This window comes from Lagopus leucura, unplaced genomic scaffold (assembly GCF_019238085.1).
Source record: "Lagopus leucura isolate 7727_CA_CO unplaced genomic scaffold, USGS_WTPT01 Super-Scaffold_73, whole genome shotgun sequence".
In the NCBI taxonomy this organism is placed as follows: Eukaryota; Metazoa; Chordata; class Aves; order Galliformes; family Phasianidae; genus Lagopus; species Lagopus leucura.
Genome location: NW_024962252.1, coordinates 37,624,283 through 37,768,461, shown reverse-complemented (window position 1 = coordinate 37,768,461; position 144,179 = coordinate 37,624,283). Strand labels below are relative to the sequence as shown.

At 39.5% G+C, this 144,179-nt stretch overlaps 2 protein-coding genes across 2 annotated transcripts in view; one reads left to right on the top strand and one right to left on the bottom strand.

Annotated features, from left to right (window-relative positions):
• AMD1 (adenosylmethionine decarboxylase 1) overlaps positions 1-1,120 on the bottom strand; it is a 16,495-nt gene extending 15,375 nt beyond the window's left edge. Inside the window, exon 1 of the mRNA XM_042880340.1 lies at positions 648-1,120. Coding sequence (XP_042736274.1) covers positions 648-778 — 131 coding nt within the window. The 5' untranslated portion in view covers positions 779-1,120. The remainder of the gene's footprint in view (positions 1-647) is intronic.
• Positions 1,121-27,990: 26,870 nt separating this feature from the next.
• On the top strand, positions 27,991-143,378 carry CDK19 (cyclin dependent kinase 19). Its single transcript, XM_042881593.1, has 13 exons — positions 27,991-28,189; positions 43,858-43,933; positions 71,488-71,598; positions 81,282-81,422; positions 110,192-110,249; positions 111,802-111,933; positions 127,996-128,139; positions 128,346-128,415; positions 129,378-129,450; positions 131,683-131,780; positions 133,244-133,322; positions 137,297-137,563; positions 141,001-143,378. The coding sequence occupies exons 1-13, from the start codon at positions 28,062-28,064 to the stop codon at positions 141,130-141,132; spliced, it is 1,509 nt and encodes a 502-aa protein (XP_042737527.1). The 5' UTR covers positions 27,991-28,061; the 3' UTR covers positions 141,133-143,378.
• The last annotated feature ends 801 nt before the right edge of the window (positions 143,379-144,179 follow it).

Below are 144,179 nucleotides of genomic sequence, written 5' to 3'. Positions count from 1 at the left end.
CTGGGTGGCAGTGAAAGAAGCGCACATTCTTCAGATACCCATTGGGTGACAGGCAGGGGCCCACCCCTGCGCGGCGCCCAGTTCTCATTGGCTTGAACTTGTCAATGGGGGAGAAAAAAAAAAAGAAGAGAGAGAGAGGCAGCGCGCCTGGGAGCAGCGCCAAGAAACTCACGTGTAAGCGGCAGCTCCGGCCACACTTCTGCGGGAGGAGCCCCCCCGCTCCCCCGCCCGCCTCCCTCCGTGCCTACCGCGCCACGGGGCCGCCGGAGAGACCGGCCGCGAGGGACCCACCTCCCTCACGGCAGCCGGAGCCCCGTCCCCGCGGGCGGCCTTCCCCGGCCCGCCTCCGCTCAGCCCGCCGCACGTCGCCGGCAGCGCCCCGCGCTGTCAGAGGGACGGGGAGCGGCGAGGCCCGCCGCCCTCAGGGCGCGCGCGCGGCCGCCGCCACCAACGGCTCCCGCTCCCGGCGGCCCGGAACCAACAGCCGTCCGCCCGCACACGGCCATTACCCGCGGCGCTGCCGCCACCACGCCCGGGCCGCGTGCGCGCCGGCCGCTGCCCTCCTCCCCACCATCCCTCCCCGCCTCCCTCCCTCCCGCGGCCGTTACGGCGGCTCTCCCCTCTCCCTCCCGCGGCCGCTCCCGGACCTGGGTATGGTGCGGAGGTCGCCGGACCCCTTGCTCTGGTGCGGCTCCTGCGGCGCGGGCTGCTGCCGGGCGAACCACACCTCCAGCAGCTTCTCGGTCCCTTCGAAGAAGTGTGCACCGTTCTCCTTCATGGTGAGACAACTCGGCAACCAACAACCACAGAAATTAACGGCGACCCCACCGCCGCCCCCCGGCTCCCGCTCCGTCTCGGGCGGGCTTCACCTTCTGGGGCTGTTGTGGCTTTTTTTTTTTTTTTTTTTCAATATTAATTTAAGAAAAAAAAAAAAAGAAAAAAGAAAAAAAAAAGATTTTTTTTTAAGCCACCCTGAATGCGCGGCGGCGAGCGCGGCGTGAGCGTATGTGAGAGGGTTACAGTCCGGGCGGGCGGGCGGTGCGGTTCCTTGTAGTCCGTGTTCCCCTGTTACAGAGAAGAGCGGTGAGCGAGCGCTAGCTAATGTCGCCGGCCATACTGTGTAAGCGAGGGGCTGTGCGCACTCCGCCGCCTTTATAGCTCGCAGGATCGCGGGGGCACACCGCGCGGCTGCGCGCTTGCCATTGGCCGGCCGCCTCTCAGGTCCGCCTTCCCTCGCTTCTGATAGGGCGGAGGGGACGCCCGTCAAAGGCTATGCCGGTTCGCTGCCCCACCCACTGCAGCCCGCCCGCTCAGCCTGGAGGAGCGGGAGCGCGGGGCTGGGGCTCGGGCTGAGGCAGCGCCCGGTACCGCGGCTGGGCCCGGCCGGCCCTCGCCGCCCCTAAACGGGATAGCGGGCTGAGGGCGGTGGGGGGCGATCGGAGCCGGGAGACCCGGGGAAGCTGAAGCCGAAGCAGCGGAGTGCTGCAAAGGGACGCCCGCATAGCTTCGGGGCGCTCCAAGAGACGGCTGTTGCTGCTCCCCGCGCCGTGAGAGGAAGCGAGGAGTTACCTCAGCGCCCGGGCGTGCGACGGGGCCCGCTGGGGACGGGCAGCCGTGCCGGGCACCTTGTGGAACGAACCGTGCGGCTGTGCAGTCCTTTAAAACGTATTTTCAACACCGTTACGATAAGCCCTGCCTTATAACGCTGCGTAGCGCAAGGAAAGCCCTGCAGTTGAGCAGCCGTAGAGCAAAAAGCCGTTGAGCCCCGGCGGACTCCGTCCGGCGGCGGGGGCAGAGGCCCGATGGATGGGCGCTGCCGAGAGGCGCCGGGACGGCAAGGCTCGGCTCAGGGGGCGGCCCCACAGGGTGGCTCTCACAGGGTGACTCAACGGCGTGAGTCAGCCGGGCGGGAACTACCCGGCCCGAAGAAGTCACTGCCGTGAAAAGGTGGTCTTCTCTCGGCTGTGTCTTGCTGCCTCCTCCGCTGAGCCGGTACGAGCATGGCTGCGCAGCAGGCTGCATCGGCTTTAATGATAGCGATTTAATTCTGACCGTAGTTAATAGCTTTAAATCGTGATCGTTTTTAACGTGCATCGGTTTCTCGAGCTTGTTGGTGTCTCAGCTTCATGCAAGCTTGTGCTGGCTTGGACATGCACGAGAAGTGACGGGTAGGGAGTGGAGGACCACTTTTTCCATAGATGTGTAAGTTCTATGGGTTTTTAACGCTTAGGGAAACCTCAGATGAGAGGTTGTGAGCTCTGACCAGCCACAGACCCTGCTTGTTCTTAATACAGTTTCTCCCACCTTCATTTCTATACACACACTAATTCTAAATCTCACCTTCTGTTAATGTTGGTCCCTGGTTTTCAGTCGGGATCTCCTGGTTACAAGCAATCTGTGTGACACTGCTCCAAGCACACATGTCTTTTTCTTGTCTTGGAAGGAGTCACTGATGTCCCAACCCCTGACTAGAGTATGGGTTCACCCCATGCCTTAGACCACATGCACATCATCTGCAGCATTTCCCCACGGCCAACCATGCTTTGTCTGCTCCATTCAGCAAGTACTGTGTGACCTGTTCAAGCCAGGCTTCAATTTCTTGCCTGCTACAAGGCATCAGTCTGAGGAGTCCCTAGCTGTGGCTGTTGGTTTCTGCTGTTAGGGCACACCAACCATCCGTGGGGATCTTTGTAAGACTCTGCATAAGAGGACACTGTTAAAACAAAAGCAAAAAACAAACAAACAAACAAACAAAAAAAAACAGTTATTTCTTATTTCTAGGAAGCTTCTCTGTGTGAAGGAATAACCAAGAAGCAGCAGAAGTACTTGCTTCAGTGTTAGTTGATATGAGGAAGGAAATGAACTCAACACTGAAGAAAATGAAACAGCGAAAGAATTTGGAAATAAAGACAAGTACTTTGATGTGACAGAAAAGTAGCAGGGCGATAAAGAATGACTGAAGCCAGACAGTATGGGTGCAAACACTTAGAGAGAGATTTATATGATTGCTGAACACCACAGGATTTTCTTCACAAGAGGCTGCATTGCTGAAAGAAGCAGAGAACACAGGTGGGAGAGAGAAATGAGCAGTGAAAACCCTTTCTTGTGCCTGACAACTGGGCATGAACCAAGCATTGTGTGAGGGACAGGCTGAGGTTTCAGGGAAGACAGAAGGAGATTGTTGTGGATTAGAGATGTTCTGTGAGTCATCATTGGAAAGATGGTAGATGAATTTGTGTTTACAAGTGAGATTACCCAGAGATACAGGATGGAGAAGGAGCTGAAGGACTAGCAGGTTCAAAAATGTCTGTCCAAAGGAGCTGCACTAATTTAACTATAGCAGTTTCAAAAGTGGTTTAATAACATTAACCACATATTTGATTCTGGAGGAAGGAGGGTTCTGGAAGCCAGGGAGGCGTGGATGTCACGCTATGACCATGAGACACAGGGCCAAACATTATTTAGAATCTGGTTCCTTAGAATCTGCTGTTGCCACTAGTCAGGTGCATTGCTCTGGTGCCCAAGAATTTGTGTGTAGTACAAAACTAGTGTAACTGTATCAGCTCGTTTTTGTTACACGTGTAACCCAGCTCAATAGCCTGCCTGGTTCAGAGTTCTGCATCCAGAGCAGATTTGGGATTGCCTGAAACACGGGTGAAACAATTCTGAGTATACATTGAGATTTCCCCTACAATTAGTTCAAATTTAACTGATAGAACTTCTGAATGTACTGCTGACACCCAGTTTATCTGCTAATGAAAATTGGAAGCACTGAATCACAGAATCCTTATAATTGGAAGGGGCTTCTAAAGGCCACCTAGTGCAACTGTCCTGCAGTGAACAGGGACATGCACAGCTAGATCAGATTTTGCAGGACCTGATCCAGCCTGGCCTTGAAAGTCTCTGGGAACAAGGCATCAACCACATCTATGATAGCCTGTTCCAGTGCTTCACTACCCTCACTATAAAAGATTTTTTCATTATATCCAATCTAAATCTATCCTCTTTGGGCTTTATACCATTTCCCCTTGTTTTATCACCACAGACCCTGCTAAGGAACCTGTCCCCTCTTTCCTGTAGCTCCCCTTTAGATACTGAAAAGCCGCTATCAGGTCACTTTGCAGCCTTCTATTCTCCAGGCTGAACAGCCCCAGCTCTCTCAGCCTGTTCTCATAGAGAGGTGTTCCATCCCTTGGATCATTTGTGTGGCCCTGCACTGGATGCACTCCAGCAGGTCTATGTCTCTCCTGTACTGAGGAGTCCATATCTGAATGCAGTAATCCAGTGCTGAAGTTCCTCCAAGTAAAGCTTAAATGTCTCAGAACAAATATTTGGCAAACAGGAAGCAATCAGTTCTGTTTTGAAAAAGTGAATGAAATAAACAGGATAAGAATGTCGGTTTTGTCCTAAAAAGTAGTTGATACCAGTTTGTGTTCTAGAGCCTCAGATTTCAAGGTGATGGGCTATAAAATCACCCCTGCAGTTGTTAGCCAGCTAATTTTATAATGGTTATGGTGAAATTTGTTCTCCATTCATCAAAGTTTACATGCTGTGCTAGTTCCCTTCAGAAATGGGATGGAGATGGAGAAGGTGAAGTCTCTTGGACAGACTGCATTAATTTTCCTGTGTCTTAGTCTTTGTTCTGAACTTCTCAAACTCCTGCTATTATCTAACTGTCTTTGCTCCAGCAATCAGCCACTGTCCTTGTTAAAAACTGAGGCAAGATATTTTTTTTATTTGTGAAGTCCAGTTTATCTTTTGCCAAGATTATCTTCAATCTCTCTCCCATTCCAACTACATAACAGTGACAGTCCTTTATTGCCTTTTGTTTATGGGGATGAAGAATCTTTTTGGTTGTTTGCTTTTCATATCTTTTTCGAAGTCCAGCTCAGCTTGACTTTTGGCAGTTCTCATCTTGTCCTTCCTTTTCTTGATCTCTCAGATAACATTTCCTGTACTTAGTCCTCTTTGTCGTTTTGTAAATGTTTCAGTTTTGCTCGTGGTTATTTATTGAACTAGCACTGAAGTTCCTCTGTAGAACTTTCCCTGCTTTCTTGAACAACATATACACATACTCTTTTCACATCAAATAATCAGTTTATCATAGAATCACAGAATCATAGAATGGCCTGGGTTGACAAGGACCACAACACTCATCTAGTTTCAACCTCCTGCTATGTGCAGGGTCGCCAACCAGCAGACCAGGCTGCCCAGAGCCACATCCAGCCTGGTCTTGAATGCCTCCAGGGATGTGGCATCCACAGCCTCCTTGGGCAACCTGTTCCAGTGTGTCACCACCCTCTGTGTTCGCTGCTGGAGTAGAACCTTTTACCATCTTTCCTGAAATCAATTTTGACTTAAAAAAGTTGTTTTATCTATTGTAGCCCTCTTCTGTCGGCAGTCTGAACTCCTATTTGTTAAGCAATGACTATCACACCTATATACATTTTCCAGCAAATTTGTTTAATTAATATAATGCACTGCATATGTTAATGAGCATAATTCACAATATAAGGACTACAATGTAAATGGTTTGTCCTTATCTAAGATCATTGCTCAGAAGTGTTTTTAGCCAAGTTGTTATTATCTTCTACTTCACTTTTTATTTATACTTAATGCTTTAAATATATCATTCAAACATATTCTAAACTTGCAGTTACAGGTGAAGAAAATAATTTGGGATAATCCTTTTTTTCTTCTTCTTCTTATTGATATTATTTTTTCAGTGTTCTGAAAACTTGTGTATCAGTCTCTACCTTTAAGGAAGTAAAAAAATATATGGAAACTTTTGTTTGAGATGCTTTGCAGTTGTGTTCCTGAAAATAAAATTACACGCCTGAACCTCCTTCTCTCCAACGTGTGGCACCAGTAGTATCTTTGAAGAGATGTTGTAGCAACTGTTGCAAATAAAGAAAGTTACCTTTTGAGATCCTAAATACATTCAAGATTGTCTTACCAAATGATGCAAACCAACTGTTTTCCTTATGTCCCCAGCCTTCCCATACCACTTGAAAACAAAGTTTTCAGTCAATAGAAATCTTGCATATTTTAAGGCAAAACTCATACTTTCCTCTCTATAATCTCCCTGGCCATCTTGGTTACTCCAGTCTAAAGAAAATCAATATGCAAATGAAGGCCTTGCTCCTGCAAACTTTGATACCTTTAATTTTTCATCCTGTTTTTCATCAGTATTCCATATCATGGCATCGTGCCTGATGTTTAAGTGCAGTGCTGGGTGCATTTCCCATGTGCAGTGCTTCTAGCAGGCTCAGCTGCTTACATGAGTTCCAGCTCTGGGAGACTTGATCTTCTGATCCTGGATAAGGGGAGAGATCTCTTTTTTTGGGGAGGCCAGTTGGTGAGGCCTGCTGATAAAGATTCAGACTGACTCTCTCCTCTGCTTTATCTTTGGCTTGTTTCTTAACTGTTCTGTATTATCTCATCCTTTTTAATAAATTAGTTTCTCCTATCTCAGTTGGGTTTCTTCCTCTTCCTTCCCCCCCCTTCTCCTGAGGGGAGGGATGGGCTTTGCATGATGAACTGTTCAAACTGCAACATTTTTAAACTAATTTGAAGTCACCAAAAGCACAAAAATCTACAAAGCTATTCATTTACAGAAGTATTACCATGCATGGCAATGAGAAAGGCGGGTTCCATTTGAGAGGAAGAAAAAGTAATTTATGGCATTACCTATTGTATTCTGTCACCAGGATACAAGATAATCAGAGATGACCTTTGAAGAGGGCTTCCGGGGAAGAATACAAACATTGCCTTTTGTTCTTATTTATTTATTTATTTATTTATTTGGTCAAAGCAATATTTTGTTCTGATCATTTTCACAGTGGGAATTCAGATTACATCTACTCTCTCCTCCACCCACCCACAGGGAAAAAACAAGAGAAGCATCACAAAAAAATTTGACGTCTTGCTTAAATAATTTCAAACTTTTTCATTGTTATGTATGTACATTCTAAATGATCACATGAGAGATCTTTACTAGTTTGTCTCATTTCCTTCATTTACGTTGTTTAGAGTTCGCATCTGAGACCTCTCCATTATTATTTCCCAGGCAATGCTACAGGCCTGGGGCAGAGTGGCTGGAAGACTGCATAGAGGAAATGGACCTGGGGGTATTGATTGATGCTCAGCTGAATATGAGCCAGCAGTGTGGCTGGGTGGCCAAGAAGGCCAATGGCGTCTTGGCTTGCATCAAGAACGGTGTTGCCAGCAGGAACAGGGAAGTGATTGTGTCCCTGTACTCAGCTCTGGTGAGACCGCACCTTGAATAGTGTGTCCTGTTTTGGGCTCCTCCCTGCAAGAAAGACATTGAGGCCCTGGAGCGGGTTCAAAGAAGGGCAACAAAGCTGGTGAGGGGTCTGGAGCACAGGGCTAATGAGGAGTGACTGAAGGAGTTGGGATTGTTCAGTCCGGAGAAGAGGAGGCTCAGGGGAGACCTTACTGCTCTCTATAACTTCCTGAAGGGAGGTTGTAGTGAGCTGGGAGTCGGCCTCTTCTCTCGTGTAACTGGTGATAGAACTAGAGGGAATGGCTTCAAGCTGTGCCAGGGGAGACTTAGGCTGAATGTTAGGAAATACTACTTCTGAATACACTCTGAAAGAGTGGTCAGGCACTGGAATGGGCTGCCCAGGGAGGTGATGGAGTCACCGACCCTGGAGGTGTTCAAGGAACGTTTGGATTTTGTACTGAGGGAGATGGTTTAGTGAGAACTACTGGTGAAAGGTGGATGGTTGGACTGGATGATCTTGAAGGTCTTTTCCAAACTTGATTATTCTGTGATTCTGTGATATTCTAACAAGCAGTTAACCCAAGAAGGGTGCAGCAATCAAAAGGGAATACAGATCATTTGTTTCAGCAAGAAAACTGCTAATATTTTTTAATACTAAACTCCAACTACTAAAATCCTTGATCTGGTCTATATAAAATGCTTTAACTGAAGGAGCAAGGCTGGAAAAGATGGACTTTCAACATCACGGAAGACTTTTATTTACATAGAATTAACAAACATTGAAACACTTGAAAGCCATTTTTCTTCCAAATGGCATACAGGTGAATCAAAAGTTTGTTTTAAAATAATACTCCTTTTGTTTTCATACAGTCTGTGCTGGTGAGAAAGTATGGCCGTTCTCTACTGAATCGATAGAAGAAAGTCAGGCTCTCTCCTCTTCATGCTGGCCACTTCTGCAGAGATATCCAATTGTGACTGATTTATAATCAGCCTTCTGCAGGGAAAATGTCATCACATTTGCCACAAAGTAGTAATGTTGCTTGTAATTGCTTACATTGTTCTTAATTGCTCATTTTATAAAGAAGGGATCTACATGGGTTATATTATTATCTATGTTAATAAGCCGAAGCATAAAAATCACTAGTTAGATCTTAAATTAATGAGATTTGTAAAGACAATGAGATTTCAGACATTAATAAATTGGAATTTTTACCTCTGGGATATTCGTATGGGTGAACATGCAAAATTTCAAACCTCTGAAACTGAAACTGAAAGAAAATCTGAGTCAGTCACATGAATACAATTAGAAATCTTCACGACATCAAGGAAGATTGACATGATAAATGCAAAATGACTCTACCACTGCTTTGTACAGGTTGCTGTACTTCACCCATGGTATGAAAAAACTTTCTTACAACGAAGAAGAGTAGATATCAGATTTAGGATGTAACTGGCAGTTACACAATTGAAATAATTTATTCAACTCCATGCTCTATGTGACTGTAATTTAGATTTCTCAGCAGTAGTGTTCCCTGTTGACAATGCAGCATTAATAATAATGCATAATAATAACCAATTAATAAAGTGTCAGCATTTGATAAAATCCCACCCTTTGAACAAAGATTGTGGCTCATTTCTGAAAGTTGGTCTAGAGTAAATGGTGAGAGAGGAAGTATTTTTGTATGATAAAACTGGTAGTCTATCCATTTTGGAGTCCAGGAGGCAAAGCTTGTAAGTGGAGGTGATGATAACATCCATCCAGTACAATTCTGGAAAAAAAATATGGGCTTTTCGAGGCTGTGTTTCATTTCTGCCTTGGATCAGTAGACATCAATCAGACTGCAGTGTACTTTGAGCCTTTACTTTTCATATGTATCGTGTAATACTACCCATTCCCCTGCATTTTCAAAACACCAGCTAAAATCTGTAATGCTTGACTCTCTATGGCAGTAACTTTGAATTTGTGCACTGGTTAGGCTGGTTGTGGTACATAACACACCAGGGACTTTTTTTGCAGCTATTACTAACTGCAAGTGCAGGAATCTGGTCATCTGGTGCACAGAGTGTCTCCTACTAGTGATTCCCTTTCATGTGTCATGGCAGAGTACACGTCTGGCCATGAAAAAAGGATCTTAAGCAATAGTCAGTTTAATCATAAATTGTTTTTTAAAACTTTGTTGCAACATGTTTGTAAATGAAAAAATAGGCAATATTTTCTTTTCTTCTCCTTACTTTCTCTGTGGTTTAATTAATTCATATTTCAGTGGGATGCTCAAGACATTTCATCTGAAGAACTCTTTGCTCTGGATACTCCACATCCAGACTTTCCCCTGAAGAAAGAAACTTAGTCTTTGTAGTAAGTGACACATGTAGGAAGCAGCATACATTTTCTTGTACAAAAAATAACTCACGAGTAAGTCTTCAAATTATGAAGCATTGTGTACAAACACTGCTTCAGATCTCTCTGTGATTTAAAACAAGGCATTGCAACTTAGCTATTCCCTTCAATCTGTGGTTTTAATGGCAAGATTTAAACAGTTAATTATGAATTTATTTATCTTCCTCTATATGTAGACCTGTTCATGTCAGGAAAATAATGTAATCCTGCTGATGCTTATGTCATTTCATATGGCTATTAGAGTGGTGAAGTTTTACCATTTTCTCAGTTCAATTCTCTAGCCCAGAACAGAATATATTTCGGTTTGAGAAGTTTCACATATTGAATTTTACACAGAAAAATAGAAAACACTCTTTATGTAAACCCTCAGCAGGTTCTGTCTAGGTTCTGCCTAATGTCTCCGCTTTTGATAATCTGCTCAGCATTTATGCACCTTTCTCTGTTACTGTGTTCTTCTCTGTAATGTCTGTTTACATTTACTTTGTGGACACTAAGATGTTCAATTGCTCTGTGGCAAAAAATAAAAATTAAAAAAAATCACAAAAATGTTGATCAATATTCCCTTTTGGTCAAAGGACTTCCAAGTCTCATCCTAGCTTTCCAAAAACCTTTGAGCTCTCTGGAAACTATTATGGTTCATTCTTTTTAGGAAATGTCAGAAGTAATTATGGTTGCAATCAGAGAAATTAATCTGGTTTAGCTTTACATATGCAATGTGATGTTGGTAACTAAGTCTGTCACCCAGGGCTTCACTTGGTGGTCAGGTGCAGAAGAACAGGTACGTTTAGGGCATGAGTCACCTGATCTGTTTTAGACAAGGTTTCATTAAATTTTCTTGGGCACACCAAAGGGATGACTTATTCTACAGGTCCATCAGCACAGCATTTACACAGTCTCTCCTTTCTTTCAGAATAAAATCACTTTGTTTTTTGGGCAGGTACTTTTAGTTCAGTATGAAACCGTCCTGAATTCCAAAATAGCAAAAAGTGTCACAGTTCATTCAAATATCTTTCACTAGGCTGGTGTTTGTTGCTGTACAATGGGTAAGCATAATACCATAAGGAGCTCATTGAGACTCCGGCTTCTTGTGAAGGACTCACCAAAAGTTTAAAAACACGAGTGAGTGGGCATAAGGGAGGTGCTGAAACTCTGTGGCCAGTCTGGGAAGAGTGAGCAGAGAACTGAACTGCATATGAAGAAACAGCAACAGTTTTATTACACATTTTCAGACACACTACAAGCTTTGTTATAATAAATAATACAGTAGTGAATACTTTTAAAATTAGTATTATTTATTTAAACTGCCAAGGATTTTGCATGAACCCTGCATGAAATATCTGCATAAAAGCAAGACTTTCTGTTTCAAAGGTTGAAAGACTGATGCACCTTCACTGGAGAGAAAATGAAATTAACTGTTTCGGAAACGTGAAGAATGACTACAAACACCCCTATTTCAGGGGTACATGCCTACGTCAATCTGAGAGCATTTGTGCTCCATCCGTGCAGCACCGGTGCTGGAATTTGTCTTATCTGACTTCATGTCTGCAGTACTGATGTCTGCATCTGAGCTCTTTCTCCAGACCTTGAGTCGGTACAGGGTAACTGACAACCCCAAGGTTTACAGATATGACTACACAAGCAAGTATGCTGTCAGCCTACAACAGCTGACACCACAACATCAGAGTACACTGATACGTAGCTGCTTCACCTGACACAACCCAGTCCTGCTCTGCGCGGTTATATTGGGTGGAGCCACAGCAAAATGTCAGGATGCATCCCTGTACTAACTTGCACTGCATTTCTCTGTGCAGAATTATTCCAGTGTCAAGATATCAGAATCAGTCTCCCATAATTCTATATTCCACAGTGTTTTCTAAAATACAAACTTGTTTTTTTGAAATCCACATTTTGCACTTTTTTTTCTCTCTCTGTCATTGGCATGAGATCAGTATAAGGTAATGTTCCTTACATTTCTGTTTTGCATATCTTTGATATGATATACATGGAACTTAAGCAACCTCTTCTAAAATGATGATTAGTGATGGGAGAAGAATGACGAAAGCTTATGGACAGGAAAAAAAAAACACACCAGAGGGTGGAAGCGCGCATTGTAGATTTTGGATAACTAGCAGTGGATGAAGAAATTCAGAATGAAGAAAGCCACAAAAATGAAATTGTACACTGAAGCAGTATTGGCTCTGGCGCTTCATCAAAGAGACGCCACAGTGAGAGCCACTCTGACGACAGATAAGCAAATAGCAATCATACCCTAGAAGTTTGCAGTGTTAGCCTGCTTACCAGAGAGTGGGCAATCAATTGGGCTGGAAAATCCACAGCAAAGTCAGTCATCATGCAGGTCTGCAAGATCATTATTATCTCCTACTTTCCTGAGATTATGAATCAGGGTGGTGCCTGAGCAATAGAGGAATCTGAAGCAGAGAATGCTGAGACTGTGGTAGGGAAACGGATGGGACACATCCTGAGTTTGCATCCTCTGAGCACATGTTGGCATATCTGTCCATGATGTAAGCTCCTGACTGATCAAGCAAGACATGCAATACTTCAAGGAAACATTTTTCTTTGCCTATTTTTTATTGGAGCACAGACTGTATAACTTAGGCTTCCTTTCCCGAATTCAGGAACAAAAAAGGAGAGATTCAACGCTTGTTTCAGCAAGTGCAAGGAACTTTGGATGACTTACTTAAAACTGGAAAGCAACACATCCTATTAAACCCATTCTCAGTGAAGTAAGCATTCTGCTGTAACTGCTGCATATTTGTAGTTCAGTTTGTATGAAGGCTGCTTTAAGCACCGGGGAAAGCATGGCAGTAGGTTGGCAGCTTGAGCAGGCACATATCAGGCTAGTTGCTATAGCATTGTTTTGTTGAGGGAAACATTAGATCCCTGCCGGGCTGTGTTCTCAGGAGGGTTCTGCTGACAGTTGGTTTTCCCATTATTGACTTTAGAAAAAACAGGCAGTTTCAAATTAACTACACTCATTACTGAATTCTCCTCAGTTTGAGGTCAGAGTCTGTAGACTGAAGGTCAGTTTGGGAATATCCAGGAGCGTAAGAATATACTTGAGAAGTAAAGAGGACAACACACAGCACCAACATAAGATACTGCTGGAGGTCCTCCACTTGTGGTTATACACATGACCATAATGTGTGTCTGTGGGAATGGATGAGCAGAGTAAAATAGCTGGTTCTAATGACCCAATATCTAGACTATGTGAATTTCAGGATTCTTTACTTTGGGACCATTTCTGTTCTGGTCTTCATACTGAATATCCACTAAAACCTGCAGTTTGTAACAGTGCTCCCTCAAACACGGCTGCCTGGAGTGGGAGTCAGGCTTATATGGGTACCTGGAGTGAGGAGGGAGCTGAGAGCCAGAATGCAGTGACATAATGACCACAGTCTTGTACACGCTCTAAATGACATGGTTTTTACAGAAACTTTTGCTATTTGGTCAGCACTGGAATTAAAAAGGAAACCTATTTTTACACTAAGGAGATTGCTGGGTTTTGATTGTTTTTAACATGAGTGTATGTGCACTCAGTGCAGAGGCAATGTTCTTCATGGTTTTACACTCCTAGGGAGAAAACCTGAGTGGGTACTATCAACAACTTCTCAGAAAGCTAATTTTTAAATTTACTTATTGAAAACAAACAAAAAATCAACAAATGCATATTTGATCAGGAATAGGCTGGCACTTTGTTGAATTGCTAGATGAGTGGGCTAAAACTGCTAAGGTACTGCTGGGGCAATTGTGTGTCCTTTCTTAGCTAGCCAGGGTTTCACGGTGTTGCTGGTTTTCCTGGCTGAGCAGGGCTGATAGAGGCCAGCAGTAGCTGCTGTTTGCAGGGTGGAGGAGGAAACAGCTCTGCAGACAAGAAAATTTGAGAAATTCCAAGGAGGAATTTGAGCCTTCTTTTGCTCTGTGACTCCTAAAGTTGTTAAGGGCTGATTGATAACAGACGCACCTATTTGCCTTTCTGTTTTCCTAGAAGCATGTTGGTTTTCAGCAATGTAATGTCTGTGATCTCCCTACGATGTTGTCCCTCTGCTGTGCAGGCTTCTCGGCATTCCCTGTGGAATAAAGAAGCTCTGGATGCACATTATCCCATTTAACTTGTATTTCCCCTCAGTCTGCGTCAATCTTTCAGCAATTACGGAGGCTGTGTTTTTCTAGGACCATCTGCAAAAGGGATATTGTTACATTTTACTTGGAAACATGAAGGAGGAAGATCTTGGAAATTCTTTAAGCAATTTTCCCTTCACGAAAGTCTTCCAGATATCAGACAGAGGGTCTGTTTCCTTCCAGACATCTTGCTCTGAGTAGTGGTATTGCTGCAGGGATGGCTGTTAAATTGCCAGGGACTGCCTGGGAAGTCTTAGAGGATGAGTACTGGAACAGTGGGGCCAGTGTTAGTGCAGTGACAAAAGGCACAGGTACCCAAGGGCATACCTGCACTGGGTGAAAATCAGAAAATTTGGAGAACTCAGGTATAGTAAGGGATCAATAATAATCCAGGAGGATACAAAGGACATTTTTTTCCTGATATAATCAGATATTTTCCCTTGACTGAAGGCCAAAGAAAAGCCAGCTATTATTATTAACAGTTATTTAACATTATTAACAATCTGTTTCTGTCATGCTATGCCACAGAAAAAGTAAGGGCAGTCCTGAGAGGAAAAGGCAGCTTCAAGCATTAAAGTAAAATGATACAGGAGATTCTTGAGTTCCTGTCTCCTTTGCTTGTTTTCCTCATCTTGTTTCTTTAGGAATCTTCCCCTACTGCCACCCTGTTTCAAAGCACTCCCACACTGGTGTCTGCCCTGCCTTAGCACCGCTCTCAATGCAGTTCTTCAGAGTTTTTATTGTACCTCTTCAGGTGTGAGTTGTTCATGCAGGTCATGTTATTCAGACAACAAATCCAGGTAACAAAAGCTGAAGTTTTCTTCATCAGTTTGGAGCAAATTGTGTGTGCATTTTCATTGTAAAGGGAATAAACACAAAGCAACTTGGTGCTATGGCATTGCTATGGAGGTTAACCAGCAGAGCAGTTTTTCTCTCATATGATTTTCATAATGATCTATTCATTAAAAGTAAATGGATTTATAATCAGTAGTAAGTCTGTCTGAGGGTCATAGCAAAAAAGTAACAGTAGGCCCTTCTAAGATAATGCTGTATCATTTGTGTGATTGAACAGAGAAATGGGAAGCACAAAACGTTTTATACTTGTACCGGGCCCTTAGCTTTTACAGTTCCATACAGCTCTAGTAGAAGCTGCAGGTATTGACAGGCTCTCAGGTAATACAGCAGAATTACTTGGGCAGCAGCGGCTGTTCCCAACCTTCCCCAAAGATCTGGGTGAGCCCGGTTTAGTCAGGTGTTAAATACGATTAACTGCAGCGGCTTTGGGTGGCTTAACATTTTGTTTCCAACACCTAGTTCCTTACAGTGCCGCAATAGGTGAGGCAATCTCTAGATATATTGATTTTTTTTTTTTTAATGGCACAAGCACACAGAATGGAAAACACCAGCATCGATTTCATGCTAAATTTCTGCAAGTTACAGCTGACTCTCATACACCTTATGTCTATCAGCTGAATGGCACATTATCTTCCTGCCAAACCCTGTCTCCAGCAGGACTTATTTTGAGGGACAGCAAAGCTTTTGTATAAATTGGTCTCTCTGAACATGGGGTTTGTTCAGCTCTTCTGGGGCTCTTGTCTATCTGTGCCATCTCAATGCACAAGTACTGCAAGAATGTGCAAACACTTGCAGAGTTTTATTTATATCTCTCAGGGATGCTCCTTGGACAAGAGAGTTCCTGCATTTCTGTACAAACACAGCCAGTGGAAGTGGCAGATAGGCATCCACCTAAGTTAAAGAAACGGTGCAGGGTCTGGTACTGCGCAGGCTACATGTTATCTGTGGGAAGTCAGGGCAGTGAGAGATGTGCCAAGCATCCCGTGCCCAGAGCTGAGGTCATCTGTTTGGAACAAAGGGATGCACCACTCCCTGGTTCTCTATCAACAAGGGTGGTGCAGTTGTTCTCTGTGTAGCGTTTCGTGGGCAGTGCCATCTGCAGCGCGCCAATCCTGTGAGCCCAGCTCCAGCTGTGCTGCTGCATGGAAAGTACAGAGAGGTTTTGTCAAACAGGGTATGTCACACTTTCACAGAATCACAGAATGGCCAGTGTTGGAAGGGACCTCAAGGATGATGAATCTCCAATCCCCCCTGCCACATGCAAGGCCACCAACCTCCCCATTTAATACTAGACCAGGCTGCCCAGGGCCCCATCCAGTCTGGCCTTTGTTTTGTCATTAAACTGATCAGTGTCAGTTCTTTGCTTAGAGGCTGACTGTCTTCAAAGTCCCCCTCTTGTATTTCTGATTTCTGACCTGTGAAGTCTTGTATGCTTCCCATCAAACTTCTCTGTTATGCAAGGTTGTTCTAAAGGAAAAACAGGAAGGGGCAGTGGCAAACCCATTAACTTCAGCACAGACAAAGCAATTCTATATTAAAATAACTGTGATGGCTGTCAGTGTGCAGCCCCTGACTTTGCCTCTCCCCTGGGATACCCTCACACACACTGCCAGTATTATCAGGATATCAGCTCATGCCACCGCTTTTGGTACTCATCTGTCAAAATGCTTTTTTTTCTGGTAAACTGAACTTTGGCTAGAAAAAGCAGATAGATTTCTATCTTTCTGTCTGATCTTTCTTATGTCTCACCTAAAAAAATAACGCTGCATCTACATTATTTAAATCAAGAAATGAAGCGTCTTGCTTGCATTTGCTGGGTGCCAAGCAGGCTCTTTCTTTCTCTCTTAATTAGAGTGAGGCTTTCAGAATGACTTGAACTTTAAATCCTCTGACTCAAAAAGATACCCGAGTTTGCTATTTTCATGCAGAATAAAATGATTGTGTTTGATTTGTTAGGAGATTACAAAGAAAGAACCTCCTACCAGGATCAGAGAGCTGCAAATTGTTGGAATTCCTAAGGCATGTGGAGTGCCTAGGTGGAGCTTTAGCCAAGTATCACGCCATTCCCAAAGTCTCTGACAGCCCTTGTGAAAGCTGCTGAGCAGTTCTCATACTCTGCTAAACTTGAATTGCAGAATGGTATTGCTTGCCTACCAGGTAGCCACAGGCTCTGCCAAGGGCTTGAATATACATTGCTTGGCTTGAAGTATCATTTCCCCACGTTTGCTGTGTGTGTATAGAGCTCTGCAGCTTGTTCCTCTCTGCAGGAAGCTCCCAGGGCTCCATGATTCATAGGCGCCCAAAGGAAAGAGCTGACTCTTACTACAATACAGAAGTGTGCAGATGTTACATGGATCCTTTTTTTTTCTTTTTTTCTGCTGTTTTACTTGGTTTCAAGTTGTGTCTGCTCAGTGCAGACACAGGAGACTCAGACACCCTGGGGGGTCTCAGCACCCCTCAGTTCAGTGTGCTGTGTGTCACCTGGCACAGGGCAGCAGGGCACGTGCATCCCCTTCCCAGCTGTGGTGCTCTGCTGCTTTCCTGCTCTTCCTTTCGCTGCATTTGGGTAACAAAGGCCTCCTGGAACTACTTAAAGATGGTACTGGTTTGCATTATGTATCGCTTAAGATAAGATTAAATTAAAAATGTCTTATAGGATGAACAAAAGATGTAGGTAAAGGTAAGGTACTCATCTTTTGTGCTTCTGCACTGGCTTAGAATGAAACACAACATCCCGTCATAGAATATGGTAAAATAACATTGCATTAGAGCTACATTTATAGGAATATCATCACATCAGTAGAAAAACAACTTCAGAATGCCATAAGTAAGTTTGCAGAAGGAGTTTACCTGGTCAGCTGTATTGATTTCCAAACCAATGTAGCAATGTACACATAAAGCTGTGTGTAGACAAAGTTTTGGTGTGGTTTAGGTCTGTTTGTACTGGTTTAGCTGTCAGCAGGGCAGTAGGTTGCTGCTCCCAACACAGCTGGAGCAGATGAAGACATAACACACCCTGCAGCCTGCCACTCCCTGGCAGCAGGTGACTGTGGCACCAGAGCCCCTTGGCTTGCCCTCTTGGCTGCTTCATTGGAAGCTGCTTGCTGGCCTTGGTGACACTGACTGGCATGTTTTGGAGTGGGCTGGCAGAGCTGTAGGGTAAGTGGCCTTTTGTAGAAGGTCAGTGATGAGCTAGGGAACAGTAACATCTCTGAATGGAATAACTGTTTGCAAACTTAATTTGTGCCTATGGCCTAAAGGTATAGTTGTAAAATAAACAGATCAAAACAGTTTTAAATCAGTAGGAAAGAAACTACGCACAAAAAAATTGAACTTGTTTAGTTAATATCACTTGAATTCATTCCATGTAGCTTCTGTATGTAGGAAGGAGTTCCTGGAGGGGATTTTACAGGATCTACTGAAAGCAGTCACAGCACAGCACTTATGTCTACTTATACATGACCAAATTGAACTGGGAAATCAAATTCCCCATGCTCTGGGGCTTTCCTCCATCTTTCATCTATGTTTTCATGTAGATGTGCAGAACTTGCCTATTACCTCATTTTTCTGTGAAAGCGTATTGTGTGTGCAATTACCTGATTAATGCAAGCTACACTCACTGCATATCATTTGCTCATCAGTACTTTATCAAATTTACTTCTCTGTTTCTAGTTTGTCCATAATTGATATAACCACCACATTTCTTTCAGATATTAACTTCCTCTTAGACAACTTTTTGACAATAGATCGCTTTATCTACCATGTCAGTGACCTGGCATACTTTCAATGAAAACTGAATTACTGACAGAGAGAAATAAATTGACTTGTAATGCCGCTGAGTTCAGCTCATCTCTCTGTCTTAATTCCATCAAAGTCATATCAAGGTGAATTTGATGTTTGGCTTTTTTACCTGTCATTTTTAATGTGTGCTGGGAGGGCTAAGGATGACGTGTGGTATCAATTTTTAAGTGATATTACAGAAAAGATGTTACAAAAAAAAGCATTCAGTTTTATCATACTTTAGAACAGGTACCATCTGTTAGCTGCTCTGTGCCAGAACCGGCTCTTTCTGTACCTGCACTTAAGCCAGATAAAGTCTAGGATGTTGGCAGTGTGGAAGAAGAATGCACTTAATAAAGGCAGAAAATACACCCATATGTAGCATGTGATTTTCACCTGTGGATATTCAAGTAGAACATTTTTCATAGGCAGGAAGTCCTGAAGGTGATGAAAATCTTTCATTCATTAATGCTGTACATTACGGACCTTTGGATAATTTTTTCTATCCCCAAATAAAAAGCCCCAAGTTTTAGCAACAATTTTATGTGTTTATACAATTTTATATGTTTGGGAAATGCTGCATGACTGCTGGAGTGGAGACATTTAACTAAGATTCAAGTTCTGGCTCATGATACGTCATCCTGATCCCTACTAAATTATGCGTTAATCCTGATAAATCAAAACAATGGTAGTTTTCCAGCTGTGATACCACTAAATGATTTTGGTGACCTCCCTTAAGATCTGCCTTCAAATTGTATTGTGTTTCTTATATCATCATATGAACAGATGGTATTTCTTGGGGACTGTTAGCCTAAGGAAACATGGTTTAGGTGGTGATACTGTTTGCTTACCAATCTTGCCAGACCCTCTTTAATAACCTTTGAACCCATGAGTTCGTATCGGTTATGTTTGATGCAGAAACAGAAAATGATGGGCTCTGACATTTTTTCAGGTTTTGTGAAACGTTAACAGCTCAGAAAAGGAAAGATTATTTCCTTCAAATTCTTACTCTGACTGAAAGGCTGCTGCTTGAGCTCAAAGGTTGTTCATTAAATTTAATTTTCTGCCAGCCAGCATGTGCCCAGCTCAAAAGCAGCCACTTCCTGCTGGTGTCACCCAACTGGCAGGGGGAGGAGGGAGCTGAGACACTGGAGGAAGGGCAGCTGGATGATGGACAGAGAGCTTGAGCTGTGGTGCAGGGAAGGGACAAAGAATGCTTTGTGGACCCAAAGGAGCCAGAGCTTCATTTCTGCCACTTCCTACCAGCACAACTTGAATGAGAATGATCTGAGCCAAAAGCAACACAACAAAATTAAACAGACTAAATGGGTTCAGCACCAGAAAGAATGCTTAATATAGCTGGCACAATAGCTGGTCACCACTTGAAAATAATTATTTATATTAATTTTTCTTTTCTACAAGTATCCAGTTCAATACATGCAATATTCATGGCTTCTCATCTGAATAGTTTGGTAGCTTGATACTAGTCTACTGTTACAGTTTATGTTACCACAGCTATTGCAGTAATTTCTATGTCAAGTATGCTTGCTCCTATAGCAAGCATATTTAACTCAAGGTTCCTTTGGCTCTGACCAAAGAATCTATTGTAAGCGAAGGACTTAGTAGGGTGTATGAAGAAAGTCCTGCTTGCACTTGCAATGATCATTTTGCCATAATTAAGAAATAACAATAAAATAGTGGTTAATACTCAGAGCTCTGAGCTTTCCCTTCAAGGTCATCAATTAGATTTCAGGTAGTCCTATTAAGGATGTTTGTTTTTTCCTGCTTTATAGGCAACAATATCTGAAACATGAGTAATGAGTTTTGCAACGGTAACAATGAGATTTGGAATAGACTTTGGGGAAAGCATGGATCTGCTAACTGAAGCTCATTAATAGAAACTTGGCGTATGAATTTCACTCCTTAAAACTTAAGATCCTCCACTCTCAGAAAAACAAACATAATTAAAAAAAAAATAAGCAAAACCAAACAACAACAACAAACAAAAACAACAAAACCCTTTCCCATGGTTTTTGCTTTTGGATAGTCCTTAAAAGCTCATGCAACCATACAATACAAAATCCTACAGTTAGTCAGGAGACCCAGAGTCGGTGCAGGACTCTCATGGTGTTAGAATGTGGCTGTACACAATAAAACCAAGTGATGCAAAGGCACACACTCATCACCTCCCACAAGCAGACTGATGCCCAGAGAGTCTGAGCAATGCCTGCTTTGCAAAAACTTCCCCCTCAGTTTTACAGTGCTGAGCACAATACTATTCAGTATGGGGTATCTCTTTGGACAGTTTGGGTCAGCCCACTCACAGTGGGGGCAGAGTAGGAAACAGAAGATGCCTTGATGCTGTGCTAACACTGCTCAGCAAAAACTAACTTTGTTATCAGGCTGATTTGGACACAAATCTGAAGCACTGCACAGGGTGGGCTGCAATGAAGAAAACTGACTCCACACCAGCCAGACATTCTCATGGGGTACAGGGAACCAACGAGCTTTATACATGAAATAAACATCACTAGGGCCATTACGTGTTTGATTGTCTTAATTTTGTAACAAGATTTGGGTCAGGTTTTTTTTGTTTTGTTTTGTTTTGTTCTTTGTTTTTTTGTTTTTTGTTTTTCTTCCCCAGGCAGATAGGAATTCTCTACTGGTGGATGACACAGCAAGTAAAGTTAAACGTTACTTTGAGTAACTTTAATTCAAAAGTTTTCCTTATGATGGAGAAATAGACTGCCTTGTATCGCAGATAGAGAATCCAATTCCTGAAGAAATGAAAGAACACATGGCAATGGCACTCCTGGCTCCTGCTCTCATGAGACCATCTGGATTTCTTTTAAAATTCAGAGTTGCTCAACTTTTTCAGTGTAGTGAGCCAGCAGCCAATTCTGTCATTTCCTATTTGGCTGTAAATACAGCTCTGGAACACAGATAATTTAGGATTTTGCCACTGAGGCACGAATGCAGTTTGTAATAATAAAATTAAAGGGGAAGAAAGAAAAACAGAACTTCAGTAACAGATTGGGGCTCTCAATGTAGGAGTTCTCTGGTTTTCCTTAGAATAGTTCCACCACAGCTTCACAAAGCTCAAAATCATTCACAGGCAGCATGAAACCAGCTCTCACATTACTGGTTTCTCATGCCATAGCATCTTCTCAGCTCCTAGGAGGCTGAGCAGCAGTGCCTTTTTGAGCTGGTAGTTTCCTCTGGACTCCTGTACATAATAGCCACAATGGCACTGTATTATCACCCCCTATTCATTTATTTTCCCAGCTAACAGATCCAAATTTATTTAATCTCTCCTCATGGGATCATGTGAACTGCTGTGGTAGTTCAGTGGCCCATCTAACACACAGTGAAAGAGAATAAAATGGGAGCAAGCACGTAGTCATAATCCCTTCACAGCTTCCCCATCTGAGTTCTGCAGGCTGGCTGAGGCAGAGGCAGCACCTTGTGCTTAACAGCAGCTAGCGAAGCTGTATTCCATCATTTTGCCATTTCTTACTTCTGAAGTGCTTTGCTTATCCAGCCCTGGACCTTACTGTAATCCCATTGTATGGATTCCGAGATGAGGTAACTGAAACTGAATGTCATATGCAAATAGTGCCCCGTGATTGTAAGCACTGCTATAAATACGCTTTACATTTTGTTTCTTTATTCTTTTCCTAACAATATCCACTCATTTTTGTCCTATTAACCACTTCTGAGCATGGAACTTTTCTTCAGAGAACAATTCCCAGTAACTTCCAGACTTTTCCTGAGTGATGCTAGCTGTTTTAGAGGCCATCATCATGTATGCATGTTTTTCCCTCATGTGCATTGCACTGCACATTGGAACACTGCTTTTCAGCTACCACTACTCACACAGTGTCACGGGAGGCTCTCACAGTACTTTTCAATCAGCTTCAGATCTGAATTATTGTATATGTTCTTCAAATGTTGTCACATCATCGCTCATTTCTCTTCGCAGTTCATTTATGAGCTGTGAACAGCTCAGCTTTAAGCAATCCATATGGGATAATGCTTCTGTCATGGAAACTCATGGTTCAGTTCTCTCTTTTGTTTTTCAACTTTTGTCTTTTAACTTAGCCCATGAGATGACACTTCTTCTAAAGTTGCACAGAATAGCAGTATCATAGAAAAACAAGACAGGATGGAAAAACAAGAAATCTGATTTCTTTCCCCCCTCCTCTTCAAGTTAATTTTCCTCACCTGCAGGATTTCTGATAACATTTTATCTACCTTCTCTTAAAAATATCAGATGATTTTAATCTAATGATTACATCTCATCTCCTGGAAGTTTCAGTACATAACTATCTTCACTGCTTGAAGGTTTTCCTATATATAAATCTCACGTGGCACAACTGAAGTCTGTTATTCCTTGTTCTATGTCTCCCATCCAATTACAATTTGTTAAAGCCTTTCTGAACATGTGCTGTAACAGGGCTTCACAATCTATCCAGATAAAAGGAATATGAAAATAAAATATTGTTCCATAGATTCATGATGAAATACTTTTCTGCAGCCATACCTTGTCCTTAGGGTGGATTCTCCCAGTAAAGTGGTATAAAACTTGTTATACCCGATGGAAACAGTTTAAAACATAACAGTTACTGCTGTGTTGCAGTAGTTGCAGTAGTTGAGCTTGATGAAGTGTGGGTTGTTCAGCACAGTTCTGTTTCTTCTGCAGGATAGGTTTAACTGCAGAAAGCTATCAGAGTGCATTTTGCTTCATTCTTCTTTATACACTTCAAGTGTATTTTCCCTAGGAATTAAAGAATCATTTTTCATTTTTCTCTATGTACAACAGTTTTTCCCAGTTCATGGGGGAAAAAAAAAAAAAAAAAAAAAAAATCAGTAAATTCTACAAGGAAGCTGAGAATCATTTTAGTTTCTGAAAACTATGACCAATGTCAGGTAAGTAATAGTAGATGGAATATGGTGGTGCTGGAACACTGATCGTGCAAGTAGATCGAAAAACCAAAGGAATCTCAGTGACACCAACTGTGAAACTCCCAAGTACCACATTTTTGGCTGCTATGTTAAGAATTAGAGTTTATGCTTTCTCCATAATGAGGTGCAGATTCTACATTTTTAGAGTTCAAAGCTTTCTCTGAACTCCTGCTTTATGCTGGTGGTAATGACTGGCCCTCCAAACCAGCTATCGTGCCGTTTATCAGATGAGAACATGATGGCTGTAGTTAACAGTATCCCAACTTTGAGCCTTCTCTGAAAAACTGAAGAAAATATGCTGTACTGCATGCTGTACTGTAAATGAAATAAGCTGACTTGTCTTGTTTCACAATTCATGGAGACTGGGTACGCTAAGAAGACACTTGTGATGACACTTGTTGATCAGTGGTAAGGCTGGGCTGTAATTGTACAACGATGAACTGTGGCACATCATGCAGTGTGGATTTAGTTTGCTTTTACTTTGCTGGTTTTAGTCTGTAAAGAGAAGGCAGGGGGTAGGTTTTGTGATTTTTGTGAGAGTTTTCTTTTTCTCAGGAAAAATTCAACGACGGTTAAAAGCAGTACTGCCTATTTTGAGACCAGTATCTTGGATTATATTCAAGAAAAGCAGCACAAGGTTTCTATTTTAGTAGTATTTGGATTGTGGTACTGTTAAAAAATGAATTTTAAAAACATAGAGCTAGCCAATTAATTATATAATGGTAGCAGAATTCAGGACTCCCATCTCCCATTCCTAGCATGCTCTCTAGATTTATTGTAAAATCTGGATAGTGCACCTTAGTTATGTACTTCATTTTCTAAGTTAATAAAGTTAACAAATTTATTAGAGGTGTTTTGAAGTTAACCAACAGAAACTGTTCCAAAATGTACAGCTTTACCTAGAATGAAAATGTCTGAACTTACAGCCAGGTAGAGACGTTCTCAGCTACACCTATTAGAAATCATCTGACATGCTGCCCACTTTCATGAGCCCCTCGTACTGATGTGATTAAAAATTCCTAGTAAATTTCTGCACCTTTGGAACAGAACTATGAGTTTTGCTCTGCTTCTGTAGAGATAATGGTGCAATTCATGTGAGACTGCAATTTCTCCTGAATTTTCTCAAATTTCCTTGGACTTCTGAGATGTGTGAGAAACACCATCAACTCAAATGTGACAGACATAAGTAAACATTGTATAGGTTTATTAATGCCCCACTCAAGATCTACTGGAAATATGCTGTCTCTGATCCCTAAGAATACAAAATTTGCCGCTGCATTAACAAGTAAAAACTTTCAAGGAGAGTGGTGCAACTCCTTCCAGACGTGGCCTAAGAAATTAACAGAAAACAAACTATATTTTTTTATCTCACCAGTACTTAAAGAGAAGAGTAAGAGATTGGCTTAGACAGAAAATACAACTTATCAAGACAGGAAGTGAAGTGAAGACAAGCTGGAAAGAAAGTTAAACACTGTATTTTATGTGCAAAGGAAAGAAAAAATGGTCTGTGCCATTTCTTGATGTGAAAATGTTAACAGACTAAATTCTTATTTTCGCTAGAAATTCGTGCTTTATCTCTCTAGGAGAATTAGAATAGAGAATTGGTGGGAATATTCAGTTCCTCAACTTTCAGTTGCTTGAAACACTTTTCCTTTCCTACAGTCTGGGCACTACGTAACCATCAAAACTTGTGGAGAAATGGTGATGCTAACAAGCAACAACCCCTCATCTCCAGTTACGCTGTCAGCCTGAGAAACATCACACTAGCTTCTATTTGCTTTGGTGGGACTTTTCAGAATTTCTGTATCACTACAATTAATAAAAGATAGGGCATTATATATTTAAAAAGTTACATTAATTTCTGTTGTGAACAGACATTTATAACACAATAATAAAATATTCAAGAATGGTAGGAAACCCATCCAAAGAAGCAGCAGCCATTTGGTCAGGAATGCAATCTCTCAGAACAGGACTGCTGCCAAAGGGCAGTTCAGAAATGAGAGATTCCCCAAGTAGGACAAAATACAGTAAGAATTTGAAGCAGAATCCTGCCACGTGCTCCAGTTGCAACATGAGACAAATGTGCTCATCCTCATGTTCTAGCTGCAAATTGATAAAACTTCTGCAGTCTTCAAACAAGAAGGCAATCTTATTCTTACTGGACTCTGAGCTGGCCTAAACTTGGATCTGCTTAGCTGATTCTGTGGCCAATGTAAGGCTTCAAAAACTGAAAGTAAGGCTTTTTCATGAGAGTAGGAACAGGAGCACAGATAACATTTTGCTATTTACATAACTACCTTGGTATCAGCCAAACCTCCATTTTTGGTACAGTGATCAGAGAGAGTCCCATTCTGTGTTAGTATTAAACAGACACAAACTTCTCAAGGGCAAAAAAAAGTGGAAATGAATTGTTCAATTTAAAAAAAAAAAAGCATTTTATTTAACTCTGAATTCATAAACTCAGATTCCAATGAATCATACAGTTAAGGAGTAATGGCTATATGAGATGTTACACAAAAATTCTCCTTTGCAGGATTTGCAAATACCATAAGATGATCCAAAGAAGGGGGAGTAGAGAGCTAATTAGGGGAATGAGAAGAGCGTGACTTGTTGAGTCCAGCAAAATAAAGGGTGTGAGGGGATGAGATTGCAGTCTATAAATAATTCTGGCAGGGGATACACACAGGAGGGAAAGAAAGGCTACTTTAGGGCAGTATTTGCATGGGAAGATGGATGTAGACAAGTCCCAAGGAAATGCAGGTTTGAAGGTTAAAAAAAGGCTTTCCTGTGAGAGAAGTTTCTGTCAGACAGCCTCCCAGCAGCAGCAGTGAGGGGTGAAGCGTTTACTGCCAGAGCACAATCAGTTTATGGAAGGATAAAACAGCCATTTGCAACACTGAAGAGCTGGGTGTGCTACCGGGTGGAGAACTGATCTGCCTAGGCTGAAAGCTGCCAGCCAGGCTGAGCCTCCATACCTGGGTGCGCTGTCACCCTCTCCAACCAGGGCTGCAGACACACAGCAAATTACAGGAAAATCAGAGCTGTCATACAGAAAACAAAAGCATCCGTGATGAGAATAGGGAAAAAACAATTATTATTTTGGTCAAAGTGAGCAACGGGGACTCGTGGAGTTTATTATTACCAACATACACCCCTCTGAGGCACGTTTGTCTTTGCAAGCCTATGTCCTCTCTTTTCAGTGCTGGATTTGATTACTAGGTGACTAAAGATGTGAGTGCTTTGCAAAAGGTAGATGGTTAGCTCTAATTTTAGCAAACGTCTTTAATGTGGACGTTGAAAGATAAATGGTCGCTACTGCATTTAAGAAGATTGCCAGCTCCCCATGGAGCGTTGTTCAGGAAGATTCATATCTGCAGCTGCAGAAAAAAACCCAACCTAACAGTACTTGTGGTTCTGTGGGAAACACTACGTTGGTAAAGGAGCAATCATTTTGTGAGAGCTCTGGCGGTCAGAGATCAGCACAGGGGGCTTTCCGGAAGGCACAACAGCCGGCCTGCTCCTCCTGCCAGCACTGCAGGTAACTGCTGGGCGGGCGGTGCTTTTCCCTCCTTTCTCCTCTGGCTTTGCCCTGTGCCCCCGTGCAGAGCTTGGCACAAAGAAATCGTGGAACGATTGGTTGGAATGTAATTTTAAAAGGCTTCACTATGTATCTGTGCAGGTGAACCCGTCGGCGTCATCACATCTGTCTAACCATCTCCACGCTTAGCGCTGAAGGGAAGAGAGTCGGCGCGAGGGCATCTAAACATCAGGCCCCACTACCAGTCGGGAGGGAGCCGGCGTTTGCAGGTGAACGCTCAACTCTGTCCACGTGATTCTTGGTATAAACAACGAGCGTGGAAAATCCGCGCTTCTAACACCGGTGAGCGACGCTCCCCGAACCGGACCCCGACACATCCGCTCGCGATCCCCGCCACTGCCCAACCAGCGGCCTCCCCCGGAGCTGGAGACGCCGCGCTCCGCCCCGCAGCACAACGCCCGCGGCCCGGGCTGGGCTCGGCTCGGCGGCGGGAGCCGCTGCGGGGCCGCGGGGGCGGGGCCACGCTGGCCAATCAGGGGGCGACATCGAGCGAAGGGTGGAGCCAAGCGTTGAGTGGCAGCTGCCGAGATAAACAACTTGCCGCACCGCATCGCGGCACCCCGCTCCTCGCGGCCCTGTGCACGATGGCCGCGGTAGCGGGGCTCGCGCCGTCTCCGCGCAGGAGGCGCCGAGCCGGGTGGCAGTCTCTCCGCTCCCGCGACGTTAAGAGTCGGCAAGTTCCCGGCGGCCGCCGAAGCGCTCGCCGTCTCCGGGGCGCGCAGTGCGCCGACGCCGCCTAGCCGCGGCGGCGCGGGGCATGCCGGGAGTCGTAGTTCAGCCGCGGCCTTGTCCCGCCCACACTGCCGGGGCCGGCTCCTGCCGCCGCACTACCACTCCCGGCGTGCCCCGCGCCGCGCCGCGAGGAACCCAGTTGAAGCGGGTGGCGGCGGAGCGCACCCCCTCCCCCCGCCGAAAAGCCCCGAACCAAAACAAAAACAAACCCCCCCCCCCCCCCCCCATCCCGCCCGCCCCCAGCGAGCCCCGGAAATGGCGGCGCCGGGAGGGGGCTCCGCCGGCCGGGGGTGCTGATCCGGCGCCGCGTCCCCCTCCCGTCCCTCCCCGCCCATGGGCGAGACATGGACTACGAGTTCAAGTCGAAGCTGGCGGCCGAGCGCGAGCGGGTGGAGGATCTGTTCGAGTACGAGGGCTGCAAAGTGGGTAGAGGCACCTACGGGCACGTCTACAAGGCCCGCCGCAAGGACGGGTAAGGGCCGCGCGCCGCCAACCGCCGCCGGGGCCGCGCGTCGCCAACCGCCGCCGCTGGCCCCCCCGCAACGCCGTCCGCGCCCGCCCTCCCCCCACCCTCAGCCCGGAAAGTTTCCCGGCACGGGCGGGCAGGTGCGCGGGCTGCCCACGCGTGTCCGTCACCGCCTCGCGGGGTCGCGTTCGCGTCGGGGGTTCTGCCCCGCGGGCGGGAAGCTTGAGGCGGCCGCGACCCGTCGGAGCACCGCTCGGGTGAGCCGGGCGGCCCCGAGGATGCCGGGCAGCTCCTCCGGCCGCTATAGCCGCGGCTGCGGGATGGGGGCTGGGTGCTCCCCTTTGCGGATCGCCACCTGTCCCCGTAATCCGTAGGAGAGCCACCGCGTCCCTTTGCCCTGCTGTCTACGCGGGCTTGGTCTAGGCGGGTCGCTGAGCCCGCTCGTGTCTCTAGATCTTCCTTCTTGCCTCTGAGGGAGAGACGGCTGAAAGGTGTCGTAAGGATACAGCTCGCACGCTGTGGGTTGGAGAGCTCACGCTGCCATTTGGGGTTGCCAAAAGCGTCACAGGCCTCCAGAAGGCACTGGTGCAGGGCTGAGCTCGGACCCCGGCCCCGTCCTTTTGGAAGGGCCCTTAAGCGCTTTTTCATTTATTGTGTCTTGTGAATGGTGCACAAACGTGGACTGTACTTATAGAAGTGTACTAAGCACGTTCTAAAGACTCGTAAACCTCAAGTGGCACCCTTCTAGCCGAACGCTGAAGAGCCTTCAATTCCAGGCAGCTGGAACTTTGAAATGACTGAGTACGGAAAAATGGCTTTTTGGTTGTTTTATGCAGCTCTGGAAGTGATTGATGGCATGCTGCTTTAGATTAATAAAGAAACCTAGGCTTCTTTTTATAGGAGTAAATTGCATTCATGTGTTTCTCAACAATTTAAACTGTGAGCTAAGCGGCTGTAATATCAAAGGGATCAGTAACAGAGTCAGCAGTTTGGCTCAGGTGAGGGACCTGGCACTGAGAGGTGAGCTCTTCTCTGCCTAACTGGCTCTGCAGCCTGAAAAATAGAGCGTAACTAACTCTAAAAAGAAACTTTACTGCCTTCCTGGGTATTACTGCATCAAGGAACGATATAAAAGAGGTAGAATCTAGAGTTTACTGTTTTTATGACCAAAAAAAGACTGTCTCTAGCTTATCTGCCTTGTTTCCTTCAGAATTACAGTGATGCTGCAAAACACCATAAAGGACATGTCTTCAAAATCTTTAAGTAGTAGCATTAGAATGTGGATGTCCCGTCCCTGGAGGTGTTCAAGGGCAGATTGGATGGGGCCCAGGGCAGCCTGGTCTAGTATTAAATGGGGAGGTTGGTGGCCCTGCATGTGGCAGCGGGGTTGGAGCTTCATCATCCTTGAGGTCCCTTCCAACCCTGGCCATTCTGTGATTCTGTGAAATGCAAATAGGCAGTAAATCAGAAGTAAGCGTGGCAAAAAATAGGTTATATCCAGCTTTGATATGCTAGAGCTGTGAGCAGGCCAGCTTGGGAGAGAAAGTGAGAAGTTTCAGTAAGTGGTCAATTAGATTGAAATGCAGAGTAATGGGACACAAATGTAACTTTACTGTAAGAAGTCAAGTTTTGCTTCGTGAAGCATGGAAACTGGGTTATGGGATAAGAAACTTCACTCTTAATTGGTTTATGTAACTGCTGGACCTTTGGTGAAAATAAGATGTGAACAAGTTAGAAGAATCATTAAGATGAGGTGATTTCTTTATGGGAAGAGAAAAAGCAGATAGCTAAAATATCTTTATGCAGTGGAGCATATTAACCATTAATCTTTAAATTTGTGGGTTTCTTAATGACAGAAACTTTTCCAACAGAAAAACAGAAGCTCAGCAGTGATGCATATTTATTGCGTGCTGATCACTGGGGGATTTTGAGGCACATGTAAAGGAATTCTTCTTTGGCTGATCATGGTCTGCTTCAGTATTTCAAATTTGCAGAGCAGTCTTGTATTAGATTCTGGCTACCTGGCGTCTCATAGTCAGTTTGCAGCCTCAGGAGGCTGGGGGCACTGAGAGCCTCTGCAGCAATTCCACAGAGAGCCTGTCACTTCATGTTTCAAAAACTTGGCACAGAAACTTTATGAAATAGTAAAATGTGTTTATATGAAGCTTGGCAAGCTGTTGGATCAAATGCTTGTAAAAGTGGTTGCTTGGGTCTCAGTGAATGGCTTGGGTATAGAAGAAGTTTTTAGGTGAAATAACAACTGAGTTTGGCCTTTTCAACCTGGAGTGGAATATCACTTGGGCGCGTTTCTAGTGAGCTGATTGATTTCTGTGAAAGTGAAGTATTAAAGCGTTTTTTTTAGTAGGCAGTCAGGTCTGAACAATGTTGGTCTGACATTTGCATGTCATATAAGCATATTGAACACCTGAGTATCTTTTCCAGTAGTGTTTGTGTGGCCTGATGAGATCTAGAAGTATTACCTTCATTATATGCTTAGATAAGTAAGACATCTGGATTGTAAAATCTCAGTATCTGTGTAGCCCAGAAGGGGTAGAAAACAGGTCTTTGTGTAAGCTGTCTAATAGCTTATTTCAGTGTGCACTAAAGCTGGACTGGTGGCTTGGAGGGGATGGAAATAAGAATATGGAAATAAACTTTGTGATTGCAGTCCAGCTGTCAATATTAGGTACTTAGTTTTTCATGTAGCTGGAAAACCTGTTATTTTTGTGTGTGTATCGCCTCAACAATAGTATGCTGACTTTGCTAATGTTTCTTTGGACACCAACTCTCATTTGTCCAGTAAAACAAAGACTACACTTACCCAGTCATGGTTGGTACAGTATGATTTGTTTTGCATTACTTTTCTTGGTACATTCCTGCTCTTTCTTTGCTCAGTTTCAGCCACGATGGTGTTTTTAGTTAGGCTTCCTGTACTTCCTTATTTCAGGGGAGGCAATTTGTAGGAAAAAGCGTGGGTTGGAATTTCTGTTAGTTTTTTGGTGGTGGTAGTGTTGCATATGTCTGAATTATTTCCCTGTACTCTTTGAGAAGATCGATCTGTCAGTTCACGCCACTGCAGGGTATTTCCGTTCTGTCATCTGTACGTCTGCTCACCTGCAGGAGTGTGTCTGGACATGTCAGCAAGCTGGGAAGGTACTGCTGTTAGTTAGGCAGGAATGCACCAGGAGTAATGGGATTCAGGAGTCAACTGGAAACAGGCTGTTCTTGGTTCTGCAATAGCCAATGTAGCACTTGTAAAAGCTGAGACAGATCTGAGGGAGCAAAAGCTCTCTAGTTCTTGCCACTTGTGCTTGCTTTTAAGCAAACAGCTGAGCTGGCTGCTCTCTGTCACATTGTGGCCGTGTTATATAGAATCATAGAACAGCCTGGGTTGAAAAGGACCACGATGATCATCAAGTTTTAACCCCGTGCTATGTGCAGGGTTGCCTACCACCAGACCAGGCTGCCCAGAGCCACATCCAGCCTGGCCTTGAATGCATGCAGGGATGGGGCATCCACAGCCTCCTTGGGCAACCTGTTCCAGTGTCATCACCCTCTGTGTGTAAAACTTCCTCCTAATATCTAACATAAACCTCCCCTGTCTCAGTTACCGTTCTTTGGCTCACTGTATGGCTGTGGACAACAGAGGTTATTAAAACAAAATTGCCAAGAACTCTTAAAAACGAAACAAAAACCTAAATATGTAGTATTTTTAATCCTCACGTTTCAATACACCTTTTAAAAAGTGGGTGGGTGCAGGGAAAGACAGGAATACAGAACTTCCAATATGGTGTGTGCAGAAAGGCTGGGGGCTGCTGAGGAGTGAGCGCTGCCCCTGTTGACCCCTCCCCTCCTATTAATGAGTACTGAGAGCTTGGAGCTAAAGGGGAGTCTGTGCTACTCCATGCGGTGTCAGTGTGCAGAAGTGTGGATGTCTTAATGCTGGTATGAAGCGCTCACATCCATCCAGGGGTTGAGTGAAAGTTAGGGAAGAGAAAGGAAGGGGAAGTCCACAGTCAGAGTAAGTATGAATCTAACCCAAGAATGCTGGCTTTGTTTCCTGCCAAGTAACCTTTAGTTTTACATTATTATTTTTTAATATTCTGAATCGCGTTTGTTCAAAGCAGATGTGAAAAATCTTGATAAAGAGAGGAATGCTGTGGAGAGCAGCCGCGCTGAACCAAACAGGCGTTCCTGTGGTGTGGCTCAGGCAACTGGGATTTCTGCACAGAGCTGTGTTGCACAGAGATTGCATCTAGTCACACGTATGACCGACATCGCTTTGGTGGTGGAAAACCTGCAGCTTAGAACAGGCAGAGGCAATCTGTGTAACCTACTAAATCAGTATTAGTGTAACAGTGCGCTTCTCCCAAATTGTTGTTCTTCAAAACTTAAATACCGAACTAATCAAGCACAAGTGTGTCAGGAAGTGAAACTCGCACTGGAGTTGACTAAATGCTACAAACAAGCAGTGCTGGGGTTGCAGTCACAGGGCAATGAGTGCTTGGATGCTGCAGCTGCCCTTGCTGTTGAGAGACAGCTCCTTGATGTGGTAAGGAATGTACGTTCTTGAATGTGTACCTACAGCGTTGTGTACCAGTGCAAGTATGTGCTTGTAAGATATTTGAGAGTCTGTGATAAGTTATTCAAACTTCACATTCGCTATTTGACATTCTCTGGAACTGAAGTGTTCTGAATTGTCATTTGTAGTTGCTGTTTGCTACTGCAGCCCTGTGATGAGCTGCATCACAGGGATGTTGACCCAAATCAGAGAGCAATGGATATGATCTTGAGCGATTACCTTTCTCTGCTGCAACATCTCTACCTTTAATGGTACTAGAGAAGATGTTTTTTGCTCCTCACTTTCATTGTTTTTTCCCCCTTGAAAAGCTTGCTAGCTTGGGGAAGATAGAATGGCTGAAGGTGTTGTTGGTACCTTGCTATGTGATCTCTTTGTAGCCAGATAAACCTAAATATGGGGTTATGTGCAAATCCTGAGAATGTTTCCTAGCAGTGAGTGGTGTTAACATGTGTGAGAAGAAGCAGGAGAATTAAGAGAAACCTGTCTGACTAGTTGTCTGCAGTGCCTTCTCATGGAAAACCCTGAGCTGGGAAGAGCTCATTAGTATTTCATGATTGTGCTGAGAGCTGATAGCACAGCTACACCATGGCTTTGCTTCCTGCCAAAAATGGACCGTGTGAATGGTGATGAGTAATTCTCAGTGCTTCCCACAGGCTCTCGCATGTGATCTCTCCTGTAGTGATTTTGTCCTTTCTCATGTTGCTCTCTGAGCGCAGGGATGAGCCGTGTGGCCTGGGCCTGTCAGAATGCAGGCAGCAATCTGCTGGTGTTTCATTTTGTGCTGGGGTGAGGGCAAGAGGCTTTGGGGCGGTGGCAGGAGGTTGAGGGAAAAATGAGATGAGTGTGGGTGATGATAAGCAGGAGAAGTTGTGTTTGAGAGAGAAACACACGAAGGCTATTGCAAGTTTGCAGAGTAATACTCATGCAGAAAAAAAAACTTCACGCCTATGAAGGAAAACCTCCGTAATGACCTATGAAGGAAAACCTCTCAATATTTAGTGTTTTTTCTTTTTGGTTTTAAAGTAAAAAGAGACAGAGAAGATAAGAAGCATCCTGTCACAGACTGAGGAGTTAAAAGTTTCCTAATAACTCTGCAGGAAAAGGAAACTAGAGTAAAAAGAGAAATGGGTCCCTTTCTTCATCTTACTTGGTAAGAAGGTACATTGTGAAGTAGAAGAGGAGCTAGGTTAGAAGCTGAATATTTCTTGTGAACTACTAGGCAGAAATGTAACATGTTGGTGTATTTCTGGGTCATCCACTGTAATCCCTTGTATTGTAGTAGGAGTGTTTCTTTGTGACTTTACTTTCAAGCTTATCACATTATGCGTGGTTTAAAAAAGAAAAACTGAGAAATCACCGTGATTTAGAGCGCTGCAGGCTTGGTTGCCTGCATGACCATTGTTTCTGTGGACTAGTGTAAGCAAATTTCTCTGAGTGACATGGTTAGCACCTTCATTAAATTTCTAATATCTTCTGAAAGTATATCCTGAAATGATGTTTTTTTCTGTGGCCTTAATCAAACATAACTTTTACAGATGCCCTCTGACCCAAGTTTTTGTCCTCTTTTTTTTTTTAACTGTTGAATTCTGCGCTGCAGAGTAGGACTGTAATTACATACACTTACTGCTGCTTGAAGCATAGTTGAGAAGTCATTGCAGACTGTGTATATAATATGGGAAAGGATCTTCATAATATAGGAAAAGATTTTGAAAATCACTTCTAAAGATCCTTTCCTATGTTATATACACTTATGTGTGACTTCCGAAGATGACACAGGCTGCATGACATCTTCTGAACTGGCTGCACTTTTCTGAACTGACACAGGCTGCACTTTTCCAGCTTCTTTTGCAAAATATTAGAACTTAAAGTATTGGAACTTAAAAAGATTAATCCATTTCAGTACCAGCGTGTTTGCCTGAAGGAATGCTGAAACTTGTCTAGGGCAACTGCATTTGGATCAAATTGTCTGGCTCAGTGTGTGGCTTTTAGGAAATAAGAACAATTTTTGTGTAGCAAAGGCAAAACCTTTACTGTTTTGTCTTGACTTATGAGTGAATGTATCTAAATAATTTAGCTTTAGAAAACACCTCCCTGCTCTGGGGACTTTGTTTATATGGATCATTGGACTGTCAGTTAGATGACTGACAGGTAAAAAAGCTAACTGTGATGAAAGTCAAAATAATGACTCTTGTGAGTTCAGCAATCTCAATAGATTTGAGGAGGAGTAATACAGAAACATTTTAGATCCAAATTGGTTGTTATTAACAAAATCCTGTGATAGTCTGTAGATCAGTGGATACTTCTGTATCTGAATTTCTCATCTGTGTTTTTTTTAGTCTTTGGTGTGGGAGCATGTCTTTGCTTAAGCTGTACGCTTTGAGATACTGCATGAAATATTAGTGTATCCGATAAGACTGGCTCAAAGGAATGTTGTAAAAGCTGAGTGACCTTTTCAAAATTAGTGGGTGTTTTCTTTACAACTGAAGAAAAAAACCACGTGTCTTTCCTTACTGTGAGAAAGACTGAAGGAACAGGGATTACTGGAACAGTTGACATTATGAGGAAGGTTGCTTGCTTCTGTATTTTTTGGGATTAGCAGTTTTTTAATAAATTTTTGATTAAGGCTACTGCATAACTTCTCATTTCAGTCTCAGTTGTCATCTGTTTTCCACAAGGTTTATGATTTTGGACAGCTTTAGGGTCATTCATTGTGTAGATGAAACCACACAAGAAGTCAAGCATTCCAATAGGCAGAGCCTCAGCTACAGCTGCCTGCACATGCTGGTTTTCAAACTCTTGGGTAAGAGTGTAAATATGAATTGTGGATAGCCTTCGTATGCTTTTAAATATAGGTTTTCAGAAACTGGACCTTGTATGCAGTAAGGTTATTTTGTTGATTACCATTCCCCACAAGTAGAAGATGGCAATTGATTTCTTCTTACGGTCAAAGGAAAGTGAACATAATAGGCAATTGACTGGGAGGCAGAAGCTAGATCTTCTGGGAAGGAAACAATGTCCAGAGGTGAAGTAGGACACTGCCATTACTTTGAGGCAATATATCTGGTTTCCTCATGTATTAATTGCAGAAAAAGTAAGTCCTCTCTACATTGCCAGAAAAGGTTTCCTGCCTGTTCTGTCCCTCCTTCCTTTCCCTGCCCTAACTGGAGTGCCTGCTGCACCCAGGCATAGGACTGGGTAACATAGGACTGACTGCTCTGACTGCAAGTGCCCTTGATCAACTCTCCCATAGCTTTGCAAGGTCATGGAGGCTCGTGCCTGAAGAGATCTGGTGGCACAAAGGCCGCTCTTGAATGAAATGCCAACAGCGAGAGATGAGCTGTTTCACTCCCAAGTAGATCCTCTTAGGAGATGGGCTTCTTACCCGTGTGGTTCATGAATTCAAAAATGAAGGTGTTTAGAGAAGGTGATCACCAAGCAGCATTAAAATTTCAATGAATTCCTATGGGTTGATGATTAGATTTTAGTGCCTTGCTCGGTGAGAAGTGCTGTATTTGTGGCTTTCTTCAGTGCAATTAGTGTAGCAGTGGGTTTCAGTCTCTTTGAATGCTTCTGTTCCTGAAACAGAATTCCTGTATGAGCTGTTACCATGTTCCCAAGGACACTGTCGACTTCAAAGTCAGCTTTGTGTTTGTTCCTTTTATTAAAACCAGTCATTGCAGAGGATAACCAGTTGTTTCGTTGCCCAGTTCTGTCATGCTTCAAATGAGAAACAGAGGTAGACAAATTACCAAATTTAATTTGACCTTCAGTTCATGTCAGTCGAAAGACCATTACAAGTGAAATGCCATTTATTCTACCTCTAGCATGAGTTCAGAGGTGAGGAGAAAAGGTTGGTGTAAAGTTTTGTCTGGGCTATGCTAGTAAGCTACTAAAAGAGCAAGAAAAGCCTGTTCTCACTGTATGATGCATGGACTTCAAGTTCCAAGGAAATCAAGACTGGTTTGAGTTCCCTGGGAACAGACAGGGATTACTGGCCAAAGATTGTCTTAATTGTTGGGAAGCAGCGAGGCACTCTTAGCAGCTGGCATACATCTGTAGGGGTGTGAAATCTTGATCCTCTGACATTGAAATAAGGGGGGAAAAAATAGAGATGCTTTATTAATATTGGATCTTACTTCTTTCTAATGATTTGGACCGTAGCTTTTGGACATATTTTACGTTATTAACTAGGTCATGAATGTTACCATTGTTATTTAGAATTAGATCCGTGTTGTGTTAGTGAGCTTTCATGTAGTTTTGGTAAAGACAGTTGAAGATGTCACATGTTCTTTGTTCAGTTGGAAAGTCTGAAGAAAAGAAGTTCTGCAGTGTATCAAACTGGAATTCTTACAAAAGAGCTACAGGCTTCTCAATATTTGGTATTTTAACAGTGTTTTCCTGCCTATAGAAGTTGTAGTATTTAGCTAGATTTACACTGAAGAAAGAGACCTTGTGTGCTGAGCTGTGGATTTACAGTATGTTTTTACACTATTGTTTTAGGACTTTTAAAATTACTGAAAAACAGATGGCTAATATAATCGAAGGTTGTGGTTAGTCACAAACATTCTTCTTGTAAGTGATTTTATGAAACAAAAGGCAGACTCATTTTTTGCAAAGTTTAAAGGACCCTGGATCTGTGGCCTTGGCACATAATTCACTGATAAGTAAAAGCTTGTTTCTTCTTTCCTTCTGAAGCTTTTTTTCTCCTTGCTGCTTCTCAGATGCAGTAGCCTTTCCAGAAGGGAGGTATTTCCTAAAGCTGTTCATTATCTGTAATCAAGCCTGTCTAGAAAGAAATAAGATAAGGTACAGCTCCATCCCCTGCTTTAATACAGCAAACACTGGCAGAAATTACCTAGAGCGGCAGAATAATTTTACAGCTTTCAAACTTTAATGTGAACGCTCCAGCTTTTAAATATATAAACAGGCTGTCAGGTCTGCTTATGCCAATCTGCTATAACATGAACCTACTCGTTTGAAATTCACAGCTCTCACTCACTCTAGGTATTTTGGAGGCAGCCTAATTTTAGCAGTTACACCAGCCCTGTGGCTGGTTGAGGTCCTGTGCGTCTTCCACAATGGCTGTGGAGTGGTGGGGCAGTGGCTGAAGTTTGCTTTCTTTCCTTCTAAGATGTTTTGTTATTAAAACATAAAGGCTAAGCCATGGCTGATGTGATTTCCAGTTTTCTGTTGTTACAGAGATTTTAAACATCTGTCAATGGCTGTGACTGCAAAATAGTCTCTGTTTGCAGTTAGTTTCTGTGCTTTTAATTTTATGACTTAGGAACTACAGGAAAGAGGAAAAGAATTTGGTTAGGTCAGAACCAATGATTCTGGACTAGTTTTAGTTGTGTCATGTTGCTGTTAACAAATCTCTGTTCCCCACTCTGTTTGATCCTGTTATAGTGGGGAAAATGAGTATTTTTTCTATGACTTGAGGTGTGGTTAGTGCTCAGATGGCTGTTTTGTCTTTTATCAATCAGCTGTCGCCTCATCACATGCACAAAGAGCATCTGCCGTAGGTGGTGTGACAATTGTGTATTTTTTCATACATATTTAGCATCTTTTTTGAGATTCTGTGGAAGGACATGGTATGAGAAAGTGATGTTTAAAGGCCGTTGTCCTGGAAGTGCTTTAAGAAGTTCTCTCCTCTTTAATGTGCGTGTCTCCTCTGAGTTTATAGGCTGGATTCCAAAGGAATAAGAAGCAGAAGAGCAGCCATGTTAAGTGTTTTTTAAAGGTATACCTGAAGATATTCTACAGAAAATGGAATAAAGTAGGGTATAGGTCATCTTCTAATAAGATACTGTGATAACACCCAGAGTCTATTCATAGCCTGATGCCAGTGGTACTTTTAACACGAGCCCTTTTACATGGCTGGGATGTGTCAGATTTTCCAGCAGGCTAAGCTCAGTGTAATTGTTCTTCTGTGTGTTTCTTGCAATGTATGTAATGAAAGGCAGACCTTTTTTTCGAGGCTAGTTGTTATGAGCAGTTGCTCTGTGTTCAGACATCTTGTACAACTTTTACAGCGTTTATATTGGACTTGATTTTAGAATACTGATTTCAACGAACAAAATTATAAAGTTCTTCTATATCTTGTGGTGGATGGCTTTTTAATTTCTTAGAAAAAAGCAAGACAAAAATCATTGCTTAAATAAATTCACGAATTAAGAGTACTGAGTTAGCCTTCCTTTGTGCATGCATTTATGCAAATACCTGATGCTGACAAGTGTATTAAAAAACAAACAAAAAACTGTAAAATGATGGAGGAAGATATGCCTAACATTAAGGAGCTTGGTATTATTAGGTTTTGAGAAGGGTGATCTCTAAAATTATGTTGCCTTCCCTGCCTCTTCTGGTATGTTCACAGATGACAGAAAGGCTTCACGTTTGAGCTCCAGGCCTTGGAAGTAGCGGAGTAAGGAGAAGTGCTGTCTTCTGGTGTGACTGCATGCATGTGCAAAGGTTGCTGACATCATCTGGGATGTCTGGAGGGAGACCTGGTAGACTTCTGTGGTCATCAACAGGCTGATTAACTGTGGTGCTGATAAACTGTGTAGTATTCAGGCCCCTTGTTGAAAATTGATATTATGAAGGCATGGTGAGATGGAAGATCCAGAAATGCAGTGCAGTGTGTGGCACGTGTTTGGTTCTTAAGAGTGTTTTCCTTGTGTGTACTTGAATCAAGGTTGGAGATTGTTTTCTAATTGTTTTTGTATTGCATAGTAAAAACTATTGTGTGGTGTAGGTTTGTTTCCTCCTCCCTCTGCTGCTCCTAGTTTTATTTAGGTATGTGGCTGCAGAAGAGATGCAAACTTTGTTTCTCGCATCTCAAATTTAAGACTTCTGATCTGCTATTGCAGCTGTTGCACACAAAAGGCTTGTTCAGGTCTGCTAGTAAAAACCAAGAGGCTCCATTTGATCAGTATGGTTCTAAAGCATCATGCTAGAAATGTGGAGTTTTGTTTCAAAAGTTCTCATGAATATAACCTGATAAGGCACCATCTCTGTTCTAGAGGTAGAAATAGTTCCTTTAATTCTAGAGGGCAGAAGAATGTAATTGCAAGTGGTTTTGGTCTTGACTTCAGTTAAGTCTGTATATCATTTTACATATCACTCATGCCTAGTGTTAAATAAATTTTTCTAAAACACTTTGTCCTATTTTGTCTGTCAGCTTTGAGCATGTGTCTATAGTTGGTGTTGTATTTTCTTTTTAGGGCCATGGAAAAATGCATGCACTGTGTCTTGTGGTTTTTTTTTTTTGTTTCTTGTTTCTGTGTGATTTCTGGCATTACAGCACTTCATGAAAGACTGTTAAACTTGCTGGAACGTTCTTAAGTACGAAGTTTCCTGCAGCTTCTATTCAAGATAGAAATTTGTTCATCACCACACTCAGAATGATACCATGTGGTGTCAGAGTGTGTATCCTGTAGGTGATGAACCATACCATCTTCCCAGGCAGTGTGGATAACACCAGGAGAGGAATGCGTGTGGGAGCTGAGACTGCAAGCTGGATGTGAGGACTCTGAAATGACACTGGTCTTGTCTAGTCACCACCTGCTAAGGAGGCTGGCTTTCCACCCTGCCCCATGAATTCAAGCACATGAGGGGATGTGTGTGTCTGCTGCATTCTTTCCTGTGCCCTATACGTGTGTGCTGCTCTGCTTGCAGCACAGTGAAGCCTGCTACCAGGCTCCCAGGGATGGATCAGCAGGCAGGCCAGCTACACAGCGAGCCCACAGGCATTACTGAGATGCTGAACTTCCCACCACTGGGAAATGAGGCAGAAATTTGGTGGTCCAATCCATTACTTTCATTGAATAACATATATTTATTGAAATTCAATGTGGATACTGTTCTGTAGAAGTAAATGAAGATCAACACGTAGATTCCCAATATCTTTTGTTTGTGGCTGTTTGCAGTGTGGCTAAAAGGAGCTGGCTGAGCTGCTGGCTGCATGAGGCTTGGTATGGAGAGAGGAAAAGAGTAACAGAAAATGACTTCCCTGCTTGCTGAAGAATGTGTACCATAGTGACAGTGCATGCTGGTTTTTTTTGTCTCAATTCTTTTAGACTAAAGGGTACTTCTACTGCATAGGAAAGACTGAAGTGTAAGAACTCTTCCTTTCTGGAAGGATTAGAACACTTTTTCCAGTTAATTCTAGACCGCCTCACTTTTACTGCTGCTAATACTTTCTTAAGAGGCTGTGGCCATGTGCTCTGTAGCTGTGAGCAGCTTGTGCCTGTTAGCCAGTGCCAGATGTGATCCATGTAGTGGCTTTGTTCCTGCAATACTTAGTGATCTACGTACCATGGAAGATTTTTCAGTTAATGTCTAGGTTCACTTTGGTGTCCTGTCTTTGCTTAGTGGAGGGAAAGACGTTTGTAACTGGGTTGATCTCTGGCTGACTGCTGAACTTTATGCTATGTGGCAACAATTAAACAATATGGTTAGAGTGTAACAAGCTGTAGGATGTGGTGTTACCCCAGTACTTTGCTCTAAGGACACTGAGCTGTGTAGTTTTCCCAGGCTTTGTCCTACAAACTCAGAATTATTCTGTGAATGTTGCTTAGAGAAAGAAATTGTTATTTTCTGTTAAGTTTTTTTTTTTTTTTCCTGGCTGGATACTGGAATGTTTTTATTGTGTGTTTCAAGATGCTGTATGATTTATTTTTTTTTTTTAGTTTGCAGTGCCATGCATTTATACGAATAACAATTTTCTTAAATATAGTATAATGTTAATACCTGTATTAACTGATGTAATAGTCATAACTGCAGTTTCACTGTGATTTATAGGCAGTTTTTCTGTGGATAATTAATAATGAATTTGGTATGTATGTTAAATTAAATGTGAATTCAAGAGAGTCCATCGCTAAAAGTTTAAGAACTTGAGCAATATGGATAAAACAATAGTTTGAATCGTGTGCAATTTTAAGGTCCTTGTTTTTTTCTCCATATGATCTTGGGCAAAGTTGTTTCTATTCTTCCATTGCCTTGTATGTAAAAGTTTCTCATCTGATGAGACTACTCTGAAGTGCAATTGCAGTAGGTAAGACAGTGTGATTTTACAGATGTGACAGTTGCGACCTGCTGTAGGGAACCTGCTTTGGCAGGGGGGTTGGATTCGATGATCTCTGGAGGTCCCTTCCATCCCCTACAATTCTGTGATTCTGTGATGCCCTTGAAATGTTTTAATTATTCTAAATCATCTGAACTGCACCTTTAATTTTTTTTTTTAAAACCTATGGAAAAGAAAAACCAAAAGCGTTACCAGAAGATAAAATAATTGTAATTTCATTTCCTGCATTGAATACTGCAAAATGCAAATAAAACCAATTGAGTAAAACATTGTGGGGACAGGACAGCGTTCTCCTTTGCACTGTACAAGCTAAAATGTTATTTGTTTTGGCCAGGGAAGAAAGCATGAGGTGAAGGATGAGGTTGCAGCCTGACACCACTATGGATTTTTGTAACGAGAGGTTCTGAATTGTTGCTGGTAGGCCTCGAGGAGCCTTGTGCTCAGTAACCTGGAGTACAGTCAGGAAGTTTTGAGGAGTAAGTCCCATCATCAGGTTTTTATTTAATTTTATTTTGTTGAAAAGTTGTTTGTTCTTAAAATAGCATAGGTTGAAGTGCTTCTGGAATGAGCAACAACAATTTTTACCCCCTAGGCTGAGAGCAATTTAGTTTTTCTGGGTAGTAAAATGAAATGGTGTGGGACTGGAAAGAAGGGAATGTTGCTGTAGGGAATTTAGGAGATTGCGAGTTACTGAGTTGTCCAGAAGTTGTAATTGGTGAGCCAATGTAAGTGCATAAGTACCATGGGTAATGGTGCTTTCTAAACACCCACTTACTGCAGCTGAATCCTACCAAACCTTTCCATGAGCATTAAGGAGATAATGTTGTATCACGAGAGCTGCTCTGAAAGCAGTACCTCCTATTTCATTATGTTGGCCTGTGATGTCAGAGGTGGATGTTGGTGTTATGGCAGTAGAGGTTGAACCTTCTTGCCAGTATTCCAGCATGTGCTGTTGCCATGTGACTGATGGCAGCAGAGGGACAGTCTGAAGTATGTATGAAGTGTGTTATTGAGTTCCTCCATGTGGAAAAAATTGCTTTCACTGTCATTCATTAATACTTGCTGAACATTGATGGAGACCAAACAGTGGATGTGAGGTGGTAGGTGCTGCGTTTCGGCAGTGGTAACAGTGACAGTGGATCACCTTGGCTGGTGTAGGCTGCTGCTGGCTCAGCATACAGGCTCTTGTTCATCATTGTCAGAAATGCATAACTAAAGGTGGCGACTGTGTGGAAAAATCGTGTTTTGTAGCTGAGAATTTGCTCTATTATATGGTATTATTGTGCTCTCTGTGCCTGTTGTAGTTTCCATGGAAATAAATGGGAGGCATTACTTTCAGACTGACCTACATACTACTCATTTGCCTGTCCTATTTGCTTTCCTGCAACCTGCTACAAACTGCAGTTGTTTCATGTTCTTCAACTTTGCACTTCAGAGCGCAGTGTTTCATACAATGTGTAGGGGTCTGTGGTAGCAGGCGCTCAGCAAGAGTCCTGTACTTTTGGGTCTGGCAAATGCAGACTTGCCTGGTGAAATTCACATTTCGCTTTTGGCATGCTATTATGTTTTAATTTAAAACTTGATTGACGGTGGCTCATAAATTCAAGTAAGATCCTTGTAGTTTCTAGATACTTTCAGGGGAGTTTTCCAGGCGTGGGATGCAACTGTGCTGCTTCTTTGTGATAGCCGCTGTCTGAGAATTGTAGGAAAAGTCTCCAAAACTGTCTGTAGATCTATTTGCAGTTATTATTATCATTTAGAGAGAGATGGAGACAGGTTAGCAACATTTATTTATGAAGGAGGTTTTGTTTGTAGTGTTTGAAATTGGTATTTAAAGGGAAGCCTTTAAGCCTTGAATGTCTTAGTGTAATTTATGCATAAAAAATAGGCTTTTAGCTTCTTGATCTAGAACAAATAAAAATAAATCATTGTACTTGTATTATTGATATGACATAAGTCAGAGCTAAAAAAGATTCTTTTTTTTTTTTCTTTTTTTTTTTTTCTGTACAGAAAAGATGAAAAGGAGTATGCACTGAAGCAAATTGAAGGTACAGGGATATCCATGTCGGCCTGTAGAGAGATTGCAGTAAGTGTACTTAAACAAAACTATTTTTAATGACATTCTTATTCAACAAGTATTTTAATTTTCTCTACAGTAAGATTATGTAAATGTTTTCCTTGAAGTATGCAAGTATGAAAGTTAATCAAACATGAGCTTTTTATAAAATACTTTGTAAATAACAAATTCTTTTCTGGTGTGTGGAAAGAGACATTCTTGCTAGGTTAATGGTAATGGCCTTCTCTGGTATTTTGTCTTGCATGCTTTTGTGTGGAGAAGGAAATAAATGTGACCCTTTTAATCAAGGTTTGTTTCAAAACTGGGTGGTTTTAAAATGACTTGTAAGAAAATGGTTTCGAAAGATTACAACTGTCATTACAAGTCAGCTTGCTAACAGTGTATTTTATGTCAGACTAATGGTTTGGTACCTGACAACAGCTTGTTTTCCTCATTCCTTTTTTGCTTTGCTAAGTACGGAGAAGTTTCATAGCAAAATAAAAACAGCTTTACTTGTATTTTTATTACATGTATCTTAAGGGAAAAAAAGAGGGCACAGTAGTGCTCATATGTACATATATTTATATAAACTCCTTCAAAGTTGGTAAGAATTAGATGTTTTTCTGTGAGGATCAAAAACATTTAAAGAGCGAGTTCTGACTGAAAATATGCAGTACTGTTGAAATGCTGGATAATGAGTAAAATTTTGCAGTGCAAGAATTTCCTGCATTACAACATAAATGCATTTGCTTGATTAAATATTTACCTTCTTTGAATGCTGTCAGTATGCTGAGGGCTTTTGGAAATATAAGGCACCATTTGTGCCTACAACTTTTTATAAGCTGGTACTGTTGCGCAGATGTACAGTATTCAGGTACTCAACACATTGTGAAGCATTAGAAATTTGTGATATTCACAAAGTGAGCAGTACTGCGTTCAGCACAGTGCACACAGTAATTCTGTGTCAAGAGCCATAACTGATAAAAATACTGTCCTTTTGAAGTGCTTGTCACTGCAAGGTCAAGGTCACTGAGGGATTTGAGAGTTGGCTCCATTGCTGTTGATTGCTTTACACAAAATCTACTCAGCGGCCTTTTTGCTAATATTTCTGCCTAAGTCTGTTTTGACAGCAGTGAAGTATTTTTCAGTTTCTTCGTCTCCATAGTAGTATGATTTAAAACAGACAAAAGACAAGAATCAATGTGTGGAATATAGTCCAGAGGAGACTTTTGTCATGATAGCACTGTGGTACGGAGCTGGTCCTGCCAGACACAACATTGTGAGGAAATAGTGTCAGATTACTTTGTCCTCTAACCATATATCATCATTTCATTTCTTAATTATTTGTTTTTAAATTGTTCAAGCTTTGTGCAAATAGCAGTTGCATAAATTGTTTAGATCCTCTCAATAGTTACTCTTTTAATTCTTCCTTTGATGTTATTTTACTCTTCTCTAAAGTTCATAGTAAAACACTATAACTGGGGATAAGTAGCAGATCGCTGCCTGCCTCAATGAAATTTCTGGGTTGTCAAATATTAGAAATGGTAAATGGTAAAGATGAAATAATTGGAAAAGAAGTGGTTATTTTTCTAGCAAACAGGGAGGATCAAAGGTGTTTTCCACAAAGAGAAGAAGATTTATAACTAATGCATTAATTGTTAATCTTGTATTTAAAAGTGTAGTGTTTACTGATTAAGAAAGGAATATTAGCCTGAAAAGAAGTGGTTTTAAAATGTCACGGGTATAGTTCTTTTGACATTTAACTTCAACCAACCAACCAAAAAAAAAAAAAAAAAAAACAACCACAAAACAGCCCAAAACAGACAAACACACACACACACAAAGTCAAGAAAAAAATCCCAAACTTAGCACTCATTCTTTCTTCTCTAATGTTCTTTGTAAGCTCAGCATCTGGAAGAAACACTGGTATACTCAACTGTGTTTTGTTCAGAATGATTTAGTAGTTCTGTAACCTGAAAACACTGACAGTGTGATTGAGGAATATATTACTGAATTGAAAGGCATTTGAGTGCTGTGATTCAAGACTGGTTTGTATGTAGTATTGCCTAAATACTCAGAACAAATCTACTAGCTCCTGGGGTGAGTGATTATTACATTTTTTTTTTTCAACTGCAGGATGATATCTTCTCTTCAGCCTGTGGAAGAGACTCTGAGGGGACCTTATTGTGGCCTTCCAGTACCTGAAGGGGGCCTACAGGAAAGCTGGGTAGCAACCTTTTTGTTAGGGCAGGTAGTGACAGGACAGGGAGAAATGGTTGTAAACTACAAGAGGGTAGATTTAGACTAGATATTAGGAAGAAATTCTTTACTGTGAGGGTGGTGAGACACTGGGACAGGTTGCCCAGTGAGGTTGTGGATGCCTCCCTGGAAGCATTCAAGGCCAAGCTGGATGGGGCTGTGAGCAACCTGGTCTAGAGGGAGGTGTCCCTGCCTATAGCAGGGGGTTGGAACTAGATGATCTTAAAGATCCCTTCCAATCCAAACCATTCTATGAGCCTCCTGAAGCAGGAATCCATATTGCAGCCAGTTCTGTTGTACTGGAATGTTGAAATGCTAGAGGAGATTCTTATGTGATAATAATTGTATCCAAAAGAGGCTCTAATTTCTTCCCTGTAAGCAGAGTATGTTCTGAAGATAATTGAAACGCCAACTATTTGCGTGCTCTTGAGAGACATGTTGTTGCTGGGCTTCAGGCATGAACATTTAAAAAAGTAAAGCTGAAAAATATGAATGAGTCAGTGGTTAACTCAAATTTATGCTGAATTTCACATGAGGAATTGCAGAAACTAAAGGCTGAATGGTGGCATGGGCTAATCTGAAAGTCAATAGAAAAATTCTGGTTGTGAGCAATTTGGGAGGCTTCTGTATTATTGGCTTATTCCATTATACTGTCTTATTTGGAAGAGAGGATGGAGTTCTGGATTCTGAGAGGTGTGAGCACAGCGTAAAGCTGCATCACAGCCAAGAAGTTTATGGGTTAAACGAAATTGAGGAGTTGTGGATACATCAGAGAGTTGTGCTGCTGTTCAGAGGAGCCTTAACAAGCTGTGGAAAAATGGTTTGAGAGGAATCCTGTGGAGTTCAACAAAGAAAAATGCAGTTCCACACAGAGGTGAAATAACTCCAGGCACCAGTAGATGCTGGGCAGCAGCTGCCTGGGAAGTAACTATGCAAAGAAGGCTTTGTTGGACAGCAAGCTGACCATGAGCCAGCAAGGCATCCTCAGGGCAAAGATGGTTAACAGCATCCTAGGCTGCATTAGGCAGAGCATTGCCAGCAGGCTGGGGAAGGTGATCTTTCCTCTCTCTTCAGCACTGGTGTGACCTTACTTGGAGAACTGGCTCCAATCCTAGGCTCTCCAGTACAAGAGAGACCTAGGGCATGAATGATAAAGATGATTAAAGGTCTGGAGCATCTTTTATATGAGGAAAGACTGGGAGAGCTGGTACTGTTGATTCTGGAGAAGGGTTGAGGGGGGAATCTTACGTATGTATAAATCCCTGAAGGGAAAGTTCAAAGAAATGGGAGTCAGACTTAGTGGTGCCCATGGACAAGACAGAAGGCAACGGGCACTAATTAAAATCCATGAAACTCCATCTGAGCACAATAAACCTCCCACAACTTTTTTTTTTTTTTTTTTTTTTAACTGAGTACTGGCACGGGTTTCCCAGAGGGGTTCTGAAGCCTCCATTTACTGGACACAACTACTATTCCTGAGTGGTCACTGAAATTAGGTGTCTTAAGCAAAGCAATTGGGAATTTTCTGAAAGGTCTGAACTCTTGTCCTTGTAAATTTTTTTTGATCAGTTTGCCACTGAGGTATGTATTTCATCTAGTATTTATAGCTGTTCCCTGGCTGATTGCGTTTCCAAAAAAATTCAATGAGAAATCAAAAGTAAACTTGATTTTCCTCAAAAGCACTCAACAGTCAGTGTTCTTAGTGTGTTCTATTTGTTGGGTTTTTTTTTTTTTCTGTTTGTTTGTTTTTTTTCTTTTGAGACAGCACAGTGTAGTAAGTATAGCAGTAAAATGTCCTGGAAGCCAATGAATGTTTGTAAGTCACTTTTACCACGGTGTGTGTGGTCTTGCTCTGAAATTGTTTTAAACCCCGAAAATCAAAAGCTGAAGAGTATCTTTTTATAAAATTGCATTTGTTCCTAATGCATAGCTTGTAGGCAGATGACAACTAGTAAAGGTTTCTTTTCCCTTGAACCATTGACTTGAATTAGTGCTAGGAGGCTGCCTGTCAGCTCCTGGGTCTGTCTGGCTTTTCTCTCTACTGCCAACACTGTGAATTTCATCTCTTCCAAGGATAAATTGTCATTTCTAGCCATCTTTTCTGTAAATAGTGATCTTAACTCTAAGCTTCATTGGACTTTTCTGTATCAGCTCTTTTTTTTTTTTTTTAATGTGGGGGAAAAATGAAACTATTACAGATGGTTTAATAGGGAAAAGTAGAGCCACAGAGCAGCAGCGTTTTATACCTAGCCTTGTTTATGAGTGGTCTGAATGGTTGTAGTTCTGCCCTCTGTGTATTTTGGGATCTGGGATGCATAATCACTTCAGCTGCTGCATCCTGTGCCTATGTGTGCTGGCTGTTGGTGAAGCTGCCAGAGGCTGCTCCTTCTGGGAGACCTTGACGTGGTGCCAGCACACTGTGGGATGCTGGTGGGAGCTCTCACTGGCCTTTGTGTTCCTACTGGCATTTATAGGGACAGGCTAAAATAATTCTGACTAATGTTAAATGAGGTACTGAAAGCTCATTCAAACAATTCAGCATGCACAAATTATTTTCAGGCGTTTTGCCTATTGATGCAATGTATATTACAAAGTGCTAGAGGGTACAAATGTTTTGGGCTCCTCAGTTCCTGTGGGTGGGCAGGGCTTTAAAAGGCTTTTTGGTTAAATGGTAGTTTTCTAAACTTTTTCTCTTTGTCAGATCTCATGAGTAAGGGCTCCGTCCCTTTGCTTTTACATTTTTCCTATTGCCCCCCTGCTGTCCGTGACCTTCACTAGGATAGTGGGCTTGAGTGTACCCTCAGCAAGTTTGTTGTCAACAGCAAACTGAGCGATGCTGTTGACATAAGGAAGAAGGGACACCATTCAAAGGGACCTGGACAGACTCAAAAAGTAAGCACTTGAGAACTTAAATGAGGTTCAACAAGGCCAAGTTCAAGATGCTGCACTCAGGTCAAGGCAATCCCATATATGAGTACAGACTGGGAAAACAACTTGTTGAGAGCAGGACTTGGAATGTCCGGATGGATGAAAAACTGGATGTGAACCAGCAGTGTGCACTTACAGCCTGGAAGGCCAGCAGTTTCCTGGGCTGCACCACAAGAGGATTGGTCAGCAGAGTGAGGGAGGTAATTGTCCCTCCCCCTCTGTTCTGTCTGTGTAAGGCTTCATCTGCTATCTGGACGTGGGGCCCCCAGTACAGGTAGGACACAGAGCTGTTAAAGTGGGACCAGAGAAGGGCCCTGAAAATGGTCAAAGGATTGGAGCAACTCTTCTATGAAGAATGTTGAGGGGGCGGAGCTTGTTCAGCTTCAGAGAAGAGGAAGCTCTGCAGAGATCTCATTGCAACCTTTCCAGTTTCTGTAGGGGGCTTACAAGCAGGAGGGGGCTGACATTTTGCCCAGTCTGATAGTGACAGGACAAGGGGGAATGGCTTTAGGCTGAAAGACGGAGATTTAGGTTAGATGTTTAGAAGAAATTCTTTACTCGGAGTGAGGTACTGGCAGAGGCTGCCCAGAAAAGCTGTGGGTGCCCCATCCCTGGAGGTGCTGAAGGCCAGGTTGGATGGGTTCCTGGGCAGCTAAGCTGGGGGGTGGCAGCCCTGCCTGTGGCAGAGGGTTGGAAATAGATGATCTTTAAGGTCCCCTCCAGTCAGAGCTGTTCTGCGATAAACAGCTCATTTGGGGCTGCTTATCCTCCTTCCAGCTTTTGGAGTCTGTGGTGTCAAAGTGCAGAGCCTGAGCCAGGCTAAACTTGCTCTCTATGTCTTTTTGCACTTTGCATATTTGCCATATTTCTCAGCAGTGCTACTGATCCCATGGTCTAGGGCTGCTTGAGAGTCCAGGTCGTGCCTTGCTGATAGAGCCAGGAAAGCTGCTTTGCTCCTGCCACTGTCAGGCACTGTACGTAACTTCCAAACTGCTCCCATCTCTTGAATTGGAAACCACTTAGATATATGAGCTAAATGTGAAACTACTTAACTGGAGACCCTAGTTCAGACTGGCCTAACTTGTTTGACCCATTTTTTTTTTCTGTTAAGAATGTGGAAAGCATCAGCTATATGGGACTAACAATAACTTTTTGATATAAATAAATCACTTTGAAAACTTGTAGTGCCATTGACTCTTTTCAAATACAGTTGCATGGATTTTCATAATCCATACACGTCTTTTACTTTGGCTGTATTGACCTTTTCCTTGTCCTACAATATCACAGTGTTTACTGTGATGTAAAAAAGTATGTTTCTGACTTCAGTCCCTAGTTTTAACACAATTGTAGGAAAAACAAGGTGTTTAGGAAAAAAAAAATGTATTTACGAGTACATGTACTGTAGGAGATTCCTTTTGAATGTCAGAACTCCTTTTCCTCTTGCCAAAATAATATGATTATGTAAAATAATTGGCAATGTAGGAATCTCGCCGTAAATTCTCTGCTACCTAATTAGAAAAGATTGTTGCATTTGTTTGGGGAAACTTTGAAACACCACTCTCTTTTTTTTAATAGCTGGAGGTGATGAAATATGTGTAAGTTTAAAAATAAAAATTGAAGGGATTTTTATTAGGGAATTAGAGTGTGTTGGCTAGAAGTATCTGTGTATCATGACTTTAAGTATGAATCAGCTAGAAAGAAGGCTTGGTTCAGCTATGTGAGAACTTATGTTTTGCATGCCACGTGAAGAAATAAGAGCTCTCTGAGTTGCATGCTCTAATCTTGACTAATCTGTGTAATTTAAGTACTTTTTTGGTGCGTGAGGGGTTACCTGAATTCCCTCTTTGTTCTGTGGATGATTCTTGTCCGTATTTTATCTGAAAGAACAATTGAACTTCATTAAAAATGGACAAGAAGCATGTAATAAATCTGCTAAATAGAAAGATTTGTGTTTTATCAATTGACTGTATCAATACGTAAATGCACTTTACAGTTTATGAAAATAGGTTTCACTGCTTGAAGTGTAATATTTTGTCGTGCAGTTGTGACAAAAGTAGAGCATCATCTGAAGAAGGCAGTCAATTCTATTGTCTGTCTACAACCACTTCCCTTTAGCAGTTTAACAATAGGGCAGGCTGCAGGGAAAGAAAGATAATACTGCTTTTAACACACTTGCTTTCTGACTACCTTATTTGAAGTGCTGTTTTTCATACAGAGGTGTTCTTCATTTTCTTGAAGTTGTGTCTTTGTGCTCACAGCAGGAAAAAAGCATTGACAAATTTGTGGCAAGTTTGTTAAACAGAAGAGAAGGAAAGCTTTTCCCTCATTGCAATGCAGTGTGAGTCAGAGGCCTCTCTGACCGTTATTTAACATCATTTAGGATATAATCCAAATTCTCAGTGAAGTTAAGTAGGGAAAATGGGTGTTCAGTGCTCTTCTGGCTCAGTTGTTTTTGCTTTCAATTTGCTACTGACTTCAGATCTGCAATACTTTCGGATGCACACAAATGCAGGACTAACTGATGATGACTTCAACAGAAATGAATAAACAAAGCGAATCTAACCCTCTTTAGGTTAAGTTGGAGGCAGCAATGCACTGAAAGCAAATGCTGCTTTATTGCTTGGGTAAGGAATAGGCTTGCAGATAATGCAGGAAAGACATTTAAAAAACCTGTCAAATACTATCGAGATTGAGTCTATGTACAAAAACGTCTGTATATGTTTTAATGCTTCAAGTGGTATGTTCTAAAAATCTTGTTTCCTAAATTTCTATCCTATCTGTTTATTTTCTCTTTTTCTTTACATTTTGTGTTTTTGTTTTATGCCTTCTCTGTAGTCAAGCAAAATCAGCTTAAATTTGTTTTCAGTTTATTTTGTGTGGAGATGTAGAATTGTTTGAATACTATCTTGATTTATATAATTTTCCAACATGCCTTTTGTTAATTTAACATTACACATGACCATTTTTTGGTGCCTCGGACTGAGAGCTGATGACTGATTTTCAAGTAGTGGATTCTTGACAGAAGGTGAGACTCTTCTGTTTTAAGTTACTGTTACTAAATTGCTTGCTTCATTTAGCAACAGTCTCACATTTTCTAGTTCAGCCTTTCACAACTAACATAGTAACAGATGCTCTTCATGTTGCCCTCAATGTTCCTTGCAAGGCTGAATTCTAAGATAGCTTTTGCTTTCTTGTCTTAATCCTTACATGCCTGGATTATGTTTTGAAATATTCCTGTGTAGCCCGTCCCTTTTTTCACCTATGTCTGTATACTGCCCATTTTGCACTGAAGCTCTGACAATTACCATAGCTAAGCCAGGCCACTGATGCTTGTATTTTTAAGTACCCTTGCCAGCTTTCTGGAGTTCATTTGCTTTTCAGAGCCTGCCTCCCATGGCCAGTCCCCTGAATAAGCTGAAGTCCACTTTTCTGAAGCCCTGGGTCTGTGCTCTGCTACTTGAGATCTTCACTCAGGCTCTACAGCCAAGGCTGCTGTTGGGTGTCCTGTTTCCAACCAATTCTTGATTGTTTGGAAATAGTTGCGTGCTATTCTCATCCAGTAAGCATGTTAAGAAGTTATTGCTGATGCCCTCCAGAAGTCACCTGGGTTACTTATGCTCTGCTATGTTACTCTTCCAGTGAATGTAGGAGAGGTCAGGGTCTCTCATATTGACCAGGGTCTGTGAGTCATGAACTTGCTTGGAGTGTGCAGAAGACTTGATTTGATTCTCCATACTTATCAGGTGACTGTCACAGTCCCAACATGGCATCCATACTGGTCTTTCTGCTGTTTCTGCCCTGCAAGCTCTTGAGAAGCCCATCATCTATCAAAAACAAAAACTGCATGTATTTTAATACGCATTCTTCATATACAGGACAATACTACCTTCCCTGTCCTGTCTGTCTGTCTTACCTGAATGGATGTGTATGTCCCAGCAGCATCAGCTACTGCTTGAACCATGCCTCAGTTTTTCCATAACCTCACATAGATCTCTGTTTGCTCCTATTTTTTTATTATATTTTATTTTTTTCCAGACTGTGTGCATCTGTGTATGTATGCTTGAGATGGGCTTCCATTCACTGGGATTCATTGATCCTGAGGAGTCTCATTCTTTCATTGCATACTCTCAGCTTTCCTTGCCTGTTGGAGGTTTCTTTTCCTGCACTGTAAAATGCGAATGACTTTCTGCTGTAAATTAATTACTAATATATAGAGTACTGAATGTTAGAGCACTGGAGTACTTACTTTTAAAGGGTAGTAGCCTTAGCTTTTACATTCTTTTCACTTATTATTATTTAAAAACTTAATTTTTAATTTTTTTATTTTTGGTATCACATTTATGACTGTACTTCCAGTTAACTTGGATAGAGATGAAACATTTTCAGTTATTAAAATCAGTGTTTCTGTAATACACATTGGATATAGAAGCCCATCATTCTTGTTCTCTGTGCCTCATTGAGTCTGTGAGGCAGAAATAAAATAGAGTTAATAGTGCCTAAGTGGAGTAAACTAATATGGATTAGAGATGGCTAGACTGAGAATAGAACATTTGTAAACAAGGAAAAAAATTGTAGAGCTTGATCAAATGCTCATGAAAAAGTTATTTTTCAGTAGTTCATTTGGCATTGTTTTCAACTTTTTGATGGCTAAATGGATGGAATTTTGAGTCTACAGTTGTATTTACTCTGTAGGTTTTATATTTAAGCTTGTAGCCAACTTTGTTTTTGGAGGGAAGACATCTTGAAAACTTGCACTGAAACTTGATTAACCGCGCTGAATTTCATTCTAAATTTCAGTATGGTTCTTCATTTTGTGTGTGTGAACCTTTGCATGTGTATTATCTGTGGTTGAAAAATAGCTTTGTTTGAATCCAGTTTCCATTTTCTGAGACTTTTCTTATCTTTGTGAGGCTTTGATACATTACCGTATGAGGATCTTGAGACACGGGTGCTTTCTGAAGCCTGTGAACTGTAGTTAGCAGTACAGCAGTCACCAAATGAATCGTCTTGAATTCTGTTCTTAGTACATAGGATTTACTCAATTTGCATTTTGGTTTTAAAAGAACAAAGATGTGAGCATCATGGTTTTTTTTTCTCTGCTCCATTTTACCATCTGACTGGCTAAATGTTTCTTCCTTGTTAGCAGCATCAGGACGTTTCCTTAAAACTGCTCTTTGCCTGATGTAGCACACACATGCACTAAGTCTGTGGGTATGTATGTATACTCATTATGCTTTTGACCTTGAGCATTCTTCTATTCAGCCACCCAAGGGTATTGAAGTGAGGGTAGACTTGACAGACTCTACTGTTGGAAAAATGTCATTTTTTGAATATGAGAACATCATATTAAAGGAAGCTATCAGTAAATTAATTTTGTTTGAGACAAATTATGAAATATGAGAATGGTTGCCAGTACTTGAAGTCATTTGAGGAAGCCTTTTCTTTCTGCACTAACAGACTTATCCCATCCCATGGCCCCTGCAGAGTTTTTCTTAATTCTCTTTGTCTTTCCATTTTTTCACTTGCTTATTAGATTACTCTGGTTTCTTTTTATCTCAATTGCCTTTTGTACTGTTTTCCCTGATTTCTTTTCCCTTTTTCTCCAAATGCCTTTAATATTTGCGAGCAGTACAGTGTCTGTTTCTCTGAGCTTCTACTATTGCAAAACTCTTCTTATTGCTGTGATTAATGATGTTTCTCTGACCAAACTCCAAGGTTTGTTCAGTATTCTTATCCGTTTGAACATCTTTCTTGTTCAGGCTAATAATTGTCCCTTCCTTTTTGACATGTTATTTTTGTTGCATATTAGTGATTTTGCTCTTACTGGGGCTTTATCTTGTCTGTTTTGTTTTTCTTTTGGAGGTGAGGTGGTCATTGAACCTTTTACATTCTTGCTATAACCATATATTACACGTGACTTAAATATTTTACCATTAACAAGTTTTCTTTCGTAGTATTCCCCATCTGAAGTTCTCTGAGCTTGCTCAAAGCCCTGTAGTCCAATAAGGAATTCTTCTGTGACTTTCAGTTTTAATGGTTTTCAGCTATCTCCATTGTTCAGATTTTCAGGCTGGGGCCAGATGGTTTATTTCACTTCTCCATCTTTAGGGCGTCTCAAATCCAGACCATTTTCAAATTCCTATTTTCTTCCTTCAATACTTCCAGAATTATTATTCTTTTTCTTCAGCACATACGGGACTGAAGAACAGATCTGTATTCCTATTCCATTTAAATTATCTTCAATGTTATCTTTCTCCTATAAAATGATTCTATGTAAGGTGGTGCAGCAGAAGCCTTTAACTTATTCCATTCCTGTTTTATAAAATTAAGTGCCCTGAAGTACCCTCAAAAAATGCAAAATCTGCAAATTGAGCAAACCCAATCTTCTCTGATTAATACTCTTGGTTACTTTAGTAGATGTTCAAACTGGCATCTACTTGCTTATCAGATGTTCGTGTAATTATTTCTGTGTTGTTCTGCATGCTAGTGTAAATACGTGGGAATATAACTTGAGATCTTTCCTAAAAAGTACCTGTCATGTTTGAATTAGTAAGGCCCTGAAGTGTTCAGTTCTAATGTGTGGTCTGTGGTGATCTGATTGTCTATATTCTGCTTTAATAGTTGTTACTTGCAAGTTTGTAGTGCTATTGACTCTAGTGTGTTGACCTGATTCGTTTTGAGCCTGTAGCACATACGCAGAGCCTGATTACTATTGCATGTGCAAAAACAAACATAAGAGCTGTGAAGTTCTCCTACAGAAGTTTCCACCCTGACCAGAGACAGTTACATATGCAGTTGAGGATATGGGTCCCTCTTCATCAGTCAAGAAAGGAAGAAGGTGAAGGAGGGAAACAAGTTCAAGTCATTGGCGTTGGAGAATGAAGCGCTCTGAATGAATTTAAGGGAGATAGTGGATTGGTGGTGTTTTGCAGCTTTTTCTGCCCAGTGAGCTATCTTTACTTTTGAGTGCTTAGTTTATGTGTTTCATCATTTGAGTTTCAGTGTTCATTGGTCCTCCATCACATGCATGTGGGGAAAGAAAGGGAAAATAATCATCCACGTAACGTAACTGAAGCATATGAAGAAAATATGTCATCTGGTACACTTCATTGTTGCTAATGTTTCATTAGTATTTATGAAATTGTGGTGAGTTTTCTAAGACAACAGAAGGTATCCTCTGAAGGTAGATTAGCCTTTGCTACTCTCCATTGTGTTGACTGGAGAACACTAGTGGGCACCATTGTGAGATGGATCCCTGTAGCACTTGGATATCTCCAGTAATCTGGAGGCATAATGGCAAAGGTGACTGTTTCTGGGCCACATTCAAGGGAACTGAGCTGAAATTTCTGTATTTGAAAGGACTTGCTCCAAAACACTCTGCAGTGTTTTCAGGTTGACAGAGTGATGGTCATGGTGGTGGAGACTGCCTGTGTACAAGGCCTCAAATTGTTTGTTGCTCAGCTGAAGGACAGTAAAATGTGCATGTGGAAGCGGACCTGAGTTTGTTGTCTGATAAATAGGGATTTCATCTTAAGAAGTGAAGACATCTGATTATGCTACCAGTGATAATGGAGCCACAGGGAGAAGGAATAAGAAATGTGACTTAAGTTGATGCTACCCTTTTGGTTTGTGATGCTCAGAAGGATTCTGTTGTCTAGGTAACAGGGTTTGCTAAGGAAGATGGAACAGATGTTCTTAAAAGAAGCAACCAATTATCACCAGTGAGAATACCGGTAGAGTTTAAGCTAATTGCTCTGTTGTTGCATGCAGTCCAATTCGTAAGCTATAAATAGTAAAGAAAATGTAAAGCAAGAAATCTTCCTTGCCAGCCTTCTTCTAAGTGAGATTTTTGAAAAATGTCGTTTATGAAATAGCATTCATTAGTGCTCCTTTTTGCACTTCCATTTATCATTGTATTTGCTTCAGTGTCATGCAGTCTTTCTGTTTAGTCTCTGTAATGCCTCTTTCATTATTATTGAGTCTTTTTGCTCCACTGAGCCAGTGTAAAATCATGATAATTTACTTCATTCTTTTGAAGTACCTAATAATCTGAGGGTGGTAGGGTAAGAGGACGTTCAGAGTGGAACAAGAGACGGAGGGCCTTGAAGTCTGCTCTGAGATTGGATGTTGTGTGGCAGAACTGTGATGAGGACTGCGCCATACAAAGCTGTGGCAAAAATAGGAGCCAAACAGGCGTGTACACAATACCCTTCTAGGAATGATTAAGTGGGCACGTAGCATGTGCTTGGAAGGAGAAGCAGATGATGATGGTGTTTCAAGAAGGACAAAGAGGAGGAAAAACATATTGGGAAGGGGTGGTGTGGAACCAGGCTGCCAGGCCACTCTCACTGCAGCTTCCATCTCACTTCTGGCAGAAGTTGTGCTAAAGTAACTTCATGTATGAGTTACAGTATATGATATGCCTTTGGATAGTGACAGAAATTACTGCAGTCTTTACAGCATAGGTTAGTAAACATTGCTTGTGTCTTTTTATAAGAGTTTTTTTGGGGGGGCTGTTTGTATGCAGTTTTTATACCTTTGGAATAAAATATCTTGCTGGATACTAAGTAAGAACAGAGGGCATTGAGACCAGGCTCTCAGGGCACGATTCGTGGGTCCTCAGCAAAGCTAAACTATACCGTTACACATTTTTAACAAAACATCTGGCCTCTTGCCTGAACTTTTCCATGCTTCTTGCCAAATAAAAAAGGTCCATTCTATGTTTTTTCGGAAGAGCATTGCAGAAACATGTTTTCTCTCTTGGCAAAAATGGGATAAAGGAAGAATCCTTGACCTGTGCTCTTTTTATAAGGCTTGATAAAGGGCATGCTGTTTTGATTTTTATCTTACTGTGGAAAATATCATAATGAGTGGAAACAAAATACATGTTGCACTTCTTAGAGTATTTGGCTGAGTTATCCTATTGTATAGTGGTGACATGTTGATTGGGACAAAATGTCTTATGACATTCAGTTATTTCAGTAACCATTGTAAAACATTTGCGGTCTGAGTAAGGAGAAATATTATTTGTAGGAATTTTTAAAAATCCTTTCTACCAGCCTACTTGCATGTAACTTGAACTCTTTTGCTTGTTATCCTTCCTCTGACTCAGGTTCCTGGTTCTTTTGTGAACTCTTCTGTGTTCCATCCTCTGTGATTTAATGCAGATGATGTATCTGCTCTCTTAGCCGTAAGCATTAGCTTGTATTTGCCTCTGAAGTCAGGGTAGATACTAATGTTCATGTTCACTAGCAGGGCTGTTCCTTTGTTGTTTATGTCAAACACTCTTGTCTCTTAAATTCCTATTCTAAACTTTTTGGTGTGTGTGTTGTATAATGCCTTGGAGCACGATATACCCTTCCTGTTTGGTTGCTTAGACTTCCTTGTGATTCCTGGTGTATAAGAATTCATGACTGCTCATATTCTTCTGTTCTGGCTTGCTTTTCCTCTGTTGATGTACTTTTTGATTCTTTTGTTTCCCTACTCTATCACAGGGTCTGTCAGCAGCAATATTTACTACTTTTGCTGCTCTGTTTGTGTGCTACTAATGCTTATAATGAAATTTTACACTTGGTTTCTGCAGATTTGGCACCTGCTTTCACAAGTTTTTTCTCCATTTCTACAGAATAATTGTATCATGTATATTCAATCCAGATTCTTTACACTGCCCTTGACATTTTCTTTGAGCCTTTTGCTTTTTTCTTTCTTCCCTTTCTGTACAAACCTGACTAATTTTATTCCTGAAGGTCATGCTTTGAAGAAAAACGAATGGCAGTTACTACATATTATTCTGTTGTCTATCCTAGAAACAGAAGCTTCTTCCTTATACCTCCTCTTTTTTCTTTCTTTTTTTTTTCTTTCTGCAGTGCCTTCCTCTCCTTATGCCTCATTTTCTGTCTTCTTTCTGACCTCCTGCTCACACCACAGACATTAGCTTGCTGTCATACAAGCCCTCCTGTCACAGTAACTAAGGCTTAAAAGAAGAAAGGAGGAGGGTGCATTTGCCAGTGGGTTGATTGGGGATTTGGACTTTGTGCCGAGGTTAGGGGTGTGGTTTGCTATCTTGGATGCTTTTCTGTGCACCTCTTAAACCCCTGACGTTTTCTGTCTTTGCCCTTTGTTTTCCCCTCAACCAGTCTTTTTGCTTTGGTTTTATTTTTCTGTGTTGTTCACTCCCTTTCAGCCCAGCTCTTTCTCCAAGGTCGTGCATTTCTTCACAGTTGAATCTGGCTCCACCGGCCCTCCCGCTTATGGTGTTGCTGCTGGCTGCAGTGTATGAGCTATGCTCCTGCTTCCAGTTGTTTGCCCCACCTACTCCTCCTCTGCCTCTCCCTTGCTGCAGGAGGCAGCCTGCTCTGCAGGGACTAATCTAAAGCAGGAGGAAAATGGGTGAAATGTTTTCCATTGTTTCAGTGTCAGAGTTCTCTCAAGTGCATTGTTTAACAGCTCTAAAGGTTCTGTGAGCCTTTTTCTACTGAATATGGACAAATAAAATTCCCCAAGAGAAAGTGAGGAGTTGGATGACAGTTTGCTGATAGTACAAAGTTAGTTAGCTCGGTTTTGTTTCTCTAGTAACCAATGCAGAAGTGCAAAAAGATCTCGGTATTGAGTAGTTTGTGTGATTGAAATTGTTTGCATTTATCAACATTGAATTTTAAAGTAGTGGAAATGGGGAAAAACACACTATCAAACACACTATCTGTATATAGGCGGTGATGGATCTGAATGATCATTATTGGTACAGGTTGAGGGCAGGAGGAAAAACATTCTCACTACTGCACTGCAAACAGTTCCAAGCAGTCCAAAAGGCAAATTCAAAGTTGCTAGAATGGCTTTAAAGTGAATTGCTCAAGTCAAGAGCTGAGAATAAAGCAGATGTGATCTACCTCATAAATCCCTGACGCATTCAGATGTTGAGTGTCTGTGTCATTTAGATCCTTCTCCACCTCAGGCAGGATAAAAGGAAATAGGAGTCAATGAAGTTAGTGATGCAAAAGTACCTCCATATAATCAGAGAAAAAACAGACTGGGAAATTGCGGCTTGGAAGGGAGGGAAAACTGAAGAAGGTCTGAAATTACAAAACTTTATGAGAAAGTTAATTGCAGAATAGTTATTCAGTGCTTATTGGAACAGAAAAACGAGAGCAACTGAATGAAAGTAGTAAATCTCTCCGCAATACAACTTCAGTTTTGAAACACAGCTCCAAATATTGTAGAGGGCAAAGCATACAACTGAGTTAAAGAGCTTTATTAATGAGGAGTATTAATGAAGCAAACACAAAAACAATGAAGGACCTTGATTTAAAGTGGTTTCATGTCCCTGAAGCAATGGATTGCTGGAAGCTGACTGTGCGTAGCACTGAACGCTTGTGCTGTTTCTGTGCTTCTTTACACTCTCTTTTCCTTGGCGTTTGCTTCAGCTGTGTCATGGACACAATAGTAAGCAGACTCAAAATTAGCCTTGAAACTGAGTCAAGTACTACAGGTCATCTTTCTTTGAGTAAGCATGTGTTACATATTTTGTCCTCAGTAGCATTCCTGTAACTGTAGCCATTTACAGTGAGACTTTCACTACTGTCTAACTGGGAAATGTTGATCCATGCAATTAAATGTTCTGCAGAGTCAGGAGTGATAAAGAGGCAGAAGGTTCGCTGCATTCTCAAGGATTTAGAAGTAGGTTATAATTGTGTAAGAAACTTTCCTAAGTTCTGACAGATGCACTCCCCTTTCTCCAGGCAGTCTGAAGTTGTTATTCCAGAAAGAAGGTGGGTGTAAAGGAACTCTGTCATTTTGGTTGGGGATTATAAACATGCTATTTGTTACTTCTAATTGCAAGCTTAATGAGATATATCAGGTCTGGAATAGTTCTGTTGTAGGTCTTGAGAATGACTTCCAATTACTCATTTCTGCTTATTATCTGGGAAAGTATTCACTCTCAGTTCTCAGGAAGAAAGTCTAACGTCTGTTTGTGGGATGTTATTTTCAGGGCCACACTGCTTTTGCTGCCTTCGGCAAAAAGTTCCATACCCATTTGCAGTAGGATTTAGTTGAGAGAGAGGTTATTCTCAGTGGAAGATGAAATGGGGAATACCATAGGCTCTCATGGTGGTAAATATTAGCCAGTTACTAGTTTTCTCCATTTTATTACCTAACATTCTTTCAAAGCGACTCTTAGAAAACTGCTGTTGTTCTTAAGGGCTTGCCATATGAACGTATTTAAGTGTTTATATTTTCATCTCTATTCAAGCAATTCTGTGAATTATATTTACCAATCTTTTGAGCCCTCCCGTATTTATCAGTCCTTACTGGGGGAAATGCTGGTTCTGCTATCTTCATGGCCTCATCGAATAACTTTTCATATTTAATTGAAGAACGAGGAAATAGACATTAGATTACAAACTGACTTTTTTTTCCCCAGTTGCAGGCTGATCATGAGAGTATGAGAGGAATCTTGTGGTAGGCGTTTAATGACTTGAGAGACAGCCAGTGAACATCTTGTTTTAGCTTGCTTCACACGTTAGATTTGCCTAATGTGTGTCTAAAAGCTTGCTGAAGATTTGGGTAAAAAGTGAAAAGCTATGAGCAAAGACATAACAAATTTAATGGTCTTAACACTAAGAATGTTCTAGCCTTATGCTTTCGGAGCAAAATGCTGAGTTTGTTGTATATAATTGCCAACAGACTAATTACTTTTATAATTCTTAATAAAAGCTTTGACTGAGTGACATTCTTAAGTGTTACCCTGAAAGAGCATCTGAGAAACCTGACTGTAAAGTGGTGCAGATTTTTTTTTCTGATTTTAAACAGACCCAAATTAATGAAGTCAAGAACCAAAAAACATTCACTTTCTCTCAAGTCTGCAGTCAAGTTTCTTTCTTTGAGTGTGGTATTAAACTGAATTGATACTTGTAGCTGTAGGCTTGTCTATTAGCTTGTTTAATGAGAGGTAAAGCATTTACCATACACCAGATGAATGAAGTACATCAAACTTTAATGGATGCCATTATTCGGATTCATTTAATTCACGTAGGGAGCACAGGTTTAATGTGCTTAATGTTTTGAATTCTTAACTGTGACTTAAAGATGACTTGAAATATAAATGATACATCAAAGCTACTGCCTACCAGTCTGGAGTAGGTAGAATGAGTACATATGAAGAATAACCATCAATTTTTCTGTCTGTATTTTTCCTTTTCCTTTTTTTGCTCTCTGTCTGTAAGAACGTAAGAATTTTTTTTTTACCTTGATATACCAAAACACATAACATTTTTGTTGTGTAGCATTGTTCTTGAAAACTGCAATGTACAAGATTATAACATTCCTTCCTGAAAAATCTAATATTTCCATGATACTTAATGGGGAATATTGTCACGAGGTCTTATGCACTTGAGCTCTGTCCTTTCAGCAGCTCTGTTCCTTTCGTTCAGCAGTGCAGTGAAACAGAGGTTTCCCCTTCATGGGAGTCCTCAGATTAAGAGGAGATGCTGGTAGTCTCCCAGCCATTTTGTTACTGAGCATAATCTGTTTTATCTAGTCTGAGAACTTCTTGCAGATATAATTTTACAGGTGTCTTAGGCAGAGGATTTGCTTATAAGGGTGAAGAGGGATGTTGAGCAGTTCAGCAGTGCTTGATAAGCTCTGGGTCTGGACAGAAACAAAGCCAAGGAATTTTCATGTAATGTGATAGAGGACTTCAGCGTTGGAAGCATTGAAGAGGCACAAAGCTTCACTTCTCTCTGAGCTCAGCGGATGTATTTACCAAGTTGGGAGTCTGTGCCATTATCACTAACGGGATCTAAGATATACTGTATTTTCATGGGAACTGTCAAATAACTTGTATAACTTGTTGGTAGATGGCACACTGGATATAAACTGGTGGATGGCAAGCTGGATATGAGGCAGTGAGCCCAGAAACCCAAGTGTATCCTGGGCCACATGAAAAGAAGTGTGGCCAGTAGGTCAGGAAAGATGATGCTGCCCCTCTACTCTGTGGTGCTGGTGAGGGTTCACCTGGAGTACTACATCCAGATGTGGAGTCCCCAGTACAGGAGAGACATAGACCTATTGGAGCATAGCCACAGGGGGGCCACAAATATGATCCAAGGCATGGAACACCTCTCCTATGAAGACAGGCTAAGAGAACTAGGGCTGTTCAGCCTTGAGAGGAGAAGCTTCCAGGGAGACCCATTGCAACATTTCGAAATCTGAAGATGGGATCTAAGAAAGAAGGGGACAAGACTCTTTAGCAGGGTCTGTGGTAATAGGATGAGGGGAGATGGTTTCAAACTTAAAAAGGATACATTTGGGTTGGTTATAAGGAAAGTCTTTTACAGTATGGATGGTGAGGCAGTGGAACAGGTTGCCCAGGGAGGTGGTGGAAGCCCCGTCCCCGGCGGCATTCAAGGCCAGGCTGGATCAGGTTCTGGGCAACCTGATCTGGCTGTGCATGTCCTTGTTCACTGCAGGGGAGTTGGACTAGATGGCCTTTCCATCTAAGGTCCCTTCCAGCTCTAAGGATTCTGTGATTCTATGATATTAATTTATGTTGTGTAATTTAGAACACATGGACTGTGGAAAATAAAATAGCATCACAAAAATGAAAATTTGATTTAATAATAAAAATACAAAGGAGAAAGTCAAGTAGAGGACAAAACAAAAGTCAAGTAAACTTTCAAAATAAAGCAAAGTATTTTGTAAACAAAATAATAATCAGATTGTTACTTATAAGCTTTTCAAACTGAATGCATGCCTTCCTTGTCCTAGGAACTAAAAGGCTCCCTCTTTTGTGAAGGAAAGCTTATGTTTAAATCTTGACTTGTTCAGTGGATGAATGTGTCTCTATTTCATTAATAGGTACTAAAATATAGCTGATTCTGATACTGTTTCTGCAAGCCTGCATTGATAAGTATAAAATTAGGAGAGTATGAAAATGTGACAAAGTAATAGTTTGTCGTGTGTAGGTTTGGACATGTGTTCTTTCTCTTCTATAAAATTACAAAAGCAGAAGTGCTATTCCTCTTACTCTAATTTATGTAATGTTTCTTGTGTAAGTACTTTTGAAAGGAAAGCCTTTAAAAAAATTGAGGGTTGATCAGATTTCATGTCTGATCATGTTTGTTATCCTTCTGCAGGTGTGTGCAACATCAGTTGCTGGCACTGTTTATTTTTGTGAGATACAGTGCAAGAGCAGGGATGGCCAGGAAATCAGGAAAGTGCAAAAACAAGCAGGGTACACGTAGATCAAGTGCAGTTTAAAAAGCCAGACCAAATGTTTAGGTTTGTGAAATTGTGTGACAACACTTCTGAATTTAAAAATATGGTAGCAGTTTTTGTGATTTCCACCCCCCTTCATTATAAAGACTGTTCTTAGGTAGCTTTGTGGCTAAGTATCTTTGTTCATGTGGGAAAGTTTTTTTTATCTTTTCAGTAACAGAACAAATTTTTTGTCTAGTCAACTGCAAAGTAAATTCAGACAAAAAAAAAAAATCAATATGAAATCGATGACTTTTCAGCAGTTTGCTTCATATAGGTATTTTCAAATTACTTGTTGGTGTTATCCAAGTGGATGAATGTTCTTTTATTTTGTTGTGGATCGTATAAGGAAAAGATTTGTGGAGAGAGAGAGCTTAAATTTCTCTATTCATAGAATCATAGAATGGCCTGGGTTGAAAAGGACCCCAAAGATCATTGAGTTTCAACCCCCCCACTATGTGCAGGGTTGCCAACCACTAAACCAGGCTGCCCAGAGCCACATCCAGCCTGGTCTTGGATGCCTCCAAGGATGGGGCATCCACAGCCTCCTTGGGCAACCTGTTCCAGTGCATTACCACCCTCTGTGTGAGGGTGTGTGCACTGGAGCCAAGTTGCTATCATATGTCCTTGACATCAGCATTTCCTTATATAGGTGTATTAAAAGCTAACTTTTTTCTTGCTTGAGGAATAATTTTACAGTAGTCTTTTCTTTATTTTTGAAAGTCCATGGAAATAATTGTTATACTTAAAGAAACATGCTAAGGCTAACTTGCTTTTGCTGGGAACCTCAGGAATTTAAAATGCAGTCACCCTAGTTTCTATTAATTTTTATTAGGTAAGAATGATATTTTGGAAATCTTTTGCTGTGCTTTTGTTTCAGAATACCATTATTTTTTCAGCTCTTGAAATGAAAATATTTATTCTATAAATACTTTCTTAATCATTGTCATAGTCGTAGGATGTGACAGCTTTTTGTCCTCTTCCTGTCCTAACATTTGGTGTGTTACTGGCTAGATTCTGTGCAATGTCTTCTCATATTTATTTATTTTTTGGAACTAACTTTGTCTTTCTCTTCTGGAAGATTGCAGTTCTTGCAGTTTAGGAGCTGCTTGGTTGAGATGGTTGGAGAAAGCATAAAGCAGAATTGGAGGGGTGAGGACTGCTTAGAGTAAAATAAGAGAACTAGATAGAATAAGAGACTGCTTAAATTTGTGTTTAAAATACTTTAGCCTGTCTGTTTTCATGTAGAATGTGCCTTGCAATGTGAGACAGGGCTCAGAGCAGTTAAGGTAAGAATGTTAGCTGTATTTTTGGCATTTTAGTCTGTCTCCCCAGCTTGGTTTTGCATTCTGATGTCTGTCCAAGGATAGGATTCAAACAGAGCAGTTTGCGAAAAGCTATCTGCTCTCTGAAGCCGTGTGTAGGCTGCTATTTAACTTTCATGTGTATGTGTAACTTTCATGTGTAAGTGTATCCATCTGTATATGCTGCCCACATCTTTCTGTGAGACTTCTTATACACATGTTTACATCCAACAGCTTATGGCTGTATGGGCTGATACCTGGGCCCTCCGTACCTATTCACTTTGAAGCTGTGGCTGAGTAAAGGCACTCTTTTGACTTCAACTGTGCAATACCTTTGTAAGTGGAATTTTTACTGTCTGGTTTTTTGTTGTTTTTTTTTTTCTTCTTCCTGATATCTCTGGGACCCTTAGCACAAGTTAAAGTTAACAAAGAATTGTTCTTACAAATTTAATAAACTTAATAGCTGCCTGTTTATATTTTGAGAGAGGCCCATTTGCCTCCCTGAGGGAAAAGCTGCAGTTTGAACTCAGTATTATACTAGGCATTAGAGTGTCTGTGTGAAAAGAATAATAGTAATAACATGGAGGAGAGGATCTAGTCTTGATTAATAACATCTAAATAGGTTGGAATTCTTAAAGAGCTTCTGTAGGAGTAAAATAATGATCTTTAGCTTCCTTTGAAAATCCCAGCTTCAATTTTAAAGTAACTTCATTGATCCTAGAGGCTTTAAATATATTCATCACACAAGACAGCAGTTCTAATTCTTCAGGGTACAACTGCCATTGTGAGCCATTAGGTTTACATTTTGATCTTTCCTATGACAACTTCTGATCCACATCTCTGTCAGTTGAAGGTTTTGGTTCTAACTTTGAAAGCAGTTAAGTGCATCACTGACTATATTTCCATCAAAGAAATTACCAGGGGTATTCCGGAGTGGATTAACTAGGATCGGAAGACCAGAGTAAACTGGAAGATGGGGATACCTCTTAGATGAGATGATCTGACTTCAGAATTCACTTCTGAAGGTGATGTTTTGTCTTCACTGACATAGTATGTGTTTACTGCAAGATTTGTGGGTGTAGATATTGACGGTAGTGTTTGTCTTCCTATTTTCTCTAATTTTCCTTTTTCTTAGTTTCACAGTGAGATGAAAGGGTCTGTGTTCACCCTGATTTTGTAGGTGGTAGAAAGAAAGCATTATTTTACCTGATGATGGAAAAACTATGTGGAAGTTGTTTCCTTTAGAAATGTGCTGCCTGACTATTTTTAAGAGGGCTGAACGCCTTCAGAATTGATCATTTTGTTTATGGTAGTAACAATGAAACTCTCTTCTGTCCTTCTTACAGAAGTAGTTTTTTATAGAAAGCAGAACTTCCTTAATGCAAAGGAGCAAGAGACTTCCTAACTGCTCGTGATACAAAAGTTACTTGTGTGGTATATTGATAGACAGTTGGTAGCCTAAGTTCAAAGAGCTTAAAACAAACTACTGTAGGAGCTGTCTGTCAATACTTTCATCTCCTGGAGATGATCAATAAGACCCCACCAAATTACCTTTTCTGAAAGTTTCTATAAAAGCTAGGTATTTCATAGATGTTGCATCACTGAATCTAGTGGCAGATGGTTAAATTGGAGTCATTAAGTAATGAATTTCCTGTCATGATCAAACTGCAAATGAGGTGCTGTTTTCATTGCTTTTGAGAAGCTATTCCTGAACTTTGGTGTTTGAGGTGCCATCTTTGAGGGTGACTTTATCTGATAGCAGTTGTTTGTTTTCCTAGCGCTGTAGTTGTGCCTTTTAGCATAATTATGTCTTTTGTCTTTGGTGCTCACACCTTTGTATTTTAGTGGGTATCAATATTAATTCTTTTTAGTAGTTGATTTGCTACAGTAATTGGGCAAGCTTTTCTTCCCTTGTTGAGGGATAGATTGTTTGTTCCTTTAATTGCCTTTTCCCCTTTTCAGGAAGTTAATTTGTGTGTGTGTGTGTGTGTGTGTGTGTGTGTGGAGAGGGAGATGTTTAAGCCCAGGTAAAAACTGTATATATTGTTTTAAAGCAGTATCACAAAGATGAGTTTGTCAGTACATCCCTTTCTCTCCTGTAAATACCTCAGCTAGCATGGGATTTATTGTCTAAATCCGAAGTTGCACAGAACGTTGACAGTGCAAACTGATGCCTTTCCCAAAGACTTTAAGACTCAAATGGCTCTGTGTGCTGTTAACAAGAAGGAAGTGTATTGTATGTCACCTAAGAGACAGATTCTTACTAGAGTTTTACTGCAAATTGAGCATAATGGAAATGGAATTGTAGAGAAGGAACAGTAAGCTGAAGCGCTGTTAAGATAGGGTGCTGTGTTCAGTTGATAATAAATTCTAGCAGTTGCAAATTTTTTATGTTTGGATTATTTTTTGTAATAAAGTGTGGTCATGAAGACTGGAATCTTACAAATACAAAAACAGTGTATTAGTTCCTTCTGCCTTGAGCTTTGAATTAACCCAATCTCCCAGTTCTTCACAAGCCCTCAGAAAAAAATGGTATTGTATTTTATTCCTCTATTTTATATGTTCAAAGTTTATGCAGTAATCTGTGTTTCAGAAAAGCTGTGGAGAATGATTTACCATGGCTCTGAAGTTGTCCTTGGGATTCTAGGTGCAACCACAGTACACATTTGTGAAATGTGTTTATGGTGAAGAATTGTCGTGCAGCCATTTCACAACTGTTACATATTTGGCATGTGACAGCTCATCAGGTGAATAGCAGAAGAGTGAAACTGTGAGGTGAGCCATTAGATTAGGCTACAGTTTTATCTAAATGTAGTCTTAAACCTCTCCTTTTTGCCCCATACTTCCTGTTTGATAATGTATTTAAGGAAGAATTCCCTCATTCAGAGAGCTTGAATTTGGATTCATTTTCAACCTGCACAATGACAAGACAACCGCTTCCATCATAGCAGAAACAGTCAAGAAACAGAAGTGGCAAGTCTGACGTAAGGCCCTTATATTCTAGTTTAAGGTTAACTGAAGAACTGGATACTGCCCTGGCTTCCTTTAAAGCAGTACATACTTATGGAGCAGTTTAGTTAAAAACAAAAAAAAGAAGACAGTGTAGTTAAATGGGGTTGATGCAGAGTTGTTTGCAAATTCAATTAGTATACTGTTAAGTACTGTATCCAAGTCACTGACAAAACATTGAAGAGAACTGCCCCCACAATGGAATCCTGATGAACCCTAGAAAAAGCAGGCAGCCTGATTTAGCCCTGTTTGCTATAACTTGAGCTTTACCCATCACCCATTGCATTGTGTGTTCATCCAGCTGTGTGCTGGCTGTTTTGTCCAGATGGATACTGTGAGAAGCTGTACTGAAAGCTTTGTTGCAATCCAAAAATCCTTTGGTCGACTAAGGTGAGTAACCTTATCGTAAAAGGGAAATTAAATTAATTAAGCAAGCCTTTCCCATTATGAACCCGAGTTGGCTGTGACCAATGGCTGCTTTGTCTTTCAGATGCTTTTCAATAGCTCTCAGAATAATCTCTGTAATTTTGCAAGGCACGGAGGTGAGACTGACAGGCTTGTGATTACTGGGGTCGTCTCTTTGAAATGTGGGACATTTGCCAGCTTCCAGTCAGTGAGTGGTTGGACTTGATGATCTTTAAGGTCTTTTCCAACCTGAGTGATTCTATGATTTACTGGGACATATCCAGCTTCCATTATAATTAGGAAAAATTGCTAGGTAACCTCTCAAAAATTCTGTAATAATGTTAATTTACTGTCAGAGCAGAGTAGACTTGAAAAGCATGCAGGTAGAGAGTGCCTGTAACATGGATAAGCAGAGTTTGTTAATTTGAGACCTCTTTCCATCTCTGACTGCTTATAAGTACTCCATTCAGATACAGAAATTCTGGTGGAGGCTCAACATGTATAACATCACAATAACATAATGATTTCTTCCTTATGGTTTTTGCAAAAATCAGTGTTTAAGATCAAACCAGCATGAGTTTGATTCTTTCATGTGAGAGATTTTATTTAATGTTGCTTGTTATTTCATCCAAGGTGCATCAAAAGATGAGAAAAAAATGCATTAAAAATAGCCTACTTGTTATAAATGAGTGCATTTCATTGTTGTGGATAAGAAATGTACCACTTTTTTTTGAAAAGGGACAGTGCTTTCACGTGGCTTCCATGAAAAGGAAGGGTTTCAGGCTTTGCTTATTAATCTGGCACGTGACCACCACTACACAAGTGCTCTGCTCGGCTTGGCTTGAGCACACTGTTGCTTAGAACTGAAGAATGTATGCATGCTTGTCTCCTTTGTGTAGTGCCTTTAAGTTAATGCAGAATGCTTCAGGCATTGTTTTTGTTCTTATGCTGTACATAGAACTTCTGTCAATGTTTCTATAATATGCTGGTTTTCATTATGGAGCTCGGTGCTGTTTGGCTATTTCTTCCTGCAGAGTTCTTGAGAGAATGCTTCATCTCACTGACTGTTTCAAAATTCAAAATTATTTTATCTCAATGTTACTGGTAACAGTGTCTTTTTTTTTTTTTTTAAAAAAAAAAAAAAAAAAAACAAAAAAAAAAATACTGCTATGTAAGATTTTTTTTTTTTTATTTAAAACAGTGTAAAGTCAGAAGCAAACCAAACTGGAAAATAATTTTTGCATTTCTTAAAAAAAAAAAAAAAAAAAGGTATATGGCAGTATTTTTTTAATATATGTCAAGGAGACACAATTATAATCTTTAGTTTTCTGATAGTTTATAATTTAAGAGTTAATGTTACTGTTTAAGTGATAAAAATGTGATACCTGACAATGACTGCTTATGAGTTCATTAGGTAGGAACATCTTTCAGAGCTGGCTAACCCTTTGTGTTAGGGAAAGGAAGAAACAGAAGAAAACACTTCCTGCATGCTAGAAAAGAAACATTTACATTATTTAATTTCCTGGAAAACTGAAATGATTCAAATTATTTTAATATTCTTTCGAAGATCTCTTGTCTTGAAAAGTATCTGTGTAGCCAAGGGACAGTATGGTTTACAATTAATCACTTTCCTTTTTTTTCACCCTAAAATTAACATCTAATGTCTTTTTTCTGAAGGGGAAAAAAAGAGGATGATTTGTCTGTCTCAGATGTACTGTGGAGTCTATGCTAATTATTGTTTAGCCATTAGAAACTGATGCTTGGTAATTCATATAGTAGTATTGCAGATGCAAGCAATTTTCAGATAAAACAGAAGTAGTGAATCATTTTTATGATGGCAGTGTCTCAAAAAAAAAAAAAAGTGATTTCATGGGAATGATATTTTTGGAATTACTGCTTCCCAGTTCTCTCTGAGGACTGATTTAATCTGTCAGAACGGTGACTTCAGTGGTGGTGCATGCCTTCATGTGCAGTTTAATTATGGGTATAGTAGTCATGAGACCTAGTTGTGTTTTGTTTCTGGCAAACAGTAAGTTCAGGTTTATATCTGGATTACAGGAGAGTACTTGGAACATCTATTAATAACAGTTATTTGGTAAGCTTTCCTTTAAAAACACCCTTATGTTCTGAAAACAAGGACCCAATAGACTATCAGGCAATTGAGACAGGAATTAAATGCAAAAAATTATGGGAAATTAAACAACTGTGTGGTAATCGCTAACTGTGTTGTCCACATGAGGAGTTTGATGGGCTGCACCAGCTTCAATCTAACATTTTAAAATTCTGGTGTTTACCTTTGATAGTGGTGTTATACAGTATTTCTCTTCTAGGGCCTATTTAGGATTGTTTATTTAGTTGTGGTAAGACTAATACTTTTTTTTTTTTTTAACAAACTTGGAAATAACAGCAGCTTGTCTCTCTTTGCAGCTTTTACGAGAGTTGAAGCACCCTAATGTGATTGCATTACAGAAGGTTTTCCTTTCTCACAGTGACAGAAAGGTTTGGCTGCTGTTTGATTATGCTGAGCATGACTTGTGGGTAAGTACAGATTTCCCTGAATGTTTGACCTAGTGTAAAAGGAGCTTGGACAAGCTGAAGTGTGTGTGATGTGCCTTTGTATAACACAGAGATGCATACGTTTCTTCCTCTGTAATTCAGGGTCGACCTGACATCCTGTTCTTATTACACTTTGGTCTTTCACTTAAAACCTGCAAAACCTCTGTAGAATTTTTAAAATGCCAGACTTAATTTTGAAGCTAAAACAGCATCCCATTAAGATTTAATTAGGGTTAAAGATGGTATTCCTAAATTGAGACCTTCTAAAATAGAGATTGGAAATCTATTTAGTATTTTATTTTCCCTGCAGTTTTACCAATACAAAGAAAAAGGAAAAAGAAAGAGTGGGACTGTTTACTGACTCCTTTTACTGAGATACAATGGCATTAACATTCTGTCATTTAATTTTGAACAGTGAATTTGTGGCAGTACGAGTGGAATGAAAGTTAAAAAAACAAACAAACAAACAAAAAAAGCACTATTGATTGGGTCTGCTGATGTGCTAAGATTATATGGAAGAGGCATAGAGACTTGCACGTCAGTAAATTTCCAGTGAAATGTGAAAAGACTTCACTAAGAAGTGAGTTGCCTGGACTTGGATTAAGACTTAAACCCAAAAGGTATCAAACATGACTAGTAATCAGTATGTTTATAATTCCTTTGAAAATACTATAAAAAAGAGGAAGTGGAAAAATGAATTCCAATATTACTTCTTAATGCTTCAGTAATATGGAAATTGCTATTTGTAATGATACTATGATAGTGACAGAGTGGTTGGGTTTTTTTAATTTTTTTTTGTACAAGAACTAATGCATATGTACTTGTAAATGACAAAAAAAAAAAAGGTGTAATCTGGAAGAAAAGTAGACAGACTATGTAAAAAATGTACTTTTGGCTTAGAACGATTGCAGTAATGAGACTTCAGTCCATTTTTATGTTTAAAAATGTATTTGAATTTCTCCTGTAGGGTAGCACCTTTGTATTTTAAGTTTTCTTCATTACATTTATGTGTACAGTGAATCTGTATATTTCTCCCAACTGGTGCCAGTGATGATGAATAGGAATGCAGCAGATAAAACTCTGTATGGAACAGAATTTATATGTGCATCATCATGAGTTTAATCATTTTTAAAAAAACAGCCACGACAAACATATTTTACTGCTACATTGAGAGACGTTCAAAACATACTGGTGCTCAACTTTTCCATTCAAATTTATTTGGGGCATCTGCTTTTTACACAACATGGTGACTTTTTGCATAACTTAACAGCTTTATCTAAAGAATTGCTGCAGTCTAATGTTCCTACCACCCCTTACACTTGGCTGAGTATTGGTCATAATCTCGTGAATTTCGTTCTTTTTCATTATTTGAAATTGAATGCTTGTTATACTAGTTATTTGATGTGAACTGGTCTCCCACTTCCTACTGCTTTTTTTTTTTTTTTTTTTTTTCCTCTCCCTATGGGACATGCTACACAAATCATTTCTCCTTTCCTATATAATTGCCCATATTTCCTTGCTTCTTAAGCCTTTGCAGGAATTCGTTTTCCTCCCTTGCATAAAGTTAGCCATACTCAAGGCAATCTTGGTTCTGGCTTGACGTTGGTCCTCATTTCCTTTACTGTCAGCACTTCCCAAGCATCGCTCTTGATTCCCCTTTTGTCTCTTTTGCTCACTCCCTACTTTGTGTCTTTTTCCACGCTGCCTCCTACACATGGAACAGCCTCCCAATTAACGTACGTAAAGATCCTTCACTATCCTCTTCAAAAGCCTCCTGAAAATCCACTGATTTTGTGACACATTTCAGTAATAACAACCACTTGTCATTCTGTCTGTGTTGTGTTGTGTTTTGCATTTTCTGTGCTTTACAACTTGTGCCCTTCCAGCAGTTTGAGGTAGGAACTGTAATAGGGGATTGGCACATTTTTGTGATTGGTTTACACCGTGTGCTTCCCCAGCACCACTTCAAAGCAAAGTAAGTCTCTTCATTGTGGATATCAAATTTAGTAAGATTGAAGTTTTGATAAGTATTGACTTGATGTGCCGTCACGAGACAAATACAGACTCCCAGAGACCAATGCAGTTTCAAATGTAAATATCTTAATGTTATGTAGCAGAACTTGTTTTTAAAGATGGGAATCTTCCTTCTATTCAAAGCTGCCCAACTTTAGTATGACATACTGGCTTCAATGAGAAGAATAAATGCTCATTACTTATAAACAGATTAATTAAAATCATTACATTTTCAGTTTCTGTACTGCAAATATTTGGCAAAAGATGAATGAACTATGTTAGATGCTATCTTTTTCTGTTCGTTTTGTAATGCTGAAGAAAACTGTCCCATTCTAATAAGGAAAAGTGATGGTGCCAATTAAGCTTATTAAAAAGTTCTTTCATAGTGAGCAACATTCTTTTTTAACTTTGCATTTAGTTCCCAAGGATTAGTGTACTCAAATCTGAAATTTGAGGTATAATAGCACCATACTGTATAATTTGCAGTAACTTCTGGTGATGTCATTTTCAAGGGATAAAGAAAACCATGCCTGTTTAGAACAACTTCTGACAGGCATTGATGAAGACTTATGATGTTATCGTTGCTAGCAAATGTATTCACTGTCTGATTTCTAAGTCGATCAAAGATTTTCCTTCATCGCCTCTCAAGTAATGTTGTACAAAACTATGCAAAAGTGTTAATGGGATTACAGAAAAGAATGCGTAAGAATATAGCGGATTTTTTGACCAACTGATGTATAATTCATGTTTAATTAAAACAATTGCCAAAATTTAGTGTGATCCACAAATGATTTCCTTATGATTTTTCTGGGCTATCAGTCTCTAACAACTGATAACATTTTTAAGGTATTGAATGTGCCACATGTGCTGATTTATAGTGTATTGTCTACAGTGTCATCACTGCTCGCATATGCTTATACTATGAAGTAAATATGAGATTCCTTAGCTTTTTCCTCACTGTGTGCAAAAGAGACGTCTGACACAAGGTTATGAAGGTGTGTCTCAGCCTCTGTTATTGAATATCTCATGCATTATGGCCTACACTCTTTCTTTAACTCCTGGTAGTTTGCTTCAGTCTCACAACTTTGATGTCTGTTTTATTTAATTGAAAGCAGTTTCAGATGTTCACAGCTAGAGAACCAACTATCTCTTGTTTCTTTTTCTAGTGAAGGACTTCATTTTTCAGTGTTTACTGATAACATCTTGGATGTTTTTCGTTCAAATTGTATCTGGATTTTCTCTCCTGATTAATTCATGTTTAGATTGAAACAGACAAACAAAACTACTTAACACATACCTGAGTTAATCTCAAGTCCATGAGTAAATACTATTTTTAATTAACCTCCTCAAGTATGCAGTTAGGACTTCATAGTCTAAGAGAAAAACTACGTGTGGATGGAAAAGTGTGATTCCTTTAATTAATATATCTGTTTTACTTCTATGGTCTTTAATGACTTAAAGAAAAAAAAAAGTTATTTCGAATGCACGGGTTTCTGTTTCAACGACGTTTTGAATAATATTCTTGTATGCTAAAAGAAGTTTTGAGGGTTTTGCATACCAATTTATGCAACAACCTTGCAAATGTGCTTAATCACATGAGTGTTTTATAATAGATCTAGGTTAGTTTTCTCCAAATCTGGTATAATCAGTTATAACTCTTACTTCCTCTAGGTTTCAGTTTAGCTTTCAGTCATGATGATAATACTTGCTGATTACAAATATTTTTATTCGTGTTAAAATACCTTTCTCAGTGTAGTAGCTTTATATTTCTCTTCTAATTTTCTGTAGTCATGTGTGTATTTTTCTCTTAATCCAGTTCCAGTCCACTAGGCAATTCTCTGTGTAGTCTTCTGTTGTCACATGTCTTTAGCAATGAAGGATTCTGCTAGAAGATAGAAGAATATAAGATTTATGGGGGCAAAAGAGAGTGGGCTGGCATAGCTTTTGTTTGCTTTGAAGATATGATTTTTATCAACAGGCATTGTTATGGAAAGTCATCTTTATGGCGTGATTTATCCTTTCCAAATAGATGGGGTTGTTTTTGACACAAAAGTGCTGGCTGAATGTCTTGCAGATGGCAACACCATTCCTTGTTGATAGTAGTCTTGTCTGAGAATCACTTCACACTTACATTATTTCACTTTATTTTTTGCCAGGGTTGTGGGAATTCAAGGATAATTTGTATTTAGCAGTGACATGAATACTGGATATTTCAGGTATATAGTGAAAGAGTGATTGAATTCTGACTTTATTGCTGTTTGAAGGTTGTTCTTGTTTTTTTTTTTTGTTTTTTTTTTTTTTTTTTCTAAACATATTTTGGTCTTAATTGGAAGAACTAGAGAGACCCCTACAAAACCTGGGAAAACAATACTGAATCTGTTTTATGTTCACTATGCTTCAAAGTATAAATATTTAAAGGAAGTCAGGTTTATCAAAACGTAGAATGTTAAAGCTTCTTTTGCTGTCAAAATGTTGACCTTTTGTCTCTTGAAAATTGATTTTTTTTTTTTTCATTGGCAATTTGAGTTAAAGGGATTCTAAAGAACAACCGTGTAACAGCATTGTTAAGGAGGGAACTGAAACTTATTTTTATCTCTTCTCTTTTGTGTGGGCTAGTATGTGTTGACTGTCATAATGTAGCTGAAATTGGAAATGCATGCAATGTCAGTAGAAGTACTTCTATCCGTTTTTGTTTTGATATGAGTTTAGTTTGTGATATACCCTCAACAGAATTTTTTTTAGTCTAAACATTAGTGCCTGAAATCAGTTCTACGCTTAGGCCTGAAACAGCAAACAAATGTGAGTTAAGATAATTGGGTCTGTCTTTTTTTCCTGTTTTTGAAAATTGTGCAAACAATGCATGTTTAGCATTTCCAGATTCTTATTTTTCCTTCGCCTTTCAAGTGCTTTACATTTGATATGTAACAGTGTTTGAGTACTGATCGTTGAAGAGAGAAGACTTGATGCCATGTAATCTGAATCATCCTCTTTACCCTGGCACAGGTTAAATGTGTATCAAACCTTCATCTCTTTAATAATAAAGCCTAATTTTACTGGTGTATTGAAATTGACTGGCGTAATTGTATTCTTTTATCAGAAGTTGGTTGAGGGTATATGTAAAAAGTATTTTGTTGAGAATATGGACAATTTACTTCAGCATGGAGAGGCACCCACTTTGAAAAGATTGTTTCAGTTTGATGGAGATGCATGTAATTAAAAAATAAATATATTTAAGCAGTAGAACTCAAGAAATCTGGTTTTCCAGTGAGTTGTATCTTAAGATCGAGCTTCTGTGTGAATCATCTCATGTCTGTTGAGGTAGCAGCCCGTATTGCAACATTTTTAGTCAGACACATGTGAAATGCCACTTTTAGGGACTTAATTTCATGAGAACTTCTGAATGTAGCTTGTTTGTTTGTTTGACCACTGTTGTAGTAAACGGCAGCTCTTGGAATCAGGAATGGGATGGCACTACCACAGTGTGCATAAGCTTGACTTGCTTACAAGCAGACTAAAATTAGGATCTTTTTGAGTGCTCATTTGGATACTGGGTGTATATACTAGGGATTTTCTTGGAAAAAACTAAATGAATTTGAGCTGTATTATCTTGTGTTCTGTTTAAATTGCTTATGGTGGAAGGTTCAGAAATTGTACGTAGTTCCTCATAAGCCAATTTTCAAGCCTATTTCAACACTTTTGGTAACATCCAAGGTGCATGAACTACTAGACTGAATACTGTTCCATAAGTCATAAGTATATTTTCTTTTCTTTTGGCAGTGTCTGTATGGTAACTGAGTTATGGCTTGAACCACTGGTTGAACACCTGGGGAAAGGACTGGGTCAGCCCTGGGAGCATAGGTGAAGGCAATTCATTTGTGTGACCAGAAGGGGTGGAGCCTGGCTCCACCTCTCTTAGACTCCACTTAAGGGCTGACTGCCACTGGGGAAGGATCTCTAGTTAGAGATCCGTCCCTTGTGGAGTCCTTACTGCAAGCCTAGATTTTCAGAGATGGGTGAGCACCTTTCCTTTCCCTTTGTCACGGAGCTGACCAGATCAATCTATGTCCGTGACAGGGGCGACAGGCCTCTGCCCTCCCCCCACCCCAGTCCCACAAAAATGGGAAGGAAGGAAGGGAGGAAGAGAGCAGCGGCAGCAATCTATGGAGGAAAACTTATTTTACTATAATATCGGAATACAAGATAACACAATATATACAATTTAATTGAAATTGAGATGAATAAATCAGACAAGGTGAGAGAGGGAGAGTTCCCGGGACCGAGTCAAACCTGGAAAGGTTGGAACGGCTAGGAAAGCACCCTCCAGCACCCACTGCAAGGCAGCAAGAGAGCGCCCCCCCCACCCGGAAGGGCCAGATCCCGTGACTGCTGTAATGTACAGGGATAGGTACTTGGAATTGGGGCAGTGACACTTTAATGCCCCGTACACTACATGATGTTTTGATGTGGAATACTGAAACCCAAAAACAAAAAACAAAAACAGAAAAAACATAGAACCATGACACCCTTTGTAACACCATTCCATCTTTGCTAGTCCCTTTGCTGTTATGCTCCTCTATCATCTTTCTACCATATTAATCTTTCTGATTGTAAATTTGTCCTAGTTCTTGGTTCTGGGGAGAAGGCGTGTCTCTTGAGACTCAGTTGGACTGGTTGAGGGGAGCCTCTGTGCCTTTTAACAGGGAGTTACCCATTACAAGTACTTGTTTCTTTTTACAGTGTTTACTGGTGGCTGTAAGTATGTTTTCTTGCAGATCTTGGTCATAAGTATCTTGGGCGTCTACTGCTATAAGCTTTGTATCAGGTTTTGGTAGTGAAGCTGGAGAGTGAGGACTGAAGTGTGTGTGAGGACTTTGGCTTTTCTTTGGCACCAGGGACTAAGGTACTTCTTTTCACTGTTAGCTGCTATAGGATTATGATTATTAACAGATCTCTCTGCACCTCTAATGTTATTCAATCTTTTAACTACTTCTAGCAACTCAGGCACTTGTCATGGCTGCACATCTTGTGCAGGTACTTACTTTATCACTGGGAGAAGGTTCAAGGCAGTCACTGCAACCACTGTCTGAACTAAGTCTCCTTGCTCCCCAGACAAAGGTACAGTTGGCCCTTCTGGCTGCCAGGATACACTGCTGACTTAATTTCATCTTACCGTCACTGGAACGTGTAGATCCCTTTTCACATGGCTACTCTTCAGCCTCTTGTCCCCCTTGAGTTTGTACATGTAGTTAGAGCTGCCCCTGTTCTAGTTGCAGAATCTAGCGCTTGTTCTTGTTAAATTTCGTGCTGGGTCATTCCCCAGCCCTCCCGTTTGTCAAGATCTCTCTTCAAGGCCTCTCTGCCCATGAAGGAATCAACATGTCCTCATAATTTAGTATCATTGGCAAATCTACATCGTATGCCTTCAAGTCTTGTATCCAAGCAGTTGATGAAAATGTCAATTTTTAAGGCAGAGAACTGACCCTGAACTGGAGCCATACAGAAGTCCACTAAACAACAGTGTTGTGAGTATTGAAAGAAAGAAAATCAGGTTTCTTGGTTCTTCGGAAGAAAGCAGGCAGAAACATGGGAGGGTAGGGCAGAAACCAGAGGTCCTGGCCTACTGTTGTTGCATTTGGGAGATGCAACTCAAGCATCTGGGGCTAGAGGTGTAAAGTTCCTCCTGAGGTGCTAATTTAGTTGTGTTGTGGTCTATGAGACCATTTTGCAGACTCTTATTTTGTATGCCTTTATTATAATATGAATGTTTTCTGTGGATTCTAATCAGTTTTCAAATGGGTAGAGAAATCCTGTTTAGTAGTTTTATGTGTTTTGAAAAAGGGCTCAGATTGGCTTGTGGGTCTGCGTGCTGAAACTCTTGCCTTGTGGTGCTCTTGTATTTTTTTAATAATTTAATATAAAGATATTAATTTTGAGTTTTAGAGAATGGTTACTGCTTTTTAAATCATATTGTAGTAACACATGAAAGTTGTTATCCAGTGACATTGTACAGTGCTGGAAGATAGGGATTCTGAGTTGAAGTTCTGACAATCTTTTTGTGACATGACGTGTGAAAACGTGCCCAGGGAAATTATTCCTTAAAGCTTTCCTTTATTGTTTTTGGAGTGATTGTACAATTAGAGAATCAGGTACCAAGAGCTTTGTTTTTTAGTGTCCATTTATATATTAAAATCTATTAATTCTACAGATTATTTTTAAACTTTTTTTTTTTAATATAAAGGCACTCCTGTTTTATGCGTTGTAAGAAGTGTCAATGGAAACATTAATGTTGATTGGAAATAAGCACTTGATTTTGCTTCTTAATTTCTCTTTAAATAGTAGTATCTATAACTTTGCTAACTACAATTAACAGCGGCTGAAGTATTGGAAGTTGCTGAGGTTCTGGTGACAGCCAGAGGTGACATTATCCATGAGGAAACATTAACCCATAGCCATTTCTATTTGGATTGGTAGTGATAGTCATAATGTGGAGTGGTGGTGGAGGTCTAACTATCGGCTGTCACCTAAATTTGGAGGAGGATGATCTGAAACTGGACAAATCCTGTTCAAAAATTGGGTAATCAGTAGTCTTGCCACACTAAAGATTAACATTTGGAATAGCTTTTGTTACAACTGCAAACTGTCTTTACAACTTCTTTCTCACAAAAAGTGTGCAATTGAAAGCTGTTTTGTTATTTGAAATGCTTCTTGGAATCTACTTCAAAAAGAGTAAGGTGTTTTTTTTTTATCGGAATGAATAAGTTTTTGTTTAGTGGCAGTGTGTTAAAATCGGTTTTGTCCCTTGCATAGCTCCACCTTGTCTGAGGATTGAAAAGGTAGAAGGGCCTCATCCCATTTTATTTCTTGCTATATGGTGCAGCAAAATCAAACCTGACACACGATCTTCACATAGATCTTACAATAAATATTGATCAGTTTATGAATATTTCATGATATGTCAGTAATCTTGTCATTCTTTTTTTCTTAATCTTTCAACTGACTTATGCTGGGATCCTTTTTGCATTCCCTGGGCTCAGTTTCAAGCAGTATTTGTTGTCTTGTGGACTGAGTGACCTCTGTAATTCAAGAACCACTGGCTTATCTTCATCAGTGAAGTATATGGCCAAAACTTTGAAGATCTTTAGATGCTTGCACATGATCTCACCCTAATAGCGTGGATTTTTTGTTCTGTTTCAGTTTTCTCTGCTAGGTTCTGATTTAGGGGCAATACTGAAGTGTAGTGGTGGGTACTTGGTTCTGGGTTTTTATAGAAGATGTGGAAACATGGAATGCAAGTCTCTTTCCAATAGGTGCTGCTGGTTTAGAGGCTTCTGATCTAGCAGCAGTGAGGATAGGAGGATCGCAGGTGGAATGGTGGGAGGAGGGAGGGAGGAGGATGAACAAGAAATGTTACTGGAGGTAAGTAGCTAGTCTTCAGAAATAATCAAAAGCTTGACAGCTATTTTTCAAGCAACTGAGAGGATCAAAACAGTTTAAGGATGTTGGGAGCACCTCACTCTGTTACTTTTTAATTGCAAAGTTCAACAGACTTTGCATTTCATTCCATTATTTATTGTTAATAGTTTTTTTTTAGTTGGAAGATTTTCTTTTTTTGTTGTCTAACAAGCTTACGTTTCTGCTTGTTTTATTTCTAGCATATAATCAAGTTTCACCGTGCCTCAAAAGCAAATAAAAAGCCCATGCAATTGCCAAGATCTATGGTTAAATCACTACTCTACCAGATCCTTGATGGAATCCATTACCTCCATGCGAACTGGGTGCTTCATAGAGATCTGGTAAGTGCAGCACGCTTTACCTGGTTAAGAAAGTTTTACGTGTGTCTTGTTGGGTAGGAGGAGAAAAGTCCCTGTTAGTAATCTTGCATATCGATCCGTACAGTTCTTCCTGTTATTGTTGTGGGAGACCAGTGGTGATTTTAAACGTGAAAATAGCGTTGTTTGTGCCTGAGTCATCTGAGCTCAAACAATGACAACAGATCCGGTGAAAGGATTGCAAATGTCAATATCCGCAAACAGTACATGAGCCAGCTGATAATACATCGGTTGAACATTCTTAGAGGTTTGTGCACTACTTTGAAAAGGCACTTAACTAGAAAGGTGATTGCTACCTTTGTACATTGTTCGGCTTACGTACAAGTTACTATAAAAGATAGTGAAAGAGTAGTTTTTTCATGGAGTGTTTCTTTTCCATGTGGTATTTTTTTCTGACCGTGGGAAAAGAACTTTGAAAGGATTGTCGTCTTAGAAATTTCCCATGACCTGGTGTGGCTCTTCAAGTTGATTGCAGATTACAAGGGCAGCCAGTTGCCTTGTCTTAGTTACCCTTTTTCCCTTAAAATTTCCCATCGCTCCTAATGCTTAAGTGATCTCTTGCAGCGGTTATAAAAAAGAAGAATGTCAATATGGGCATAGTGTCTGCTGATATTGCATTATAACTGAATTTTTGAGCATGAAGCATACCAATTACGTGGTGCTTAATATTCCAGATCCTTTTTTGTAGTTACGCTGCACTGATAGAGTAAGATCAGTAGGAATTATGATGGGAAGTGTAGTGTGATCTGTGTATGAAGTGACTGTTGTTGTTTCGGTATTTCTCATAGTTGCCCTAGTCAGTCAAAATGGGTTTGCATGTCCAGAAGCTTCTAATCATTTATTTAGTTTTGTAAGCAAGACATAGATTATTCTCAAGTACTTAATAGTAGTTATGCGCTCAGATTAATCTTTGGATGTGGACTGAATGTTTTCTTAAAAGCTATGAGCAAATTGAGACAGCTCTGGAATGGAAATCACGGATATTTTCTGAAATAAAGTTTATTTAATTTTGATAAGTGGCTGGAATTAGGGTTCAAGTTTTGGTATGGATCACTTTTTTTTTTTTTTTTTAACCTCATTCTTGGGTATTTATTGTTGACCTTTCTGATAAATTCCAGATGTTAGCATACTTGTGGGCTTTTATTGTTGTTTTCGGATTGGTAGCCATGAGCAAAAGCAGGAAGCAAGTGCAAATACATCTTTGACTTCTGTGCTACAATTACTCCTTTCCTAAGGAGACAGCTGTTGTTTTGCCAGAAAGCTGAGATGTAATCAGGCACAGTTTAAAAAGGAACACCTGAAAAGTCTATATTCAGCTATGTTTAATGGAAGAATATGTATTCATAAAACTATTTCTATCCTGTAGCACCAGGTGTTTTGCATGACCTGTGCTGCTCCTTTGCAAGTTTTATCAATTGTTGATGTGTTGCAACCGATCTGGTGCCTGATGTTATTAATTTCTCTTGGAGCTTTGAGAAGTAAGGGTTGCTTTTCATGAAAGACTATTTTTCGTATCACTGGTGTGATAATGCTTGCGTGATGTAGTAATAATTGGGAAGGGAGAATGGAAATTGGTTGAATCTAATGTGTTCCCATGTAAATAAGTTTAATTCTTCAGTACCTCTGTGAGAGAAAGGAAAAGGTTAAAAATTGCCTTGGTACAGTAGTGATGTGGAAGTATATTCATAATTGTTAGCTTTTTAAAAAATCATTGTCCATCTCTGAAGAATTCAGGTATTTCAAATTGTTGGCTTGTATCTTAACCACTGATAAGAAGCGATGGTATTTTGTATGTGTCATGTCTGCTTTTGAAATTAGGAGGTGTTGTGTTTGTTTAGTAAACAACTTAAATTCTCAGTTAACCAAAATTTTTGTGCGTGATTATCTGATCTAGTGGGAGATGTTTCTGCCTATAGAAATGAGATTGGAACTACATGATCTTAAAGGTCCCTTCCAACCCAAACCATTCTATGATTTTTATTCATAAAGTCGTACTTGTGATTTTTGCTTTTTCTGCTACCTCAGGCCCAATTTCACTAGCATGAGTTTCTTGTGTAATAACAAGAAATAAACATACAACGTCTTGTTAAGATGAGGAGTAATTGGTCTGGTGTTTTTTCCCTTGGCTGTTTTAGTTTACTTCCATGGGAAAAATATTTTCTATTTTTATGTAAACCAATATTTTGCATCAAGACACCTTGTGCTTTCCTGGTTTAATATAACTCTGTTCCTACTATTTTTAGCGTGCATTTGGATATAGTCCAAGGATAACATCCATAGAAGTGATGTTATTATTATTATTTTTTTTAAAATTAGATTCTCTAAGAGTATTTATGATGATATTACTCAAATTTCCCTCGGCTATGGAAATGACCTTTAGAGTTTATTCAACAAATGTTGCAATAAAAAGTAGAAAGATTACAAGTTAGATGTTTTGTAGAGTACTTGCTTGGAACTATTTGAGGAGCATTAGTAACATCATTTAAATCTTAGCTTGGTGTTATCTTAAAAAAAAAAAATATATATATATATATATATATATATATATATATATATATATATATCCTGAGATAGAATAACAAATGTACTTCTTCTATAAATTTTTTTTTTTCCTAAATGGATTCATATTGCTAGGTAGGTAAAATTGTTACTCTGAAGCTGTTTTTAGGATTGGCAGTAGCCAGCAAAATCATTAAAGAGTAACAAAGCTGGTGAGCAAGCAGAATGAACTTACAGATTTGCAATACATATCATGTCCTTGGGCATAAGTTAAGGGATAGTTTCTGCCACAAGGAGACAGTCACAGTCTTTTCTTCAATATCACCATGGTATTATCACCTTTTTTAATTAGCTGACAGGTGACACTTATCTAACTCATGGTAAGCTCAGTCAGGGAGCTAAGTCAGCAGAAAGCATTTGCTTTTCTCTTGCAGAATGAGTTATTTGTGATCCATGAACAATCTCTGGTGATTGGGATGTGTGCAGCAGAAGGTGCAAAAGAAGCCTGAGATTGAAGATGGTGGTAGAAATCAGAGCAGGTTGTTCTGGCATCACCTTCCATTATATCAATTCAGTCTATCGCTAAAATGCTCCTTTAAACTTGCATGAAAGTGCAAAGTTTTTGAAAGATTTAGTTAAATTTCAACTCTAAATTAGTGTTTACCTTTAACCAGTTCTGGTGTAAGATTTATTTCAGATTAAACTCCCTCAACATAAGTCCAATTTTAGGAAAGTACCCAAACTAAGGCAAATTATAATACCAGATATGCTTGTACTTGTACATCTAGAAATAAGAAAATAATTTAATGTACTATGTAGTTTAATTTCTCATAATGTTCAAGTATTTTGTTTCTAGTTTTCTTATTCTGAAAATAGCTGTAAGGTGTGAGATGGCTTTAAGATGTAACTTTTTTTTTTTGCTTAGCTGTTAAATTTCATCATTTAGGAATACTTAGCAGCAACTTTCTGTAGGGTAAGATTAAAACCAGTGCAGAATATGGGACAGGAGTATTAGAATTTTATTTCTTTGAATATCATGGTGTCAGATTGTTTACCTTGGAATTGATATGACTATAAAAAGCACTTAAGATTTTTCTCCTATCAAGTCATTTGAGATGGTGTTTTGTTGTTGGATTACATGTTGTTGGGCAAAGATAATTTTGTGTTTTCAACATAGTAGCGTTCTTGAAAGCCACGTGTGAGAGGAGAGAGGAAGGGAAGGAGACTTGGCAGGCTCTGCTAGCTTCTAGACCCTTTTGTTAAGAAAAAGCATTATTAATGTAGATATTAGAAAGTCATAGAATGGCTTGGTTTGGCAGGGACCCCAAGGATCATCACGTTCCAAGCCCCCAGCCACAGGTAGCGCTGCCAACCTCCACATCTGGTACTATTCCAGGTTGCCCAGGGCCCCATCCTTTCAAAGTATCCTTTTGATACTCATCTCTGGATTTTAGGAAGTTCTGTAGAAATCACAGGCTATCTACTTGAAGGAAATCCCTAAGTTGTGCTCAGTAGCTTGAGTCAGCATCAAGCTAGAAGATGCAAGGTGTACAGTGCAATGATTCAGAGTATTGTGATTTGCTCGTCCACTTCTCCCCTGCATGTGAATTACTGAGATCCTAGAGGATTGTTCAGCAAGGGCTTTACTTTGTGAGGCATCTGAAAATGGAGATCTTCCATTTACTGTTCACAGTGTGTTTGTATTACCAAAAGAGTATTCTAGCAGTTTTTCTTGTGCTATTAAGCCTTTGGTAGTTAATGTTAGTTGCTTGTGCATTTCCTTTATAACCTGAGAAATGTAATTTCTATTTGTAAATTGGGCGTGTTCTCCTGGAGCTGGGGGTATTATCTCCAAGAGACGTTTGAAGTGCACAGAAACCTCACTGAGTAGATGTGTAAGATTCTACTTGTTCTGGGTCTTTCTCTAGATTTCTACCTAATGTTATTAGAACTACTGATTGAAAACAAATGTTGGAAATTAAATTCACAGAGAAGCATGGTTGTCTCACTCCCTTCCCCTCCTCCCCCAGTAAATTCACTTGTCAAAATGAGCCAACCTCCTGAAGTGCTTTTACTATTAAAAACTCGTTGATCAATAACTTCCTGTTTTTTTTCTTGCTTGCATCTCTGTAGCTTTAGAATGTTTTATTTGATGCATGTCCTTTTTCAAGTAAGGAGATAAGCTTATAGTAAAAATCTGTGTTCTGCAAAAAGGCATCTGTGAGTTGTAACATTGCAGAAATTTAGAACATTTTATTTCAATCTAATTAATCATTATGTACCATTCTTGAAATGTAGGTACAAGCAAGAGTGGATTGTAGACATGGTTGTTCCCTGAACTATGTTCAAAATGCAAGTTCCTAGTGATGCAGCAGGAGGCCATGCTGCTTCTAGTCTTTTCTGTTCGTCTCTACTTATCTTCCTCCAACCTGGGGTGTATAGCACTAATGCAAGTTAAAAAGTTCAGTTGACAGTTGCAAAAATGGTGGTGTAGGGTGGGTATGTGGGCAAGATGGTTTTGTGTGTGGAAGCCAAGTGGATGAGGGTAAGACATAAGAGAGAGTGGAGACTTTCATCTTCAGTGATGTTGTCATAGTCTGCTGGCAGTGTTACACATGTGATCAGTAATTTTCCTCTCCCACAATCATTTGGATAGCTGGAAATTTGTTGGTGCCTGAGGAAAAATAATATAAGTGCCAGAAATTTATTATTGTTTTGTTGAATGTATGAGAAGTGTGAAATTTTGGAGGTTTGAATTGCATTTTGTGAGGAATCTAGTTATAGTTCTTTGAAATAATATTTTTGCCAATGTGACAAAAAGTTGAGGGAGCTTGTCTTTCAAGTCCTCCAGATTATTCTGCCAGTATAAGTATACTTTCTTTGGCATTTAAAGCAAATATCCTGACCAGGAACTGTAGTTGCAAGGAAGGGGGACTTTTCCTACTTCAGTTGTGGAAGCAGATGGGTGGTGGTGACATGTCAGACTTCTGTAACCAAGTGACTTAATCATGAAGAAAATTCTGGATGTAGGGTCCTTGTGTACTGCAGAACAGCTCTTATCATGGTATTGTTCAGTGAAGCAAGGCAGTTGTAGTGAAAGCTATAGGATTGTTTTTGTCACTCAGAGAGCAAATATTTTAGATATGAAACTGTTAAGCACACAGCAGAGTAGAGGTAGTAACTGTGTGCGTGTGTTTGGATTCTGACTGAAATATACCGTGTTGAAGTAGAAAGTAGGAAAGAAAAACAGGTAAAAGCAATCTCACTAAACCAAACTAATCCAAAGAAGGATATTTTCAGAAGCTAGAAGGGAGAGGGCAAGGAGAAAAGCCAACAGACGTCTTCCTGTTTCTGCAGTTCTCTTACAGTACTCTCTGTACCTACCTTGTAAGCTGCTCCACTGTGCATCACTTTTCTCGCTGGTAGCAAAGACTTGCTTTCATGATTTTTGTGATGTTCCATCTCTTCAGTCCAGTCACATCTAAATCTCTCATTGCTACTTCAGCTGCAGAGTGGGGCTCAGCTGATGAAATTTCCATGTTCTCCTGTGGTTTTGTCAGCATAACCCTCTTTTTCCAAAGCAACCTCCTCCCCCTTTATTTCAGTACATTCGCTTTCAAAGATTTTTTTTTTCCAGTGTGCAGCTCTCTGTTTGTTGTTTTCCCTTACTTTTTTTTTTTTTTTTTTTTTTTTTTCAAATTCTACACTTCTCTGCAACTCTCTGGAAAGTACAAAGCTTCAGATTTTGAAGAACAGTTGCTGGGAAGATTGCTCCCCTTTCCTAGTGAGCACAGCATCCCGGGGAGGGGGCTGAGACCAGAGTGACCTCTTAGCTGCACGTCCTTACTTTGATCACTTCATTCTGAAGTTCCCTGGGGCTCGTCTCCCACCCTGCAGCTAACAATCAGAGAGAAGGGTTTTAATTTGAGACAGCAGGCAATCGCTTTTCTCTTTTTTTTTTTTTTTTTTTGGATGAATCCAATGATGGTGATTTGAAAACTTGCCACTGGGTTCCATCTCCAGCTTTTTTATTACCATCTTCTTGCCCGTTAAAATCAGGGGAGGATTGCATATATGTTCTGTACTTTGCTGCACTGTGTCATCAGTATTAAGCTATTTTCATTAAGTGCTTAAGCTAATCAGTCTGTGTTTCTTCCTGGAGCAGATTACAAAGTGCTCATGTGCTTCTGTCACCTGCAGAATTTATAGAGTGCTAATCTGGTAATTTTGGTGGAAGGACATAGCAGGCTGCTGAGGTTTGATATAATTTTGAGCCATCATGTCTGTTTGTACAGACAATGACTACGCACAGCCTTTGGAATGACTGGACATGTAAACTTCCAGATTCAGCCTTCTTAGCAAATCCCCTAAGTAGACAACCACTGCAGAAACAAACGTGGTGCCTTTCCAATGGTACGTTTTGAGAAGAGCCACCAGAAGCTGGTAAAGTGGGCAGTGCTAGCAGAGACTGGCATACAGGGCAAGCTGCTTTCCCCTGTCTTGCAGCCCAGCGCCTTTTGAGAAGCTGCACATGATGGAAAATGTGGTGATTTTTCTCTCATAGGGCTGTCTGGAGATGCAGCCACCTGGAGCCTGGGCTTTTTGTTGTCTTGGAAAGGGAAAGCCTGAAGTGAAGTGGCTTGCCAGGAGGCTTTCTGTGGGAATCAGCAGCTCCTGTGGACGTCCAGCCTCTTCAGAAGTCCTTCAGCTGATTAGTGTTTTATCTTCTCACTCTGCTGATAATTTTAATTTGAAAAAATCTATTACTAAATCTTACTACTAGATTTGCAAAAATTTAGAATGACTGTTTTAAGTGATTCTTCATTTATGTGCATACTAGCACTTCAGTAAATTTCCATCATTTCAGTTTTATTAAATTCAGTAAAGCTCCAAGAGTTTTCAGTTGACCAGCTGGCTTTTCATGTGGTTGTCATTTCAGCCAAGTAATGATCCTGTAGCCATTATGTAAATCTGCAGTCTCGCATCGTGGACCCATGCATGGTCTTTGAACTTTGCTCTCACGTTACACACCTCATTTAACCTGTCTTTACCTCTGTTTCCCAATCTGGTAGCTCTTTATGGGTTTAAATTGTAGTTTACTGCTTTATATGCCATGAAACCTTTAAGTGAAAACAGCGTATCTGTGGTTTATTTGGTTAGCTATTTTTTTTTTTGTTTGATACTCTTATCCTAATGAGATGGAAGTACCAACAAAGACTGAGAATTAAAATAAATGGCATTTTGTATGAAGACATCAAAAGAGCTCACTGAGAATTTTAAATTTTACCTCTGCTTTCATGTCAAAGCCTTTGAAATGCAAAAGATCTCTCAGTGCTTATTGTTATGAGTTTATAGTATAGTAGTACATGTAGTAGTATGTATAGTGTAGTAGTTAAACTCTCTCTTCCTCCAGTTCCCTCCCACAAAATTTTTCCAGACCAGCAGGTAATCAGAAAAGTTACCTAAAATGCAGGAAAACACAAGCAGGTTTTGAACTTGCAGTTTGTATTTCATCAAGCAGGCAAACTGTGCTTTGGAAGACAAAATGCAAAATGACAAGTGCAGGGAACTCCTCTTTCACCAGCCCTTCTAAAAAAGGCCTTTAACATGCTGATATCCAAGGTAAATTTAGCTGTGGATTCCTGCACCCTCTCCTGCCAGCCAGCTGCTGTGCAGGAATGTGGAGTGGCTGGGTCCTGTCCTCTGCCAGGGATTGTGCACCAGCTTGAAAGGCTGCCCCTACATGCCCGATTGGGCACGCACTCAGCTTCTATAAATAAGTAGCCAGTCGTTCTGTCTGCTGCTGTCCTTAAACTTTTAAAACCACTAGTTGTAGCTGTAATCCTTACCATTTTGTGTTTAGGGTGTGTGTAAAGGTGTGTGAGAGAAGGACATACGGAGGTGTGTCCACGTGCACTATTGGCCAGTACTCTGCAGGAAGGGTTAGGGCCTCTTAGTCCCGCATATGTGTGATCCATTTATAGTAGAGGGGTCTGTCATCTGTCCAAAAACCTAATTAGTGGTTATACACAGCTTGCATATTTTTGAGTATGAAGAAGGCGAAAGCTATACCTACACATTTGAAAAGGTTGGTTTTATAAAACTATTTGCATTTGTTATCAGTAGGGTTAACACAATTTTCTTCTTTTAGATCTGTTAAGAGAGAGTATACCGTTTTGTTTATTGCTGAGGAACAACAGTAGTTTGTGTGTGTCAGTGTACACAGACAAACAAGCCAGAAACTTTACATGCTGAAAAGTAAATGAAGTTTTATTAGCATATACTTTTTTCCTTTTTTTCTGGGCAGCCTGGTCTAGTGGTTGGCTACCCTGGCTTTGGCAGTGGGATTGAAAATAGATGATCACTGTGGTCCTTTTCAACCCAGGCCATTCTGTGTTTCTTAAAATATTGTGGATGCCCCCTAGAGGTATTCAAGGCCAGATTGGATGGGGCCTTGGGCAGCCTGGTCTAGTATTAAAATGGGGAGGTTGGTGGCCCTGCATGTGGCAGGGGTAGGTGGAGATTCATGATCCTTGAGGTCCCTTCCAACCGTGGCCGTTCCGTGAAAATATCAGGCTGGGTTCTGCTCCTTGGTACTAATGGCAGGGTGGGAATGGCACAAATCTGTGCCAGGAGAGGATCAGACTAGGCACTGGGGATGTTTCTTGGCTGAGTTTGGTCAGAAACTAGAACATTTTGCCTAGACGGATGATTGATGCCCTGTGATTGTGCTCAAGAGGCGTTTGGACAGTGCCCTTAGTAGTATGCTGGAACTTCTGGTTGGCCCTGGAGTGGTCAGGTTGGACTGGATGGTCTTTGAAGGTACTTTCCTACTATACTGTACTGCTCTGTTCATTGAGAGACCTCTATTCAAAACGTTGCATTCTTCATAACTCAGAACTTCAATTTTTCTTCTTTGGCTGTAAAATCAACTTAAATGTTTTAAAAAGGCTTTTGATGACACACGCACAGAGTATCTAATTTATTGAGTACGTGGAAAAAAAACAATTTTTTTGAGATTGACTAATGCATACCTTTGGCTGCTGGCAAGAGTACTAAGGAAATGTTTGTAGATTAATTTTTAGTAATAAAAATAATTACAGTTAAAGAAAAATGTTTTGCCTCAGGTTCTGAAACAAGCTTATGCCCATAAAACTCTGGCTGGATATAAATTCAGATGAGTCAGAAGAAACAAAGGTACTGATTTAATGTTTTTTTGGCTGTGTCTTACTTCTAAAGTCAACAGATGACATATGGTTCCTGTGAGCTTTATATCTCTTTTCCTGAGGTGGGAAAAGGGCGAGAAGGGAACAAAAATATTGAAGTTGTTCCAGAATGTATTTATTTTGTTGATAAAGGAAAAGACGACATTTGTTCTGTTTTTTCAATAGCCTCCATTCAGATTTCATCAGCTCTGGGAAGCTTTCTAGTAAGTCCATAATGTACTTAACCTTACTGGCGCAGCTGACCCTTGGAGTGAGCAAACAGAATTTTGTGTTCTAAATGAAAAATAACAAATTCAGCAGCAGTTTTTAGAAGTTTTTATTTCTCTCTTCTTGGAGAAAGTAGCTCTTCTGGCATAGTATCAGTGGTTACAAGTGTGTATCTCATTTTTTTTTTTTCCTGACTGGATTCATTATTCTTTCTGAATAGGGCAAACATCACGTTGTTGACATGTTGTTACTTACAATCAAAGAAATCAGTGAAGCTTATAAGAAGTATGTTAAAATCATTGAATACAACTAATCCGTGTGTAACAACATACAATAGTCAAGAACATGAAATATTCAGATAAAAATGCAAGAAAAAAAAAAAGGGAAACATTGCATTTGTTCATCCCGTTACTTGCTTTTGTGTGTAATCTTCATTTGCCAGCACAGTGGAGTCATTACTGCTTTACTGAGATGTTGTAATAATGTTGCAAATGATCTTGCATTTAAATTAAATATCTCTGATCAGTGATCCAGTAAGCTGCTGTGACTAACAAAGGATGGTAGTTTCTTCCTCAGTTTCATTCCATGTGAACGATGCCATCTGCGCACTGGATGACTGATCAGCTGCTATTTCAATGTATCTCAAGGCCTCTTTGTCTCTTCCGACATCCATCCTTTTTCAGAAACCACTGACCTTACTGTAGCTGCAGTAGCAAGCAACACAGCCATGTCAGCTGGAGGGAACCTTTTGTACAAGTAGTGAAGTGGAGCGGTCTTTGCAGAAACAAGGCATCTTTCTTCACAGAGAACAGGTTATCAAATTCTTTAGGGAGGGTGATGGCATTCTTTCATATACATAAAAATAAATTTCATGTTCAAACAGATGAAAATTAGGTTTTGAAGTAATTTTAATAAATACAGAAACAAAACTGCAGAAAATCTGGACCACTGGTACAAGTATTTGTGAAATTCTCTCACTTGTCAGTGGTGAAGTAGCAATGGTCCAACCAATGAAGGCATGTCATGGAGCAAGAAACCAGTCTTGAGCACATGCAACTCTCAGTGTATGAAGCCTGTGTAATATTAGGAGACTTTAACCATTCTTTTCTCTTCTGTTGTTTTGCTCTCTGGAAATTAAAGCCCATCTGGCCTTGGGACAGGAGTTTAGACAGACAGACCCAACTCTCTCCTCCCCGTGCCCCTTTGCTCCTCACTTCAGTGATAGCAGATCACAAGTCATTGCCTTTTAGTGTTGTAGAAAAAACACTTATCTGGCAATTCTGTAGCCTTCATTTGCTACTTTGTTGCACGAAAACAAACATGCGTGCACGCAAAAAAGCAGTATAGCAATTGTTATTCTTTTTAATTAAGCTAATAGCATTTTTTTTAAGTCGCAGAATCACCAAGGTTAGAAAAGACCTCCAAGATCATCCAGTCTAACCATCCACCTATCACCAATAGTACTCACTAAACCACGTCCCTCAACACAAAATCCAAAATGTTTTCTATTATTGGATTATGATTTGGAGTCTCAAATCTCACTCCTCCCCCGACCCCTCTAGGCTAATCTCCCACTGTGATGGTTTGATTCCTATTGGTATAATAAGTTTTGAATGCAAATTTTGGTTGTTTTCATTAGTTTATTTCTATTTAACTACTTCTATTTGGTTATTTAAGAATTTTACTAAAAAACAAAACAAAACAAAAAAACAAAAACAAAAACCAAAGCAACCTCCAAAGTGTAATAACGGTGGTATTAAGAGTTTATGCTTGCTTAAATATTGAGCCAAAATATTAATAAAAAGGCAGTGTGGTAACACTGTATATCACTAGTGTTCTCAAATATAACTCATGTCTATGGAAATAATTCTGTAGACAATATCTTGCATTCCTAAATTCCCCTTGGTGTTCAGATGCCCAAAAACACATTGTCTTTAATTATTACTGAGTGGGTTTTTCTTAAATGTCTTCTTTTTTTAAGTATTTCTTTATGAAGCATGTTTGTACGTTTTTACTTTGCATTTACAATTTTCCTCTACTTAATTACCTTTGATGTAGCAGTTGTGGATGATGATTCTTAAAATGTGTGCAAAGTCCAGTAGGCTGTGTTTTACTGAGCTGATACCAAGTTCTGTTGCTCTGAAAATGATTTTTATGGCCATTGACCTGTGGGTATCATTAGCTGTTTGCCAGCTGTAAATGAGCTAAGTTGTTTTTTGCTTGTCTAAGTTCAAGGTGCGACTTAGTCTCAGCCTTAGAACTGGTTGCCTACCAAGTGAATATAAGTTTGGATTCTTGATAGTGAAAACTGAGAGAGCTTCGGAGTCATTTAAAATGCTAGAATCATGAAATGGCTTCAATTGGAAGGGACATAAAGCTCAGTTCTAATACTCAGCTGTGGACACGGCTGCCTCCCCCCAGATAAGGCTCCTCAGGGCTGCGTTCAGTCTGGCCTTGACAATGTAGTGTTTAGATTGTGTGGGCTCCAAATTCTGGTTATCTGAGTAGTATAATTTTGTTGCAGCTTCTTACTGATTTTACTGTGATCAGATGTATTGGTGTGGCTGGCAGTGTCTGGGATGTGGGATGTCCTTGGAAGCCGTGTTTGTCCCTGTGTCTCCTGGGAACTTGAGGCACAGCCATTCTTCCTGGGCACGGACAGCTACAACTGGATGCAGGAGATTCATGGTAGCAGTGAATCAGTTGTCTTTATTCTGCAGTGTAGAGATAAGTGCAAAAATAAGTGTTGCATGATCCTCATATCGCTCATCTCTAGATTGTGTACATGAGACCACTCTTGAAAAGTCTTTATCAGTGTTTGAAATGGATTGCCTAAATCACATTCCTGCTTTTTGGAGGTAATCTGAGCAACCTGAGGACCAAGAGCTCTGTTGGTGGCATCCCCAATACACAGTAAAGGCCACAGCCCTCACTGTGGGTGAAGGTGGGGCTCAGGTGAAGGAGTGTCTCCACATTCATCATGTGCTGTCTGTGATTATCTCCAGCAATGAGATGGTGCAGTCTGCTGGAGGCAGTATCATTTTCAGCTGCTGCAGCTGTTTTTCTTGGTGCATGCAATTTGGAACCCTACTGCAGTATTTGAGTAATTTGAATTTAGTTTTTCTATTGAAATAAAGCTGAGGGTATGGCTGTGTAGACAAGTTATAGCAAGGCAGCCTAGGGTGTATTAGTTACTGAATAGCATGCTTACCTGCATGTTTTTATCTGGAAAAAAAATGCTCAGTCATTTGATATCTTGCTGCTCCATAGAAGTAAGATAAAATTGCCCAGTGTTTGTCATTGTAACAACTGGACAGATACTGTGTTAATTTCTAAGTGTCTGTTTTTATACTGGTTTTGAGGATTGTTTCATTAAAATAGCATTTGGTAACTAAAATGTCATTCAGTGACTTCGTGTTTGTTTGTCTGGTTTGTTTTTTTAAACTGGTTCCAGTATATTGAGATAGCAAAATAATTCAACCTTCTGGGTTCAGTATTCCTATAGTTCATGTCTACTTTGATGTTTAGTATGTGAGAAACACTTCAGTGTTAGGAAAAAATGGTGCTCAGGAATAGGGGTCAAGTATCCTTTTCCATTTTAATAGTAAGAGATTTCAAGTCGTCAAATCACTGGATAGCTTTTGGATTTTTAATTGTATGACCAGTCATTAAATTGATATTAAGTCTATTATTGACTCTAGTAAGGTACCCTAGACTTGCTCTAAGTTTGTAACTTCACTATTTTCAAAATGGTTGTTGCAAATACAGAGAAGCTTTTTAGATTATAGTTATAGCACATACAAAGCGTAGGACAGAGTATGTTGTTGTTTAACCTGGCAGGCAGCTCAGCATCACACAGTTGTTCCCTCACTATCGCCTCCGTAGAGTGGGAGAGAGAATTGGAAGCAAACAGAGGACTTAAGCCCGTTTGTGTAATCTGTTTGTCCTTCCCAGGTTCTTGTGTCCCTCTGAGCTCTTGTGTTGAAGGACTTTGACTTGCTGTAAGCACTGCTCTGCTCTAATGGTATTTCCTGAAAGCTAATTTTTTCAGAGATAACTAGTCACGTAGTAGGCTTTTGAGAATAGTAGTCTGGCTTTGAGGAATAGGAACTGAGTCCTAAGTTTGAAAAGCAACAACAATGATTAAAAAAAAATTCCCAAGGAAGCTTACTTATATTTTAAAACATTCAGTGTTTTGTGAAAATGACCAAAGACTGACTGGCAGCATCAACAGCAAAGTGAAACATAAACCTTGATGACTAACAACACACAATTTTTTCCTGGTAAGTTGGGGCAACTCTGCAGCAGCTAGGAGAATCATGTCTGTCTTTGGAGGTAGACTATATGTTTGGAGCTCTTCAACTAAAAATATAATAATAATTAGGACAGCTTGACCTGCCATACTTCAACGTGCTCATGCTTTTTGCATGAATCATAGAACATTTCTCAGGAATTGGCGGTATTTCATAGCCTCCGCATGCCTATGCAAGTTGTTTTTCATTTTTAAAAATGGCATAATTGTTGAATGGAAAAATATTATAATTACCTCTGAACTATGTAAGATTTTGGTTTTGGCATACACAGCCCTCTTCACAACTCTTCTTTTCTGTTTTCTTTCTTGACACAAATCTTTCATTCGCATCCAACTTCCTGCTCCTCTGCCCACATTCCTCTATCTGTTGATCTGCCTTTTGCCACCTCTTCAACATTACTCATATAATCTTGACTCTGCTTTGACTTCCCTGAAATACTCCTCTTTCTTCAACTTCGCGTCAGTAATTATTGCTTCTCCCTTTGGCCCTCACAGCTTTGAGATTACATTGGCTTTCATAGGTAGAATTCTGCATGCTTACTTTGACCAGTGTAGAGAGAAAAGCTCACTCATCCCAGATGCAGTGACCCTCCTTTATTTTAGAATCTAGTTAAGTAACCATACTTAATTAAGAACCTTATAGATTCATTAAAAATCAAGGGTCTCTAAGTCTTGTTTATCTGAAGTTGGTAGTGGATCCAACAGTGGTGATGATTCTGCCTCATAAAAGCCTTTGAGGACAGCTTTCTTATGGCTGTTGCACTTGTGCTAAGTCTTACTCTATGCTTTCCAGGTTTTAACTTCAGTTAGTGCCTTTAAGAATGACTAGTGTAATCAAGGTCACATATATAAATTACTATGTTCTGTAGCTCTGATCTGTAATAGTTTAATTATTGTAAAATATTTGGAGATTAACACAGAAATCCCTTATGAAGTGAATGTCAAACAGAAAACCTCCACAAAAGTTAACTTTCCTGAAATATTTTAGTATTATCGCAAGTGTGTGTAAAAATAGACAACAGCTTTTTTTGGAGGTATCAAGCTGATCCCAGATCACCATTAATAAATTTGCTGTCATTTTGTGCAGCGAGTTTGTAGATGTCTGAATATCTTCAGCCATGGATTTCAGTGCAGAAATGCCCTGGATTAATGATAGATTTCAAAACCTTTTATATTTCTACTGAAAACTTTCTGTAGACATTCCGAGTCAACAGTAGGTCTCCTACAAAGAATTAGATGCACTACAGTAATTTCGGTCCAAGATGTAAGAGGAGTTTTGATGTTTTCTATAGAACTACTACAAAAGTCATGCAAATAACTACAGAGACATGATCAAGTTAATAAATCTGATAACATGTTAGGTTAAAATTTTCTAAGATTACTGTTTTCTTGTTTTGTGCTCACGTGTCATTTGAAAAGAGGTTAATTTATGAAAGACTCCTGCACCTTGTCTTAATTTGGCTACCTAAAATATTTAAGCACCACTTGTTTATTTTGTGCAAAGAACTACTTCTTGGTTTGTGCTAAGGATGAGTAATATTAATAGCTAATGTATTTGTTCATGAAAACATCTATTAACTGGCTTTTGAGTTTTTATTTGATAATAAAATGAAAAATTAAATTACTAGAAATATATTGGAGAAGTATTCTTTTATCATCTGACATGCTAAATATTGTGAAATAAATATTTAATTTCTTTCTCCCTAAATCTCTTGTATGCTCCTGCAAAATGGGCATTAAGAAGTGCTTTGCTTCTTCCATGTTATTTCTGCTAATTCTAACATTTTTTTTTCTTCTTTTTCCACAAATCAAGATGCAATTTTAGGATAGGAAGATGAATGTTCTACCAGCTAATGTGTAGCTTTTAATGAAACTATTGTTGTTTCTGTAAGCATTTCAAATCACTCTATCAGGTATTTTTAGTACATTCTTCATCTTACCTGGATTATTGTAACTTTGGGGGCTGAGAGGTGCCATAATACTCTGGAATTCTTAATGGAATATTCACGAATGAGATGAAGTGTGATTGTGTCAATCTTAAGTTGACATTGTCAACATGGTAAGAAATTGGAGCAACCAGATAAACTTATTATTACTCTGCAGAAATTTTTCCACTGCTTTGCTGCAGCTAGTTCATCAGGCACGTGGTGAATCTAAGCTGGAGAGCCTCTTCATTTGAGGCTTGCAGGTCAGACACAAGCATGTCTTCTTGATGGAGACAATTTTATTGGGAGTACAAGTGTGAGAAACCTGTCAATTGCTTGCATGTGGGTGTGCTTTTACCAGTGACATCCTGTTGTAAGAGGTACCTTTATCTCTTCATGAAATGGAACAAGCTACCATATGTTAAGACTGTGCCCATGGTAATTGCCTGTATGTTAGTTGAAATGCTGACAGCTCATGCTTCAGTTAACCCAAATAATTTATTTGTCTAGCTGTATGAGTTTCTAAGGCTATTCCAAATGTGTTATTCTACACACAAAAATGCCAGTAGGAAAATCTAAGAATGTAGTTGTGACTACTTAATGGATGTATATGTAAACTATTTCTAAGGAGGCTGCATCTCATTTGTGCTATTGAAATGTACTGACACTACTGCATTTAGTTGCTTAAGCAAATGCATGAGGAAAGCTTGCATTTTCCAGTAGCAATAGCATGTCTTATGAACACTTTGTAGTCTGGATTTATAGATTCAAGTACAAGAGGACCAAACTCTTTATATTGCAGAGAAGCCAGGATGGTGTTTTTCTAACTAAAACCTAGGAACCGCAATAGAAGAAGTCATGGATGGTGAGAACTAGTTTTCATGCCCAAGTGCAGTGTATGTACTGGCGTTATGGCCTTTGCTTCCATCTTGCTGTGGAACAGCTGTGACCGTTGAAACCACAACACAAATTAGAGATGCCATTCTACAAAGAAAGAACTGTTTTACGTTTTTAAAAAAGCAATTGAAAATCAATATTTACTGGGCTGCATAAATACTGTGGTAACTGAGAAATCAAAATATTTATCCTTTCCAAGTCAAGAAAACGTAGCTCTTAGAGTGTATGTATGACTGGTAAGTAACTGTGGTAACTTGACTTTAAGGATAGTTCGTTGTCTTCATTACTTTTTTTTTAAAGGGACTTACCAGATCCTAACTTCAAATAACGTGTGCTTTCCTGAGCTAAGATTGAGTTTTCAATCTCTGTTTTCTGGGCCAATTTTTGTTTCTCCTGCATGTATCTATTTCTTAGGTTCCACCAGCTGTGCTTGTGGTTGCACTTCGTTCCTTTGTTTCTTTCCCTTGCTTCTGCTATCTCCATTGCTTCGTGTGACTAGCTAGCAAAGGGAAGGGATTGTCCCACTGTTTTCTGCTGGGACAGTGCTTTCAAACGTAGGGTTCGAATTTTGAGTGGTCCTGTCTGGATCCCTTCCAACTTGGGATATTTTGTGATTTTTATAATTATTTGCTTGGAAGGTGATGTTCCCCAAGTCTGTGCCCTGCCATTACATCAAACTCCCCAAGCCCTAGCTATACAGTCACTATTTCTTCTGCAAAGCACACTATGCTTTGTGTTCCCTCCTGTTATTGTGCTAGCTTGCTTATCTCAGATTCATGGTTTTGCAAAGCAAGAGATATCAGTTCAGTGTGCTTGGTGCCCTTTATGTGTACTGGAATGGCCATGTAAATACACAAAAAAAAATTACTTGAAATTGATTGTTGTGAAGATAGGGTACACGCAAATTAATCACCTGACTGAAGATTAGATTCTTCTACAGTTCAGACTCAGTATGAAAGAAAGGCAGAAAGATGGGTCCTCATCTTTTATTCCTTGAGATTATGAGCAAACAAGGGCAGCGTATCTGAGAAGTGGTTAAATGATCCAGATTAATGCAGCAGTATTGTAGTACATAATAAACTGGCAGAGTATGTAAAAGCTGTCAGAGTTGATTAAACAATATGAAATGCTGCTAAGATGTAAATGTAATTGTTAAAAGAAGAAAAAGCATTAATATTTTCAAAATTTCGGTGAAACTTTCTATGCTGAAATAAAATGAAGTAATTCTGTAGTTCTGTCCCTTAAGCTATATTCCTATGTCCATTTGCAGACAAAAAGGGATGCTTTTTGTGTCCCCTACTCCATCTGGGGAAAACTCTAAGTAATCACACTACTTCTTATTTTTTCCCTCCTTTGAAATTTCCATTAAAGAACTTTTAATATTTCAACCTAATTCAATCAATCTAAGCTATCCAAGAGGAATGAGGTTTGTGATGAAAATGGGTTACTTTTATATCTATTCATTTGATAGTATATTTATTGTAGTCAGAAAAGCTTTGTTAATTCTTTGACTGTACTAGGCTCCCAAGGGAATGGAGGTGTTGGAGTTTTACTGGCTAAGATACTTTGTGAAATGCAGTTAACAAAATGTTTTATCACTGTGTCAGTAGTCTCATTGCCAATTATTTGTACTTAGATTGGCCAAAAGCTCCATTTGCCTGTCTTAATAACCCTACTAAAATAAGAGAAGCAGTCAGAATGTTGTATACAAACAGAAACACAGAATTTGACAATAGAAGAATTTAGTGCTATAACTGGAGGAATTGTCAGGCATAGCAATTATGAGATCTAATTTTCAGGATATTGTAACAGAAACAAAGTAACACAAAGAGATCCAGCAGTGAGGAGGAAGGTATAAATCATCTTATTTTCTTCTCTCAAATTCTCATCCCAAGCTTATATCAGTCACAGATTTTCTTCTGTTAATATTCTGTCATGCTTATGTATCTTACGCTTTTGAAAAGGTAAAGAAAATGCTAGTATTTGCAGTGTTTCTCACATACGGGTGCTTTCTCAGCTTATTTGCCTTTGGGTAGTTATTCTTAGTAAAGATTGTGTGAAGAATATCTAATAAGGACTTCATGGTGGAGATGCACTAACTTGGCTTGATTGTAGAATTTGGGAGCATTTGGCATGTTTTCTGAAGCCACAGAAGAGCAGCTTGTGTACTTCTACAGAGTGGAATTTGTTCTATCCATTTCCTCTCTGCAGGAGAGGAAGCAGAACATTTTGCCAAACAGCTTTTGAGGCGAGTCTCCCTTCTGTTCATAAGCATGATGGGCCTGCACATCTGCAGGAATGGGATAGTAGAGATTGAGCAATCAGTCTTGTCCGGTGCTGAGCTTGCTGCTCCCGTAGAGCCCAGGTGAGATCCTAAAGGCAAGGCCCCAAGTGATTCCTGAGTATGGGGAATTTTGCTGTAGTGTCTACTGCAGTGTGTTGAAAATCCCAGGGACAATGTGAATTCAGTATATTCTTTGAACATTTGCTCTGTGACATTTTATTTTTCATTGGTCATTTATGATGGTATTTTATTTTGTTTTTGTCGGTCTTCCCTCTTTTGTCCTTCTGATGACAAGTAAGTTTTTGAGTTCAGGCATGCTATGTAGAAGAAGCAGAAGAATGCTTTGGATAATGTTGCATAGCAACATAAAGTTTAATTTCTGTCAAATGTTTTATCATTCTCTTGATTATCATTTTTGTTCATTCTTTTCTTTTTCACTCGAACAACATTGTCCTGAATTGAGGTGAAACCACTAGCAGTACATTGTGCAGATTATTATAATAGAAGCAATGCCCGGTGTCCAAAGTTGTCTGGAGTATCAGTTTTGTCTTGTAGTAATTTCATGCACCATTAGCCATAAGAAACCTGAGAGAAATGGTGTGAAGGGAAGATAGTTTCATTTCTGAGCTTCTATGTAGCCCAAAATTATATTCTTCTCTTCTGACTACTATTAATTCGTAAATCCCTAGTGTTTGCAATACATTTTCCAGTGATGTAACTGCAATGACGTTACCCACTGACTACCCCCAGAATAGAGTTAGGTGAATAATTTTTTCTTGTGTCAACAGTGATCAAATGCATTGAGTTTATAAACTAAATATTCTTTCTAGCCATTACCTTAGAAACCATTGTTTCTAGCAGTGATTTCATATAAGGAGCAGGAATGTTTTGGCCATTTCTGGAGAGTGCTGACAGGAGTGAGTTTAAAAAGTTAATGTCAGTTGAGGTGTATGCTAAAACAGCTCTCCCAAGTCTATGAAGAATGAAGGAAAACTGAGAAATAATTAGCTTACCTAATGCTGATTTCATTATAGGGATGGGTGTTTTTAAGAGTAACTGAAGATATAGCAACTTAAAGAGGACTGGATTGTGTGTGTTTGTTACAATTTAGTTGAAAAGAATGAGAACTCTTTCTTTTCCATGGTAAAATACATTTCTGGCATGTTCCTCAACCAGGGCTTCCAAACTGACTCTGTCATCTCAGGCTCGTGTTTCCAGCCCTATATGTGTAGCTGCACAATTGCACGGCCAGAGTACTCTGCAGAAAGCTCTGTGTGAGCACCTTCATGGCCACTGGGCTTATCAGCATGCAGTGCTGTCGGTGTAGACTTAGTTGCTTGAGGGGAGGTTGTAGAGAAAATGAAGCCATCAGAAGTAAGTACAGGAAGGAGGAGAAGACAGACTCAGATTGCAGTAAGACATTTTGGTTGAGTGGTAAGAAACATTGTAGGTTTTTTTTGGTCATGACAGTTGTCAGACATGGGCACAGGTTGCTCAGAAAGGCTGAAGAATCTCCATCTATGGAGAACTGCAGCTGCCTTGGCTGTGACTCTCAGTAACCTCTGACTCAACTTCAAAGTCAGCTCTAACTTAGAAGTTGGCCCTTCTTTGGGCAGTGTTGAAACCAGATGACCCCCAGAGGTTTTCTGTAGCTCAAAGTATTGGGTGATTTTTTTTGATGATGTTCCAGGTAAGTATCCAGAGTTCTACGATGGTTTGAATCAGTTGGTATTTAAGCCTGTGTAGTTCCCTCTTTGCTGTTGCTTATGGGCTAGATAATTATTTATTCTTCTTAGTATGTGCAGATCTGGACATGGTTTTAGCGTTTCTGCTTTCCTTTGCGTAGAGGATTTTTGTAAGAATATATAAACACAAAAATACTTCTTTGATAGCTGGCTTTGATATGAAAGCGGTAAACTTCCCCCTTCAACACAAAATGTATACAGTTAAGGACTGTGTTTAACCAAAATCTTTATCTAAGGCATTCCAAAGAAATATTTTGGATATCTTCTGCACAGTTTGTTCCTAGCAGTAACTCATTTCACTGCAAGTCCCAGAGCTCAAGATTAATTCTATGCTTCTTGTTGCTACTAGAATTTCTGGCATCTGAAATTAATGATTATTTTGGTCATATCCTTTCATCAGCTATGAAATAAATCCCTAACATTCTTCTCTGATGCTATTGTTTATGATGGAATAGAATTTCCATCTCTTAACAAAAAACTTGCACATAATTTTATTGTTGTTGGATAGTGGCATACATCTCCACACTTTTCATTTCTGTATAGATTTCACTTTAAAGTTATTTTTATAAGGAGCAAGACTGTAGGTAAAAAGAACTGTGCTAGCACATTTATTATTACCATACTAGTAAATATATATTTGCATTAAATAAGTTTGTTCCATACCATGAGTACATTTGAAAATACTTTTGTTCTCACTGTTATTCTTCTGATGATCATCAGGTATGTCTTAAAAACTTTTTAAAGATAAAAAAAATCTGACAGCACTTAGCTGTGAAGTTTTATATGTCCACATTTACTTGTATTTCCTCTTTTCATAAATAGTGACTTCTGGACTATTGGAGTTAGGTTAGTTTAGTTTTAAAAGTTTTCTGTGGTTTTCTTCTGATTCCTGTGCTTTCAAATACTTATACAGTTTGCATTTTTTTTACCTCTTCAGACATAAATAAGTTTTGGTTTCATTTGATTATTATTTTAAAACATTTTGCAACTTTTGTAATCTTACTGCTTTTTTAGGCAATCGATTTTATATTTGGCCTTGCTCAATTTGATAATAGAATCCTGATTGATTTTAATGAGATGATAAATATCATACTGGGATTTGTTAATGATAATACTTTGCCAGGTGAGTGGCTTCAATGCACAGAGAAATAGTGAAAGAAGACTGTGGATTACAAATCTACACAGATAATACAAGCTTTAGCATCACCAGAATATTGACTTAGCTGAAAAAAATGAGTTGGAAGTGGTGCTGTGTAATCAGAGCAGTAAGTCTAATAAGAGTTCACATCATGTAGGGGTTGTAATGGGAAGCAGATGTGAAGACCTGTTTTGCTCTTTATGCTATGTTTTTGTCTATTTCTTCAGTATCAGAAAAATATTGACCAAATCATTTCCTAAAAAAGGAAAGGGAAGTGATGATAAAATGTTTTATGTATTTCAGTTTATGGAAGCAATTGAACTAGAAGTGGTAAAAAAAATTTGGAGGTTTGCAGTACATACTGAAATCTTGAAATAAATTGCTCTTTTTCCTTCCCTCCTCCCCCTTCTCCCCTCCCCCCCATCCTACATTAATTGCATCTTTTGTTGTCAAAAGTAGTAGTAGCAGTACTCAGGATTTGTCTGAAGAGAGTATTTGGGTTTGAATAGCATTGGCTGAAGAGCAGAAATGCACCTACGTTTCCTTGCAGATAAGAACAAAAGTTTCATTTACACATCTGTTAAAAATCATTCCCTCTTCATTTCTGGCTCCCTGGTCTTGTGAGCAGTGCCCATGCAGTGTCATCTTGTTAGGGAACTTTTCATTTGGGGAGTAGTGTACTAAAAAGTAAGCTGAAAATCACCACTGCCTGTTTTGTTTTTTTTTTTCCTTGTGATTTGAAAGTGTGTCTATGTATCAACAGTGCTATTTGCTGTGTTTTTAAATTAAGACTGGAAAAGACCTAATCACAAGCCAATCTCTTCAATTTTGTGAAGAGCTTTTATTAATTAAGACTTGCATTATCTCTCACAATAGAAGCCTCCTAATTTCAGATTATTCTTTGTCCTGTGATGCATTCCAAAAGGGAAACACATTTTTTTGGATATAAACAAAAAAGAATGGTGTATGGAAAGTGCTGTGTCCCTGTGGAGGTTTTCTCATAGGAATGTAATTCTGCACCGAATCTCTTAAGAACAGTGTCACCACTATACTTAAAGAGATAACAATAAGCATTAAAACTGAAGTATTGCCATCTATTGTTAAGCTCTTGTTCCTGTTTTGCCCTGTTACGCTCTTTGAAGGCTGTAGATGGTTTGTTTTCCTTCAGCCTTTCCTCTAATCTCCTAAGTATTTAAATAGGAGCCCATTGGTTGAGACGCTGCAGATGTCCATGTGAGTCCCATTTATGATGTTTGTATTATTTATGAAAACATACTTGTTAGTCCAACATTTTCATTTACTCCCACCAAGATTAGCTAATTGCTTTATTCCCACTGTCTTACTGATGCAGAAAAGTAAATATTATTAGCTGTGCTTTTTACTTGTAAGTAATCTACTAACACAGTCATCTGCTTTTTTTTTTTTCCCAGATAATTCAGATTTTTGCTCCAGTTTCTTGTTGCTGTTGACCTTGCTTGTTTTGCAAATGCTCTTTAGACAGTCAAACCTCAACTGTATTGCTCAGCAGGGATTTGTCTATTCAATTTTATGGCTGGTCTTAAATGTGAGACTTCGAACTCATACTGTTTCTGTTGTTCCTATAGCAACAAATTATGTGGAAAGGCAGCAGTTTTGCTTTGCTTTGCAGCTGGTGTTTTGAGCTCACAGCAAGGGAGGAGTTTTGGGAAAATAGAGGGTTTATAAGTTGGGATGTGACTTATTCAGAGGTAGAGCTGTTGCTGAGGTACCTCACCCGTTATGGAGGAGTTGGTTTATGATTTTGAGTAGGGCTTCCTAGTCTTCTTTAAATAAAGTTCTGTTCTCTCAGTAATGAGATATGATTTACTCGAAGTGTTTGATCTTTCTCTTCACTGTTTATGCCTTTTCCCACCTAAAATGAAGCTCTTCGACATCACGCAGCTCTAAAATTTGTTTCAGTAACTTGAGCGGAGCTTACAACCTTCAAGTGCTCTGAACATACCTGAGGTATGGAGCTTTATAACTTCTGTTTGCAATTGTCCAGTGACTGTGTTGTAGAAGGCTGTAATTCTAAGATAGTGTTCTGAGTGAGTATCTCAGAGTAAAATGTTTTGACATTTAATACTCCTAGTCTCAGAGATGAGACTAATGGATTCTTCCTTCTCCAAAAAGCAAAAGTTGTTTGCATTCCCATTAGTAGTCCTTTCCCTTACATCATGACAGTGATGTTGCACACTTACTTTCCTGAAGTTCTCTGATGCCAAATCAAAATCTCTGGAATAACTCAGTCTCATCTTCAACCTGGAGAGCTTGCAGGTCTGCTGCCCTGCCTGAGTGCTTGTCCTTAGATCTAGGGACTGAAAGGAGCAGAGCTGCTACTGCAGGGAACCAGTTGATTTGCTGGCGGTGAGGCCTCTGTTTTGGTTGTGGTGGGGATGTGTGAGGGTTTAATTTTCAGTGTTTAAGTGTTATATAAAAAGCCCACCAAACATGTAACATACATTTTAAGCTCTTTGAAGCTGTTTATTTTGAATAAATAAAAATTAATGGGCACAGGAACTGGCTATCTTGTGTCATCTCAGAAAGGTGTATGTTTACTGTCAGAATAGTGATACTCTGTGTGGCTCAGTGTATATGCAGTTAAAATTATTTTCTAACCAGAGAACAACTCTGATTAGCAGAAGGAACTCTGGGAAGTTCTTATCTATTTGTAGCTGATAAACAAGCTGTTAATTTGCTTGAGTGGGAAATAAGAAGTAGGTTTGGATGTGTTCTCCTGACCTAAGGAATGTGTTTGAACCAGAACTTTTCAGCTCTTGGAAAGCTGCCATAATGCAAACTGCTTTTTGAGATGGTGATCTGCAGACCAGTGGGGATTCTGTGAGCATCTGAATGCTGGCCATAAAATCGTATGTAGGTCACTCTGAAAGCAGTGCCTCCTGTTTATTTCTGTGGAAACTACAGCAGGAGACAAAAGTGTACTATAACACCATTTGATAGAGCAAATTCTCAGCTACAGAACACTATTTTTCAACACAGTCACCACCATTAGGTGTGCGTTTTCACTGGCAATAAGCAAGAGCCTGCATGGTGCTGTTGTCAAAATCTGTACCAGTAGAGGTGACCCACCATCACTGTTATCACTGCTGAAATGCACCACCTCACTGTGCTCACATCCATGTTTGGTCCAACATTCAGCAAGTGTCAATGAATGTCCTTTTTTCTCATGGAGGGTTTCAGTGACACACCTTTGCTTCATCTGTGCTTCCATATCAGATACTGTGTCAGGCTGTGTCTCTGCTGCCATCTGTCACACGGCAACATGTAATGAGATATTTGCAGGAAGGTTTAACCTCTAAAGCTGCACCCCCAGCATAATAAGAGGTATTTCTTTTTGAGCACTGTTCATGCAATCTCAGAATATCCTGAGTTGAAAAGGACCCACAGAGACCAGTGAGTCCAGCTCTGGGCTCTACACAGGACCACCCAGAATTCAAACCCTATCATTCAAGTGCTTCAATAGACATGCTTGCTCTTGGGGAATAAGGCTAAGTTTCCAATTGCTGCGTGCTTTATTCCTTCTCTGTTCCTTTTTTCCCCCCCTGAGAAAGAATGATTCTCAAGAGATAATGAATATGTAATTAAACAACTTTATAAATGAGCATGTTTCTCTGTTGACTGCCCTAATATGACTTTGATTGGCAGTGAGTTAAATATGAGTACATATTTAAATTTGGAACTTGGAACTGAATCACATCTTTTCAAAACACTTTGAAATACATAAACGGACAAGTTATTTGCTTCCATGGATTCTAAGGTGGCGTATCACTTGTATGGATAGAGCCTGTAAGCTGTTTTAGGGTTGGAATGTCCTCCTGGGACTGGAAGAGCTGAGTCTGTTCAGCCTCAAGAAGAGGACGCTCAGGTGGGATCTTACCAGTGTGGTAAGAAGAATTAAAGAAAGTTAAGCTGTCTAGTGATGCTACAAGAGGCAATGATTGTAAACTACATTACTGTAAAGGTAACTGAAGACTCACACAGGTTGCCTGGAGAGTGTAGAGGTTCCTTCGTAGAAGCTCCAAACCCAGCTGGCTGCAGGCCTGAGTAACCTGCTGTAGCTGACCTGGCTTTTAGCTGAGAAGATTGGACTTGGAAGTGTCCTGAGGTCCTTTCCGAACTCAGCTATTCTGTGATTATCGAGTTCTATGTCAGCAGATGGAATTATGTGTAGAAAATGCTGCTTGAAGAATCTTGTAATATTAGAGAGAAAATACAAGTCTTGTGAGTTGTTTTGATAATTCTGCTTTATCTGCTTAGATTTTAACTTCTATCTTAGCACAACTTCTGATATTACACAATTTATTTCCAACAACATAGTTCTTCTGTGCAGAAAAGAACTAACAGAGAAATCAGTGCAGTAATTACTTTTTTTTTATCAGTTCTGTTCACTTGACAACTAAATGCATTTTGCAGTGTATAAAACCCAATCCTGAATCTGAAGATCTATAGAAGTAATTTTAATTTGTACTCAAGTCTCAATCAAGGTTGCTGAGCAGAGGGAAGAATTCTGATGAGGAAACTGAATTGTTGCTGTTCTGATTGGGACGATTTATCTATATGATTTATGATGAAGATAAAATGACATACTACCCTATGCACTTCCCTTGCTGCCTAGTTTCTGAATAAGTAGAAGGTGATTGTTCTGCCCTCCAGGATACTCAGCTTAGTGTAGTACCTTTGCTTTGAAGTGCAGATTTCATTATCTTTAAATATTTCTTTAGAGCAAGTATAATCTTTGTCCTGGATTGCAGATGACAGTTGACTAAGATCAGTTGGCAGAAGCCCTTTCTTACATTTTAAAATTGGCATCATTATTAGTTTACCAACGTTGAGCAATTGGTGATCTATGAGTAGTAATCAACTTAAGGGACGAAGTGCCTAATGAGTAGGTCTTTTTAGTGGTAGATTTGAAGAGTTTTAACTTACAATTAATTAAACTAGCTATGGCCTTTCCTAAGAAGGGAGCATATTTTCCCTTCTCCCCAGTGGTTTCTGAAGGTATAGTAAGGAATGAAGAAAAAGGGAAGTATTCTGAGATTTAAAAAGAAAAAAAAGAAAAAAGAAAAGTAATGCAGGAGGAGGTAGTGCTCATTTCTGAAGTGCAGAGGACTGAAAGAGGCTGTGGCACCTGGGACAGTTAGAGATGGGAAAGAGAAGTTGTGGCTGGGGTCAGGAAAGAAGCAATATCTAGCACTCAGCAGGGGTAGGAAGGGGGGAAGTGACTTAATTGGATCAGATAGTAAGAAGAATGAATAGATGAAGTAGTGGTGTTTGGTGTGGTTTTTATTTTATCTGCTGGGGGGGAGGACTGGGAAAGGGGAAAGAAAGGAAAAATGTAAAGAAACAAAGTCTTGATAAATGTAATAATTAACTGCAACTTTGAGCCAAACTTGTAACTGTAGTTTGAGTATATTTTTTCAGTTAGATAATAGCAAGTGTTAGAAATCAAGAAGTGAGATTCTGATGTCTGATTCTCAACAAATCCTGTTTAGGCAGACCTTTTCAGGCATTGGGAGTTATGAATAGTGTATTAAAATATAATTAATGTTTGGATGAAAGCCTTCCAGAAGTTCTGTTTCGAAAGTTTATGTATCTTTTCGTACAAATCACTTAATGTTTTCAATCTTGTTCAGTTTTATTTTGCAGCTGTTAAAACAATGGGGCAAAAGCTTCCAAGGAATGCCTATTGATGTGTGAGGAAATCTAGATCCTAATTGCCAAACAATTGCTGTGATGTCATGTGCAGATTTTATATGATGCTCACAAACAGCTTGTTGGGAACAACTGTAGACTCATAAAATGCCTATAAGGATTTTTCCTTCTTGTAGAGATTCCATCTGTATTGCAAAAAAGCTTGTGATGTAACTCTCTGTATATATTCCTGTTTTATGTAAATTGCTATGCCATAAAATCAACTTACTTTGTGGAAAGAAAAATGTTTTTGCAGACATAGTTTTTAGCATTTATACACAAAAACCAATCATAGTTCTAAAAGTCTCACTATATGTTACAAAAGCAACTCTTGGCTCTACATTTGCACACTAATATTTGACTTATTTTTTATAAGCTCTACTGGCAAAAGTAGATCTTGCCAGATTTTTTATGTGTATTGTAAACGTCACCTGGTATAATGTTTTCCTGTGGAAGAAAATCTCATTAATGAACATGAACGTTCTGGTAAAAAAAAAAAAAAAAAAAAAGGGAATGCAAGAGCAATAAAAGATTACAATTCTTATTGTGAAACGTCAAAGTATTTCATGATTTTTTTTGAATTGTGAAATTGGCAACTAGGCATTAAAACCAAATGTTGGCAAAACAAACGTCTGGTAATTGTAGCTGTGTAAGGATACTTTATTTTAAAGAACAACTGTTTTAACAAAATAAATGTAGGTATTTTTATTGTTCCTAAAAGTAATAATCAGAAGTAAAGTCAATTAAATGTTCTGCTTTTTGTTTTCCAGAAACCAGCAAACATCCTGGTAATGGGAGAAGGTCCTGAAAGAGGAAGAGTCAAAATAGGTAAATGTTTTGAAAAAAATTTCATTGCTCAGCTAAGATTAGTTAGTACAGCATTGTTATTTAAAAACAAATACAGTACATTAAGTATTTTTTATGTTGCTATCATCAGCACATGTTTGCAGAGGTCTGCAGCTTTGCTGCGCAAAAGCTTTTTGGCTATCAAAGTAGGAAACTACAGTGATGGTTTTTATCCCAAATTTCATTAACTTTGCAGCTCTTAAGCCATAGTCATATGGTTCTACAGTTTTCTTTTTTCAATAAAGCATGTGGTAAACACAAAGGAGGAGCCTCATTTCTGTTTGTTTACTGTTGTTGCATTTGAAAATGATCAATTAACCAGTTTCTATTAATATGCTTCTACTAATATGGGTGACTGCAAGAAGAATATGACATTTTGTAATTTTGAAAGCAGAAAGATTCAGACAAAGCTTGGGTAGAAGATAAATCACAGATTTGGACAAGATGTGATTTATTTTTTTTTTAATATACTTCCAGATTTTGTGCTTTTCTTTCTGGCATTTCTTAATGTTGCTTACAAACTTGTTTTTAGAGAGAATTTTTGATGTATATGAAATCAATGCATACATTTAAAATCCACCTCTGTAACAGTGCACACTAGCAAATTTCACAAATTACTATTTACTCTCCTTCTCTGAAGGAGAAGAATGCAAAACAATCTATACTACAGTCATTTTGTTTTTGCACTTTAGATAAACGTATAGCAGTCACATGAGCTGTCATTTCAGTACTTTGCTCAATTTTGTATGTAAAAATTGAAGAGAAAGCGCACACTAGGCTTAGAGGCCTACTCCTATTGGATTTGCATCTCAAAACTCCTTTCTGACCCTATTTTTCACAGTAGTTGTTATTTCATCTACATTGCCCACTTTGGATGTGATTATCTGGCTTTATCTTCAACTGCACTAGTTAGCTGAAAGAGCAGATGGAGGGGAGTGGAGGGACTGAGCTCTGTCACCTCTGTGGTGACAGCAACAGGGCCTGAGGGGATGGCATGGGGCTGTGTCAGGGGAGGGAGGGTCAGCTCGGGGGTTAGGGAAAGGTGGTGGAATGGAACAGGCTGCCCAGGGCAGTGGGCACACAGCTCCAAACTGACAGAGTTCAAGGAGTGTTGGGGCAACACTTAGACACAGGATTTGAATATTGGTCCTGTGTGGAGCCCAGAGTTAGAATCAGTGATCCTTGTAGGTCTTTTCCAACTTGGGATGTTATCTGATTCTATAAGCATTACCAGTTTCTTATCTTATGCTTCTGTCATAGATTTATTTAAATAAGAGAGTATCTGTATTATTTATAGTTTAACAGTATCATGATGGAAACACTTGCATATTATCCTTCCTAGTCTTACAAAGGAAGTAAATGAAATGTAGCCTAAGATGAATTTGGCCCAGTATTGCTATGAGTGATTTGATTACTTAGAAACTTGGATTTGTGAGTTCTAACAATTTTGAATTTTAGTCCTAATAGTTTTTTTGCAGTGTTTAATTCTGGCCTGCTCCAGCAAGAGTAAGATCTTTTGTTTTGTCTTTTCTAGCTGATATGGGCTTTGCCAGATTGTTCAATTCACCTTTGAAGCCGTTGGCAGACTTGGATCCAGTTGTGGTGACATTCTGGTACAGAGCTCCAGAGCTGCTACTTGGAGCCAGACATTACACAAAGGCTATTGGTAAGTTCTTCTGTTTAAATTTCCTAAAGGAGGATAGCCTTAGAGTAGATGTGACAGTCAGCTGACTAGCTAGTTTTTTCTTTTTTTTTTTTTTTCCTTCCTGAGGTAGCAGTAGGTGGAGAATGATCCAATCCAGTACCCAGGCTGAAAGTCTTTGAAGACTTGGCACTTGTATATTTATTTTTTTTGTACAACTTAATGTTACACATATAAAATGTGCTAGTTCTTTGTTGTTACTTTTTTCTAATAAAAATACTGTTTACATTGGTCTACATAGTTTTCTGATGCAGGCTTAGTCTTCTAGGATCTTTAAAAAGGAAAGACCTACGACAGTTTAAGTGGCTTTCATCTGGGGTACTCGATGTCCATTTGCTGCTGTGAAGTGTATGGTTTGATAAGGAGAGCCTCATACACTGTATACACTCCGCAGATTCACTCCTGAGATCTTCTAGTATTCCACGTTCAAGAAATGCTGGTAGCCAGGCCTTTGTCTTCCTTGCCACTTAGTAGGTTCCATAAGCAAAATCAGCCCAACTATTTAGAGAATTTATATCAGTGCCCAGCTATTTAGAGAATAAAAACACTGAAGTGCACAAGAGGTATCTTGTCTGTGTGGTTAAGTTAATGTATGGGAGATATTGCTTCCTCTGCAGTTCTTTTTATGTTAAAAGGGATTTAATTTCCCATATGTATGTGGAGGTGGCTTTTTTTGCAGTTGCAGGCATCTTCCTGTCATAGAAATCTTTGGAAGTACTATGTGGGCTTCTGATCAGAAAAAGACAATATTTGCCATGATCAACTAGCATCTTGGTGGAATGTTCACTTGTGTAAATCTGCATTTTTAAGTAAGGTCTCACAGTCTCAAACAACTCCTCCTTATCAAACTGTATCCTTATGCACCAAGAGTACTGAAAAAGTTTTAAAATTGAATGAACTGTCATCTGACTTCTTTGATGTGGACTTTCACTTCAGATTTTTTTTACTGCTCTTGTCTGCCATTTAGAATCCAATGCAAGATGATCTGAGCTGAACAAAATGCTTGTTTGTTCATCTTGCCTTCCAAAATGTGCAGGAACCATAAAAAAAGGTCATGAAGGTTTCTTCGTAACTATGGTCAAGGAGCACAGTTCAGAAAGGCTTTCATCATCAAAGCTGTATGTTGCACTTTTTGGCAATGTGTAGATTCAGTCTTGCAAGCAGCTAACCTGCATTTCTATTCTTGGACCAAATTTGTCAGCCTGAAAAAGTGAGTAAAAAATGCTAGAGTTCCTTTTCCTCTTCTGAAATGAAAAATCTTAACTCTTAAGATAGCAATGTCTACATTAGCAAGCAGTGTGGGACAATACAAGTATGTCCATACTAGTTACCCTGAGACCCACTTTAAATTCATTTTGGAGAAAGAGGAGTACTTTGGACTTTCCCTGGTGTGATACAGTGGACTGCTGCTCATTAGTGACACATCTTTTGGTTTTAATTTAATCTCAAAAGAGTGAAGTTTGTATACTCTGAGAGATGTTTGGGGGATAAGGAATGTTTTCCTTAGGTTTAGTCAGAACCTGTTTTGTTTCAGTTTATGCCCTAAATTTCTCATTGTCCTGTCATGTACCACAGTAGCAAGCCTACTATATAGTCTCAGTCACCTCTCCATAGGTACTGAGTGGCTACTTAGTGGTCTGTCTTCTGTCTGAAAAAGTTCCTGTCCCTCAGCTTCTCCTCCCATGTCAGCTGCTTCAGATCCTGAACATCCTAAAGGCTGTTTGCTGACTTATCTGCAGTTCTGTCTCATATTCAAACCACCAAAGTGGCCCAAGTGTGATCTACAAGCATTAAATAATGGTGGTATCTGTGGTGAATCTACTGGCGGTGTTCCTGTTGATACAGCTGAAGATCTTATCGATGCTTGATTACTCTGTTGTTTCATGGTTATCACAGCTAAGGCTGCCATTGATTATCACATCCTCAACCAGTCCTTCCTTCTTTTTTTTATTAGAAGATTCAGGAGATGACATGTAACATCTGTGTGAAGAAATTTACCTCAACATCTTCCAGAAAACCTTTGCAAGGTCCTTGAGATGAGTGTGTTCACATCTTAGTTATTCTTCCTGATGCTATAGTCTGTTTAGCTCTTCCCACAACTCCTTTTGCTGAGGTCTTAAGTTACTTAGTTCTTGCCCTGAGGGTTCTGCATCCTATATTAGGACAGAGGAGTCCCTGTGAAGTTGTAGAGGGTGATGGTACTTCAGAGAGATCTACTTTGGGCTATTTCTAAGAATTTTATTTCTTGTATTAGACCCACACCCATGAATCTTCAATAGGGATATGAATGGGTAGTGTACATGGCATGCAGTGTGAGTACTGAGGACATTCCAAGTGGTTTGGCTAACAAAATAAAAAACGTGGAAATGGAAATGAGAGATGTAAGGTGAGGTTTGCAGGTTGAATGAAAGATTAGAGGAGCGTGTAACTGCAGAGGAAAGAAAGGTGTATGGATGTGATCTTCCCTTTACCCCAAAGGGAAAAAGTTGGTAACAAAATGACAGCAGTGATGTTTGTGCATTTCATGAGTCCAGACTTGTGTTTTGCTTCTAGCCTTGCATGCAACTATAACAAGGCTGCCTTAATGAGCTCATCGTGCTACTGAGAGTTGCAGGTTAATATGTGAATGTTTTTGGCAGAGGTACAACTTTTAAAGCTCTATTAAATCTCTGTGCAATAAATAAAATTATTTTTAAAATTACATAATCCTCAGGAGCCCTAATGCATCACTTTTAGTAATCACTCATAAATTATGTAAGATCCTCGTTTAACTGCTAATCGCTTGAATATATTAATTTAGAATAAGATCAATTTGATACACCAACTTATGAAAAAGTAAATTTTGGTGTAGCTTCTAATTTTACAGAGCTATTTTCATATGCATTCTGTATGATATAATTTTGTGTATTTCATAAATATTAATAAAATCAGTCTAAAAGCACCATCATATCAGCTTTGGTCTGTTCTCTTCAAGTTTTGTCCTTGAGAAATGCTTTTTTTTGAATTTGCTAGCAAGGCATTCTACTCTACTGCAGCACGTTGAACATTGTAGCAACTGTGCTGGGTGTAATTCAGATGTATGCTTAGGTTTCTACTGATTTGTCTTAATGTTTTTTGTTTACTTTCTGTATTCTGTATCTCATACTTTTTTTCCTTATCATAGCTCCATATATAATACGCATACCAGAGAGTGTGCTTCTGAAATTATTAGCAGTATATTCATAACACCCTGGACACTGTCTACTATAGTCTTATTTCTTTCTGTTCTTGGAATATGCTTTCTTGCACATAAATAACCCTTGTGCATGACCAAAGAATGAAAATGGAATTTGATTTAGAATCTATGATTCTATGATTCTATGATTTTTGTCTCAGATGTGATTTCTTTTTTTTTTAATTATTATTATTTTTGTGTGTGTGTGTGTGTGTGTGTGTGTGTGTGTGTCTTGTTTTCTGAACCTGGTATTAGTTACATTTCGTAGATCTGACTTTGGGGAAGAATTGGGCTCAGCGTGGTCTGTTGAGAAAGAATTAGGTATTACATAAAACAATTCAGAAGCACATTTCATTTTTTAGAGGTAGTTTCTTACTATCGTTTTTTCCCTGTATTTAATGTGTCCCTTCGTCCTTATGAAAGATTGTACTTCTCATTTATTTGCTGGCTGAACAAGGAGTGGTTCATTGCAAATATCATATTTTGAGGGGATGCAGGTGTCAGGAAAATACTGTTGCTGGAAACAGGGAAATAGCTTTTGCTTTCTGCATGTTGAAAGGGTAGTAAAAAGCCCATGTTAGAGTCATTCATGTGGAATAATATTTAGTTTCCTGAACTGTGAACACTTGTAATCTAAGCCCTACTTGTTAATAAAGTTTCCTATATAATCTGCTATCACAGTTACAAGCAACTGACTTACAAGATGAGTACAGATTGGGAAAAATGGTGTTGAGGAAGCCAAAGGTTACTTTCTGTTCTGTTACCACAATGTAAATCTATGCTAAATTTATTGTAGCCTGCGGAGGCCTTGGTCTGCATTTCCAGCACCGTAATTCAAAACCAGAATCTGTTTCCATGTGTTCATCTGATCTTAATATTCTAACACAGAAGTAAAACATGCAAAGAAAGTCACTTTGAACAAACTTCATGTGAAACCATGTAACTGGGAAAATATAAAATTTTTGTGATTATGCTGACATTAATAAAATTACTGAACTTTCAGAAAGTTTCCAGCACAATAGGAAAGTGCTTTTCTACTCAAAACACTAAAGAAACAAGGTTGAAGTGCAAAGACTCCTGTACTACAATTTTCAGTAGAACTAGTAAGAACTTCTAATCATAGGCTTTTAGGAACACATGTAATGTTCTCTATTCTGCTTCATTGTTGGACATCTTAGAACAGTGTATCAAGGAAATCACACAGTTAAGGCTTCTTTTCTATCAAGTTACAGCTTGTGTAGTCAGGAGTGCTATCAAATATCTTACTTCTCCTTTCCACTTGTCTTAGCTAAAGAAACAGTGTATGTGATAAACGTTATCACGTGGCTTCTAAAATTTTATCTTGTTTGGATTTTGTTGGCAGAAGAGTTTTTCAGAGTGATCCTTCAACAATCCATTTAGTATGAGAAAAAAATCTGTTCTCTGCCAGAAAAGGAAGGGGTTGCTTATTTAGAAAAAAAATAAATCTGAGAACCAAAAGTGTCTCTGTGAATTAGTTAGCCCGAGTTGGTTAATTAGCTTAATTCACTTGCCTAGCTTGCAAGTCAGTAGGAATGTTAGCAATGGCCATGTGAGAACTGCATTTTTGTGCTTGAACAAGATTTACATATGGAAAACTTGTAGTTTAAAACTTGGGCAGTGCACTGTCACCTCATTCTGTTTCCAGACAAAGATATGGATATGAAAGCTGGAAATGTGTAAAAGGTATAGCCTGTTATCAAGTGCCTTTGAAAGTAAATGTCCTAGGAAAATGTTAAGTGTGTCAAGGGGAATTAGTTTATAATAATTGCTGAGGTCCATTTGATGTTTAGCAACTTAGTTCAACTTTATGCAGGAAAGAAAAAGGAGAAATATCTGGGGTGTATTATGTAGGATTTAGGATGGAAATATGTACATGTGTGCTCCATGTTGCCTGTACATCAAGTCCCTCACATTCTGAATGCTTCAGCTGTACTCACTGTGTGTGCACAGATTGTTGGCATGCTAGCCATGCTGTGATGCCTCTGGAAATCTTGGACCAGTGCCTCAGCTTCTTCTGGATCTGAGAGAGGGCTGGTAGGGAGAGTTACGACCTATCTGAAGAATCTGATAAAGCTGAAGTTGCAAATGGAGCCAACCAGAAGACTTTGGGGGAGAGGGGAGGAAATGCACTGGAGGTTTCACACCTGTGGTCTGTGGACCCATGGGAGCGAGGGGAGTGCTTCGTATGTACCTGAGATGATTAAGAGTAAATCTGTAGCCAGAATGGTGATAACTTCTGATTGCTACATAGCGATCTGTATTACTTTTTTATTTCAGGAGGCTAAGGGGTTGTTGGAAAGCAACAAAAGAAATACTAAAGAAGTTGAGTAAATACTGATTTATGCACTCTGAAAAGGAAACTCAGGGTACACCAGGAAGGGAGCCTTGTTCCTGCCCTGGACTATGTTATATGACATGGGAAGTAATTGGATTGAAATAGTATTTTATCATGAACTTGTTTTGGCATATGGTAAACTGATCTCATTTTGATTGTCACAGCAGTTCTTTTTCTGAGGAGCAAAACCTTTAAATACTGAAGATTAATTGTTGCTCTTTTATCTAGTTATTGCAGGTGCTAGATGACCTACTGCTGCTTTTTTATTTTGCTCTCTAAAATACTATAAACGTTTATTCCTTTAGAGTAATAACTTGCTATACTCCACAATCTTATTGTAGCAGTCATCAGAAAGTGTAAATTATTTATGATTAGGTCTTTTAAGTAGAACATTTTAATGCAGCATTAATTAGTATTTTATGAAACTTGGGATGTTGACAGCACCTCACAGGATATAATCCACAGGATTGTTGGACTGTTTGACACATTTGAACTGTTTCAAGATTCAGCATTCCATTTTTCTAATTGCTCTATTGCCCACTCTTCTCAAACATATTGATGTCTGAAAGTAAGCTGGTAAAGCCTGTAGCTGTTTTTAGTTCTGGAGAGTCTGGTGTATGTGTTCAAATGTGTACTAGCTTAAGAGTTAGGAGAATAAGAACTGTGACTCACAGTGTAGTGGGTCAGACCTGTCTCCAATGTAAATCCAGGGGAAGTACTCTAATGTGGGGCAGTGAAATGTTATCTTGCAGTACAATAAGCTGGGTCTCAGAAGAGTTAGATTTAAATGCAAATTCAGTCCTACATGTTGAATATAGCTTACAGCATGTCATTTAACCCATCCCATGTGTTGCTTCATTATCTATAAAATGAGAATGTTACTTAATACTGCTATCCTGAAGATAAAATCAGTTAATAGGGAGCTCCAGAAAGTGTTATGGATTTATATATATTTTTAAAGTCGGTGACTAGATTCACTTGCCTGAGAACCTAGGATGTAATTTAGCATCTGTTATTAAGAAATACGCATTATGGACCTCACACCTTGAATCTGCCAATTGTTCTGATCACTTGTGGCCACCCCATACTTTTTCATGTATTCAATATTTTCTTCTCTTGCAAAGTGTTTGAGGGGACGCACCAGATACTTTTGCTTTTTTATCAGTACTTTGGCAGATTTTGTATTACATAGTAATTATTATTACTTAACAGGGATTATTTTAAAGAAGGAGAAATCAAATAACTTAAAGAACACCTAGAATGCAGAATATCTTCTACAGCAGTAACTCTGTTGATAAACCACTTTGAGCAAGAGGTCCCTACAAAAATCCATCTGTACTTAGCCCCATGTACATAAAGAACCAAACAAAAAAACCCTCCTGCCTACAATAGTGTTAGTCCTGTTTTTTTCCTTCTAATTTCTTTTTTCCTAAGAGTATCAATTTTATGTTCTGCCCAGCTGCTGATACTCACTGGTCTTTGTAACAACAAGCATGTTCTTCCCTTGTATCTCACTGACTCTGTCATTTACTGGGCGGGTGAGCTTTGGACTGATTCTCCAGCCTCCCTAAACACCTACTCTGGGAGCTCAGTTCAAAATATGATTTTGAGTGGTAAGGCAGGAGTATTCCTTGCAGTGTCTTCCGTAGTCCAGAGCGAATAATGGATGCTGATGTGGAAGTGGAAAATAAATGATGACGTGAGAAAGCAAGAGTCAGCCTTTGAAGAAGTCTAGGAGATACTTTTTGCCCACTGTCTCTTCATGCTCATTCTGTACATGTCGGGGTAAACTGTGATTCTTTGAGAAATACTGCAGATACATTGTTCCTTTTGTATATTAACAAGTGATTGGTTTGATGCATAAGCATCATAAGGATAGTTGTTACTTCAATTTTTCTTCTTTTACAAGACTGATTTTATTTTCTTAAATGAAACATGAGGTTACCCTTTAGAAATCCAAAAGACTGTCTGTTACAAAACCTACTTCTGTAAATACTTTATGCTAGCCAAAAAGTGTAGTAATGAAGGCTTTTAAAATGCTGTGTTTACTACTGGATCTAAAAACCTCACGTAAGTTGGGTGTAGTACTTGTTTGAAACCCAAGTATCTGCCATCACAACAAGGTGCAGTTGAATATTTCAGCTAATTCATCAGTTTGATCTTGAGGCACAATTATTTCCGTGATATCAACTGAAACTTTCAACACTGCAGTACTGATTCAGTAGAATGACTTATTACTGGGACAGTTGGGATTGCTTCACAAGTAGACTTCTTGGCAATGGCTATGACTGACTGCAGAATTACATTTCACAGCCATTTATTTTGTTGCTTATCCAATATAGTTGCATATAATTATGTAGGAGTTATTCTCACTGCCTGATTAGAAATAGCTTTGAGCTTGAACTCCTTAGTAACAGAAGTGTTCAGATACTGTGAAGTGATCTGTTGAGTAGGAAAAAAAAGCCTCTCTGCACGTCTAAGAGGCAAGATTTCTTTGTGCATATTCTCTGTTTACTGAAGTAAGGTGTAGGCATTAAAAACTTAAATAACTCCCAGAAAAGATTGACTTGTGAATTGGAAGAGGCCATGCAGGTACCCTTCACGCACATCCTTTGTACTAACTCAGACTCCTAGACAGGCAGGCCTTCTGTTCATCTTATGTTAGTTCTAGGAGTTGACCTGCCAGACCTACTAAAAATAGTTGTAATGGTTCCTGACACAAGCCAAGTGAGAGTACACAGCAGAATATAGACTCATTGTCCTTCTGTTTGTAGCATAGAGTTAACATCCAAAGAACTCCAGTGTGTACAAAACAGCTGGCTGCTTAAGATATTCTGCTACAGAATTCTACGTTTAGTTAGGCATGAGAAAAAAAGTGTATTTCTTTTGCAATGAATGTGTATTGATGCCTTCTCATTTACTACAGTTCAGAATAGCACAGGAAATAGCAACGATTTTCTGATGTGCTGAGCTATTTGTGGTGTATAGATTGTACAGTACTAAAATGGGAAAAAAAAAAATGGAGGAGGGAGGGGAAATTATTGGCAAAGCATCATAATAAGGAATCAGGAGTTTCTGCCCTCCCAGTCCTACGGTTAGGTGATACTGTTGATCGTTATTTGCATGTGATAAAGTGAATACTCAAAGGTGTGGATGTTCCCTGGAAAACTTTGAAAGTACTGTTTTACCAAACAGCTGTGAAATTTGCCAGTTCTTAATTCCTTCCTCACTATAGGGAGAAACGGTAACAATTTCTGTATTAGTTATGCCTAGCACTTGGCAGCTTAAAAGGCTCTTGTGATCTCTGTGATGGAAGCTTTCATACTTCCACTACTTGCTGTATTTGTTTGATATTTGGAAGGGGACGTAGCCCTTGAGCTACAGAGCCTTGTGTGCTTTTGATGAGATGTCACTAAAAGAACACTTTTCTTCTGCTTTTGTTTCCCTGAAAAGCTTTGACATCCTGCCAAAGTAACGCTTGGGCCCTGCAAGGTGTGAGCACTGCAGTTGCTGGAACAAGAGCAGCAGCACATGCATTAGTGCATCTTGGAGGTACCAGAGCTGTCATAACAGTAATAGCCCTCTGCCTTCTCTGATGCATCCAAAGGCTTAGCATTAGGAAAAAAGCACTTCCAAAAGCATCACACTTCCTCACCAGAACTCAGCATTTGTCCCAGTGACCTAATTCTCTGTCCTGAAGTGACATTACCTATGGCTGGAATTCACCATGTTTTCTGGAAGAGGAGGAGATAGAAGATGGGCCAGCTTTCCTGCAGCTATTGTTCTGTTCTTTCTTTCAAGAATGCTAGCCTACTCTACTGCTGGCTGATGTAGTTAATCTGTAGTTTGTACAGTAGCAGTCTTGGAATCACAACTGAAGAGGTGTGTGTGTGTATGTGTGATTTGATGGTAAAAACTGATGGGATCTGGGAAGACAAGTGCTGAAAATTCTTACAGGTTTGGTTTTTGTCCTGTTTTTTGTTTTTTTTTTTCTTCTAAAGGCAAGTATTAGGAACTTAGAAAAATAGTTGCTAGTGCTGGTGAAAGTTCAATTATTGTGCTTTATAGTACAGTTGCTGATAAGGTTGCCTTGAGAATGCCTTTTTTATTCAGCATATGGGCTACATAAGGAAAATAGGAAGTTGTATACAGAACTGTGAATGTAGAATTTACAAATTTTTGAAATGCGAAAGTCTGCAAATTAAATATTTAAATTCTTGTAGGTAGAATTTTTGCTTACATTTGTATTTTCACTTCAGGAGAGGACTTATTAAAGCCTTCCACCCTACTGCCACTCCCCATATTAAGTCTATTGTACCTATGTTGTCAAATGCACCACAGTAATTTAAGTGTGGTGTTGCATGTTAATGTCTAAATGCACAAATTAATGTGTCTAATGCACAGCAGAAGCCTGAAATATGATCCCAGGATCTTTGTTTCATGCAGATACACTGGAGAATAGAAATTTAAATGGGAGAATAAATATTTCAACAACTTAAAACAAGTCTTTGTAGAGAGACCGAAGAAATCATGGCCCACCAAAGTCCTGCAGAAAATTGCGGTCAATTTCACTGAACTCAGAATTTCATTTAAGTTGCTTCAAAATTTGTGATGTGTTGTCACTGAAATTCATTAAATTCTTGGGACAAATGTGAGAAAAGGGCATCCTTCAGACATCAGTGAGGTACCCTTTCTGTCTGCAGAGCATTCATCTCAGTGATTTTACAGCATAAACTTTGTTCTTCAATCAAGTTCTGTTGTGATGCTGGTTGTTAAAGGCTAGTAAACGTTGCTGAATTTATCGTCAATTTCTGGCTCACTACCTTGACACCATTTTTGCTTCCCTCTGAAAAAGCATGTTGCACATAAAAACTTTACCCTGTTATCCTTTTAGTTGCCCATGTTGTGCACAACACTGAGGCTACAATCTCAAATACTGTGTTTAGTTTGGGATCCCTCACTACAAGAATGTTGAGTTGCTGGAATGCATTCAAAGAAAAGCAGTGAATCTGATGAAGGGTCTAGAAAACAAGGCAGATGATGGGTAATTGGTGGAATTAAGATTATGTAATCTGGGGAAGGGAGGCTGAGGGGAAATCTCATCATTCTCTACAGCTAACTGAAAGGAAGTTGCAGCAAGGGAAGCGTTGTTATCTTTTCTCAAGTGACAAGAGGCAACTTCCCCTGGTACATCTTAAGTTGTATCAAAGGAAGTTTAAATTGGGTATCAGGAAGAATTTCTCCATAGAAGATCGGTTAGGCATTGGAATGGGCTGCCCACAGAAGCAGTGGAGTCCCCATTCCTGGAGGTACCTAAGAGACATGTGGATGTGGCAATAAGGGACATGGTTTAGTGATGTAACTTGGTAGGCTGGGTTGAAATCTGTTTTTTCATGCTATTGAAGGTCTTTTCCAACCTAGATGATTCTATGATTAGACAAATCAGTATTTACTTGAAAAAAGAATAGATATGTTAGCCAGCACAGCCTTCTCTAAGGTTTCTGATCTCTTGGGATATTTGTTTTCCTTGTCTTGCTTTGAAATTTGGTGAATCTTTGCATGGTAGCTCTTACATGTGACCTGGGTTGCTTTATTTGGGCTGTGATAATGTGATAAACTAGATAAGGATTAGTCTGCTTGTTGCATTAGCCCTTGATGAGAAGCTGTATTCTGTCATCCATGTGGTACTCCCTTCCCTTACCAGCACTCAGGCATGTTCTATGGTCTAGACTTTGTGTTCAAATAAAAAGTCCAAGCTGATTGAGGTAGCGTTGCTATTTAATGAAACTGCACTGATAATGAATTGCAGCAACTGGCTACAGCTGAACAAATGTTTTTCTAATTCTTTAATTTATTTTCTTCAACGGAGTTTTATTAAAGAATGCCTAAGTTATTTATGCATTTCTTTTCATGGATACAGTTAATAAATATAAAATCTTTGTTTTGTCTTGGTCTTTGTCCTGTCATCAAATGAAACATTTTAGTTAACATGCACAGAAAAAGATATTTCATTATGAGTATCAGGACTATTGCTCAATATGCTGTCTTATTGTCTTAATTTTCTTAAAGAATGTTTCCAAAATACCAAAGTAAATACAGAAATTAGATAATTCTGCCATAGAAAGGAAGGAATATGTGAGTACTTGTCCTTAATCAGCCCTGTATTGGCATCCTTTTGTACTTGCTCCTTGGCCACTGTGTTCAAGTAGAATGGGTCACGCAGGATTTTCTCAGATTTACTGGCTGACCTATAAAGCTAATAGTGTTAAAGGTGTTAAAACTGGGATGTAGACAGACATAAAAATATTCTCATAATCTGTGTGTATGTATGGCAGGTCTGCATAGCAGCCACAACAGACCATATTTTTTGAATATTTTTTCCTTTTATAAAATCACTCTGTAATAGTTGAGATACACTTTTATAATGGAAGAATTCTTCACTGGTGAAAAGTCCTGAGCAGGACGTAAGGAAGCTGTTCAGTGAGGAATTTAGGGAAAGGAGTATGATATGAAGGCCTTTACTTCCAGAACCGGTGAGCAAAACTGGCTTGCAGTTGAGCTTGATGTAAAGCTGGGGAAAGTGAGGAGTCTGGTACCCTAGGCGAGCAAATAAAAAGATGAGGGGATCAAGTTAACATTTGAATTAATGAAAACTAACCAGTCCAGTCTGTGGACCTTCAGAAGTTTAATTCCTTCAAGAAGAACATTTCCTGTGGGTATTTTCAGTGCAGCCCACCTCATAATGCCTTTCCTGCTGGGCTCTTTCACTGAGGAAGAAGCCTTCCACCACAGATCGTTTCTGAATCCTAATGGTAATAGAGAGAACTGTAGAAAACAAAACCCTCTGATTGTATCACTTTGGTAAATTGATTAAGATCCTTTTGAGACATCAGATTGGAAAATATGTCATATCCAACAGAACTTTGTAAGACCTCTGTGACCTGTGTTTTCAGTGGTTCTGGGGAAAAAAATAAAGTTAAAATGAATATAGTGTGTAGTGCAGCTTTGGTTCAGGTGCAATGAAACAACTTACCTCTTGAATGAAGTTGGAATGAGAGAAGAAAGTTTTGCTTTTTGAATACTAAAAATTGTATATACAATTTCATTATAAGTAAAGCAGTGTAAGATGTTCTTGTGCTAAAGATTTATTTGCTCTAGACTGAGAATTCATTGTGGCTGAAAATTAATGCTTATGTGTTTCAAGCTTTGTCCCAGTAAAGGCCAATTTCTGAAGGGGGGAGTACTTCTTATTTGGATTAGATTATTTGATTCTATTAGGATGCTATAATCATTGGTCTTATTAAGGAGCACAGACTGAAAACATTTGAAATGGCACCAGATGGGAAGATTTCTAATTGTTGACACATTTTTCTGTAGTTAGATCTGAAGTTCTTGTTTGGTTGACTAAGATGAACAATGTGGTAGGTTAATACCTATAAGAGATGTTCATATTGATGTTCTTAAACTTGGTGAAATTTAACAAGATATTCCTGATAGGAAAAAAAAAAAATAATCCATATATTGAAAATAATTACTGTAGATTACAAAAGCTACTTAAAAAAAAAAAAAAAAAAAAAAAAAAAAAAGAAGGGGGGTTGAAACTAGACAAATTTGGCAGAAGATCGTTAACTCTGAAAACAATTTCAATATGTGCCAAGGATGTGTTCAAGATCAGGTTACAAAGGAGCTGGATTCACAAAGGGAAGACCCTGACCCACTGGAGCTTCAAGGCTGTAAGGCCTTTTCCAGCTGTTTAATCTTCACTTACGGAAATTAAACCTTCAAGTTTTCTATACTAAGTTCTTTATGTTAATTCTTTGAAGCTGCAGGGTACATAGCAAGAAACGTAGAAGTTGAATTCCAGCACTGTAATTTACTAGATGACTTGTCAGAGTTAAAATATTTTCATGCTTGGCTCGTCTAGTAACTTTTGTTCTATACTAAGTAAAATCACAACTTGGGAGCTATCAGGGTTTATTCCAATGTAACTTTCAATTGTTATAATGGCTTGGTTGTTGGAATTCTTTGAATTTTTGATTAAGATGTGCTCTGTATATTAACCACAGAATTGGGAGTGAGAATTCATTGTCACAGGGATTCTTCTTTCACACAGTTCATCCTATGTGGGAAGGGACAAAGTTCTGACCTTTGCCAAGTTAGGAGCATTAGGGAGATTTCCTAGTTAACTTACTCTCATCAAGAACACTAGTGATTTTTTTTTTTTTCTTCAAATGGAAAAGATCAATCTGGACACAACAGTTATGAGTAGAATAATGAGTGGTGGCACAGCCTCTCTCTCAGTATGTGATGAACAGTGAGTCCTACAGAAAGCCAGGGTACCTAAGGGGGTTACCCCTTTGGCCTCCAAATGGAACCATCTCCAAAAGGGCTTACTCTCTAGTATGAAAATGAGTGAGGAGATACTACGTGCAACTTTTCAAATAGTAATTAATTTCCATACTGGAGTACATAACTTATGCCTACTATCCAAGTAAGAATTATTATTTAAGTCTTTGACAACCTCCATTAATATCCTTCTCTCTAAATTGTAAAGATATGGATTTGATGGGTGGAATATTTGCTGGAAGAAGAATTGTTTGTAGAATTGTACCCGTGAACCTGTTGGAGTGCGTCCAGAAGAGAGCTACAAGAATGATCCAGGGGGTGGAATACCACCCTGTATGAGGACAGGCTGAGAGAACTGGGGCTGTTCAGCCTGGAGAAGAGAAGGCTCTGGGGAGGCCTGATAGCAGCCTTCCAGTATCCAAAGTGGGACTATAAAGAGGGAACAGACTCTTTAGTGCAGTATATTGTGATAGAACAAGGGGAAATGGCTTCAAACTAAAAGAGGGGAGATCTAGACTGGATGTGAGGAAGAAGCTTTTACAATTAGGGTACTGAGGTGCTGGAACAGGCTGCCCAGAGATGTGGTGGAAGCCCCATTCCTGGGCACACTCAAGGTCAGACTGAATGGGGCTCTGAGCACTCTGATGTAGCTGTAGGCATCCCAGTTCGTTGCAGGGGAGTTGGACTAAATGGTCTATAAGGGTCTCTTCCAACTAAGTGGATTCCATGATTAATTTGCTGCATTACCTGCTTGAACAGATGAAAACTCAAGAGCTATAGATCTTGTTTTCATGCAAGCAAGGCTTTAAACAAATCAAAGAAAGATAAGAGCCCAAGAAATTGATGTAACACAGAATGAGTTATATCCTGCTGAAATTGTAGAGCCCGATAATGAGATGTTATCAGACTTTACAGTAAAGAAAGTGGAGAAGCTTATAAACTGGGACACCTCTAAAAGCCCAGTCTCGGTGCTTGTAGCATTATGGAAGTGGAACAGACATGCTTTGGCATAGAGAGTGTAACAGCTCTTTTATTCATCCCTTATGATTCTATTAAGAGATCAGTGCTTTTTTTCTTCTGTAAGGAAACTGTATGTCTCTTAGGTGACAAAGTTCAAACACCACTAACAGGAGGTGGGATTTTTGGGTCTCATAATAGTTGCATGCAGGTAACAAAGCCAAGAGGCTTTTGGTGTTCTTTTCATTTTGAATCTACTAAATAAGTCTTTGCTTAAGCTACCTGCTAGGTTTTTGAACTAAGCATAAACTGTTTTCTATATTTATGCTCTTTAATTTAATAAAATCCAAAAGTTTTCCCAGGACCATCTAGTTTAACCTCAGTTATCAGGTAAAACTCTCGTAATTGGCAATCTGCATTCATTATTCCAGCAATCTCAACATATTTTTTTGCTGTTATACCCCAGTTACATTGTATTTGTCAATGCAAAAAATCCTTTTTTTCCCCCTGCTAGTAACTTTTTTCTCACTGACAAATTCACACATTCATTTTAAGATGCATAATAAAGCATTCATTTTGTGCAAAACACTTAATATGTTGGTGGTGATCATTAGAACTATGGTGATTCTTCTACTCAGTTAAAATTAGGCTATTTTTTCTCTGTTTAAACTAGCCTGCACTCTTTTTTCTAAGCATCTGAATCATTAGCCTTATTACTATATATTTGTATATCCATTACCTAGTTGGAATTATTCTGAAAGGTGATACAACTGTTAGGTCAATATATAGCTCAATGAGGTGTTAGCATTGTGGTTTTGATGATCAGTTTCATGCCCTTTTAAGCTGTGTTCTCACCAAATATCGTGTAGGTTTCATCCGTAGCTGTGAATGCATTAAGTGCTGGACTGCTGCTGTACAGCTTGAAACAGAGTTTGAAAGCTTGCTGTGTGGAGGAAATAAAACACTAAAAACATTTCCCCAGGTTTTATTCTTTTTTATGATTACATCAATGCATTATTTTAAAAAATACTGTATAAAATTATACAGTGAGACATTTTACCTCACTGCTATCACACAGACAATTGAGAGATTGTACTGAAATGAAAATCAGAGCAGTGAAGTACAGTAAGTTTACATGAATGTTCTTTCTTAGATATTTGGGCAATTGGCTGCATATTTGCTGAGCTGTTGACTTCAGAACCTATATTTCACTGTCGTCAGGAGGACATCAAAACAAGTAATCCTTTCCATCACGATCAGCTGGATCGCATTTTCAGTGTAATGGGATTCCCTGCAGGTAACTGATTTTCATTAAAGGTTTGAGTTGTTTGCACGGATGCGAGGAATCCGTCAGTCTGATGGATTTGGAAATGCTGACTATTATGGAACAGTAGTGCTGGCCATTATAGAATGTCAAACAACTGTAGTTATTTCTTGGTGTGTATTACTTAATATTCACTTCCAGAATTGTAAATGCTTCTCCTTTTTTTGCCCTCACCAAAGATAAAGACTGGGAAGACATAAGAAAGATGCCAGAATATCCAACTCTTCAAAAAGATTTCAGGAGAACAACGTGAGTAATGATAACACGACACTGCAGTGAATGAAGCAGATTGGCAGAAACTGGATCCTATTGTTGTGAAACTTTGTTGTAGGGAGGGGAATTTGGGGTGTTTGGGTCCCAAAATTGTAACAGCTGTCCTGTTTTAAATTAATTGTTCTGCTTGAATAATATTCTCTTTCTCAAGTGCTTAATAGCATTAGATGAGTGACCATTTCTCTGGAAGGGATCGCTGTAAGTGTCATTTAATCTATGGCAAACACAAATGAAGTTGCTTTAACTTAGCTGTTCAAGATAACTTAATTCATTTTGTGTGAGAAGGAATAGATAAGCACCTCCTTAGTCCTTCTGACCAGCCGAAATCTGGAGACAGTACAGCAGTAGTCAGAAAGAAATGCAATCAATAGGTTGTGATGTAAAGCTTGTCTGGAATCTGAAAATTTCCTACTTCTAGTGTTACCAGTTGCTTTGGCTAAATCAAATTAGTGGTGGTGATAGATCAAAGGGTATCAAGGGTAACACAGTCTCTGCTATAATGCAGAGGACAAAGACTAGGGAGTTCAGGATTTTCTTTTGAGGGAGACAGAATGGTTAACTTCTCTGCTCAGTTACAGCTGGAAACAATAACCTACTCAATAACAAACTGCTGTGCACTTTCTGTGTCAGAGTTGCTTTGGAAAACTAGAGTGTAAACTTCAGGTTGAGTTTCTCTGTCATAAGCCAGTGTCAACAGCTTATCCATACACTATAAAAAGTTGCATGTTCTATGGAAATAATCTGTATGCTGTTGATACTACTTCTGTTAGTGAAAAGCATACTTAGAGCGTCAACTGCTTGATAACTATGATGTGTGTTCTGATAGCAGTTCTTTCTACAGTTTACTTATTAAAGGCTGATGTTTTGTGATTAGTGGTACAGTTCCATATTCTTAATGCTCTGTTATTTCAGAAATGCCTTTGAACAATGTTTTTCAGGTATGCCAATAGTAGCCTCATAAAATACATGGAGAAACACAAAGTCAAGCCTGACAGCAAAGTCTTTCTTTTGGTAAGTACGAACTGAAAATCACTATGATGGTGGGAGTGAAATGTGTTTCTAATATTAATATCTGCGTCTGTTCTTCTAACTCATTCTTCTGAACATTGACAAAACAAAGCCATTTATCACTAACTTGCCATTTTTTTAGATATGTTTTCTTTGTATACATTCATGTTGAGATTATGATTAAACTGCCCATGCTCAAGAGCTGAAGTTTTTATCTAATTTTGATCTGCAAGGAACTTGTAAACCCAGCCTTACACTTTTCTCTACTATGCAAATAGGATACTGAGTAGTACATATCCCTTAGTTCTACATAGTTTCAAAGCTGAAGAGTTCTCAAGCTAAAAACTTGTGTGAGGTAAAGAGAGGAGGAATGGAAAGTGTAAGTATCTTTTTTTTGTGTGTGTATGTGTGTGTGTGTGTGAAGGAAAACTTTCACAGAAGTCTGAGATTCCATGAAAATCAAAATTTATTCAACTCAGCTTACTGGACACAGATTGGAATAATCTTGAGGAAAATTCTAATTGGAAAGACCACAGTTGTAACAATTAGCACCTGAATTTCTCTGCTTTCTGACTAGAGGTGAAAACCACCAGAAAACCTACTTTTATGGAAGGGCAAAGAAGGAAACACTAATTAATCATGTGAACACCAGGTTGAGGGTGGGTGGGCCACCTTTCCAGAGGAAAATATTAATCAAATCTCTGAAGAGTACAGAACTAGCCATAAGGTGGCAAAAATGTATATTAAAAAAATGAACTTTTCATCATGGAGAATTAGGCAGGATTATTGCAAGATGACCAAAAAAATAGTTGGTAACCTATGTATTCCTCTATATAGCACTGAGGGTGAGAACTGACATTTTTTGAAATCTAAAGGCTGTTTTCTAAACATCATGTGGAAGACTTCTCTTAGCCAAGGTAGTTCTCCCTATTAATAATCAGGGCTGAGCAGGTGTGATTTAGTTGTTGACCACATGGGTGGAAGTTGTTCTTAAATAGGTGAGCCTGCCAGAGCTCTGAATAAGATTGCACAGGTCACGGCAAATAATTTTTACCAAAAAACAGGATATCGTGCCATGCTGCTGACTGACATTGAATGTTAATGTCTATGTGAAAGTTAGAATGTTTTCTCCCTTGGAAAGTGCATCTTTTGTTGCTGCCCTGGAAAAAGTTACAAGCATTATATTTATAGCTATCCTGTCAGGCCAGCCAGAGTTTAGTTGCTGAGAAGAATGAGACCCAATCTCACAGGCTTTCTATGTTGTATTAGCAGTTGCTATCCTGTAAGCAAAATGAGTCCGAACTTATTTTTTTCACTTTCATATAAACAGTGGAAGCTACAGAAAATCAGACAAAGAAAACTGGCTCCCAAGTAGCATCATTGTTAGACAGGGATCTCACTTAGAGTGATGCTGTGCGTGGCACCACCTGGAATGAGGAAACTCATTATATCATCTGGGTTGGAGGGGAATTATTAAGAGAGTGAGCAGATCACTTTAAACATTCTGGATATCTTTAGATTTTTTGTTGTGGTGCAATAGCCTTTTATTTGGAAGACAGAGTACGGTGTTTGGAAGTAGTTTTGTGATGAGGGTGATATATGGTGCAATTTTATTTTTGTTGCTAACTTGAATTAGAAGGGCATTATGTGAGACCAGGATATGTACTATATAATTCGAGCTCAAAGAAGGAAGGGTGTGCTCCTCCTCTTTCTCAATACCAATTAGTGTGAAACGGGAACCTGTGTGAGTGACAGAATGAGTGGAATTTTGCTAGTGAGAGAGGTGAAGATTTATTGTTTCTGACTCTAAGTGAAATGTAGTCCTGATAATATTCAGTCTCTCCTGACACATTTTTCCTGTTGTGTCGTGCTATAGAACAGTATGAAAGTTATATACATCACAAAAAAAAACCCCACTGTTATTTAGAAATTGTGCTTCATAAACATGTAATAGCTGAGTTTAATGTTGCTTTAGGACAGTGTATCAGCCTTAGCAACTAATACAATTAATACTTAGCAATTAATACTTAAGGGCAAGCTGCCCTTAAGCATTTCTTATGTGAGAGACGTTTGCGGCCATAGTGTTCTGTAGCTCTTGGGAACATGTGCTCTAGTTCTTGGGAAATTATAGTTTAGGCTTGTCTGGGCAAGCCATGGATAATTCAACAGTTATGTAAGTTGCAAGTTTGGAAAGTGATAGTTTGATAAACTTCTTGCTCATTTTGCTATTTACAGCTTCAGAAACTTCTTACTATGGATCCTACAAAGAGAATTACCTCAGAGCAGGCTTTGCAGGACCCTTATTTTCAAGAGGATCCTCTGCCTACATCAGAGTATGTATTCTCACTTCTGTGCTCTTCAAGGAGGTTGTCTTTCTTCTAAATGCTAATCCCTGATAAGAGATGACAGCTCTAAAATTCACAGATGTCTGCATGTGTCACAAGAAGTGGTCGCTCTGGCATGCTCAGTAGAAACTGTTAACATAGATCTAAATATTCTGTATCTACCGATGCCAGGACTGGCTGTGAGCACTAACCCCCTATTACACAAGTGTTGTAATTCTGAATGTGCTATCAAAGCCAGTATTATTGCAGTATTTAGAGAATTAATTGGCTCCCTGTTCTGTTCTGCCTTGCGCAGCCTTACGGAGCTCTGCTTTCCGTTACCTGGTTTCATTGTGCTTCCCCCTAGGCCTAGGGCAGTTCTCTGATCTGCACTCTGTTCCCATGCCCTTTTGTGCAGGGTCATAACAATATGAGGAGAGAAAAGAAATCAATGACTACCACAGATCCCACATAGGCAACTGCTAGTGACAGAACTTCACCCGCCAATTTCTCTTCCCAGTTTTCAGAAGCATTATGATCTGTAAAATCTGAATGCAGGGAGACTTCTACCTTTGTTTTTGCTGCTTCCTCAGCTAGCAGGAGACAAACAGAGAAAGAAGGGAACAGTCACATGAGTGCAAATGTAGTCTAGCTGAGCTGAGCTAATGTTTTTTTTTTTTTTTCTTCCTCTTATTTTTTCTGTTTGGATAAACCAGAATTCTACTAGATAAAACACTGTTAAGAAACTTTACATAATAACGTAATAAAACCATGTTGATTTTGTTTTACTTTAAATACCTTCAGCAGTTAGCACAGAAATCTAAGAAATTGGTAGTGGTCAGCATCTACCAATAATTTTCTGTGTAGTGTTTACCTGAGGCTATCCTATGTGGAACCATAGCTCCTCACGATTGACAGTAAGACACTGTGATGAATTATCTGCCATAAACGTGAAGGGATGTTCTAAATCCTATTAGCCACACGAATTCAGAAGCTGTCTTTTTTCTCTAAACAAGATCTGAGAAGCTAATTGAGCAATAACTGTGTAGTCAGGATTGCAGATATATTTCAGACCACTGTAAGTCAAGTAGGGACTCGCAAAGCATTATTTATCTTTGGATCAGGCCCTTTATTCAATGAGCATGTGTGCTCCAGCCAGGTGTTGTGTAACATCTGGCTGCTACAGCACTGTATTTTGCCATCTGAAGCAACAAGTGGTCGTTCTCGCATTCAAGCTTGTTCAGCCATACCATGATTTCTAAATGAGGGCCTCATGCCAACAGCAAGGAGATTTGCCATCATGATCAGCATCTTGCTGCCGGTATCTTCTGCTGTCTTGAGTATTCTCAGTGCTGCTCGCTCATGGCCATGAAATTACAGAAATTAATTTGTGTTATATTCATATCTTTAATATAGCATTAAATGAAAGTATGTCATGTGTACATATTTGTTGTGTTTCTGCTGTGTTCTAGTGTGTTTGCTGGCTGCCAGATTCCATATCCCAAACGAGAATTCCTCAATGAAGATGAACCTGAAGAGAAAGGGGATAAGGTATAACTTTTTTTTTTCCTTTTTTCCTTTTTTTTCTTTTCCTTTCTAAGTATGAAATAAGGAAGAGTTATGTGTCTTCCACATTTAAACTGGTAAAATAAAAGATTAAAAGTATCAGATCACTTTGGGGTGTCTTGGGTGGTATCACCACCAGTTTCCCCTGACCTGTGGGCATTGAGCTAGTTCAGTTCTGTCGACATCAGCCTGCTTTCAGTCACTGTCATTCCAGGAGAGCCTTGCCTACCTCATCCTGCATTGCAGAAATAAAATGTGTTGTGATCACAAGAAAATAATAGAATTTTCATTGTATAAGTGGCATGCATCCAGCCATTTGAAAGTAGGTGGCTGTCAGGGTCTCGAGTAAATAATGGCAACCTTCTGGCATTGCATCAGAACGTTTAATCCATCTGCACACAGTTTCCTGATCATGTTTTAAGGGCCCTCAGACAAAAGAGTAATAAAGATCATGAGCTATTCTGTGGTGACAATCTACTCAGAATACCCTCTTTCCCATAGCTCCTTAGATACAAGTAGGAACGTATTTGCGTGTGGTAAATTTTGGTGTGTTGGCAGCATATCTAACTTGCTTTATGTGTGTGGTTCAGCTGTGCCACGTGACAAAAGTGATTGCCCCATCTTGGTGCGGGGGCTGGACAATACCACTATAGCATATGAACCAGCTTGTTATTTTTGCCGTAAGTGCTCACTGAGGTGCCAGTTGTAACATAAAGGCAGCAAAACGTGGAGAAAACAGACATAATGTGATTGTCTGAGGGCTGCGTGAGAAGTACCATTACAGTTTTTGAGAAATCTTTTGATTACATGTACCTTCTGTTTTAGCATTTTCCTTGTAACGGGGGAACTAGCTGAGTCTGTGTGCCTACAAAAATACATTTCAGACAGAAGATTTTGTTTTCAGAACAGATATTGTAGATACTTCTGTACTGAGAACAAGTGGTAATGTCCTGATTTTTTTTTTTGTCCAGATAGTTCTTCAAAGAGAGGAAACAGACCTAAGCAAAAATACAATGAAAGTCATGATTCTGATTTGATTGTATTGTAGTTACTGGCATTATTCTCACAACTTCACAAATAAGAACTTGTACAACTGTGAGTTGTAAGAACAACTCACAACTTCAAAAATAAGAACAAGGCTTATGAAATGATTCTGGCTTTTGTGAAGTCAATGTATTTAAAAGTAAATATCATTTTCATGGGAATACTGGGAAGAAAAAAACAATGGAATGTTTATACTCAAAACAGCCATTGTGTAAGTGATCTTTGAGAGTGCTGGGGACAGTCACGTATTTACATAATACAGTCCAAATGAAACTTCTTTCAGACCACGTAGCTAATTTAAGTTACGTGTTGCTCATTGAATCTGTTCTCAGAGTGCAGAAAATGTGAAAGTAAAGAACATTCTACAGACTGAGTCTGTACCATGCTTTGTCTATGATGATGTTGCAAGTGAAAAGTGTTTTTGTTTATTTTTTTATAGTGTATGATTTGATTTGTTTTTAAAACCATAAATATTTGTGTACCTTGGAGACCTACAGTTCTCTGTTTATTTGGAGCTTGCATGTTACTTGAGTAACCTTTAACACAAACTTCCTTTTTTCAGAGTTGTTAATTGTTAGTCAGCAAAGCTAAAACAAGTGTTTGTGAAACAAAATGAAAACATTCTGGTAGGCAAGTTCTCTTTGGTTTCTTTCTAGGCAGGACCAGAATTTAATTTTGGTAATTTGTGTCTCAATAATGAAACGTGGTCGTATGTTGATCAGTTTAGAGAAGTTTTTTGTTTAGGAACCACTGTGAACTAGACTGATCTGCAGGTATTTCTGCTGGTGTGAGCTGTTCCCATGTGCTAAGGTGGTGCAGTTAGACTCCAGGCAGAATCTGTCAGAGTAGACTTCGGTCTCTACCAGGACACTAGAAGTAGTAGATGTGTGGAAGAGCAACCTCAGAATAGTCAAGAAAATTTTGTGTGAGTGTCCAAAGTGCCAGGCATTAAACCAATTGCAAATGGTGGTCCTTAATTGTAAGAGTTCCTGCCATATCTCTTCATAATTTACACAGTCGCAGTTTTTCAGCTCTCACAGTAGCAGCCACCTCACTCACATCCCAACATCCATATGAAAATGCAAATCTCAGAATCTAGCACAGATATTGCCTTAGTCATTGGCATTTGTTGGTACGTGAAGCTCAAATGGCTATTATAAGATAAATTGCTTCTTAACACATTCCATGACAAGCCTGTTTCAAACTCTTATTTTAAACTCTTAACAGTTTACATCTCCCTAGAAAAAGAGTCTGACTGATCTGGCATTTGAGGATTACTAGTGGTGGGATATATTACTGGTTTTGCTTTGTGTGAAATGGAAATACATGTCATCCAGAAATCTTTGAAGGGGCAAAGCTTCTTTGGAATCTTATATGAATATACCATTGTAAATTTGATCTGAATATATCTTGGGAAACTGTAGCAAGAAGTGACACAGATACAGATTTTCATGTCATTTTTCTGAGATAACTAAGATGACTTGCCATGACTGAGAGCATCAACAATTCAGTGCTAGTGGCAATTGGTTGTCATAATTTGTGATTAACTGATAACGTGAGCTTGTATTAAAGGTTGCCATACCAAAACTTTGAGAAAGACATAAGCAGATATCACAGGTAAAAAAAACTATCCTGAAATGTTCCACACTCCCATGTGGTACACTATGATTGTTTGGGGGAGTGTGACTTAACTGTAGGGATTAATTCAAGACATAAAAATCGCAGAGCTTTCTATGATGAACAGGATGCATACCTGACGTTAGGAGCAAAGTTGCTTTTCTTTGCAGTTCTCTTACTTGCTTCCTCTCTTAGAGGAGTCTTCTGTAGTGCTCAAAAGCGAACACAGGTTGTCTTTCCTTGTCAGTGACTAAGCATGGAGGGAAGAGTTCCAATTTTGCTACTTTTCTGACCTCTCTAGACCATAATACTCTTTCCAATCAATAGCTTCTGAAACCAGAAGAGTTGCATATTTTACTCTTTTGCTCCTGTGTTCTCCTTAACTTTTTTTTCTTCCCTTTGGTGACACTTTTCTGTTTCTCTTCCTCTTAGACCATGGTATTGTATTAATTGCCTGACTTCTCTTCCTTTGCTATTCTTTTCTTTCTCATGCCAGATTCCTATCTCGTCTTTGTCCTTCTATCTTCAGCTGTTTCTCGTTTTTTGCTTTCTGCTGTTTCTGTAAGATTTTCAGACCCTGTAGTTAGGCACCATGCTGGACTGTGTTCCCAGTGTACCACTCTTTCCAAGGTGCTTTTAAGAGAAAGAGAGAAAAAAGGTAATGGAACCTGCTTTTGGTTCTGCCAAAGAATTTCCTTGCAACTGGAAGAAATGATGTAATGTTTCTGGTCTTCATTTGCTTGCCTTTCTGATGGTAACATTGCCAGCCTCCTTTGGATTATTGCAGTGCATCGTCTGTGGAAGTTGGAAAAGTGGTTTTGGTTCTAAGTGAATGGGGCTGTTGAAGCTCTTAGGAAAATATACTGTGGTTCACCACATATGCCACTGAGAACTAGTAAAATTCGGGGTGCTTTGATTCTGCTCATTAGGTGTTTATAAATCACTCCTTCCAATCCTGCTCCCTGTTACTCTGGCCTAAGTGCTTGCCTAGCTGCAGCAATCACTAGGCTGTCATGCCAGCTTTAGCCTCGCCTGCTTTGTTAAAAAAACAAAAACAAAAACACAAAAAAACAACAGAAAACCACAACAGAAAGAAGTGAACCACAAATGACATACCGCAATTTGAGGCCCACAGGAGCACATCTTATGCATTACCTGGCCTTGCCGTGCTTTCCTGGCAAACGCGAGGGCATGCTGCCTTTCCAGCAGCACGGTGGCACCAGGCTTAGTGACTCCCTCAGGATCACAAACGAGTACGGAGCAAATGACGGTGTCGTGTCACTTCTTTCTTCCTTTAGAATCAGCAGCAGCAGAACCAACATCAGCAGCAAACAGCACCTCAGCAGCAGCCGCAGGCCGCGCCGCAGCAACCGCAGCAGCAGCAGCAGAACAGCACCCAAACCAATGGGACGGCTGGGGGCACGGGTGCGGGCGGAGGGGGTGCGGGTGCAGGACTCCAGCACAGCCAGGACTCCAGCCTCAACCAGGTGCCTCCAAACAAGAAACCACGCATAGGGCCTTCAGGCGCTAACTCAGGCGGGCCTGTCATGCCTTCAGATTATCAGGTACCTCTTGAATTTTTGCTGCTTCTGATTGCGTGGAGGCAAAATGTCGTTTTCTCTCTTCCCTGCTGCAATTACAAAAAAAATCATGTTGTAACGAATTTTCCTTGTAGCCTTAGCAGGTATGCTCTGATACGTTAGGGCAGTAAAAAGGTTTTGCGCTGTGGTTAGTAATTTCCGATACAAAACAAGTTATATCTGCTGCACCCCATTAAGTGTTGAGGGCTCAACCACCCCAGGAGAGCACTTAAGTATGTGCATAGCTTTATGTGAGAATAATCTTAGCGAAGCCACTGCAACTATTTCATGAATGTAAATGCTGCATCATATCGCATTCAAAATACTTGGCTCTTGGCAAGGTTAAATCCTGTGTGAGAGGCAGATCCTGGGAAGCAAGTCAAAATTAGAGCCAGGCTTTTCCCTTTGGTTTCTGCTTTGTTTTACCTGATATCATCTCACATATGGAATGATTCTGTAGTTTGTTCCAATATTTCCAATATCTTACTAAATTTACTTCTAAAGTTAAAGAGAAAATGCATGTTAGCACAAGTTTTGGTTCATTGGTATGAATCATGCTGAAGCAGGGCGTGAGCATGCGTAATGTGTTGTGGCCAGAGTTGAATAGATTTCATGTTTTTCACTTCAGTAGCATTCATGTATCACCGAATTGTTTTGGGACTTGCATGTTTGTCTCTCTCTCATAGAATTATGATGCTTTCCTCTGAAAAAGTGACACTAAATGTCCAAAGAGTTGATTCAACCAGCTTCTTCAGTATTTGTGAAAAATGAGTCAAAAGCAGATTAACAGCAAGGTAGCTAGTAAAAGTATGTTTTAAAGCATGTTAGGGATTCTGTTTGCTACCAACCTTCACCTTTAAGAAACATGTTCAGGCTATTTTAAGCATAAAATAAACAGCTTTAATACAAAACAAAGAAGCTCTGGAATTGCTTTGGCTTCTCCACCCATACCTCCTCCACATGCAATTGATTTCTCAGTGTCAGACATTTTTCTCCTTTTTCTGTTTTACTCTTTTAATTACAAATGATCACACAGATACTGAGGGCAATGCAAGGGTAAAGACAACAAGGTTTCCTTTTTGAAAAGTTCCAGGCAGGCTCGAAGTCTGGACTGATCACTACAGCTGTCTGACTAATAGTATTTATGGCTGGCCTGTTTTGATCTGTATTTTGAGAGCTGATATGCTGCATTTGATGATGTCCATTACAGAATCCTTACACAGCTCTCCAAACTGTTGGCAAGATTCCACCTTACAAGTTTTTAGCAGTCTAAATCTAATACTTTTTGAGATGGTTAAATTCTTTTTTTTTTTTTTAACCTCCCATGACCCTTTCCTTCTAGAATTTAACAGCACAGGCAGCAAAATAATGATCTGTATGCTCCCTTTACATCACTTGCTAAACTGTCTGATCTGATTATCCATTTTTAAATTTGGATTTGGCTGTCTGCCCTTAAATTCTAGCTGATGGTCTTCTGTTCCAGAGAGGAATGTCTGCAATTTGTCCAAGTCCGACTTAGTTCTGAAATAAATAAATAAATAATTTTTTAAAAAAAGTCTCTTCTGCAGAATAAAAATAAGCATGAGCAGGTGTTCTGTAGTCCTATGCATCAGTTTTACTCCATTATATTCCAACTCAGAAGTAGGAGGAAGAATTGCTTTGCTTTGAGTTTCATTTAGCTGGTTACCTAATGTCTCTGTTGAATTTTTTTTGTGATTTGTCGATACCAATATCAATATGTGTTACTTTTACAAATGACAATGGGAATTCTCTCTTAATTTTTACTGAACATTGCTTATATGACCTCAGGTTTTTTGCTTAACGTGATAACGTGGCATTTTCATCCAGAACCGGTTCCTATATGATCACAGTGTTTATCATAATTCTTCTTTTTTTTCCTGTTAAAAGTTGCAAAATTTTGTGCCAAATTATATGTTTCAGACACTTGGTAAACATTCTAATTACACAGGCCAAACACAGCCTGGTTACTGATGGTGTACGTGCCACTGAGAGAGATCTCTTTCAAAGCTGGCGTGCTGCGCTGTCCTCTCCCCAACTGCCCCTTGTGAACAAGTGAAGCTGATATTGATTATATTGATATTATATTGAGATACAGTGGTCTAGAAGATGGACAGTTATCTCTCTCTAATACCACTAATCTTCACCTTGAAATCAACCTTCAGTTTTCTATCTTTAAACAGAACATGGAAAAAATAATGCAGTATTTTTAGGCTTTAGTATGTTTTCAAGTTTATGTGAAATTAAAGATAAAGCTACGTATAGGAAAAGAAAGGGCAGAAATGTTTTGGCAGTGCCTGAACTTTGGGTTCTTGCTCTTCTTCATCTGGCTGGAAAGCTGTCAAGACATTTTCATAGCACTCCTGGTTGGGATCTGATGGTTAGATGAGACCACTGAATTGTCTCTTACCTGCACCAAGCAGATGGTTGGTCTGTGAAGAATGTTGTATTCTTACAGACCCACTTGATCTGTGGGCTTTCCTTTCAGAACTCACATTTTCCAGATATTTTCCATAAATAACTCCTGATCTTGATATTTAGTCAGAATGTAGGATTTTAATACTCTTCCTGGATGATCACTGTTTGACACAGTCTTTCTGATAACTGTAAGGCATAGGCAGGTAGAACCAAGCTGTACACAGTGAAAGAAATCTTTATTGAAAGATGCCTGAGCCTGCACTTAACTTGGCTGAAAACAAATGGCACGCTGTCTGTGAGTAGATGTACCATTTTGTTTTGTAGATTCATTTTTTGTGGATTGGATTGTAGGGTTTACTTTGCTAGAGAGTCTCCCATCCATTAAGCCGTACCTTTTGCACAAAGTGATTTTGCAGCTCGTTATTAATTCTTAACAGGGAATAGCATGATAATGAGCATTCAAATTAAACATTCTGGACGTCACAAATTATCCATGAACCTGGGTTGCTGAAATTGAGGTCCTCTTAGCTAACATCTCAAACAATGGAGGAAAAAAACATTTAGCACAGACATATAAATTTGAACACACACATGCCCATCATTAAGCAGCTGTTTTCCAGTAATTAAGGCAACAGGTTGAAAGACTCACCTAAAATTATAATATTTTATGTTATCATTTTCCTGGACAAAGGTCCTGTCATGTTCATGGACATGTTCATTGTGTATTTGTACTTCAAATAATTGATGTGCACGTGCTGTACTTTTAAATGTCTGCCGATGACATGGTGTATTTTCTGGGCTGCGTTAAGGCTGATTACAGATCAGATTGATTACCTGTTTATGGGACTTAAAACAGTAATACCTTTCAGTTAGTTTCTCCAACAGCCAGATTTTAATGAGCTTCAGAGAGCTTGAAAGTTTCCTGTGCTGCACAGTCCTAACAGGCTGTTTTTCATTTCCCTCATCCCATTCTCTTTTTTCTCCAGCACTCCAGCTCACGCCTGAGTTACCAAAGCAACATTCAGGGATCTTCTCAGTCCCAGAGTACAATGGGCTATTCCACATCATCTCAGCAGAGCTCTCAGTATCACCAGTCTCACCAGTCTCACAGGTACTGAGAGGCTTAACAGACTGCACTCAAAAGGAATGGACTAAAAGCCAGAAGTCTCCAGCAATATGAAGTTTGTGATGATGAGAAGAACCAAAAATACGAACTATGATGCAGAACTGAAATTCTCAATTGCAAAAGGAAAACTTTACTTACTGAAGACTTTTTTTTTTTTCCTGCCCCTTTATTGCCATAAAGGAGATTTTTGTGAAGTTTTCCTTCCTCCCTGCCCTTGCATGTGCTCTATTGTGGTTACTCTAATGAACCCTTCTGATCTGAACCCAGCACTTAACTTCTTTAACCTTTGGAATTTTGAAGGATTCCTGGTGCACCTTCCTTTATGCTGTAGTGATTGCCATAAATCTGTCTTTTCAATCTCTTTGATGGGATTTTAAAGTTTTAAAATCTTGAACTCCCAGGCTTTCAAGCTTGTATATAGTTAGTTTTATACTAGGCAAACCAGTTTAGCTATACAGGTATATTGCACCTTTTTAAAGCACTATGTTATTTTCACAGGATATTACTGTTTTGCTCATGGATGTCAAGAACAGCAAAGTTTTACTGTTCCAGAGTATTTTACTATTCTGTTTTTATTAGTCTAGTTTTCAGGCGAGGTCTTAAAAAGAAAAAGAAAAGAAAAAGAAAAAAAGAAAAAGGAAAAAAGAAAAAAATGACCCAAGTCTCTGCAGCAGCAAATACGCTTCATGCTACTGGACTGAACTCCAGACAGAAGATTGCTGATATTATTTAACTCATTCACATTGAATTCTTGAAATCACAGTGATCGTGCTCTGACTAGTTTTAAATTAAGTGTTGTTTTAAATGGAACAATGACTGTCACATAAAAAGGAGATGCTTTCAGGATTTGTTGGAACAGAAAAATGGAATGTCTTCCCAGGCTGGACACCAAAATAGTTGAGAAAACATTTTTACTGCCCTCAAGTTTCAGGAGGAATGTGGATGATGGCTTGTTTTTCTGTTAAGCAGCTGATTAATGTATGTGAGAGTTCTATAAATGTAGCTTCTCTTTCACATTCCTGAGTATGACAGAAATACTGAGACTTATAAAAGCGAATACGTTTAGTCAATTTTTGTTAGATTGATAATTAAGAGAAATTATTGTGCAGTTTGAAAAGCATGTTGAAAATTCTTCCTTTTTCATGTCGGTGATGCATATTCTATGTCCCTCACATTGCTGTGATTAACCCAGATTAGTTACACCAGATGCGCTTGATTGCACTGAAATGTTTCTTTTTCCCTAGAGCAAACATGTTTTGATTGTGCCTAAGGACTGTAAGTGGATGGGTAGCTGGCAGAAAATCCCCAGTAAATAAGCAGCTTTCAGAAGCGTGATCAGAGAATCATTGTCCAACTTCAGCAACCACAGTTATTCAGAGAGAAGCAACATATAATTTGGGACAGCTTCGTTTTTCCTTCAGCCATCAGAAATAAGGAGGTCTTGTTGCAGAAAACCTGGAAAAACCATTAATGCTGTTCGAAAGCTGCCGACGGTGTAACATCAGCGAGCTTCTGAAGTTGGTGTCCAGAGGTGTAATCAGAGGAGTTTATATGTGAATAGTCGGTGTTACAACCACTTACACTGTGTTCTCTTCTGTAAATATTGCAGTACTTACCTGCACGCATTCACATTGAAGTTGTGCTCATACCTAGGAAGACATGTGGGTCTGTTTGCTCTGAGGATAATGCTTTTTAGCACAGGAATTTGATTTTATTGGGTTATTAAAGTTGACCCAGTCAACTTTATTGTCCCCTTCCCCCTCAAAAATGTGTTGTTTTCATGCCTTTAGTGAGCAGTTGGCTTGTTTGGCCATGTCCCCATCATGCGACTTTGACAACACCCAGATTCTCTGGAAAAGAGAATAAAGTCTGCTTTTGTGATCAGATGGGTAAGAAGGTGGTGGAAATGAAATGAACCAATTTGGAAGGAAAAAAAAAAAGCAGTTGTTTTCAGGGAAAAATAATCTCCCAAGAGATACTTTTAATGCGTAGGCCTTGAAGTGCTACACGTGTATACCCGCCCCAGTAACCTGTTTGAGAGGACCGATCTTAAGTATTTTATTTCAATGGACCTGGGGTTCCATTCTTTCCATAAGAGAAACATCCTGCCTCTTACTGATGTTAGCATGAAGGACCTTGAGCTGATAGATATTTGGCCAATGCTGTAAAGTATCATTTTTTAATATGTATTTGTGACTTGAATTACACATTTCTGGAAATTAACCAGTGGAAGAGTAATTGTTGTCTCCTCCCAATTTAAGCCTTCAGTTCTGCCCATATCCTTTTCTCTCTTCCATTACAATCACCCAACGTTTATTTCCCCTGCTGTGACCTGTAGCAGATCACATAGTAGCGGGGAGATGTGTTTTGTTTTTGTAGGGTTATGCTGGGCTCTTGTGCCAGCAAGGCAAAATCGTGGTGTAGATTAAACTGTGTAGAGTGTGAAACTTCACAGCAGTGTTAGGTCCTTTGGTTGAGTGTGCTTCCAGCTTCTAGAGCAGCTGCCATGCCCTTTGCCCAAACCAAACTGGTATGTGTGTTTGTTGGCCCAGGCAGATGGTCCATACCCCAGTCCCCTCCAGTTTTTGTGCAGAAGCAAAGAGCTGAGCCGACCTCTTCCATTGCCTTCAAAGTAACAACTGAATGGAGAGTTGAGCACAAGCACAGGTGTCTGCTGGAAAATGCGTGCTGTGCATGCTTTGCTGGTTTCTTTGTCTTCTGTTTGGGAACTAATTTGCCTTTTCTTGTGAGTTTGCAGTGCGTTTTTGGGGTGGCTGGCAGTCATAGTGAAAGAAGCCTTGCTTTTCAGGGGTAATTTCATGAGGTTTGAAGAAGCGAACTGTGTAGTGTGTCATGGGAAGCCAGGGCCATGTTATTTTTTATTAGTTTTTGCTCGTGCAGTTTGGTTAGTACTTCCCAGCTTTGTCTTTGCCCATAAGCTCTGTTCCCTCACCAAAGTGTTGCGTGTTGGTACCCAGGGAGGCGAGGGACACCAGCAGAGATGTTGGCTCCTTCCTGCGTGCACGGAGGCAGAGTGGG

What these genes read in the sequence shown, in the direction of transcription:
- CDK19 (XM_042881593.1), top strand. Translation starts at nt 28,062, where the DNA reads ATGGACTACGAGTTCAAGTCGAAGCTGGCGGCCGAGCGCGAGCGGGTG. An exon ending in CGGCCTGTAGAGAGATTGCA is followed by an intron (nt 43,934 to 71,487) that starts GTAAGTGTACTT and finishes CTCTCTTTGCAG; the next exon opens with CTTTTACGAGAGTTGAAGCA. An exon ending in GGGTGCTTCATAGAGATCTG is followed by an intron (nt 81,423 to 110,191) that starts GTAAGTGCAGCA and finishes TTTGTTTTCCAG; the next exon opens with AAACCAGCAAACATCCTGGT.